Raw genomic sequence first — 143,143 nt, forward strand, 5'->3', positions numbered from 1 at the left:
ATCAAATACATATCTAAGCAACCTGTTTCAGTGCTTCAGCACCTCAGTGTAGATTTTTTCACTATGTCCAAGTCAAATCTACCCTCTTTAAGCTTGAAGCCATTTCCCCTTGTACTATCACCACAGACCCTGCTAAAGAGCCTGTCCCTTTCTTTCCTGTAGATCTCCTTTAGATACTGAAAGGCTGCTCTCAGGTCACCGCAAAGCCTCATCTTCTCCAATCTGAATAGCACCAGCTCTCTCAACCTGTCCTTGTAGGAAAGGTGTTCCATCTCTTGGATCATTTTTGTGGCCCTCCTCTGGATGCACTCCATCAGGTCCATGTCTCTTCTGTACTGAGGACTCCACATCTGGATGCAGTACCCTAGGTGAGGTCTCACAATGCAGAGCAGAGGAGCAAGATCACCTCCCTTGGCCTGCTAGCCATGCTTCTTTTAATGCATCCCAGGATACGATTGACTTTCTGGGCTGTGAGGACACATTGCTGACTCATGTCTAGCTTACCATCCAACATTACACACAGATCTTTTTCAGCAGGGATGCACTCAATCCTTTCATTCCCCTGATTTTATTGGTAGTGAAGGTTGTCTTGACACAGGTGCAAGATCTTACACTTGGATTTGTTGAACTTCATGAGGTTCAACTGCAGGTCCACTGCTCAAGCCTGTCTAGGTCCCTCTGGATGGCATCCCATCCCTCTGGTGTGTTGACCACATCCCACAGCTTGGTGTCATCAGCAAACTTGCTGAGGGTGCACTTGACCCCACTGTCAATGTCACTGATGAAGATATTAAAGAGTATCAGTCCCAGCACTGACCCCTGTGGGATACCACTCATCATCGATCTCCATCCAAACACTGAGCCATTGACCACCACTGTCTGGACTCAATCCTGCAGCCAGTTCTTCATCCATTGAACAGTCCACCCATCAAATCCATACCTTTCCAATTTGGAGAGAAGGATGCTGTGGGGTACCATGTCAAAGGTCTTACTGAAGTCCAGATAGATGACATCAGTGGCTCTTCCCTTGTCTGTTGATGCAGTGACACCATCATAAAAGGCCACTAGGTTGGTCAAACAGGATATGCATGATGTGCTGCATAATTTTTCCCAGCACAGAAGCAATACTGAAGGGATGGGAGTTCCCAGAGTCATCCTTTTTACCCTTCTTAGAAATTAGTGTGATGTAGTCTTTTTTCCAGTTACCAGGGACTTCTCCTGATTGCCATGACTTTTCATGTTTGTTGCTGGATGATGAAAACTATCATTAAAACCTGAAAATAATTGGAATGGTTATCTTCCTACTTGTTGAAAAAACTGTGACCTCATTGATACTGCTGTTTGTATTCTTATCAAAATATAATTATTTACTCTAGCAATGAAGACAACCCATCAAGGTGCGCTGCAGGCCTGAGCATGCTCCCCAGGAAAGAAGTTTTATTTTATACCTGCCAGCAGAAAGTTCAGGATTCTTTCCATTTAAATCTTAATATCTCCTAGTGTTAGCTTCTGAGAATTTGAATTAGGTGCAACCAGACATTCTGATGTAAATTTTGAAAAATAATTGTGCTATTACTCAAAATGATTGTAGTAGCAATTGAAGCATCTTATCAGTAATCAGCAACTTATATAACAAATTATTTGGCAATTTAACTGTCAGTACCAAAATCTGAAACAAAACTTACAAAGTCCAAGGCATATTACAAGTCTGCATGTCTCATGCATGTCTGTATGGTTTTAATTGTGGTTCTTAAAGAACTTCTATTTTGAAACACTGATTCTACTAAGAGTTCTAGTCTTAATAGAGCCCTAATTCCATTTGTTTTGTCTTTAGGAATCTGACTACCCAGGGTTGTACAATGATCTTGTATTCCAACAACACTTTTAAGACAGTATTCATATTCTGTATTTCATTTAGATTCATATTTAATCTATAAATAAAAATAGTTGCTTGTTGTTGTTTTTCTTTTAGTTGTTACTTTCAAAACATCTTTAGTTGTTATCCTTTGCAAATGGCAATTATTTAGGAAGTAATTTGGTATACAGTTTCTCTTTCCTCTTGTTTCAAGAAAGGTTTTCCTAAAAAATTGGTTTCCTCTGCCTATTTAACTGAGCTTCCCTTGTCACATTGTCTGATACTTCTGTTTCATCCTTAGCTATGGAAATATTTTATGCTGAGCAATTATCTCTACATTCCTTCAGTTCTGAAGATGACTTCTCTAATGTTAACAAGATGATTAAATCAGTATGATTCCCTTTGAGATAACAAAATAACTTGATGTAGACTGCTGAACAAATGTAGCATATGCTTTTGTACTGGATATACTAAACACATGGTAAAAGGAAGAGCCATTGAATCATGGTTTCATAAGACAGGTTAGTGCAGAACTGGAATTTGACCGAAGATCATTTCATCAAAGATCATTTGATTTTTGTACTGTGATGTTGTCAGTTGATGGCTGTCTGTGTGTAAACATTTCTTAACTACCTCATGAACTACTTGTAAACAGCAAAGGTCAAACTTAAAAAGTCTGAAACTAATTGCTGGTATTGATTCCCATGGGAAATTTTAGCAGCTTTTTGTATGTCAGGGAGGTGGGATTGATTTTATTGTAGATTTCCAAGGAAGCAAGAAGATTATTGTAAGCTCAAGTCACTTGGCACTACTCCTACTTGTCTTGCTGTATGAAATGAAATTGTATGCTCTTGAGTTTGAGTTTCCATTTCAAACTACAGAAAGCTAGAGATCTTGTAGAGGGAGAGGCAGGAAGCACGGATGATAGGATTTGTTTACTTGCCAGAGATCAGTAGGTTTGGTACAACGTGTGAGTAAAACATGAAGTTTATGGGTTTTGTTGTGTTTTTTTGTTTGTTTTTTTTTTGTTTTTTTTTTTTTGTTTTTTCTTTAACACAGTTTTCTTTATTTTTTGCCACATATATTCCTCAAAAATAAAGGAATACTGTTATATTTTGAGTAAGTGGGCTCAGGCAGTGCCTGGTTCAAATAAATTGGTCTTTCATTGCATTTGAACATTGGCTACTGTAAAAATGTATTAAAACAGTAAGCTGAACTTCACTGGCTTACTGTGTGATTAAGGTCTATCTATGTGTTTCCTAATATAGAAGTCAAAATTTATTATGCTTACAGGTATCTTTATGGATTTGTAGGGTTGATCCTCATGCCATTGATCTCAAGATAATCACTACTTATCACCTTTTGGTAGCCACATCTCTCTGTAAGCACTTAGTCATTTTTCTGACATCACATGTTTAAGGAACAGGAAGCTAAGCCACTGATCAACAGAGCTGGTCTTAGAATGCAATCTTGATACACTAGTTACCTGTGCCATTTACTCTTCTAAAGACAGTGCTTTTTTGTTGTTGTTGTTGTTTGTTTGTTTCTTTGTTTTAGAAAGCTCCACACTGAGCAGTTACATAAGCAGTGTTAAGAAATTGCTTTCCTGCCTTTACTGTGGGCCCTGGTGGTAATGTCCAGCTGCTGAATCTAAATGTATGTCCTGGTCACATTATTTTGAGGTGCAATTTCAGCCTCTGCAATTTCTTTTGATGAAATGGGAAAGGAAAGCTAGATGTATGGACCAGAAGAGATACACCCAAGAGATTTCTTATCTAGCTTACACAAGGGAACAGCTCTGCAATAATCATTACGTCTTTGTCTCAGAAGTAAGTAAGATGAAGCTTGCCTAGCTAACCTTAAAGTTGTTCTTGACACATTAAATTGGCCTTTTGAGGAATAGTTCCTTACTGATGAGGAAATGAATTGATTTTGCATGATTTTCTAGAAATTATATTTCATCATAATCTATATGTAACTGATCCACACATTCATGCTTCTTTTAATATACTTCTTCATTTGCATATGAAATTTTTATACTCAACTACCTCCTTATGACCCAGGAAATGAGCAATACAGATGGAGTAAGCAAAGAGAGCAAGACAGATCTCACTACTTAATTTATTTCTCAGAGCAAATGATAACCAGCTACCCAAATCTTCAGGGATATATATTCTCAGAATTAGCTAGTGTTTCACAATTTCCCTGCAACTTTCTGTGACTGTCTTCAAAGACTTTCTAGATGCGAATAAATCTCTTCACAGGCAGTGTTTGCCTCTTCCACAGGATATGAGGAAATTAAAATTTGGTTTGCCTTGAGAATATTTTACTCACAAATTTCTGATAACTGTCTTAAGGCTTTTGGCATTTATGCTGACACATTTTTTAGATACATGTAAGCTCATATTTACATACTTTTCTTCTGTTTTAATGATTAAAATGCAGATGTGATTAAATAAGAACATTATTTCATTTCATATATATTTCTTCTGAATTCCAGAATGCCAACTTTCCAATCCTTTCTACTTCTGCCTAAGAACTCATTTTGTTTCTTTTTAAGTTTCAGAAAAATAAGGTGTTTCAAATGTCTTTTAAAAATATAAGAGTACCCAGAAACAATTATCAGAACTGTTTACTACTGTGCAGTAACATTACGTGTCATTGTTTAAGAAAGTAAAGCATTAATAAAAAGAAAACAAAACCACTTCATAATTATTTTGATGTGAAACAAGATAAACAGTTAACTTTAGAGACACATAACACCTAAAAAGGTATTCCCTTACACGTTAATTAACAATTTTTGCTTTTCTATTAGAATAGTTTAGGAATTTGAGGAGGCTTATAAATGACCTTTCAGGATCAAATTTATATATGAGTAAATGTATATTATCTTTGGAGGTTAGATTCATAGACTCACAGAATTCTCAAGGTTGGAAAAAGACCTCCGTGATAATCCAATCTAACCATCCACCCGCCACCAGTATTTCCCACTAAACCATGTCCCCACTATCCAGCCACTAGCTGTTCCAGAAAGCCTAGAAGACAAGAAATGAGGATACCAAATCATGTTTAATTAATATGCATCTAAAGCTTATAAAAATGTAATCTTATTGTTTTTTTATTTTTATTTTTGTTTTGAAGACTTTAACACTACTCTTGTCATTCTAGATGTCTGTAGGTAGGAGTCTTCATAAAAATGTGCATGTCCTGCATCCTCATGTCTTTCTGTGTGTATTTTTTGTTTGTGATACACTGTTGAAACTGCATAGCTAATGTCCACTTAAAATGAAACTCCTATATAGTTGCCAATTTCTTTTCTGCATGCTATATTAACAAGGCCATACATTTGTATAGGTATCAGTAGCTGAAAAAATGGCTCAAGCTGATTTTGATTAAGTCAGCGCTTTCAAACCTGGAGCTCTGTTGTGGAGGATGGCTGGTACTGCTGGAATGCTTAATTAGAAGTGTTAAAAGAAATACTTAACAAAAAAAGATGGTAGATGTTGAGCACAAAATACAGCAGGGCTATGAAAAGCACTGCAAGAGAAATCATTCTAGTGGTTGTTACTCTTTTTTTCCTCACCATCAAGTTTCCTTGTCTCCTTCACAGGAATCTATAATGGATGTGTGCAAGGACTGTTTTTCATTCACTCCTTCTCCTACTGCAGTATGTGCTATTCTTTAAATTTGCTTCTTCATTTCTATTCCTTGTGTTTTCTCAAGCAGTGCTATCAGAGAACTTCCCTGCATGTCTTTAAAAATGTTCCTGAAGATCAACCGGTTCTGTGAACTGTTTTAGCCATAAAGAACACACCCCATATGTGTTTGTTCTGATTTATCTTCTCTGTACTGCTCTGCTTTTGTACTTCGTACTTTAAACTGGGGCAGGGAATATTTGTTGTATAAATACATAAATAATGTCACTAAGACCAAGGTTGGCATGTAGAGGTTTTTCTCTTCCCCCTCTCCCCACCCTTTTTTTTTTTTTTTTAATGTGTTAACTGTTTGCATTGTGTATATCAAAATATGTGGCTATAGAAGTTATTCCTATTCTTAGGGATAATACAAAGGATATTTAAATGTGCTGTGGAAATAGAGATGTTTTTAAATTTCATTTTTCATGTTCGTTTTTTTTTCCCTTTCTCTACCAGAAGTAAGTCATGTTTTTTGGAACTGACCAGTATGCGACTATATTACATACAGTAGCTTTTACTGTTCTGCTTTTCATAGTTAATAAGCACGAAGCACAAATATCTTGGTTTACAGAAATTATGGTAAGTAGTTAGAAATGACCTATGGAAATCAGCTAGGTAGTTGGCTCAAGGTTAGATAGTTAATGAATATTCCAATTAAAAGATAAATGAGGATATGTAATTCTTAGGTTGTCCTTAATTTTATGTACATGGTTGTGCTTTTACTCAGCTTAATCATTTTAAATGTACTCGTTTTAGTCACCTGCATAAGCTGATGCATTTATTCAACTTTCAACTATTAAGGAGAACTTTATGGACAATTAACCTACATAATCATGTTTAAGTTATACATGAAGTAACCCTTCCTCCTACTCTGCAATTATAAAATTGTTTGGACATCAGTCTGTAAGTTAAGATATTTACTTAGGCATTAAAATATCTTCAAGATTTGCAGACCCTAAGTGCCTTCATTTTTTGAGCTAAATTTATAGGTGAATCACTGACAAGTGAGTTTCTCATATAGGTTTCAGTGTATTTGGTCATGACTAACTACCTGTGCATGCACATTTGACAAATGGATGGCTGCCTACAGTAAATTATAGCCTATATTAATCTAAGACATACGCGTGGAACTGATGATGTCACACTCTTGTCAGTTCACAGCATGAAATACCCTAATTTTTAATTTGTCAGAATATTTCAGAAATGAAAGTTGGAGAATCGTGTGAAGTTAAATCATAAGGAAGATATAAAGGAATGAGAAGGGAATGAACAAATGTATTTCTCTTACTGTGGAAACCTTAATGTGTGATTCCAAGAATAAAAAATAACCTTGGATAGATACAAAAGGTAAAGTACTATTAAATCAAAACATTATTTAAAATATGTATTTCTCAATTAACTTTCTAGACCTTATCTCAGGAACAGCTTGCATTACATGCGCAGGTATTTTTTGTTGTTTCTTTTCAGAGAGGCATTTGAATTCAGTGACTCACCAAAATTTTTTTGCTACTTTCTAAGCAGATCAAGGCACGTTCATGGGAATGGCATCACACAATCAGAGCATTATGGATGGTAGAACACAAGCTAGCCTGAATGTTGTTAAACTAGAAAGTTGCTCTTTCCTACAGAGCTTAGGTCTCCTAATTGTGTAGCTTAAATAAGAATAAATAAATAAATAAAGCCAATTTGAACTGGGAAATAGATACTGAGGTCTCACCTGGTGGAAGGAATGAGACATCTTTGTAGAGTTAGCCAGATAATAACAAAGAACTAGTTACAGTCTGCAAATAAATTTTACTCCTGTTGTATGTATTGGGTTTTAGCAAGTGTTCTTAAGTGATGTACTTCAGTTAGTCATGATGGTGAAATGGTCTATATTAAAAACTCAGGTTGTATACTTGCTTCGGTGTTGAAGAAAATATGGAGGTCGTATGAAAAAGTTTTCCTGTAGTATCAAAGTTATCCCATAGTGTATATTAGACTTACTCCCTAATACAGGTCAGCTGAATCTCACAGGTAACTGAAATATTCTAAAACATTCATTTAAACAGACTGGTCTCATGTAGGTGGAGCTCTATTGCCTTAGGTGTCATATTATTACACCTACGTGAGATTTCATTGAGCTTTGTAAGGAGAACATTGTTTTCTGCAACCCTACACAGTGCCATGCATCTTGGATAGATGACGTAAAGAAACCACCACACATACATTTAATTGTCAATACAAATGCAGTCAGGTTGTAATATTTTGGACAGCTGTGCTTACCAGCCTAATAATCCAAATTCTGTTGCATGACATAATCTGTACAAACCATGGAGAGTTAAGTGAACTCCGGTGTCAGTTACTGAAGCATGAGTATGTGAGAAGAGATAATGCTTACCAAGTTTATTTGTATAGTGCTTTCCCAGTCCTTCTCATTGTTCACTCCAGCATTATTAACCACAATATCCAGCCTTCCAAAATGCTCGATTACTTTTTTGAAAGCACCTATAGTAAAATCCAAAGGTGAAATTTCTTAGCACTTTTCATTCAGTTATACAATGCCCAATAACATGAGCAAATGAAAGTTCTTAGCACTGATACATTTTGCATTACACTGGATGTTTAGTACCTAATTATATAAACATTTATAGCTTGATCCTGGATGACTTTGATGTAATAAATTACAGAACTGGACCCATATATTTTAAGTGTAAAATAAAGGCTTTATTTGTTCAGAATTGTTTTATTGGCTGGCCTGAATGTAACTTATTTTAAGAATGTGCTTCTTATTCAGTGATGTAACTAATACAGATTTTTCAAGTACAAATAGTTCTTGATCACTTTTTCTTTTTTAAATTTATGGGCAGGTTGTTTTTTTCCATCAGGTGACATAAATAATGTGTCTGTCAAATTCACATCCTCTTTATTCTGTTCAAGAAGATAATGACCTGTTTTCTAAAGAAACTGAAAATAAGGAACAGGGAAACTTCCACAGGGACACTATGTTCTCCCAGATGACAGTGTTTGAACTAAGATAAAAGATGTGTGAGGCAATGATGTCATAGTGATGAGCAAACTCATCTAGGCTGGCCCTGTTGTGACACCACAGTTGGATGAGATTACTTCCACGTGGTTGTTCCAAACTAAGTTTTTCCATGGCTGCAGACCTAATCTGAAGTTATACACAATTTCTTCACAGGTTGTTCTTCCCTCCAAAAATGGATAGACATCACTAAACATTTATTATTATGCAAAAATACCACTCCTCCAAATATTGTTTTAAAAAATACCATCAGTTAATGACTGACTGAAAACCTTCATTATTTCAGGTATATTGAAATTATGCTTGACAGGCCTTAATGAAACAAAAGCTGATACCATGACATTCTGAATTCTCTCGTCTGTCTTCTTTGGCTATCAATCAAGGGTACAGCAGCAGCTTTGAAATAAATATTTCTATGTATTTGTTTTGTTTTTTTTTCCAACAGTTGCAGGAGTTTATTATGTTTGTTTTATTTTGTTTTGATTTTACCAGATAGTTGATAGTGGTTTTTTTGATGGATCTGAATGCTGATGCAGGTTTGTCATGGTCATCAACTTGACATCAGAACAAGAGCTTGGCAGCTGCTGGGAAAGGTTTTATTTGTCCATTTACTCTTATTGTACAGATTTTTCAATGTTCTTAATCTGAACTATGGTTTCTGATACTTTTAAAACCTCTTTTTTGGCTTTTTGCCTTCTTGATCATGTTATCATTCTGACATCACTGCAAACTAACTTGTTCTGCCCATTTTGGATGTAAAATAACTGTGTTTACACTGCAGAGTAGTTGCTTAGAGCTTCTTAAATCATAAAAAAGAAAAACCGATGATCATACAAAATGCTAATCACTAAAATGAAAGAAAGGATCAGTTTTAACAGGCAAGAAAAACAACGGAAAGTAAGTCTAAACACCAGTCATAACTGAGCTTCCTACATTGTCATGGAAAGCAAAAATTAATGTATGGTCATTTTTTAAAACTGAAGGTTTATGTGAGGATATATGCAAGAAATTCATGGCAGGAAAAAGCAAGGAAAGACTTGGATATGGACAAAGTAGAGGGTTTCCTGTACATAAGCATTATGTACCTACAGATACTTGTTCTTGCATTGTGATTTGTTTCATTTTGTAAGAGTTCAAGTTGGAATAAGATTATGAAAAATGTGACATTGAGTGTAAAAGCTGACATAAGACTTGACTCATCCGCTAAGTACTTTAACTCGGAGTGAAATTAGGCATATTATGCAGCAGTTTACAATTGAAAGTGAAGAAAGCAGGAAAATAAAGCAGCAACAAAACAAGACAAAACAGAAACTCTGAGGGATTTTAAGTCATGACTGCAAATTTCTGTCACCTAATCTACAATGGGAATAATGCTGTACTAGAGAAGCATAGCAACTCCTTGTCCTTGATTCTTGCTATCCCTCCATTCCTATTCTGATTGCTCTTTTCTGGCTAACTTGGCTGCAGAATTTCCCTCTCTATACCATCCTGCTCCTTCCAGTTCCAAGTGCTCAGCCCACAGGTTGTGCACTAGCCTGGCATGAAAAAGTAGAGGAACTGTTGGACCAGGGTAAGAGAAAGCAAGTTGAGGTAAAAGCCATGCTGCAGCACATGCTATTCTTACCCCTAAGAGGCTTATTCTTGCTCCCGGGTTACTCCTCTCACTTGGAGAAAAAATTCACTTATCAGCTTAGCTGATAAAAAGAATGTTTGCTGGTTAGTGTATCTCCCACACTTATTGTCCAGCATCTCCAATGCAAAACATTTAAATCAGTCATAATCACACTACAATGGAGATAGGAACAACGTTGCTGAGCTGTGGACTAGCTGCAATGGTTTGTGAAAGAGGAATAGTTGTGATCCAGCTCTACTGTTGTGACAACAGGGAGAGCAGTGCAGTGTGTAAAAGCAAGACTAAAAGGGAAAAGCAGCAGTGAAAGGGAAAAGCAGCAGTGAAAGGGAAAAGCAGCAGTGAAAGGGAAAAGCAGCAGTGAAAGGGTACACATCTAGTATAGCACAAATGAATCTGAGAAAGGACATTGACAAAAGTGACATCAAAATCTGTATCTTACTGACTCATTACCTGTGAATGTTTCTCTTAAGAATGGAACTTCAATGAAGTGATGTGGTAGTTATGAAATATTGTGAAGCGTACATAAATGCTATAAGTTATTTTAAGAATTCACTAGGGTGCAGGATTTATTTGCTAAAAAAATAAATGGTGATCATAAATCCTGGCAATAAATAGTGACAATCAGACAGGAGAGAAGCTCCTTCCCATGACCTGTATATGCAAGACACACGCAGAACACTATTGATCCATATCAAAAACCAGGCTGAAGTGCCATATCATCTTCTGTCAACCCTTCTTTCAGCTCCAGCAGCAGATGTTGGACATAAGCATGCCATATGGAAGGATCACTGCAACCTGGAGCAGGATTTATTGCTCCAGTGATGAGAGAATGCAGCTTGGATTCTGTACCGAAGCCTTATAAAAAGCATGTCCGTGCTTTAAAGCTCATATATATTACTCATAAAATAACAAGTATCTTCTGCAGAGTCTTCCATGGAAAAATATCACATGGCACTCAATGGAAATCATTTCTTTGACTTTTCTTTACGATGTGCCAAGTAACACAGTGAAATGCACGTGCGCCGGTAATAATATTTCACGTCCACAGGTTCAGAAACAAATCCTTTTTGAGTCACAGTCGGGTTGAGAGCAGGCTGCCCTCCAGAACCCCGAATTGCACACATCGAAGCAGCAGCCCGGGCTCCGTCAGGTCGCTGCATGTCGAGCAGGAGCCGCGCCGGCAGTTTCCCTCTTACCTTTCAGCTGCTCCGTATCCGTAACGTCGCACTGGATAAATACCGTCCTCTGCGCTTCGAACTGCTCGTCCAGGGCTGCCTTGCTCTGCTGCCCAGCCTCGGGGTTGCGGTCCAGAAGCGCTACCTGCCCGGGAACGGAGGTGGGGAGAGAGAGACTGAGCGGGGCCGCACCGAGGCAGGGGCTGCCAGCGTTCGGAGAGAGGGACGCGGCGGTGCGGGGCTTACTTACCTTGGCTCCCTTGCCCAGCAGCGCCTGGACGAAGGCTCGGCCGATGCCTTGAGCCCCGCCGGTGACCAGAGCCACCTTGCCATTGACGTGCATGGCGCTGCCCACCCGCGAGGCGCAGAGGAGCCGTCTCCCGCCGAGCCGGAGGAACCGAGCGCGGTGTCACCTGCCCCAAGTTTCCTCCCTCCGTCGCTCCCTCCCTCCTGCCCTCCCTCCTTCTCTCTTCCTCCTCCTCCTCCAGCCGGTGCAGCAGCGACTCATTCCCCCTCGCGCCCCTCGCGTCAGACCCAGCGCTGAGAGCTGCCTGCGGCGGGGGGAGGGTGGGAGGAACGGGAGTTGAGCGGGTCGTGTCCCTCTCACGCCTTCTCCGTGTTCCTGCGTGAACCCCGGGGTCGAGGGCCGGCGAGCAGAGCGTGTCCCCCGGGGAGCCTCGGGCGGAGGTCCCGATAGCCGCCTCGGGAGAGTATGGGGCGACACGGCACGGATCGGAGTTCGCGGAGGGCTGTTGACTGCTCCGGGCCGTGCGTGCTTTGCTTGGCCCGATCTGCTTGAGCTGCAGGAGAAAGCAAGCTCTCTCCAGGAGGAAACAAACACAGAGTCTCTTCTCACCCTGCGGGTCGGCCCGTTGGTGCTCTCCCCTCAGCCGGCAGGGAGACTTGAAGGAAAACGCTGAAAAAGTATCAGATAACTACTTTATAGACATGATCAGGTCTACAGCTTGTGCTTTGAAAAAATGTTTTACTTCTTGTAAACCAGATCCTGCTACAACACAAGTTGTATCTGATTAAAAGCAAATCTATTAAAGCCAAGTAACAAGATATATTACAAACAAGAGAAACCGTAGCAATCTAAAAGCTGAAATCAAGTTTCTTGCTCATTGGTATTTTACTGGAGGTTCGTGAATATTATCCAACAGAAAGCACAATACAACGCAGTGTTGGGTGGATGGGAAAAATCCATCATTCTTTAAGCTTAAGCTCCATAAACGTACACATGTTGTGTACTCGTGTGCGTATTAAGAGTCGGTTTTTTTCAGGGTCTGTTTTCTTTTGTACGATGTACCAGGTTTGAACTTTTCACTTGTGTTTTCAAGGCCCTCAAGAACTCTGACTCAGACCTCATCTCTCCCATTACCCTCTGCGCAGTCTGCCCTTACCTCCCAGTGACAGTATAGCTATTCTGTTTCTCCTCCCAGGTGACTGTTTTCTACTATGCAGCCTTCATAATGGTATGCCCTTCTTTCATTTTTTACCTAGAAGAAACACATTATATTACTCCTAACACCAGCAAACTGTTACAGAACCATTAAGGTAACGATGTTACCTAATTGAATAAATTGAGTAACACAAGAACTTGTTATTATAACCTTTGTCCTTAAGAATGTGAACTAATGTAATCCAGCTGCTAAATTGGACAGCAGCCATTTAATTTTCCTAAAGATCATGATTCATGGTGCTTCACAAAAGCAGTCAGTGCTGGCCTTTGGGATTAGTGATTTTCTTGACTGTGATAGTTGTATTTCTGGGAGGACACCAGATTACATTGTGCCACCTAAACTGCCCTGCCTCACGAGGCCTTTCCCAACCAGCTGAGCCAGCTTCCTTAATTTGCTGAGCGGCGAGGACAGTGCCTGGTCAAAGCACACTGGGAGAACAGTGTTACTACATAGGTACTTAATAGCACTGTAGTGGAGTCTATCACTCTGAGGACAACCCTGACAGTTTCCCCCACTCTCAACCTTATGCCATCTGCCATGGTCTTGATTTTCATAATGTATCAATATCATCTTAAAGAGCTGTGCAAGGGAAAAGATCAATGAAAAAAAACAAACAAAACAAAATGAAAATCCAACAAACCATAATTTTTCAAAACGTTGAAGTCAGAATGACTTTTGGCAGCTACTTTCTAAACTGTTGATAGCTTCTGCATGACTGTTGAGAGCAAGATGAACTCTTGAACAGCCCTGGAGTGCTTTAAGATTTGAGTGCATACGCTGCGTCAAACAAATCTTGCAAGTCGGCATCCCGGCAGGTGGATTGGTTGGATATAATCCTGGGCATGACAGGTTGAAATTGCTTAGAAGTATTATAATAAACTAACTCAGGGTTTCTAAATATGCTTTTGTTCACTGAATGGAATAATGGAAAGAGTCCATTATACACACTCATGCAAGAAGACAGGAAAAATGTTTCACATCAGTACTCATAAACTTGGCAAAATATATTTGAAATTAGAGACACATTCTTATCTAGCTGAGTAGGTATCAATTCATCCAAATCAAGGGGGAAATACCTGAGAGATGACACTCTGATTTACCAGTAGGCCCAGCAGAAATGATGTGTCCCTAAGGGATGTGTATGCCCTGCTTCTTTAAACTGGATTTGCTACTAACTCACCGCACTGGCTCTGAAGAACTTCATTGTGACACAGCCCTTTCCTACCACAGGTCTTTAATATGATCAACTGCATAAAGATTAAATGTTACCCATAGAAAAATTTTTAAAGACAATTGCATTGTTAGAAATCCAGAATTAGCATCTCTTCACATACTTGATGAAATTTGGGTGGAAGGATTTTTTCTACATGATCCATTTGGAAGATTATGAACCTTTCCTTCAGTGTTCATGAAAGAATGGAGAAGCATGAAAACCTCCACATATTAGTGGTCCTTGTTTTCACATAATCTGTCCATGAGAAAAACCCATTCCAGACTTCATGGAAGAACTTGGAATAACTGCCTCAACAGACAACAATGAACGCTGTATTTTCCCAAGTAGCTGGCTTTCAGAGACTGAGCACACAAAATCAGTACCTTTTAAATATATGATGGAAGCTGATCTGCTTATTTAAGAAAACATTAGAGAGTTGAAACAGTTGATGTTTTATTTAATGGTTAAGACAAATAAATCATGCTATCTCTACATGTGTCCTCCCCCCAACCTCCCTTTTTGGAATGTACATTAATACTTGCCAGAGAGCTTTGTCATACAATATGCCAACCAAACTCATAAGTATCACAAACAGCTATTATCTGAAATCACAGGCGTGAAAAGATATTAAATGTTTCCAGGAATGTTTGGTTTGGGTGCTTTTAGTGACAAGTAATTCCATATAGATAGTCTGCACTTTCTGTTCTAATTTAAGAAGTATCAGAAACATTAAGTAATGCCGTAGATATTGAAACTGTTCAGATTAAAATCTCCCACCTTTCTCACTAAATGCAAAGCCAAATACATTTAATATTTATTTGTTATGTGTAGAATGGGATTTCGCTTTACAGTTTTTTTAATAGACATTTTGGTTAGCAAGTTTTCATTTGTTTTGCTTTTCTTTTGAAGAGATTCTCTTATTTTAATTCTTTTTTTTAAGAAGGAGATGGAAGTACAATCTCTCTCTGACATGTCACTCTTCAGAATGAGCTATGAAGCAACTGTAAGGGAGCATTCAAGCAAAGCTGAACAGCATGATTTCTTCAGTATGTCCGTTTCCTCACATTCTACTTAGAAGAAAAAGCGGAAAACAAAGCTAGAGAAATGTCCCAGATGTCTAACAATATGTAGGTTGATTGTAAGACAAATGACAAGTCACATACTTAGTGTGGTTTTACCAAATACTCTTCAACAAGAAGCCTTGTTCAGCAAGTATAAAAGTTTTTCATCTCCTACTTGTTTTTCTGATGCCAGTTTCTATATGACTACTCCGCTACACTCTAAGTTAAAAAAGGGGCAATTGCTGCATAACAAGATGAGGTTATGCAGCTATGCTTTATTTCAGATATTATAACTAGCAATATACAGGATAATTCAAGACAGATACACTGGCTGCCATAGATGTCCAACCCACTTAGAGGACAAGAAACGGACTTAAAAACAGGCTCAGATATTTGCCAAAAGGCATATTTACAGCACAAAACCAAATCAGCCCATGCTGACTCAGAGGCTGGAATATTTTGCTCATTCAGGACAACAGCAGTACAAGCACAAAATTTTGTTTTACTTAGGGACAAGAAGAGAACACAGGTTACATCAAGTATGACTAAAAGAAACTAGTTGTGAAAAATTTGTTACCAAAATCATACTGTATGAGTTGTTGAAGATGTCAAAACTTTCATGGAAAGTTTTGGAGGAAAACACTAAAACAGTTGTGTGGTTATCTGCTTTCAAGCATAGCAGGCAGGCAGTGGGAGTAAGCATAACATATTTTATGGAAATATGAGAAACAGCAACTGAAAGCAGCATTAACAGAATAGAAATGGAAGTCAGTTCCTTATCAGAATGTGAGAATAAGAAGGCTTGGTTTATCTGCAGAAAGAGGGTCAGAAATTGAGGACTTAGTTCATTTGCTTTATAAAGTGAAAAAGGGAAGTCACTGAAAACATTCAAAAAGGGAATGAAAACTTGTACATTGTGATTTCCTGATTTGTATGAAAGCCTAGAAAGTATGCAGTTTGTATGAAAAGATTTGCCAGACCATGTGAGGAAGATTTTACAGAAAATAAGAGGAAAGGGAAGTAGGGACTGGTTTTTAGATGGCCTTGAACTGACATGATAGAAGAGATTATGAGAGAGAGCCTTCTGTCACTTAGCTGAAGCAGCAAGAAGATGGTGGATGTATTTATTATAACTGTAAGAAAAGTTCTGTGGTAAAGAAAATTATTCAGTGGAAACTATTTGGTGATAACTGGTTAGCAAGTTAGACACGGGAATTTAGGGTTCCCATCGTGGTGAGAGACTTTCAAGCACTCCAGCATGCCTTTCTTTCAATCCCAGCATCCTGATTTTTCACTCAACACTATCACAGTCAGTTCTTTAGGCACAGTGAGAATACATTTTGGATTGGCTCCTGGAGGAGCGTGACTGTGAGAGCACCCTGCCAGTGCCACATAAGGCCTCGCCTGCAGGCAGCTCTGCCAGGCCTCAAGCTTCTTGAGGTTGTAGCCAGGCTCTAAATGACTGAAGCAAGAATGAGTGCTAAAGCATGCCCTGCCCTCTCTCTAACTGATATAATTATAGGAGGACCTTTAAAACCCTGTATTTGGCAGTGTCTTTAAACACCGCAGCAGCATGGCAGCTGGCAATAAAAACAAAACAAAAATATGTGAACCCCTCCCATGCCTCCTGCAGCTTTGGCAACATACCGTGCAAAGGACTGTCTACCCTATTCATTTGATTACCAGCTCATTAAGCAATGCAAATATCTAAATATTTGGAAGGAAATGGTTGCATGCCTAAAGTGCAAGGTTTCTTTAAAAGTTAATGTGCTTTATTAAAGTCAGACCAACCATGCAATAAAGGAGCTTGTGATTCTTAGAACTGTACACTTGTAGTGTAGCCCAGGATAGTCTGTCTCCTTAAGGGACTGTAACTATGAGATAAGACACATTCTCTTAAGAACTGGTTGAAATCTGGAACAGGCTATCCAAGGAGGTTGTAGATGACCAATTCCTGGAGGCACTCAAGTCCAGGCTGGATGTGGCTCTGGGCAGCCTGGTCTGGTGGCTGGTGACCCTGCGCATTGCAAGGGGGGTGGGTTGAAACTAGATGATCATTGTGGTCCTTTTCAACTCAGGCCATTCTGTGATCCTATCATCATAGTATCATAGTCTTGTGCGGGTTGGAAGGGACCTTAGAGATCATCGAGACCAACCCCCGGAATTCTAGCCTCCTGTGTAGCAGAGTGGCACTTCTACCACTTGCGCCACAGGGGGGATTCAAACCCAGGGACTCCGGTGTTGCAATGCGGCATTCCTACCACTTGCCCTACCGGGGCACACAAATGATTCTCTTGTTAATGTTTACTGGGTAAACACTAACGTGCTTTCTTTGACAAGCATGCAGTTGAGGAGAGATGGCATATGTTTTTGATGATGTTTTAACTTCAAACAAGTAAGAACCTCACAAAAAAGAAAGAGAGAGAATTCCCAGGAAGCATTTACTCCAACTGTGAAAAATAATGGATTAGCAGAGACACACAGATCTAATGAATTCTCATTATTCTATTTTCCAAATTTCTGTTAGATCAGACAGATATAATTGTCTTTCATAATAATGTTGTTGCTCTATCCTATTTTTCTCCACTTGCAATCACTATTTAGGTACATCAGTTTTTGGCAGGTTTGTTTTAGGAAAAGGTATCTATAGTGAAAATGCTGAGTCATGGCCTGAAGCAGTGGTTGAGCACCTGGTGAGAAGGCAGGGACAACCCAGGGGAGCTCAGGTGCATGTAATACATCTGAGTGACAAGAAGGGGTGGAGCCAGGATCCACCCCTTCCCAGACCTCATTTAAGGGCTGGCAGTGCTAGTAGAGGTACTTTGCTGGAGTTCCCTGTGTGTCCTGACATCTTCTGAAGGCGTTCTGAAGGCAAGTAGCTTCTTTATTTCTGTGCCTATAGATGTTGTAACTGGGCAGATCCTCGTTTTCTGAAGCTTGGGACCTTGCTGTTCTCCTGTCATTGCTGCGCTTTCCATTGTATTACAGCAACATATGCATATATTTTTGAGGTGGTTGCAGAGCAACAAAACTAAATCTTGTTATGCAAAGTGATTGTTAGTTTTAAGCTTTGTGGAAGTTAGAGAACTTCACAACTGTTTTGTGGGCAGAAACCTGGAAGTCTATGTACAAATGATGTAGAGTAGGTGATTGTTATCCAGTCAGCTGAACTAACTGGTCAGAGCTGTACAGAAATAATATGGAAAGTGAGCCAAATCTGAAACACAAGATATTAGAAGGAAAAAAGTAACAAGAGATACTTACTGGAAATGGCCCTTTCTGTGGTCTTCCTCTCATCACAGAGTGGGTAAAAATGGTGCTCCACATTGCAGTCTTGTGTTGTTTCTTCAGAGGAGAGCCAAGAGCAATACCCTAGGACATCACAAAATGAAAGTGGAAAGTTCCTTTATTAATTTTTCTTTTTTTTTTTTTTCCTCTCTGGTGATGGCAGAATGTTTTGTTTTGTTATTTCAGTTTTTCAAGAAAGAGCAGGACTAATAAAACCTTACATAAGTTATAAATAACAATAATGCAAAGAAGATACAGTCAGACTCTGTAGAGTCCAGTGACAGGACAAGAAGTAATGGGCTCAAACTGTACAAAGAACATTAAAAAATACATAAGTGTAAATAAAATATGTTCAGCAAAATATTGTACTTCTATAATCAGTTAATTTTCTATATTTAAAACTGTGAAGAAACACTACTAATGACAAATGATGCTATATTATATGAAATGTCCATAAGTTTCTTCACTTTGGGAGCTGTTGCACTTTGCAATGTGAGTATTATCCAGATATGTGACATATGCTGTGTATCCACACAATTAGACTGCTAGTTTCTGATATTACAGTACTTTTCCAATTCTAGTCATAGTATAGAATAAAATAATATGAAGCCCTACTATCACAAAAAAGGGAAAAATAGAAGAGGATTAGTTCAGAGTTAAATCAGAAAGCAGCTGACAGCAAAAGTGGTTCAGTTTATTCTGACTCCTTTCTATGAATGTGTAGATAGAATGGCATGAAGATATTAGTGTCACATTCATCCAAGTGCAGAGTACAGTATAAAAGATTTCCAGAATGTTTGTGCTACAGTGCAAAAACTACTTTCTTCAAATGTAGAGCTTTCTATTTTTTTCTGAGGTTATAGATCTTCATAGAAGACACCACCAAACAATTGCTGGAAATTATTACATGGGCATAAACATGATTTGTAGTACCATCCAGTAAATTCTTACCTCTCTTAGAAATAATCCATTTAAAATTCTTTTTAATTCTATCATATCACAAGTAAGAAATTTTCACATAGGATAATTCCTTTGAAGTGGTAATATACCGATAAAATCATGTTAAGCAAGAACTGAGAATATTCAAGTCTATTGAAGAGAGTAGTCAGGTGTTTAGGTTAGCTCTGGTCTGCCATAAAGCTCCCATTAAAAGGGGACCAGAAGTCTTGGCAGATTAAAAGACCCTGTGACTCCCTTGTTTTGGAACAATTAGTGTTCCAAAACTAAAAATCTTTCTGTGGAGTAGAGGCTTTATTTTACTTCCCATTCATCTCTCTGATCCCCCAGTAATAGCTATACAATTTCCATACTTAAGCTGCTGTACAAAAATACAGTGACTATAAATAACATCTTACAAAGGATATTTTTCAAAGGTCCATTTTATAACAGTTAACTTGAAAAAAGTCTGGTATTTATTAAATCTGATTAAAAAATATTTCAGTTTCTGATAGAGTATTGATTTATTTTTTGAATGTTGCTGTTGCTGCTGTTTTTCCAGTTCTGTTTTGTTCTAGTTATTGTATCGCTATGGTTTTGAGAAATCTGGATGAGTCTGAACAAGTAAATCAGTAAAATCTCTTTTGGGGATAAATGCTGTGATGTAACAGTATTCAATTTCCTAAGCCTTTTCTTTAACAATCTGAAGGTCACAGTTAGTGTTAAAACGGTGTATTTAGGCATATATTAGAAAGCCGAGGCCTAAAGAAGTATTATTTAATATATTTCCCTCCAATAATTTTAGGATGGGATAAGTTGAAGGGGTGGGGCTAAGGTACGCAAGATGTTTGAATAGGCTTTATTTTTCTTTGAAATACAGTCACTGGTGGGATTAAGGAAGAAGTATGTCACCGCTAGGATTATGGAGCAGTGAGTGCTTGGAGGAGATGAATACACAAGAATAGGTAAGAACATTGCTAGTGATTTCTATACGAACTAAACATATTATGACCTTTCACAGGCTGAAACATGGAGTCACTCAGCTGCATACTCCTTGTGTACTTTGGCAATGTCATGCAGAGTTCTGGCTGCCAAAGGACTTCAGCAGCTTTCAAACACGTGTTCAGCTACTGCACTTGTTTGATGTTTTTCTTTTTACCAGAATAACTGTCTCACTGACTGTGTTAATCCTTCTCTAGTACGTGCATAAAGACATCTGTGCATAGCCTACCAGTCCCCTAACTGATTCTATGAGCTGCAGCACAAGGAGGGATATGCACAGACTAAACTGGGCTCTTCACAGAATACTGTGGTGGTGATTTGACTGTTGTGCAACTCCTACTTTTCAAAATAATTCCATGGTACAATATTTGCTCAGTCTATGTTTCCTGCCTCTTTTTCCTTTAATAGAAGGGAGGGTAAGGTACAAATCCACACATCTTCCATTTGAGCGGTGTTGTTTATTCACCTAAATTCAAGATTCTCAAGCACTCAGGCAGTGCTTTTGGCTTTTTTTTGTACAGGACAACAGGACAATTCTGTAGGTCAGACAAAAAGTAAAAAAAAAAAAAGTATAACAGATGCCTCCCTTTTATTGTTTCCAACATATTTCCTTACATTTAGAAATGTGCCCAGTGTACGAGCTGTGAACAATCTTGTGTTGAAACAGGCAGATCATTTATTGGGGTACCTAACTCCCCTCGTGTATTTCATAATCCACTGTTGTTGATAGAGTTATCACATCTATACAAGTGAAACATTTTCATGATTGGTAAGTTACAGACATAGTTTTATGGATCTGTGCACCTCAAATACTGTGTCCAATCCAGTGTTTGGTTTTGGGCCCTTATCTACAAGAAAGACACTGTGGCCCTGGAGCATGTCCAGAAAAGAGCGATGAAGTTGCTGAGGGGCCTGGGGCACCTGTCTTATAAGAAGTGACTGAGGCAACAGGAGTTGTTTAGTCTGAAGAAGAGAAGGCTGAGGGGTGACCTTACTGCCCTCCACGACTACCAGAGAGGAAGTTGTGGTGAGGTGGGTGTTGGCCTCTTCTCCTAGATAAGAGATTATACAAGAGGGAACGCCCTCTAGTTGCAGCAAGGGAGGTTCAGGTTGGGTATTAGAAAAAATTTCTTCTCAGAGTGGTGAGGTATTGGCTTCTACCATGTTGGGGCTTTTTTCCTGATTATCCCCCTCAGTTCACTGGGAAAGGGGGGAGTGAATTAATGAATATATGGTGCTGAGCCAACTTAAACCACTACACCAACCTTAATGATTTTGTGATTCTGACTTATATCTGAATTGCACTTCTTGACTGTTAATTGTCAATACTATGCCAATATATTTTTTATAATTTGTTGAACACTTTATCAGTTAAGAGAGAAATATTGCTCCTATTTTAATTATTTCCAAATAACAGCAGAATATGTGGTACATAAATGATCAATTCTCAGTCTGTTCAAATGGTAAGGAAAAAAAAGTCCTGAAAACTATGAAGTCAAAATCCAAATAAAAGTGTGAGAAGGAATGTAGAGAAATACTCTTAATAATTTGTGATGCCTCTAAAACCAGAATGTTTTTCACTGTCATGCTATTTTGTAAGCATGAAGGGGATCGGACTAGGTCATTTTTTCCTGCTCCCTGCACTACACTCTCAGGCTGCTATTTCTTGTAAATAAAGATATCCAATGTTTCTTTATTAGGAAATCCCAAATCTCTTATGGCAAACACGCTTATTTTGGCAAGCTCTTCTTAAAAAAAATCTCTAGGATAAGTCTGTTATTTCTTTAATAACCACAACTTTTTTGAATGTTCAGTTTTGAATTTGTTTTTTGTTGTTCATTTAAGCTCTTACATTGTACCAGTAGTATTACTACAGAATTACCTGGGCCAGAAGGGACCTTGAGGACCAGGTAGTTCCAGAACCGTTCTATGGGCAGGGCTATTATAACATAGTATAGTTTTTATTATACATAATATTTCTTTATATTTTTCATTTTCCCATCAGTTTTATTCTTTTTCCTCTGTATTTATATACCAAGAATCATTGTGAGATTTTATGATTGCAAATTCCAGTAACAAAAACAACAGTGAAATATGGGAATTTTCTGTAGAACTGAATCTGTGTAATTCTACAGAATTGACACAGAAATTGCTGTGTCAGTCATGGTTTAAGACTTTTTAGACAAATATGTTGAGATGGATTGCCTGCCTAAGTAGAAATAAACTCTAGTGTCTCAATATTACTTGACTGCATTCCTATGAGTGACACCTTCACTTCATAGTTTTTAGTGTCACCTGATTTATTGCTTTTGCTTCAAATTGTGAATTTCCCACAAGATATAGAAGTATATGGTATTCAGACTTTAATTAGATGCACAGGGATGCAAGAAAAATATCGTCCTACCATTTTTGGATGGAAGTTTTGTGCTGGCTTGAGAATCCCATCCTAGGTGCAGTGGACTATGTAATCCATTTCTTAGCAGTTGAGGCAGTGATATCTGTAAGGTAATGTACAATAATGTGGTAGAAGTCTTCAACAGGTTTTAATTAAAACATGTTGGTGATCTGAAGATATTCATATTTAGCGCTGGAATTAAAGAAGTCCACGTCAACGGAACTTTTTCTCAGGCTCATGATGCCAGATGGCATTACTATGTGTATATATGTATCATGTGTATAAATCTACATTTAATGACCAAAATATGGAATGGTTTTTCAACCACTCCCAAGTAAGTGATGTAATGCCAAGATATGAGGCACCTGGTCCTGACTGTTAGATTCAGATCAATTAAGTGAGGCACCTAGTTATTTTTTTTTTTTCAGAACAGTTCTTGGAGAGAATCATAGAGTTGCTCAGGCTGGAAAAGACCTTAAGGATTATCAGATTCAACTGCAACCTAACCATGCTACCCGAGCTTTAACAATCCTCCACTAAATCATGTCCCTGAGCATGGGTGACCTAAAGAGGGAACTTTTCTGGTGAGTTGCTTAGAGCCTGTGAGTAAACATAGGTATTACACTGCATAAGTCTGAGCCATGTGCTTTTGGGTGTTTCCATTTGGCTCCAGCTCTGCTTCTGTTTATCAGTGTTTAACTAGAAGGGAATATTTGTATATCTAAAGCACAGATGTGTTAATGGTGTCAGATTACCACAACATGCATAATGTAGTTAAGCTATGAAGCTCACTGTCACAAGATGATTCGGAAAATAATAAAGTTAATTCTTGAAGCAGGTTTGAAGGGTTATTTTTTGTTTGTTTGTTTCAATTTAGGTATATGCTATTCTGTCTCTTTATATATCAATATACATACAGTAATCAAAATACATTTGTATTTGCTCTATATACATGTAACCTGAATACTTTTCTAAACCTAGAAAATGGTCTTGTACTCTATGTTACCAATTTCTATTTGAAAGGTAAATTAAACCATTACAAACTCTCTGGTACAACCTGGAAAAAATGGCAGCAGTATTTAAACAGTGTTTACAAACTGAGTTTATGGTTTTCTTCCTGGCTTGGGTGACATTAGGTGGGGCTGATATAGTTCAGTGCCAAGGGAAGCATATATATGTGTCTCAAAGTGGACTTTTAATGAACTTATTCAATACCACACAAAAAAAAAAAAAGTTTAAATGAGAAAGTCTGATATGCAACGTATCAAGCGCTTTTATAGTATAGTTTTGGTGGGTTTATTTGTTCTTCCTACTGGACTTGCTGAGATGAAGGTCAGGCATTAAGTTCTTGTTTCACTTCTGTATGAATCTAAATTCATTTCATACAGGCTGTGCCTCCTAAAATTCTAAGAGTTGAGAGTATACTTGATCATGATCCTACATCCTAAAGACACAGAATTTTAATAGGTTTAAAAAAAAAAAAATGGGTAATATTTGGTGGAAGGTGAAAGGAAAAAAATGGATGTATTAAAACAGACTTTCAGAAATGTATTATTTTTGCAAATTATGAAGTTAGTAGATATTACAGTATGCTGAAAACTTTCTCAGAGTCTGTAAAGTCTACTAAACTTCTTGAATCAAATAAAGGAATGAGATTTTCACAAAGACTGATAGGACAATATCTTTTAATATCATAGTGTAGTTCATTCCTAAATACACATATTTTTTATTTTGGACTTTTTGCGATTAAGCCTGATTATTTCTTTTTATTAATTAATATCTAGTATCTGCAGCATTGAAATGTGCATCTTTAAGTTAATTATGCAAAAGCTCTCTGGGAATAGCGTGCTAAAGTCAAATCTGTGTTGGATTGAAATGCAACCAGCAAATATTACTGTGCTGCTAGGCTAGAGCCCTCAGATTTCTTTTGGCAGATTTTTTTCTGAAGATATTCTTTGCAGCTTTGGGCCTGTGGATGGAGCGTTTGTTTGCATAAAGTTTTCAGAGTACACATGAAAAGTGAGGATGGATCTTGGCAGCACTGTAGGTTCTTTTTCCAGGTCTGTTTTGACTTTTGGCTTTTTTTCCTTTCTTTTTCTTTCTTTTTAGTTTCTGGGCTCTAGCTCAAAGTTATTAACCACATCTGGAGCACAGAAAGTTCAAGGCAAAATCTCTCAACAGCCAGAGAAGTGTTCCAGAGATTTTGAGAGTAACTTGTATGAATTACCAAATGACATATGTATATTATTTCATTTTTAATCACTTATGTGTATGACTAATCAGAGATAAAGTGGTGGCAAACTCAAAAGAGAGAAAGAGCTGGGGAAATTAGCCAAGTTGTAAAGAAATACCAGTAACTGGGGAAACTCTTTGCTTAACTTCTTTAATTTATTACACAAACTCATTGTATAATTTTCTTATATTGCTGTAATTGAGAACAGGTAACCAGCCCAAAGAATCAGACATTATGTACTAGCTTTTTATTCAGCATCTTTCAGCTATCATTACCAGTCCTAATGGGAGCTGATAGAGTACTATTAGCTCTAGTAACTCTTGGCAGGCCTCACTGCAAATAACAAGCTGGTGAAAGTTAGTAGCTTCTTTCCAGTGGTAAAATTCTCCAGTTTGTTGTAGCTCTAGAATTGCTTTGGTTCAAATCCTGATTACAATCTCATTTTGAATATTCTGTTCTGATTGTTTACCTGGAATCAGATAGCTTTTTTTTTTATTACATAATCCAGGTGAATTTTCAATGCTGTAACTATGAAAGTCATGTAGAGTAAGAACCTGTGTAGCATAAGAAAAACAGAACTAGGAGGAAACAGACAGAAAATAAGGAAAGGAAATAGTATGTGGTAACCGTAGTCTAGTAAATCATGAAGGCAGGGCGGATAGAAGTGTTTGGTTGCAAATTTCTTTCTTCCAAACTTCCAAAGAGAAATGGACACAGATGTTTAAAAAAGTGGATGTTTCAAACCAGTAAAAAAAAAAAGTCACCTTCATTTTGAAGTATTATAATTGTTTTTGTATTTAGCACAGTCACTGGAAAATTAGCAGTAATCAACAAAAATGTGTTTTGCCCCCTCATTATTGAGTGTTTTCCTTCAGTTTGTAGATGACAAATTATTCACAAATCTTGTCTATACATACTAAAATAGAAGGTGAGTATCCTGACTTTTGAACAGTGATTATTCTGGTAAGAACTAAGCAGTAAAACAGTTAATACCCAGAGGTCAAACAACAAACAAAATCTTTGAGCCACTCTCTACTTCATGACATACGATTTACTTTATTTTAGAAACTACAATGAGAAGTGTGCTATTGCTTAAACACAGACATCCAAGGTCACCTTAATTTCTTAAACAGATCTCAGACAACCCCTGACAGATATGACACAGGACATACAAGAAACCCAGATTTTTTGGAGCAGCAGTGAATAACACAGTTGTGAATTATGTACTCTAGACACAACTCTGCACAAATGCAACAAGTGGAGATTACTGTTAGTAGATGAGTTTCTCTGTGGAATATAGATGGTCATATTCTATTGAGAGTCTTAACAATCATGGAATCTAAGGACTATGCTGAAGTGACAGAGCATACATTTGTCTGCGTGTGTCATCCATGTGCATAGGTGGAGACAAGGAGTTAATGAGTTTGTGGTACTGTAAAATGTTTGAGATCATGCAAATGATTAATTATCAATCACTTGTGAAGTGATTTTAGATTAAGCCTAATGCTCTCTCACCTTTGAGAGACTCATGCCAGAGTCATTCTAGTCATGGAAGAAAATAAGGTGATAAATCAAACAATAATTTAAATACCTTGTCGGTCATACCAGGATGTTTACAGCTACAGAGTATAAAATGAATTATTACATCAGGATGACTCCAAGAAAATATCACCTTTGTATTTGATAGATGAAAAAATAAATTAAAAAAAAAGTTGCCTCTAGAACATCTGAGCCTGTTATTCATTTTGGTTTGCTGAGTATATTTATCACTAGCATTTAATTTAGCTGTGGTAACTGTATGCCAATAGCTGCTTTATAGACTATTTACTGTACAAAAAAACCAACTGATTCTTCACTTGCATGTCCTTAGAAGGATTTTAACACTTTGGTTTGATTAAAAACAAGAAGAACAAAACTAGTAAACTGAAGACATGAGTTGTATTGTCTTCAGCAAGATATACAGTAATGCACTTGAGCTAATTGAAATAATGTTTATCTTATACTGCTTTGGCTGTACCATTTCAATTCAATTCGGAGTTCTACTTCTGTTACCATCTAGTTCATGTGTTTGTTGGCCCCGTGAGATTATACGGGTGGTGCTCTTTGTTTCGCTGTAACAAATTCTAACCACACTTGCAGTCTGATCCTCATTGTAACTGAAATTTTGAAACTGAGCCTGTCTGTAGTTGGGAAGGGAAGAGACTGCCCAGAGGAGCATAAATAGAAGCCACACAAAAGCAGGCTGGTTGCATAAATAATTATAATTTTGTATGATGAAAAATGTATTGGGTATTGTTAATTTTTATTGTCTCACTGGAGGGAGAAAACTACCTCTGATAATGTAATATTGCTGCTTGGTCTGGCAGCCTCACAGTTTCCAAAACCACAAGTCGTGTTTATGGTTCAAGGAACAGCAGTACAAGCAGTTCACAGGCAGCATTCCTCTGAGCAGTACTTCAGGAGAAACAGAAAGAAGTCCTCTTATGAAAGAAGAGGAAGCTGTTCCACTAATCTGTAAGTTTTGCAACATAAATCCCAGGAAATGGTGAGTATGAGATAGCCTAAACTCTGACCTTGAGGCACAGCTCATCACTTTGAGTATGTTCATGATGGGTAAGAAGATCACTTCTTGTCAGTCCCATTGCCATCCATTTCCCAGAGATTACAAATTCATTCTGTAACAGTGGTCTGCATTCACTTCTGGCAAGATAACTTTTTTTTTTTTTTCTTTCCCTCTCCATAGCACCCAGCTAGAGGAATTCCCTATTAGAGGACCAAGTGATAAATTGGTAGAAAAAGTCTCCTCTTATAATTGCTAAACTGTCAGCTTTTCACACCAATACTAATGAATGGTACACTAGCCATTTTCCAACAGTGCAGATGTTGATGGTTTTGGCTGTGGTCCCAAAAGGGTGGAGACATTCAACATGATAAAACACATTGAAAAAATCATAGAACAAATATGCCCCAGAGGGTTACTTCAGGAGAATAGGCAAGCTCTGTACTAGTACTCTGAACTGCATTCACTGTTGCTTCTTATGATTTCATCAGCTCATTCCAGCAATGTAGCTCAACAGTCTTTAGCATGTCTTTTCAGAGGCAGCAAATACATGATTGAAAACACTCTGGAGACTTGAACTTGGCCATGTAATGTGTGGATACTGATTGTAATTATGTTTTCTTCTTGAGAATAGAAAAGATATTTGATGTTTTGTGGCTGCTTTCCATTGACAGGTTTCTCATAGACTGTTCTGTTAAAAAGGGCAGTTGCCCTTTGGTCCCATGAGAAGAGCACTACTGCACAGAGAGGATGTTGGCAGAGATGCTAACAACTGTCTGTAGAATAGAGCTGGCTCATGGATCAAATGAAAACATTGTAAGAAGAACAGGTCCTACAAGAAAAGCTTACTGAGTTGTACATTCATATCAGATGAAGAATAGAGCGCTCTTGAAAGCGTCTATGGAAAAGTACAATGTCATAAGTAAGTGGGCCTGCAAAAATGCTGGTGGGGATTTGAAATGTGGCAATAAATCTTCAGATGTAACGCAGAATGGTAACTTTTAACATGACAAATGAGGGGTTTCACAAAATGAATATAGACCTCTTTTCTAGGTGGATTATGTCACTTTAAAATGTAAAAGTGAACACTGATGCATTATTTACTGTGCAAGGAAAAGAAGTTCAGAAAACTTGACAGGCATCACTGAAATCTGTGCTTTCAGAAAAATATTAGCTTTTTTGCCAGAATCACAGTAGAAGTGCAAGAAGTATATAGGGAAAGGAATTACCAGAACAGGTTCTGCTGTTACAGATGACCATTCTTTCTGTCACACAGAATAAGGCATGATTTGCCAGTTACTTCTCCTCATCTGTAGGAGATTTTAGCTTACTGCCACTGCTGCAGGAAGAAAGGGAAAGGAAAAGGGTGAGGGAAATATCTATACTTTACTTAGGACCTCTTAGTAGTTGGTAGCCAAAGGAAGAGTTGTATAATGTGATGGTTGTCTGTATCTCTGTTTATCATGTAACATGTATATAAGGACATGTTGTAAGTACCATACTCTCAGATGCCCTCTTGACAGTAATCTGGAGAGGCTTTATTACAGCTGCTTCCTAAAAAATACATTCTGAATGTGGCAGGGGAGACAACTGGCCTTCTGGAGATCATAGCAAGGAAGGGAAGACAAAAGAATGAATCATAGGACGGCTTGGATTGGAAAGGACCTCAAGGATCACCAGGTTCCTGTGCCCCTGCTGAGGGCAGTATTGCCAGCCACTAAGTCAAGAACTAGGTCAGGTTGCTCAGAGCCATCCACCCTGATCTTGAATACCTGGAGGGATGGGGCATCCACAGTCTCTCTGGGCAACTTGTTCCAGCACCTCACCACCCTCAGTAAAAAGAAAAGAAACAAAACAAACGAGGAAGGAAAAATTAGGAAAAGGGTATAAAAACATTTTCCAACTGCTAAAACTGAAGATATTTTTCTAGTTTTGACTTAAATATATCATACTGACTGCATCTTATAATTGAATACTGTCAAGTCAAGGAAAATTGTATGCTACCCTATAATCGTGAAATCAAAAATAACTACAATTACAAAAATGTTTCTGGAAATAGAAATCTTAAGTAAGCAAAAATATCATTAAAAATCACTGCTGAATGGTGTAACTAAGAACTATTCTTCATGCTTACTTTGCTCTTATAAAAACCAAAGGAATGATTTGCTCTGAAATAAATATAACCTTGTGAAACATTGTTTTATGGAAAGCAAACTTTTTCCCAATACAAATTTAGTCATTACTTTGACAAGATGTCATTACTTTGTTGAGAATTTATATTTAATATGTAATGAGTAGGAATTAAAAAATTACATGTATCCCACATTCTTAACAAGGCTGAAATGACTTCAGCTTTACACCTCTAGCCAAGCATACTTGCTTACAAAAGCATGTTCTTTAAACTAGGACAAAGGACAGATAACCTTGAAGACCTCAAAGAAGTATACAGAAAATAACAGGAACTAAACTATCTGACACCAAAAACACAGTTTTTACTGCTTGATAAAATGTTCACGATGAACATTTCAAAAGAGAATGCAGTGACCCTCTCTGAGGAAGTTACCAGTGTGTATCTGGGGGTAGTCTGGTGAAGACATTCAAAGCCTGCTGGAAGATATACTTTGAATTGAAGACATCTCAGACTACAGCTGAAGAGAGCAAAGAATTACCTATTAAAGCAACCAGAGTGGTGGTTTTGTAATTCTGGATAAAAAGGCTTAAAACAAAAAGCCACAGTGACCACAGTTGTGGTCTGAGATGTCACGGTTGTGGTCACTGTCTTCGTAAATGCAGAATGCTTCTTCAGTGATTTCTTTAGAATATGTACATTAAAAGGAAGTCTCAGTATGTGAACTGAAGTGTGAAGTGTAAACCTCATCTTGTGTAAACTGTCAAAATGAGTTATCCTTATGAGGTAATATTCTATCCTTAAATTTGCATAAAGGCACAAGAAAGCTATCTAATTTTTTCTTGTTGAAATTGTTGGGAAAATTATAACTGAGAAGCTGCAGTTTTTGAGAGAGCTGAAGTCAGTGCCTGAGGTATAACTCAGTAATAGGTAATATAATGTAAAAAATTCTATTCACAATCAGGCCAAAAGGCCAGTATTCTCTGGAGGTAACTGCTAATATTTTGGTATGAATAATTGCAGAGTTGCTCTTTACCTGTCATACAGAGAAGGATCTAAAAGGTCAGGGAAAACTGTGCAGTCTCAGCTTCACAGTTATGCTTTAAAAAGTTACACATCCCCATGCCTCACATAGTACTTGTAAGTGAGAGAATCGTTCCTCCTTACCCATTGGACACCCCTTGGATTTTCTGTCAAAGTGTCAAAACACACAGCTGCAAGAAGGTGCAGTGATGAAGATTTGGGAAAAGAAACAGAAAACATGTTCTCTGTTTTGGATACTGAATCAGAACATTTTAAAATATAGCAAATTCACAGATTTGGGAGTTTTCTTTCTTTAGAAAGATTTTGAAATCATGCCCTTTACCTCAGAGTATCCTGACTACATGGTTGATGAATGGCTTTCTTAAGTAATCCTAAGTACTTAACCATCCAGCCTGTGAGAAATGCAGGGGACAAAAAGAAATAAATAAAAATTTAAAAAACGCTGGCATCAAGACATGTTAAACATGAAAGAAAAGGATGCCTGTATTTGGTCATTGGGGCATTCACTATTGAAATAGAATGTCTTGTCTCCCATTTCAGTGCAGCATTTAGTTAATATGGGGTGCAAGTATAGATTGTACTTTCCACTGCTAAAGTTGTTCGCTTACGAGGTGGGAGGTAAGAACAGCCAGTTAGTTGTGAAATCTTTTTCTGCAATTTTAATCTGAGACAGCCTTTTCTACACAGGCTGCTTTGTAGACAAAACAAAAAAATATTCCTTTTGTGCTTATATGTATGTTACAAAAGCATTAAGAATTAAGTTCACTGTATTCACTATTTTGATGCTTAACAAAAACCCCACCAAGCATAAAATATTTTAGCCAATATAGTCTAGTCATTGTAAATTGATTTACAATACTTGTTTTTAGTTCTCTGCACTTGGGTGCTACTAAGTATTGAGCTTGTTTGTTTGGGTTTTTTTTGTTTGTTTTTTTTTTCTTCTCTCTCTTGCTTAATGCTTATTATTGTATGAGCAAGCCTTACACTTAATCCTATTGTGGTTAAATGAGAAGATTTAGCAATTTCACTCCACGCTTTCATCTTTAACTAACTGCTCTACCCATGCATGTATGCCTCTTGCTACTGTTTGATCTATTTAGAAGAGATTTAGTCCAGAACACCATCTGTATGTAACAATATTTTTAGGAAGATAAGATTTGGGGTCAGTTATCAAAAATGGTTTGCTGTAAAATTGCATCTTCTCAGTGGGAAATATTTAAGAAATACAAGGCATTATTGACAATCACTGGATGCTTACGAATTACCATGGAGTCTTGTAAAAATCAAATGTAGTTTTCAAAAATTCTTCACCAGAACAGTTTCAGGAGGACAGCTGAGGAGTCAGCTGATGGTGCTAGGCCTTGGTGTGGAGTCATCTGGAACAGTCACAGCTCTGGTCAAATACACACCGAGAACCTGACAAATGAGATATGGAAGGGTGTGACTTGTTTAACTTTGCAAAAGGAAGGCTGAAAGGGGATAAGATTTCTCTCCTAAGGGAACTGGACTGTTTAAGTAAAAGAACAATGTTGGCACGAGAACAAATAGATATAGGTTAACCCTGAACAATCTTGTGTTGGATGTTAAAAGAAAATTTCTGACTATTAAAAATGTTTTCTTCAAGTTGTCACAGCCACTCACCAAGGATGACCAGTGTAGACCTGAAATAAAGAAGTTTGAAATGGACAAGGGAAGAGCCACTGATGTAATCTATCTGGACTTCAGTAAGGCCTTTGATGTTGTCTCCCATAACATCCTTCTCTCCAGATTGGAAAGATATGGATTTGTCTGGTGGACTGTTCTACTGACAAGGAAATGGTTGTGAGATTGTACTAAGAGAGTGGTGAACAATGGCTAAATGTCCAGTTATGAGTGCTGTCCCTCAGGGGTCGGTACTGGGACCAATGTTCTTTAGCATCTTCATCAGTGACACTGGCAGTGGGATCAAGTACATCCTCAACAAATTTGCGGATGACACCAAGCTCTGTGGTGTGGTTGTTCCTGTTCCTGAGGAACAGATCTAGACAGGTTGAGTAGCGGGTCTGGAGGAAAATCACGTGGATCAACAAATCAAAGCGCAAGGTTTTGCACCTGTCCAGGTGTGGAATCCTCAGTACAGTAGATACATAGACCTGTTGGAGCTCATACCAAATGATTTTAATAATCCTTTCTAGTTATAAAGTTTATTGATTTGTGGGTGACCAAAGTACACTGGAACCCAAGGGAGTCTTCCTGTGGTTTCATTGGTATGTATAGATAGAAAGCACTTTTTAAAACACAGTAGATTAATTTTTCTAAAAGGGATTCTCTGAGGTGTCAGTCATGAAAGCTGCCATCAAGCATTGTTATGACATCCACAGAGACAAAGTAGAGCAGCTTTGAAAATTACATCATTTACAATAAATTATTTACTTTTGGCTGTCGCTAATGAAAGACTTAGAGCTCTACCCTAGTTGTTTTACAGAATGTTAGGAGCATTAAAAGCACCTTGTTTTATATAGAAGGCTAATAACAGATGTACTTTCATGTGCTGTACATTTTCCTTGATGGTAAAGCCTCTGTGCTGCTGATAGCTTTATGCTGGAAAAAGTAAATCCAGCTTGTGAAGACTTTTTCTATAATATTTTCACCTTTATAAAAAAGACGGAAGCAGGCACTAGGCATAAAAAACACAAAGTTCTATTGAGAACATAATAGATATCATTAGATTAAAAGAAAATCAAATTATTCCAGAAGAAAATAAAAGTTAGAGCCATTTAATTACAAACACTTCCCAAATTACGTAGCTTGCTCCAAAAATAATGCCTCCTACTTATTTCCATGGAAACTATAACAACTACTAAGAGAAAAATAGCATTGTTTGGTAGAGCAGATTCTCAGCTACAAAAAAAACCCCTATGTTTCAACGTAGTTGCCACCATTAGCTACACATTTTCACTGAAAGGAACAAGAGCCTGTATGCCACACTAATAAAAATATGCATTTTACCACTGCTGAAACAGCACCCACTGCCTGACAGTGCTCTCTTCTACAGCTGGATCTCCATAAAGTTTCAGCAAACATCAATGAATTTCAATGGGTGCTTATTTTTTTTTTTTTTTTAATTTTTTTCCTGCGTGGAGGAATTAAATTAAAACAAGAAAACAAAACAAAACAAAACAGCAAAACTGTTCAGAAAAAAGTGGTAGATTTTTAACTTCTACTTTCTTAAAAATAAGTTGCCGTTTCTTGGTCTAGGTAGATTTCTGATCACAAGGACTAGGCTACTTTGTTAGAACCGTGGGCCTCACATTTGCCTTGTTTTGATTTCTAGAAATGACAGAAACTTTTCCCATGGCAGAAGTATTTTTATCCATACAGATTTGGTAGAGTTTAATAATGCACAAGCTCACTCTGCATCTTTTCTCAAAGTTAAAAAATAAAAATAAATAGAAATGTATGGCCAGTATTTTCTGTCTGATCATCATCCTTATACAAAACTCCTTCAGTTTCTGCCAAAGTGTTCACAAGCTATTAGGAGAAACAAGACAGTCAGAAGAAAGGCACCCTGACAACACATTCATGAGAGTTTTGTTTCCATGGAATATTGTATTAAAACTTAATGTGAACACACTGAAATTATGCTCTGTTGCCCTGCTTTCTTCTGGCTGCTCATCCTGATAGGGGTTATATACTAATTCATTTTTCATCATCAGCCAGCGTCGTTTAATATAGAACAGAAGATAGTATTCATAGAACTCCTTTCCCTCTTCATTTAACCCCTTGAAGACACAAATGTTTTTTAAAAGTTTATTTTATTATTTTTCTTTATTTGTCATTATGATTATAATTACTGTTATCACTGTTGTTATTTTAATGCAGATGCTTACCCATGCATGTTCGTCCAGTTAGCTGTAGTACACAGAGCATTTATCAGACATCAAAAAGTACAGCATTCCCATGGACCTCAGTGGAGATGCTATTTTAGAAAATTTGGAATTTTAATCATTAAATTTTGACATTGTTCTTAAAATGTGACCAGAATAGATATTCAGGGCAGAAAGGAAGGCAAGTGAAACTTGAAAGACATATAGTCTGAAACAGAGTGTGAGAGTAGTTCAGAATAACTCGTTTGTTACACTGGTAGGATGTGAAATATTCAACAAATTTGTGGTGCTTGCCATGTTATAGTCCTGACTTACCATAGAAGCAGAACATGAACTGTGTTCCTTGCAATTATTTTTGAGGCTCCAGAATTAATTTCTTATTGTACTGAAGTGTTTTGTTGTATAATTTTAGAATCTTAGAATGGTTTTGGTTGAAAGGGACATAAAGGACCACTGAACTCCAATCCCCCTGTCACAGGCAGAGTTGAGAGTTGACAGCCACAAGATCAGGCTGCCCAGGACCCCATGCAACCCAGCTTTGTGCACCACGAGGAATGGGGCATACAAAGTTTCACTGGGCAACCTGTTCCCATGTCTCACCACCCTCTGAGTAAAGAATTTCCTCCTAAAAGTTAACCTGAATTTAAAGAAATGAGAGAGACATGAAGTCTTCTTAGCCTGCGGTTCCTCTTGACTGTGCCTTTACACATCCTTGTGTGAAAAGTGAGGAGCTTTGTAGGAGAACTTAATTACAGAACTTAAGCTGGAAGGCATCAGGTCTGAATTTTGGCATGCAGATATTGCTCTGGATTATGTTGACTACATGAGGTATATATTATCTTCATATGAGTCAGTGAATGGCAGCTTCCACTTTAAAAGGCATCCCAAGCACTTTGAATCATAAGGTGATTTATCACTGGGGGTTGTATTAAAAGGTGTTTACTGGCAGTGTCAAATACTAAACAGACACTGAACAAGCATGCTAGTATGGGAACATAAGAAAGAGAAACTTTCAGAGCTTCCTGTGCTCTGAGATCTGGAAGAACAAGCTGTAACTCTGACACCTGCTTTGTGCTCTGTGTGTCATCACAGCATACTTTCCTTCTGTTAAGCCCCGAAGCAGAACAAACACTTTCAGGCCTGCAACAATGTTTACGGGGCTGCATTGCAGTTTCATATTTCCAACATTATTAAAAGGCACTTTAAGCCAGATCGCACTGTTCAGATAAGAATGCAAAATCTGTCAAACATTCCTTAGTACTGTCAACAAACACATTTAGCCAAATAAATTAATCAGCCTTAATATTACAAAGGTCCAGAATAGTGTAAATGTTGAAATAGGTAGTACATACATATATATATTTTACATATATATACATATATATATATTTATATATGTATATACATATATATATATATATATATATATACACATATACATATACATACATACATATATATTTCTGTTTAAGATATGTTGGATGGATTAATAGCACTATTTGGAGCAGAAAAACCCAACAGAATAAGTAGTCACCACCAAGTGGGCCAGCTGCCATTAGAACTTACTGATGAGACAGCCCAAAGCAGGTGTCCACATTGATAATACATCCTGCTCACTGAATGCTGTGGGAAGGAAAGGATATGAGCCTAAAAAAGAAAACCTCTTTCAAAAATTTGATTTGCTTTCAAGGCAGAAACCATCTTTCAAACCTACTGTATTTTCATATGCCTTTGGGATCTGTTGACTCTTTTCTGATGCTGTTTTTGCACCAACAGACTGTGTTTTTAAGACATGGGAGGTAGTGAGGAGCACCCTTTGAGACCCCAGGCAGTCCCTTGTGTGTGAAGGCACCCACCCCAGATCTCAGATCTTTCCCTCTGGGGTCTGGCTGCAGACCCCAGGCCACATGTGTGACCTGCACCATTGACCTGATCTTGTATTGATGGGGCCACGGAGGAGAGGAGACTTCAATGGTCTTTGGGGAGGCCACCACAGGACTTGCTGCTCAGGAGTTACTGTGGGCCAGAGCCTACCTTCAGGACCTGGTCTGAGTGACTACTGCTGCCAAACCAGACTCATCTATGGATTTAAGTGGGTAAGCTGGAAGTTACAGATGGGCAAAAATATGAACTGCTCATATGTGGTTTAGCCACCACTGAACAGCAGTAGATTTTTGGAATCATTCAGCAGCCTGGCAGTTAGAAAGCTGGAATATGTTTGTTGTGAAAACAGAATCCCCCTTTGGGATGTCTTAGGGACTTTCAGATTTTTGCATATTATCTTGGGATTTTCCTATATCTCATCCAGATTTCCTGTCAGACTATTTGTTTGATTTTGCTTCAATGCTCCTGGTACCAAACATCTGTAGAGAACTCTATTAACATACCCAGCTAATTTTTCTGTGAATATACTTGTTCACAGACAAAAATATCCATACTCCTCCCCCTACCGCCCCCACTAAAAAAAAAGTAACAACAGATATTGTCAAGGTAAAGAGTATTTCTTTCATTTGCAGCCACACCCAGTATACTGTAACTGTGACTCAGCCTTGCATTCCTCCAATGTGGTGAAGTTATTGGCCTAATTTTGCAAAGGTAAGAATAGTAACGACCATTCTTTTCCCAGCTGACAGTGTATCAAGGGACAGCCATAAATATTTGCTTAAAAGGAAAATGGTATGAAAATAAACCAGAGAGTATTCTCCTCTTCTCCTAGAGAACTGTGACTAGTTTGCCTCAGAAAAAACCTTGGGGATCTTAATATATTTTGGATACACAAAACTCTGAAATCTTCTAAAGATCAAACCTTCCAAACATGTAAACATATGCTTTAATAAATAAGCAGTTTCTATTTGGTTCAATTGAATATCTTCTTCATAATGTTTACTTGTAAACTGAAGTCCTTTGAGAATATATTACTTCTCTTTTTGTCTCTTTGTACCATTATTTGAGAAGTGCCTGGATTAGTACCGCTATCACGTGTGTGTTGGTCTGTAACTAACACAGCCTTATGGATAATGAAAATACAGGAGCATTGTCTAAACATCTGCGGAATAAACAATAAGGTAAAAATTAGTATAAAGTTACAACAGGTCTCTGATGGACAATAAACTTGCAGGGAAATATTTTGTGTTATGCAGACAGAAAAGATGTAAAAGAGAGAAAACCTATGAACTGTAGCAGAATTGTCTTACGTTAGTTAATACCTAGTAATGATTTGTGTGTGCAGTCATTCATTTATAAGGTAAAATTTTTCTGAGTATGCTATACATGTCAATATTCTGTACAGACTAAGTTGGAAGTAATATGTTGATGTACTTGCCATTTAGTTTGTATTCTTTCTAGATGTATCAGAAGTAGTTTACTAGATCTTTCAATGATACTGTTTCTTCCAAGAAAGGTGACACAATCTTCACTGAGGAAAAGGGGAGAAAATTTTATCTTTGTTTCCCATTTTCTGTGATTTCAGGATTATACAATTACTATCACCAATAGAAAACCAACCAATGTATTTCATGCATGGATCTAAACAGCAGATATTCTGACCCATTGAGTCTATAATATTCAACAGTGGAATTTTATTCTCTTTACATTTTTAAGACAACAACAAAATGCTATATGACATAAATTATCTATCTTAACTCATATAAAATGAAAATGCCAGAGCACTGTCCTTATTTGTGTAAGAAGGAGATATGATGATTTTGTTGTGTCCCTCTTCAGACGTGAAAGATAAAGAGATAAAATCTTAAGATCTTTTTATACCGGATGAAATAAGCAAGTATTACATTTGTAATAATTCTTAATGACTTGAGCTCTAGCCTAGATGGTCAGTATTCTGGATTCTAATCTCCACTTCAAAGCACTTGCATTAGTTTGATCAGAAGTTTTTTTTAACATTAAAAGATTTTCAACATGTGTGGACAATTGCCTTACTTGAAAAGGGCACGTGATAGGTAATGTGGGTTTGAAATCCATTAGAGTGAGAAAAAAGGTGGATCATACCTGTGAGATGGAACTATAACAGTCTGCACACTGTTAGCTGTGTCTTTAAAAAAAGTGGAAACAGACTTTGGGATTTACAACAAACTTATTTCTTTTTATTATTTGCCTGTTTTGATCTAATTACTAGTCTTTAAAATAAATCTTTTCTGACCCCTCTAGGTTTTATTTGTCAGCTTATTTCCAGCAGACGCAGGATGGAAATGAGCCTTTTCAGGGAACTAAAAAACAGGAAATTCAGTATGCAGAACTGTTTTCAAAACATGATAACCATTTTCCTCTCTCAGTAGCAATGCCATAAAGATTTCATATGTTTCTAGCACTGTCTTTTTTAGAATTCATCTAAACCACATGTGCACACAAGACATGCTGCAAAAAGATGAATAATTTTCATATGAAATATCTAAACATCAACAAAAAATTTCAATTAATCACCTTTCACTGTGGTCATACCAGCTACCCTGAATCCATTCTTTAAAACTTCACTGAAGCAAACACAGAGTTTAGGAATGGTACTTTCAAAGTGTGCTTGCAGTTTACTTCAGTGGTTAAAAATTATACTTATTTCTGATGTTATGATTTATAAAATTTGTTTCACAGAAGAGGAAATATAGATGTATAAATAGTGCACCTTTATTTCTTAAGAATAATATGTGGAAATAGAAATGAAATAAAACAATATGTAGCACAGTAAAATAATAGAGATATTTATTATTTTAAATAGCTAACCTCTTCATCCTGTATGAGTGTGTAAATAAATGTACAGATAAACAATTATTCTAGCCTGTTTTTTATTTAGGTTATATGTATTTATGTTCTATTACATTTATTTGGGATTTTTTTGGGGTTTTTTTTTTTTTTTTTTTTTGTATTTTTAATCAGGATCCTTTAAATCTTCTGTTAATTTTTAAAATAAATATTCTAAGTCTCTTTAAAATAGATAGTTTTATTTAAAAGCAATAATGACAAAATTAAATAAAAACCGCATCAAAATAGAGCATAATTATTAGATCTCCCTTTCTTTAGCTTACCGCAAGAAAAGCAAAGGACTTTGTATGTGAAGCAAATAAGAATAATACAGATGTTTTAAGATATATATAATTTTTATATGAAACATATTAAAATAAAAAATCCAGCAACTTGGACATATCCAGTCTTATGAGGAGGTCTTGGACTTGCTCGTCTCTTACAGTAGGAAGGATTTTGCTCCCTTGACCCCAGCTTACAGGTTTAGGGATATGAGAGGTATGAGAAGTCTGAATGGCTGAAAAGACCGAAGCAAAGAACTCAGTAAGTATCTCAGCCTTCTCCACATCTGAGAAGGCCAGATCTCCTTTTTATTTGTTTATCAGCGGGGGATACACTCTCCTTTGCTTGTCTCTTCTGCCCAATACATCTGAAGAATCCCTCCTTGTTTTTTTTCGCATCCCTCGCCAAGTTCAATTCCATCTGTGTCTTGGCTTTCCTGACTCCAACCCTGAACATTTTACATAAACAAAAAACACTAGAGAAATAAAGTAAAACTGTCTTTTGATTTTTCCCTATTAAGAGGCACAATATAAGTCCAATCTGAACAAATATATTATAAATGTAAAATTCATGTTTTATCAAATAAACAAAAAAACTTTGAGACAATATGACCTAAACCAATAAATACTAGAATATATACAAATTGTACCAAACACAGCACATATCATAATAGGACCATAGTGCTTGTTTTATTTGCATAGCTTTATTTTATTGTCAGAAATAATTGCAAAAGGAAAGCACAAAAAATCTAATAGAGATTTCTAATGCTGAGTAAGAGGCACAGAATCTGTTCTTGTGATTTTAGTTTAGATTCTAGCTTTGGATTGGTATCATTGATTGCTTTTGATTTCTGTCCACTCCCACTTTAGCTGTCATTGCTTGCTCCCAGTTTAGTCCACCATATTTTGTAATTCAGCTTCATGGGTCATGGGATACAATCCACTGTACTCTATACCTTTTAAATGCTCTTCATAGCAGTTGCACTGTCAGAGATACAGTGTGATCAAGAATGTAATGTTCCAGCTAGAGCTCTTCTAATGAGATTTTGTTTGACAATGACATGTACAGATTCCAGTCTTACAGACTCTGAGATAGTTTCTGCCTCATGTGAGACCTCTCTCCCAAATGGAAGTTTTCAGATGATTATGCACAACTGATTTAAAAAGATAGAATCACAGTACACTACCTCTTCCATTTCCCATTAAAAAAATATCTTGGATAAACGAAGTCCTCACCATTAGGCCTGAGGCATACTTCTTCTGTTGGTGATACCTATTGATAAATATCACTGACTCACACTGGATGTGAATGCCATGCCTAACATTTTCATACAGGGCTTCATATTGTGTCATATAAACAATACAACTGATTATTTATTTCATAATACCTCCTGTATTCTTCTGGACATTCTACTCCTGTGAATTCCCAAAGACCTTGTAAATAATACAGTATGTGCTAAAAAGAAAAAGATATTCTTTCTGTCTTGCTTGTGTAAAAGCTTTCAGAAAAGTGATAAGTTTTTGTTAGGAACATAGTCCTCTGCTGTAAAAATGCTTATATTGTGCGTATGTTTCAGGAAACATTGGCTCTGACATGTGAACTGTATTTTATGGATTATCATTGTCAAGACGGTCATTCAAGATATTTAATCCCCTATCACTTTGCAGATTTATCTGCTTGAATGTGAGCTACAGATTATTCACAGACATAGAATCGTAGAATCACTAAGGTTGGAAAAGACCTCCAAGGTCGTCTAATCCAAGCGTTCACCTACCACCAATATTGCCTAGTTCCTTTGTACTAAAACTGCATGTTTCTTGAACATGTCCAGGGATGGTGACTCAGTCAAATCCCTGGGAAGTCCATTCCAGCACCTGTTTTGGAGAAGAAGTTTATCCTAATATCCAACATGAACCTCTCTGAACAAACCAGGATATCATTAGCTTTCTTGGCCACCTGGGCACACTACTGCTTTGTGTTCAGCTGAGCACTGACCAACACCCTCAGGTCTTTCATCTGTACAGTCTTTCAATTTTTCTGTCTCTCTGCCCTAAGCCTGTAGCACTGCATGGGGTTGTTGCGACCAAAGTGCAAGACCCAGCAGTTGTTGAACTTCATTCCATTGGCCTCAGTCCATCAAACTGCATTGTTTTACCTATCTGTGAAGGTTGACTCAGTGTGAGCCTGTGCTATTCCCTGTCTTTTAAATACATTTTACAATAATTATAGGATATCACAGTATCACAGTACCACAGTCTCGTGCAGGTTGGAAGGGACCTTAGAGATCATCAAGTCCAACCCCTGGGATTCAAGCCTCCTGTGTAGCAGAGCGGCACTTCCACCACTTGCGCCACAGGAGGGATTCGAACCCGGGCCTCTGGTGTTGCAAGTGGCATTCCTACCACTGCGCCACCGGATATATTCAATTGTGCAACAGAAAATGGACTCAGAAAAATGTGGAAGAGATTTTCAGGTTTCACAAGAGCTAACCATATATGTTATTACTGTTAGAAAAGTGTACTGCTTTTTTTAGTTGCTAATTGTAAATTTCATCATTACATAATTGACTTGGTAAATTACCCTCTACTTCTGATAGAGCAATAAATTGATTTACTTGTTGATTTATAATTAATACATTATCTTCTTAGTACAAGTTACTGTGCTTTGAAATCTTTAACTAAGAAAATTTAGCAGCACATAGTCATTTGCTACTTACAATTTGTGTTGTAAAAAAAATAGTATTTTCTACAGGCCATGGTAATTTGTGCACCTCTACTCTGTAATCTGGCCTCAGTTTTCTTTAAGGTTAACAATGCAGGGTTTTTTGTGTGTGCCCTTTTGTATGTTCTGCTGATTTGTATTCTCAGGTAGAGGCAAAGTTAACAGTGTTCTTACCATTCTGTAAAGTACTCTGTTAGATGCAGTTAATGATAATGCAACAGCAAAGCACTACGCCTGCCCCATTTCCTGCTATTGAAGTACTGTGTTATTGTTCCCATTGGCAAACACGACAACCAGGTTATCTTAGTTTCAAGAAAGATTTGTTGTGTTTAATGAGGAGTCATAATGTTCTGTTCTTATATTAAAGAAGCTCCTATGCTGTCTTCACATGTCCAACTACATGATGACTATGTCAGGGAGATGTGTAAAGAGCACACCATAATTTAAATGATGATAGGAAAATCAGAATTTAAGTGTGTTAAAGTTATGGGTTTATGTCCACTTATTGAAAAGCAGGCACTGCAGGGAGTCTGTGGAGCAGTCTCACTGTTTCTAGTTGCTGCACAACTCTGTCATATTTCCATTACTACCACCAAGTTATCCTTTATTCAGCTGTTGTCTCAGCAAAGTGTTCTTCCCTTGGGTAACCTCTGTGGTTAGTCTTTTTGTACAATGAAATCTTCATATTTACTACTGCTGAAGTCTTCATCTGAGCTGCCATCTACCCAGACTCATTTTTATTCGACATATTAAACCTTCATTCGAATGAAATGAATACTTTCTAATTAGATCTTTGCCTTCTTTTTCCTCTGTTTCTGACCATGTGTATGGAAATTTCTAAGTCACGGCCTGAACCAATAATTGAATGCCCAGTGAAGAGACACAGGCAGCCCTGGGAGAACAGGTGAAAGCAATTCACCTGTGTGACTGGAAGGATGAAACCTGGTTCCACCCCTCCCTAAGCCTCATTTAAGGGCTGGCTGCCACAAAGGAAGGATCTCTACCTGAATATTCCTCTTTTTGGGTTATTTTGTTAGCCATGATCCCTAAGACAGGTATGAAAACATTTCTTTCTTTAACTTCATTGTGAGTGTTACCCTTTTTTGGGTAATTTAGAGCTGATTGTCTGCTGTTGCTTTTCCCTATGAACAGTAATTACCATGTCCCTGGTGTTTTTATGTGGATATCTGTAATACCTCCATTGTTGCTTTTAGGAAACAATTTCCTTATTGCTATTATTCAAAAAACTGGATATCATTGACCTTCTTGCTATTTTTGGGAGTTCCATAGTCTAGATAGCTCCTAGTTTAAACAAGCTTGCTATTGTAAATATTTCTCTTTTTCTTTAATCTGAAAAAATAAGTATGTTTTCATCAAGTAGTCTGTGCTGGAGTATCTGCTAGTGAGTAAATGGAGTACTTTAAGCATTTTAAGACCTGTTACATAATCTGGGGTTAAGATAAATGGCAACTTTTTATTAGTTATGACTAAATTGTAAGCCTGTGGTTATGTTTATTCTGGCTTTGACCTTTGTTTACTAGATGTCTGGGTACAGTCTGGAGTCTCCCTCCTGCAAATAGGCTATTCTTCTGATCAAGCTTGCTAAGAGTGGCTGAATGATATATGCACCCTGCTAGTATATTTATAGGTTTCCAAAGACCTTTTCAATCATGAGATCAGATTTCTTGTGGTTGTTCTGGCTGTGTTAATACTCAACACTTCTATTAAATAGGTTAGTTTTCAAGGTATTGTAGTTTTTTGTTCCAGTTGTTGTAATATTGATACGTGAGAGACAAAGACCTGATGACTTAAGCCTAAACGAGCGTTAAAGGAACTTAGTTTGGAATTGCTGTCTGTTACATGCAAAACACCAGAGTTGATAGGATGTGGCATCTGATTCTATAGGAGAATTGTGGAAAAACTTGACTTTAGGTTCAGTCTTGATTCATAAAATACAAGAAACTGAGATTTGCTGGACATAATGGAAATATTTTTCTGCTTAGCATTACTCTAATTATAGGTTTAATCAAATTTGACCTTATCAATCTGTTTTAAGTATTACTATATATGTAATTCTAGTTCTATGCTTATAGAAGTGTAAATATTCAATTTTATAATTTCAGAATGCTACTTCTAAGGCTGAGCAAAACTTGTCACACCTGCATCTAACTTTTATATGATATAGTAATGTCTCCACTGATAACTCTATAATAAAAGGCCACCAAATTTGTCAGGCAGGACTTGCCCTTGATAAAGCCATGTTGGTTACTACCTGTCACCTTGCCTTTATTTTCTGTTTGCCTTAAAGACTTCATGAGGAGTTGCTCCATGAACTTGCCAGAGGTGAGACTGACTGGCCTGTAGATGCTTGGATCTTATGTATATATATATATTCTTTCCTTCTTGAAAGTGGGAGTTCTGTTTCCCCTTTTCAGGTCATTGGGAACTTCACCAGATCGACCTGATCTTTCAAATATGGTGGATAGTGGCTTAGCAACTTTATTCACAAGTTCTTTCAGGATATGTAGATTAATCTAATCATGTTCTGTGGACTTATGCACCTTCAGGTTCTTAGATGTTCTTGAACCTGTTCTTCACTTGCAGTAGGCTGATCTGCCTTCTCCCATTTATTACCTTTACTTTCTACTGCTTGCATGTTGTGGCTGGTGAAGACTGAGGCAAGAAAGTCATTGGGCTTTCTCTTGTAATTCCTTGTGGTCAGGTTTCCCCTTTCCTTCTGGAGAGGGCCTGCATTTTCCCAGGCCTTTATTTTATCACTGAAATGTTTGTAGAATTCCAGGGCTTTATCTCATGTCGCTCTGCCAAGCAGTTCCCTGAAGAGTTCAAGGTCTGCTCTCCTGAAGTGCAGAGTAGCAGGCTTGTTGCACACCCTTTTTGAAGCCCGAAGGATCTTAAACCCCACCATTTTGTGGTCAGTGCAGCCAAGGTTGGCCTTTACTCCCTATTACTCACCAGCCTCTCCTTGTTTGTTAGGACAAGGTTCAATGTAGCACCTCTTCTTCAAAGTGATACAGGAGCCCACAAAAGGAAGTTATCATCAATGCTTTCCAGGAACCTCTTTGATTTCTGGTGCCCTGCTGTGTTGTCCCTCCAACAGATATCAGGGTGGTTGAAGTCCCCTATGAGGACCATGTTTTGTGAATGTGAAGCTGCTCTTATGTGTTTATAGAGGGCTTTATCTGCTTGGTCTTCCTGACTGATTCCTGCAACTCTTCTTGCTTGTTCCCCATGCTCTGTGCATTAGTGTACAGGCATTTGAGCTGGGCTCCCATTGAGGCTGATTTACCAATTGGAGTTCCCTTATCCTGCACCTTAGGTGCTGTCTTACTGGCCTGTGATCCAACTCCAGACCCAGGGCATCCATTACCATCATCAGCCTCAAAGTGGGATGGTTTGAGAATCACCTCCATGGCAACTCTAGTTTATTTAGTAGTGCGTAAAATGAAGACCTGCACTGCAGTTCCATCTCTTCTAAGAAGAAAACCAGTGTAGGCACTCTGAGTTTCCTGCAATGCAAACTAGTGTGTAGTAACTGGTTACACCTGAGGCATTTGCCTCACAAACTCAATTGTGAGCTGAAAAAGAATGCTACTGTAGATCTGACCTCTGACTTTTTTATTTGTAAGTAGTGCTGAAGTTAATGTGGTTTCATGTCAAATCTTCTTGGAAAGGAAAAGAGAACTTGTTAGTATTTACTAAACAGTGTAATTTCAGACTACTGCCAGAACATGCATCAGGGTTTATCCTCTTAATATTTCTGTGCAACCACCACCACCGAACATAATTATAAAAACCTTAAACTGGCTTTCATTAAATAAGCTTTTACCTCAGAATAATTACTACAAGCAAAATGCATGAAGTATCAACTAACTGCAGTTTTTCCAACAGGTAAATAAATACTAAAAAAAAACAACAACATTGAAGACCTAATCTATTTTACCTAAAGGCAAAAAAAATAATCTTGCCTTCACTGAACTTTTTCATTTCAGACTAGGCCTGTAATGTTAGATGTAAAATAGAAGGAAAAACAACAGAATAAACTAAACCATCCAAAGTTTTTGTTGTATAAAGAAATAAAAAGGAAACTAACAAAAAACAAAACCCCACAAAAAACAACAATCAAAAAGAAAAAAACTACCCAAAAACACACAAAGCAAAAGGAAACAAAAACTAAGAGCCATAAGAAACTAAAACAGGATTCTAGGAACATTACATGTTTTTTTAATTTTGCTTCTTAGCTTTTTTGTTTGTTTCAGGCTTGCTTTTGTTTATGTACTTGAGAATATGTTCATATTGTGCTGTAAAGTTTATGTGGAAACTTAAATGCTAATTACACTACAGGGCAGGTAACAGCCTCAGGTGCTCTTTAGAAGTGGAAGAAACAAATATCTAAACAACAAGCAGTGAATTTCTCCTTATTTTCAAGGACTGTAAATTAAAACAAATTTGGTAAATGGCAAACTTTCAAATGCTGTGACTAGGACATGTTGTAATTAATTTTGTATTTTTTTCTGATATTTGACAGATGTTGCATTTTGAAATAACTATGTAATACAGTGAATGATTTCTATCTTTCTCTTTTGTTATGAAAGACAATAACTAGGGGAGACTTTGTCATGCTATCCCTGTTGTGACATTGAGAAAGCAGTGGATGCAGAAAATGAATACTCCTGTGAGATACTTCTACTTCAGCTAGGGCAGAAAGAAAAGGTGTAATTGAATTGACATCTTCTGTAGTCATCTATGTCAATCATATATTGGTAACTTGCCCATAGCTCAACCACATCATGTTTCCAGTATCTAGTAATACAAAGTTAAATTCTTGGCTTCTGACTAAATAATGGTTTCCCACAGGCTTATAGGAATAACAAAGATTTCAAGTAGTTAACATACATGTTACATTTTTTATGCATGTGCAGTTAGCAATAGAGAGCTTTTTTTTTTATATACCTGTGAAGTTATAAAACCTTTTTCTTTGCATACTCAATTAAAGGAAGTTTGTTCCTTGAGCAGAAGGTGTTTTAAAACTAGACTTTAAAGCGAAGGTCATTTAGTTCTGGTGATAGTAAAACATGGTCAAGCCAAGTTGCTTGTTCTAGTTTGACATATATCTCCAGCTTATCTCAGTTTCTCTGTTGGTAGAATCATGAAGCAACCACTATGCTTCATGTTTGCTCTTGGAAGATGCTTGTAAAATAAGACAAGATGTGCAAAATCCAACTCTCTAATAATTTAAAACTATTTACCTATTCTCCATCTAGAACCAAAACATTTTATTATTCATTTTATTTCAGATGCTGAGTTGTTCCATGCTGATGTGTTGTGAATCACTCTTGTAGAAAAATAAGGATGTTCTTCCCTATTTTGGTTTTAACTTTGTGGTAAAGATTTATACTTTCTACATAAATTATTTTGACTCTGAGTTTCTCTTGAATTTCTTTTAAACTGCAAGACTGTGTTTGTTTGTTTTTTATGATTTGAGAATGGAAGTGTTTGTTTAAAATGCTAAACCTTTCTACAGTTACATTTCTTTTTCTTGGGTCCAACTGTCCAGTAAACAGTGCCCTTCTGTGCAAGATTCTATGTTTATGTTCACAGTGTCATTCCAGGTTGGAAAAATGAAGAGTAATTATCTTGTTAAGTGTTATTTCATATATTTCTGAAATGAAGCCAGTGTACTAAATTAAAACCTTGTATACAAATATAGATCATGTGATTCTTAGTAATTTCATTTAGAGACATGATTCATGTAAAGCATGGAGTTTTTGGGAAGTGAAAGAACTGAAATAAATAAAAACTTGCATACAGGGCAAAGCCTCATCCCTGCTATTCATCCAACAAGTAAAACAGATGGATTTGTATGAGGTCTGATGCGGTTATGAGATGGCTTCTTTTTTTGCCTGGTGTTCTGTAGAAATCAAGTGGTAATTTCTGTATGTGGTATGAAACTGCCATTATTGTTTTATTTTTTTGTTTGTTTTTTTAAGATAATACATCAGGTTTGAGCTGAAGACACTAGTAAGAATAAGCAGTTCTGAGCTTTTTATAAGCTTGTTATGGGTACTTTTTATAGGTACAAAATATACATTATCCCAGGGTTCTATCTATTGTGTGTTACAATTTGCTCATGCAGGACAGATCTGTTACAAGTATACAAAGAAATATGATAGTTATGCTAAGATTCAGACTTTAAGGTAATTTAGTACTCCCGATGTTTAGGAATGTTTATGAAGTGACACTTGAAGGTATGCAAGATTTTTTTGTATGTATGAGGAGAGAGAGTTGTCAAGTTGCTGTAACTCATGCCACATGATTTAATTAGATTAGTCTTCTGGAGTCTGTGTCTTGATGCTGGAACAAAAACGTGCTTGAACATCTACATTGTTTGTTTGAAATAATATTTTCTTTCCATAATAAGTTATGATGGTGCCAACTTCAAACAGTGATAGCAAATTTATGAGCCTTCTGACAGACTAACCTTTCTTTATGCTAATATGTAGGTTGCTCTCAAAGTAATGCTTTCTAATTATTCCCATGAAAGCTACAACAGATGCAGAGAGAACAACAATAATATTTGATAGTGCAAATTTTCAGCCACGAAATACTATTTTCCAGCACAGTCACTACCATTAGTCAATCTAAACAGCTGAGCTGGCTGTGTATGGCTGTCCAGAACATGACTTGCCTTTCATATTCAGGTGCTGCCACTGCTGAAAGGCACCACTCACTGCCTGTGTTCATACCCACTGCTTGGTTGTCAAAAAAGTTCAGCAAATTTCAGCGAGTATCAATGGGGACAGTTTCTTTTTTTGTGAAGAGTTCTATGGCACACCTTTGCTTCAGATGCACTATCTATTTGGCATACTGCCTCTCTGCTGTCATCTGACACATGGCAACGACATGTAATGGGATATTGGTGGGAGTGTTTAACCTCTACTGCATTACCACTAACATCTACCCTAACATTAGGGGCCAACATAATAAACCAGGAGGCGTTACTCTGGGGGATAACTCATTCGTATATCTGCCTATATGTGATTTCTGTCATTTGATGTTTGGAAGGCATTCTTTAGAAGCCATTTTTCTTCCTTAGTTATTAGCTGTAGCATTAATAACTTGTGATAACAAGCTGTAAGTTTATCTGCTGAGAAAAGGAAAAGTCAAATGAATGGCTCAGAGACAGATGAATGTGTTTTGAAAAAGTGTTCCTTGCAGTTTTTATATAATGGCATAGTTGCTACAAGACTATTAGTTTGGCTTCACTATGACCTTGAACTGTTTCTTGAGAAATAACATAGTTGATTTGGCAGCAGCAAAACACAGAAAGGGAACAATTAATCCATAGAAGCCACTTTTTCAGTTATCTGTTTACTCTGTATTTCTCAAATAATTATCAAAAGTAGTCAGAGGTTAAATATATATTAAGCCACTAGTACTTCTAAGACAAATAAATTGAATTTACGTATGTTGTTTAATCAAGTTATTTTTGAAATAATAATTGTTTCACTGAACTCTAATCCCCTGTGACCCCTTGTGATTCACTTAAAATGGGTCTCTGCGTGTGTCTCTGGCTTTAAGATTAGGATCTAAACATGTAAGTGTTTCAGCTGCTGTTAAAGATTTTTATTTCCCTCCAAAAGTGTTGTAATTCCGTAGCTGAAATACTTTGGAAAATTCCATCTTAGAATCAAGGGGAATATTTTATCACAAATATTTTCTATTCAGCAACAGAAAGACCCATTCTCCAGGCAATTGTGATGTACTGAAAGTATTCTAACAGCTCTCTTGTTAGGTCAGAATGGAAAGGAAAGAATGAAAAAAATCTGTTTTTTATTTTCAGTAAGAAAAACAGCATCAAATAAATATTTACTCACAGTGTTTTCATCTTTATTCATTCTTCCTTAAAAGCCCTGTTATTACTGCATGCAAATAATATGTAACTTGGCTGTGGCATGGATATTTCATTACTTTTGCGTGATGGGAGCAACTCTACCAGCACATACAGTCTTAGAGCATTTTGAAAAGTCTTTTGAAGCTAGGGAAAGAATTTTATAAGGGCCTCTCATTCCTTGGAATATATTCAAACTACACTGTTTTCATGTCACTTCACAGTAGAAGTGAGTAAATGTTTTGCTCAAGTAAGCAAAACAACTGATTTAACTAGTCTTTGTGCAGAAAAGAAAATATGGCTTAATATGGCTTACATTCTGAGCATGAATTAACAGAGGTCTATTGCTATGAAAAGGGAAATGTATAAGCAGAACTCCATATATGCAGAAATGCAAAATATGTGAAGTAATCCCTCTGCTCAGCTCAGTAACAATAAGACTTCAGATAGTACGCTTTGCTCAGTTCTGTGTTTTGATCTCCAAGATAGACAGAGCGCTGGCTGTAAAGCTGTGACAGTTACAGGACTTCTCTAAAAACAGGATGAACAAAAAGAAATAAAGCGATCTCTTTCTAGACCACTTAGGTGATCATGTAAGTTATCTAAAGCTAGGAGATTTAACTGCTAGTTTCTGTGTTTGAGCTTCTGTGACATTTATTTTCTGTCTTGGTGCAAAGAATACTAACAAAAGTATACAGAGTCTTTCCACGTTTACCCTCAGATTTTTATTTTTTAAAAAGGAAGTGTGGAGTAGGATAGGGATGTGATGCTGCATAACAACAATCTTTAAGAGTATTTTATAGACTCACTCTACTATTTTAAATATTATACTGTAATTGAAACTATTGGTATTACACATTTATGAATCTTAAGCACTCTCCAGCTACTGCTGAGATCAGTAGAAATATTTAAACTTTGAACAGAACAGTACTGGATTGCAGCAGAATTAAGAGATTCAAGATGGCAAACATACGTTACAGATGTTCAAGTTGGGTTCAGATGTTCAAATTTGATTTAGATTTTGTTACATGTTATTTTTATGAACAGAATATTTTAAAAACATCTGACTAATTTGCAGACACGCAGCACTAAAACACCACTAAAGACTCATAACTTGCTTAACACATTGAGTTCAAAATATTTGTTAAAGATTTGAAGCAAACTGAAAACTTTGGACTGATGATGACAAAGGTTGTGATTCAATTTCCTTTGGTAAAGTAAAAATTAAAATTCCAGCTGCAATGAGATGTATAACCATTGCCTTTTATAAGCAGGTATGTCAGTCTGATCCAATTTCCTTAGACATTTTTTCATTTACTTCAGACTCATAGGATAAGGTCTGTTTGGGTAGTTCCAAATAACTTGACAGCAAATTCTTATTCAAACCAGATTCATAGAAACTTCAGCCACTAAAATGGTATGAAGGATACTGTGTTCGGAACACTGTGACATCAGTACTAATACTGTCACTCACCGATATTAAGCTATTGACTAGACAATTTGGAAAATGGACTATATCTTTCTTTTCAGGCTTATATAAGTTACAGTGGAATGCACATTCTGAAAAAATGTAAGATTTTTATGTTCTTTGTGACTGTTTTCCTTAGAGGTGATTTTAAGAGAGTACAGAGTACTCACATAGCCACACTGTACTGAGATTATGAGAGTAAAAATATGCCATATTAAATGGCCTGTCATCTTGTTTTCTTCTCAGATACATTGGAAGTGTTTCACACAGTAATAACATGTCTTTTCTTCTCTGGAAGTTTATATATCAAGAGAAAATAATCTACTTTACTGTATTTTTCAACGCGAGATAAAAGCAAGCCTACCAGCATTTTCCTCTGGCAGAACTTATTTTAAAAATGTTTGAGATTATTTGCTGCTATTTGGAAAATAAAGCAGTAGAATCATGGATTTGTGACACATTTTCATATATTTCTGTAAAAATATTTGGTGGACAAAACAATGGGAACCTTGTGGAATATCTGTATTTTGGTGTGCTTATGAACAGCTAAGCTCTGTTTGACATGGTACATCTGGGTGAGCATGTGCAAGGAGAGGTGAGAAAGATGCAAATAAGCCTTCTGACAATCATTTTCTTTTGGCTGAGTAAGAGTATTAACACTTGCTTTCATAATAATTTGATCATGCTGTGGTAAGACAGTCTTGTACAAAAATCAGTGATAGAATAGCATTTTACCCTGTTTTCTTCAAGACAATTATGTAAACATAGCTTGTGAATTTATGCGCTCACCTCAATGTGAACATCTACTTTTTCTGATGTTGCAAAATGAATGCATATGAAAATTGTTACTGAAGTATGTAAAACCTCACAGGAGCAAACAAACTCTCAGCAGGTTGGACTTGTGTGCTTAAAGGCTCTTGAATTAGGCACTTAATTAAAAAAAAACTATGGATGGAACAAATAATGGAAAACACTCTATTATAATGAAAACAATATCTTGTTTTGGATGGTTTTGCATGTGCAGAAGAAACAGACAGGGTATGTTGCATTCATTGCTACAAGTGAAGTATTCTGCCTTAATTGTAAAGAAGGTTAAGTAATCTAAAAAATCACAGATAAGCAAATACTGGCTCTGCCTTGCAATTAATCTACACTTCTCTTTTAAGCATCAGAATAGGTGATAGGATTCTATAAGAGCTAGTTCAAGATCAGGAGAAATTATGAGCAGTGTCAGGAAAATGTAGCATATTTGTTTTTCTGTGGGCTTATTGATTGTGTGCAGCAATCTGTTTGGGATACCCAATGCAACTGTGCCCCTCAGAAGAAAAAAAGGATAGGAAGGAGTAAATTCTGTAAATTATGACAGGATTTAGATATAGGCTTGAAACTTATCAGACACACTGTGGGGACGGTGCTTTTAAACAATTAAGTTTTCCAGTCACCTCAGATACCTACAAACTTATTAATTTTAACTTTTTCCAGATTTAGGTTGAAAAGCAAGGAAAGATAATGAAGCATTTACATTTTCTTGTGACAATTAGTGCAAGTGATTGCCAGAGTTTTCATACAAGAGATCTGAATTTCATGTCAAGCTGGGTCTACATTGTCCTCTACGGGGGGGACAGAGTGTGAACCTGAGCTTGAGTACTCATAGAAGTATTAGAGAATTTATAGTCTGAAAGATACTATAAATGCACTACAAGGGGAGCAGCTGGGTAAGATGTCGATGCTCCAAGGGGAGAAATAATAAGGGGAACCGGCATTAACAAACCACTTTAATACACTTAAATCTGTGTCAGAAAGTGGTGTTGGATGTACTTTTAAATCAAGGTAGCATTCTCAGGATGTTATTAAGAAATAAAAATATTAATGTAGAGGTGAAATCAACTTAGTCCATTAAACAAGAAGCTCTCAGAATGAGGCTGTTTTATATCAACGAGACTTGACTTTAACATGTGTAAGCTACTCCAAAGAGCTTTTAGCTATAATAGTTTTGGGAGAATCATCTAAATTATTATATTCTTTAGTTTTTTAAAGACAGCTTGAAAAGAAGATTAGCCATTCATTTCCTGTGTAACAAAATTATCTTTAGCAATCAGCAGACAGTTTAAAAAAGCAGTGTTTTCTGTTTGAAAATACTATTTAAATATAATGTCCAGGTACACGTAATTACATTTTTGTATGTCTCTAGACAGGAACACTTGTTTTCTGGACCTAAGAAATTAACATATTAGCTATTTTTCTTTCTAAGATAACACCGCCTCAAAACATTTGTATCACTTTCAAACTGAAGGGTGATTTGCATCACAACTACTGATTTATATTTTCCTTTTTATAATGAGTGTTAGTGTTTGGAGTCTGTGCGTGACTTATTAGTTCCGCTAATGTCTGCCCACTTGAAAAAAATGCAATCCCTCAATTTGTGCGAGAGGGAGCCATCTTGTGGTTCCACTGATTTTTCTGATATTCTCTTTCTTTAATAAGTTCAGCCTAATTAAAGTCCTGTGTGGACTTACTCTGTTCTAGTATACTTACAAAATATGTTTATTCCTACTTCTGTACCTACTGAACATACCTAATGAGAGTAGCTTTATATAGAGCTAAGCATAAATGTAGTAAAACAGTGATTTTCAGGTAAGTGAGGTGTTCTATTTGGCTTTTTAACAGAAGAATTAAAGAGTGACGTAACTGTGCTTTAGGCTGAGCTCATTATGTCAGTAGATATTTTAAACGACTATTACCTAAATAGCATCTGAGATTACAATAATGTTTTTATTTTTTTTCTGTTTTATGAAGGGAATTTCAAAACCTTCCACCTGGGGAAGAACTACCCCCATATATCAGCATGTGCTTGTGCTACCCAGCAACTTCGCAGAAAAGGACTTGCAAGTCCTGCTGGGCACCAAACTGAACATAAGCCATGGTGCACTCGTGGGAATGATGACTAATGCTCCCATGGTTTTAGGAAGAGTGCTGCCAGGAGGCTGGGAAAGGTGAATCTGCTTAGCAGTGGTGAGGCTACACCTGCAGTACTGGCTCCAGGTCTGAGTCCTTCAGTACAAGAGTTTGTAGAGTGAGTCCATCAAAGGACCACTAAGATGATTAAGGGACTGCAGCACCTCTCTTGTAAGGAGAGACTGTGTCAGCCTGTTCACCCTAGAAAACAGAAGACTTAGGGTCAGTCTTATCAGTGTCTGCAAATATCTGATGGGAAGGTATAAATAGACAGACCATTTTCAGATGGCGTTTGATGCCAAGACAAGAGGCAGTAATGCACAATTTGACATAAAAGAGATTCCTTCTGAACGCCAGGAAATGTGACTAAGTGCTGGCACAGGCTGCCCAGGGAGACTGTGGAGTCTTCTCATTGGAGATCTTCCAAAACCACCTGGGCATGGGCCTGGCACCCTGATCTGGGTGTCTGTGCTGGAGCAGAGTTTGGTGCAGAGGGACCCAGAGGTCCCTTAAACTTTCACCATTCTGTGATTTTGTGATTCTGTAAAGCAAATATTGAAATGCTTATTTTCCAAAAATGGCAATATTCTTACGTATTGTGTGTGTATATATATGTGTGTGTGTGTATATATATCTATATCCATATCTTCTTTAACTCGCCACTGCATTATCTGGCTATTATGTTCTTGTTTAAGTGCTTGTTGCTTACCTAATACTATGTATCTGTAACTTTCAGGCTCTGAGAACTATGCACCTCAACATGAAAGCAGCTGCATCTGTAGAAGATTGTGTGTGAACACATCCTACTAACAGTGTCAAGCTGATGCTGTGCTTTGTCGTCTAAAGGTGGACATGACTAAGCATCTGCACTGAAGCTGCTAAGAACTTTTAGACTAGGTGGCATCACAGTGACATGTGGCTGTTACTAAGAAAACCATATGTAAGCCTTTTATAAGTATATAAACACTGTTATAATCAGATTAGAATAATTTGATCTATTCTCAAAATACCTCTTATGTGTTAATTTTAGTTCAATTATCTTGAAACAATTTGCTAACAAGAAATATTTAGCAGATCCCATAGACCTGCCTGTGGGCCCATCAGACTATTTTGCTGCAAGCAAAATACTTTGCATTTCTAATAATATCAGCAGGAAGCTTTGGTATGGCTGGGCGTATTTCAGTAGGCATTTACCAACAGAACTTTCTCTAAGGTTTCACAATAGGCTTTTTTTTTCATTATTCAATTCTGCCATGTTTTTTCTCTCACATTTCCAGTCATGATATACTTAAATGGTAATGTGCCTTAACTACTGGTGAGGGCTTCAATCTATTGTTGAAATGGTTTTGATAGTTCCTCTTGTATTTTTAAACATGCTGCCTGGAATGACATAAAAATAATTGCGTTTTCTGAAAAAATGTTTTTTATTATTTTTGAACAAAGTATCTACAGTGATGTGGTGACACCATAATTTTCACATATTTTAAGACATCTGTCTACAGAGAATGTCAGTTTAAGTGCAATATGATACTGTAATACAATGAAAAGAACTTTAATCAAATCCATGCATTACATATTAACAGTTTTACCAAAAAGGAAGCATTTGAGATGAAATTGTCATTGGATGTTACTAGACAGAATTCACAGGCGAATGTTTAAAACTCACAGACAAGTTATTAATACACTATATATTTTTAGTTTTTTCCCCCTCTGTATCCTTTGAAAATCTGGGGTCACTAGCACACAAAATATATATATTATGTTAAAACTTTGTGGCAAAAGCTTATGGCACAATTTCCTCTAATACAGCTCACAATTACACATTCCTGGAACGTCAGTAACTACTTCAGTCCATTTTGTCTATCAACATCACTCTGTTATGCAATAAAATATAAACATAATAAATGTTTCTTGCATATTTCACAAAGATAAAAGTGAAGAAGTGCAGTAATATTCAAGAATGTCAAGAATACAGGATAAGCCAACATTTTTCTGGCATTTAACCCACTGCTTCTAGCAATCTAACCTGCTTCCACAAGCCTTCCAAACTGTATGTCAGTAACTACTGTAGGTGATGTGTATTGCCTGAAGGCACCTTCTCCATAACCACTTAAAACTAAAACACCTATTTTATTATTAACAAGAAGCTTAGCTTGTGATTTATATATATTTTTTTTCTTATTAGTTTTCTCGAAAAGAAAAAAAAAACAGAAACCCATGATATTATTCTGATTGTATAGTAAGATGTGGAAAAAGTTATTTTATTACCTAACAGGGTTACTGCCAGAATTAATAGCTCACTCAGCAGTTTCACAGTATAAGGCCAAATTCTGCTCTGTTGGATTGTATTAATTCCTATGAAAGCTCAAAGGAGAGAAGTTATACATAAAATATATCTACCTTTTGCAACAAAACATCTCAGCTTGGGCTGGGTACTGTATAAATAAGTCCATTTTTGTGTAATATAAAATTATTGCTAAAAATAATAAAATTTTTTTTAAGGATAAGGAAGACTTTCCCTCCTATCAAAAATATAAGTTTTTATACATTTTATCTTATCTACATTAGCATCCTACAGTTCTATAATAGGTTATAGTACAAAGTGGAAACAACGCCTCATTTCTTTAATGTAAAGTGCACAGCTAAACCATCTAAATATAATACTTTCTAGAGATTAAAGAGAATCATTTCTCACACATCACAATGGATTTGTTATAAAGGAGTCTATAAAAAGTTTATGAAACCAGCTCTAACAAAGAGAATAGAAAGAAAACTAATATGCTATTAAACCAAAAATGATAATTAAATCCCATGTTCTTCCTGGGTTCTTCTAACCTAATTAAGTAGTTGTACTTGCTGTCAAAATTCCTTAAAAGGAATATGTACTTTATTTAAAAATAACTAAATTCAAAACAGTATAACACTATCATTTCTTCTTTCCTTTCTCATTCAAGCCATCTCTAATTTATCAACATTATTGAGAAAAAAGATGACCCTCTAAGTAACTCTATTTCTCTGATATTTTCATAGTTTTTAAAAAAAACAAAACAAAATGCATTTTGCTATGTGGAATTTAAGCAGGAATTTGGTATTCAAGTATATCTGCTGCACCTCTGAGCAACCTTTATTATCCTTTTGAGGACCTGAAGCCTTTGGCTTTATTGAGGGATGCATGGTTTTGGTATATCTCTAGTACAGGATTAAAAGACCACCGTGAGTGAGATTCCAGATGCTCTGGGCTCTCTCTGTTGTGCATTTCACTGCATTGCATGGATTTTCTAGTGCCACAATTTCATTTTTGAAATACAGGGTTGATCTAGATACCACAGAAGAATAACCTGAACAACACAGTTTGTACCTATGCTACCTAGGGCAGAGGTGTGTTGGGTGTAGCCTATTCCATAGGAATTGTGTATACAAGCAGCCTTTTAGACTGGATTTTCTAATAATCTCTTAAGCACAAATTCACTTACAGTGGGGTAAAATCTACTTCAAGTTAATGAATAGGGTCTATTTTATGTGTAGAAGTTCTATGAAATAGCATCTTGATTCTTTTTCTGCCTCTCAACTGGTTATTTTGCAGGACTGTATCAGTTGTAGTCTAAAGAACATGGAAGAACACCCTTTCATTCTCGTACCTTTGTAATCTAATCCCCTGTACTTCATTGTGCAGTTAAAAAGGAATCAGTTCCCTTGCTAATCTTACCTGAAGACAGTAGTAGTTGATACTGTTTTCAGCAGAGAGCTGGCATGCCTGCCTGTGTTTTTGGAAATTTCCCATAGTCAGCGGTGAGTAACAGCCATTCCTGCCTTGAATTTTGTTATAAACTCAATTGACATTTCTTTCTTTCTCTACTAAGTGACTTTACCCTAAATCATTTAGGAATAATCTAAATGAAGTTTAAATTCATTTTGTTATACCTGGGGTTTAGTATACTGCATAGGCTTCCATTATGTTGGCAAATGTTGTAGCTCCTGTATGAAAATAAATAAATAAAATCAGCGGAGAGATCTTGGTTCCATTACATTGAAATGGAAAATCTTTATTTACCTCAGGACAGCAGATTACATGCCAAATGTATTTACATTTGAACACATCATCATGGAGCCATTTTTTATTCTCTCTCCTATTTGAAATACTTTTAATACTTTTCTTACTAATGTGTTACTTAAAATAGAATTCAGCAGTGCTGTAGAATTTTTATGCTATAAAAATATTTAAATCTCTTTATTTTCAGTATGCCTTGTTAGAAGACTAAATTTAAGTTTTCTACTTTGCTTCCCATTGTAATGGCTAGAAAACAGAATAACTAGGAATTATAAAATAGAATCACTAGCAGTTCTTCTGATCTAGACTTATGCACTTACCTCTTCAATTAAGAATTCTTTATTGAAGAGAAGTCAGCTGTTTTGTAGGGAAAGACTTGAGATAAGCCAGTTTTTAATATGATTGCTTATTGGTTATGAGTCCAGTCCAATACTTCAAATGGTTCTTAAAAAGATCATGTTGACTTGACTGTTGACTAGATGAAAAAAATTAATATCCCTTTTTGCCTGACACGGTTCATGACAACTTAAAGGGAGAAATATATAACCCAACTAGTTATGTAAGTTCATGGTACATGGTTGAGCACCTCTGTTCATAAATGAACGGAATTTTTTACAAATCAAATACGAAGAAGTAACAGGAAAAAAAATATATTTAAAGTGAATTGAGTTCATGTCAGATAACAAAAGGAGAAAAAAAAAAGTTTACATATATTATTTTAAAAATAATAGCATTTAAAATGAAGGCGAATTATAAATTTTCTGATATGGCTGAATAAAATCTCAGAGCAACTATTTTAGAAACTCTCTAACTAATCCTTGGAGCAAAAGGACAACAAATTCAACCAAACCCAAGGTTGCTATGTTATAATCCTCAGTGCAGAGTTACATTGCTTCCATTACTTCATATGCAGCATGCCTTTGGCAGTGCACCAGATGTTTGCCTCCAGCTCTATTTTGCTTTTGTATACATGTGCTGAGCAATAATAAAGCAAACATTCAAAACATGTTCAAAACAAAAATATTTTGCAATGAGAAACAGCCTCGTTTACTGGACTTTTATGTAATGAGTAATTCTAAATATTAGATTTATATCTTATCATACTGTTGTTTTTCAGCAGACAAGAACTTCAAGACTGAACATCTGTCTACAAGCTACGTCATAAATATGACCTATTTTCTTACAACTTAAAGAAGAAACTATTGACTTATTTAGTCCCAAAGAAGGAAAACATCTCTGAGTATTAATAGGTTTCATATTTATTACATGAAACATAATAAATATAAAAAAAAATACTCAGATTGCTTTTCATGTTTTAGGAGTTACTTTTTCTTTTCTCCAAAATTGTGAAGTATTACCTAATCAGTGCCTCAATCATATCAACATACTGAAAGAATACTACAGAAAACTACTGTATGATCTGTTCCTACATTAACCTTCTTGTGATATATGTAACATGTAGAAAATGTATATGGATAAACACAGCTGTACTCATCCTTGTAATATTTCAGTAAAGCAGTTGATTATTTGCTTTTAGTTTTGATCCAATATCTCTTTGCCCGGAATTAAAATGAAGCTTTGCAAAATGTTGATGTAGTTTGTCTATCTCAAATATTGCATGATTTTTGTCAATTAAGAAAAAAATTCTGAATTTATAAAAAGGATTTTAAAAAAAATTTAAGTTTAAATTTTCATACTATACGGTAATTAAAAGAAAAAAAGTCTTTTACAGGAATCAATACTTTACAAATGTTGTATTTTCCAGGTGATATATAGGCCATTTAGCTGTAAATATTTTGTGATAGCTGAGAATATTTCAACTCATACTGCCCAGGAGATTGACAAAAAGCATACTGGATAAATTACATTAATTAATTGTTTCAACTGTGCACACTGCAAAACCAAAGATCCTGTCCTTAGGACAAGAAAGATTCCTTAAATATCTAATCTCATGTAATTTATCATTATTTGTAAAACTGAAATTAAGTAGCAAATACTAATATATTCTCTAGTACTATGGGATTTACATAGGCTATTCTGGATTCTGCATCTTTTTTTTTTTTTTTTTCTTTTTTTTTTTTGATTTAAAATTCATGAGAGTTTTAAAAAACAGTAAGGAACGTCAAATAGTACTGTACAATTATACTACTATGTAACAGTATGTATAAACACTTGGCAGAAAAGCTTGAGTAGAGAGCGATTTACGATGAGTTGCTAATGTTTAGTTTGACATAGAAACTTTGCAGTTGCAGGTGTCTTTTCTTGTGTCATTCTTCCGTTCCACTGTGAATGGGCTTTTCAAAGTAGGCAGGATCTGTTTCCCCTTCTCAGTGCTTTTTGTTTTCCCATTCACTCTTCACATGCATGGGTCTTACAGAAAGCCTCCTGTTGACCGTGACAGACAGATCTCTATGGACCTCAAGCCTCAATCTTGTTATTGATGAATGTCTTCATGCCTTATGATTTTGTAAATTACCCAGTAAAAAATGTTGAAAATCAGAAAGGCTAATGGGAAACAAGCTCTGGAAATTGTGTCTATCTTCTTGGCTCTGTCAATGAATACCTTTCTCATCTCATCAGGGCTTTTAGGCGCAGCTTGAGCAGGATTATTTGGCCCCTTTTGTGCCACTCCATCTTTTGCTGGCAGACATGGCCCCACTCCATATGCTGTAAAGCTGAACTGACTTTCCCGTGCATCGTCATCCTGTTGAATGGAAAAACAAATAAACAAGATTTTACAGAAATCTTGCCAGTTACTAAATATCATTTACTACATTTTTACCTCAGTGATATTTTTGAATCTACTGTTTAAGTGGTTGAAATTTCAGCCCATAGTTCATGTCAAAATACTGCAGCAGCTCCATTGAGTGCAAAATTTTTCTACTTGTTTGACTTTGTAATCTATTTAGAGAAAAGAGAAAGCTTAGTAAACAAGTTTACTGGCTTAGGAAACTAGTCATAATGAGGCACACATCTTCTTATTTGTTTTGATTTTCTGCATTTATGGTAAATGCCTGCAGTCTTCAACTGGGAAGACAGTTCTTTCAGACAGCATCCCTTAACTATATGTTGCTTAAAAGGATGGTATGGCTTCTAGTGATACCTGCCATACAGGCAGTAACAGTGTTCATTAATGAGAATTCTGACTATTTTATCTTCGTGTTTTGTTATTTCTGCTGTTGCCTGAGTGTCAGATAAAGCAAGCAGTATGTAAAGTATCTTAGTTTAGGATAGAAATAGTATAAAATATTTTAAATAAAATTAGTATCTTAATAATATATAGAATAAATTGTAAAATAAAAGAAATGAAAGCTGAAGGCCAGGATTTTAAGACTGACAATTAAGGTGAAAACTGTAAAAAACTTCCTGAATTCAGGTAGCTGTGAGTGAAAGCGGTTTTAAATCACAAGATAGGAATACAAAAGTAAATGATCTTGAAGATATATATATGTTTTCATAGCATAGGTTTCAGGAATGTGGCTTCTGTCTGGAAACTGTATATTTCTTTATCTGGTTATAAATATTCTCTATAGAGGAGGTACAAGTGCAGAGTGATAAATAATAACTAGACTGCAAAGCCAGCACCAAATTTCATTTTGAAATACATTTCAACATATCTTTATACTGTATATGCTACTCAAGGATAGTTCTATGATTTTGATGGCATTCACAATTAAAAAAAATCTTTTCCTATTTTTTATGTCTAATTTAACCTACTTGGTTTAACAGTCTAGGATTCTGTAAAGTGTGACAAAATATAACATTTTATTTCATTTAAAAATTCTTATTAAAAATTTCTTAGCATTTTATTTCTTTTTTTGGAAAACCATTTCTGTAAGTATTCAAATAAGAGGGAGAAGCAGTCATTTTTTTCTGTTGAACGAAAAATTTCAATATTTTGAAACTCTGCTTAAAAGAAAATGATATAAACTTTACGTTTACCACAGTAAGTAAAGTAATTAGTCTTTTGGTTCAATAATTCTGAAGCTTTTGTGTTTTAGGTAAACCTTTTCTTTTTTTTTTTTTTTTGTGTGCTAACTTCTCACTTATCTTTGCTTAAATCTCAACTTCAAAACTCTCAATTTTGAAAATGTCAGTACATTTGAAAATGTTTTTGAATGGATGATTAATTCAGAACATATTAAAGCTTTGATTAAATAGTACTTGGTAGAAGAAAAAAATTCTTCATTTAGAAAACTACCAGATAACACTGTTAGCAATATTAGTTGAATCAGTTATTGGCAAGAGAATGTATATAAATTAGTAAGTTTGAAGTGAACAGCATGAACATTCAGCATGGCTGAATCACACAACTGCTGTAGCTGTAATCTAATTACAGTACTTTTTCATATATTTAAACTGAATACACTTATAAACGACTACAGTTCACTGAAGCTGCCATACTTTAAATCTGTAACATATTTCTCATATAAAAACACTAACAAAAAAAAAAAATAAAAAAGGAAAATTAACATGAAACCAAAGGATGAGGAAAAAAATCATTGATTTACTTCCACATGGAGATGAGCAACAGAAATACAAAATGTTAGGATGAATGTTGATGACGTGATAAAACAAATTACTACAGTAGTGTTCCTCTCCTGTCAGAAAAAAAGGTGTCATGGTTTAATTTTTTGAGGCTCCACACAGATTTCTATCTGCGATTCTTCCCCATGGTATGACATGATCCATCTGTGATCATCTCTTTTCATTTTCTTATAGTTCATTGTATTGGGGCCTCTTTAGCAAGTGATACTACTCCTGTTTCCAAACTTTTTAACTGCAGGCTTCACTTATAGTATTCCTGGATGACTGAGATTCTCCTTTCAGTTGTCCGACTTGTATCTGTATCAGTCACAGAACTGAGCCGAACCAGCCTGTAAACCACTGACAATAGGAAATAATATTTTAATAGTAATTGTATTCCAGAATTGTTGTAGTGATGTATTCCAGTTAACAGGAGTTAAAAATACAGTAGAAGTGAGAATTTAGGCTGTACTTGCAATTTCAGGAACTTTACACATACAAAGATCTGTAAATTGGTTCTCCAGAAGATAATGTTTATGATTGCATCTGCTCAAAATGATTATAAAATAATTCTGCTGAGTAGCCGATTTCAGTTGGTTATGTTTTAAGGATGAGGCACTCTGCTTTGTCTTTACTGTCTCTATTCTGTATCTATCCGAGTTGAGCAGTCCTCTAAAAATAGTTTCAAAGGCCAGATCCCTGCTTATTTTTTCTTGTAGACATTCTGAACTTAATCTACAAGCAGATTGATCAGAAGTACTCTTTGCTGTTGAGGAGCCAATGTGAAGATTATTCTAGAATTCTAGCCCAATGATGTTGGATGGATGGTGTCTCCACGATGGCAGGCAGGGTGGTTGAAGCCTGACAAGTCACACTCAAGTGGTGGGGCTATAATGAATACACAGGAAAGGGCACCTTACAGAGCACTGGGTACTACCATAATTATTTTCTGGTGTACCAGCTGGAATATCTAAGATGTAGTTCTTGAAGTTTTCTAGCAGGTTTGTAGTGTATAAAAAGCATTGATTTTGGAACAGATTTATATTGAAGGGCACTCTTAAAATGGGAAAGATGCAGTTACTATTATTGTTGATAATAACATCTGAGTGCTTTTTTGAGGGCATTAATATAAAATGACAGTAGTACTCCATGTGCTTTTATAAATTGACTTGGCCACAGCCCTTTTTGTTTTACTAGAAATATTTCTGATAATCCACGTGTTTGCCAAGGCTGTCACAGCTGTTGAACTTATCTAATGGATACCCTGTACATTTTTGTGGAATATCTTGACAGTGGGTCTACTTGGAGAAGTCTATTGCATTTGGGGTGGTTTATTCTTTCAAAATGTAATAATGAAGTTGTTTTCTGTGTGTGTGTGTATTCATTTTAGTGCATAATTGTTTAAAAATAATGTGTTTTTTTTTAAATTTTAGATAAAACTTCTAAAGTTTAAATGCAAATGAACTTCAATAAAGCTTTGGCATGAATGTGCTTTTCACAAATACTGCTTTGGTACTAGCAATATGAAAGTTATACTACATGTTAATATGTTATTACCTCTATCTAAATTGCTGTAATCAAAGAATGATAATTTTAGATAATGTATTTTAATTTAAAAGGTAGAATTTTTTGAAGGCCCAAGGAAATCTTAATAATTAGTTTATTTTCTTACCAGCATAGTTCTGCAGAATACTCAGCTATAAAGTACTAAAAAGCTTTCACTTTCTGCGGTCATGTGACTGTGCTCTTTCTCTTTGCATATTTAATAATACACATCTCTTGAGGAATAGTATGCATAAATCCTAAAAATATCTCTGTGGCCTTTTGACTGCAGGTTCTGGTAAGAGTTTGAGGATTTATTTGAAGCTGTGGCTTTGGTTATTTGAACACTATTGTTTACTACTTAACTGTTCTGCACTGCAGACGGCTTGGTTTTAAATTGTAATCTGGTACCAATTGATTTCCCCTTGAATTGCTGTCACTGATTCTTTGCAATTGCAGACAACAGAATTTTAATATGTTTTAATTCAGATTTAAACAGCTCAAAATAGATTACAAAATTAATGAGACAGATACCTTTCTTAACATTTCACGTCATCACATACAGGTAGCAATGAATGGAATCCACATGGGAAGACATTATTTCAGACAAAAGGACAGGGCCCCTGTTAATGACTGGATATCACATTTTGACAAATGGGACATCTTCTTCATAGTTTACCCTTAAATTTGTACTGTAGATTTGAGGCAAAGTCCCGTCTATAGGTCCTGCACATCTCAAGCCATTGCTATGCTGAAATGATTCATTGATTTCATTTCCATCAAGAATTCCCTCAAAATACTTTCAGCAAAATGGATGAGTTGACCAAAAAGAAAACAAAAGAAAAGAGGTGTGATTACCATTAAAGACAATCTAGTTTGCATGTCTATTTTCCTCACTAAAGATACCTGTGATCTTTAGATTCTGGAAAATAGAATTCTTGAAAACTAAATATTTTAAAAGCTAATCTAAAATCACTGGTATTTAACATAGGTACACAGTTCGTGCTTTTTTCCCCACACAGAACAAATGCAACTAAGTATAAGCACTGATTATAGGTATGTCTTGGTGGTTCTATACAATTCATCTAATTCTGACAGTTTTTTTTTTCTTTTGCTTCTCAAGACCTAAAGAAGGGTACATTTAAATAAACAATTCATATTCATTCATTCTGAAAGTGTTTTCATCACATTAGCAATATAATATTTGTGAAACTTGTGTTCATTAGATAGATTTCCTTCCCAGACAGAATTAAAGCACGATAAATCAGATGCTGACTACCAAATAATGTTTTAAACTGGAAGCAAAAATTTATGTATTCTCAAGATGTATTTTGCCATTTCTGTAATTATAAAGAAACAAAAAAATAATCTCCTATTGTGATGCCTGCTGGACAAAAAAGCAATGGATAGATTTCATATTATGCTGCAATAACTGTTTTTCTGTTTTTAATTGTGTGTTTATAATAAAATCCCAGACTTGCTCAAAGCATCTACAAATTTTTGTCACTTCTGTAGGAATTGTATTGGGCTTCTAAAAAGCAATATGCCTTTCAGTTATTTGGATGTAGTAAGTGAAGTCCCTAGTTACAACCATAAAAATGGTAGCCAGAGGGTGCAGTTATACCTACGAATCATCTTTGATGTTTCAACTACTGTTGCCCAGGAATAGAGGCAGCAAGTACTGTATTAAAGTGGGTAAGAAGGAAGCAGTGGTAAAAAAAAAACCAAAAAAACAAAAAAAAACCCAAAACATAAGGAAAATGGCAAAGACAGATGAGCTTTAGGTGCTAAAACCTCTTGATATATCTCTGTACATTGTACTGTGTACAACTGTATAGTTTTTCTTGAAATTCAATTATTTTCTTCAGAGTTTGATCATATAGTTCTTAGGAGTATTTATATCTTCCTATGTTTTTAATCAGTAGTGAGAAAGAATAACCAATTATTACAATTATATTTATGAAAGACACCAAACTTGGAGAATAAAGCAAATCTATCTGAGCATATGTTTGTAACCAAAATTAATCCAGCAATTTGAACAGAGAGTCCCAAAAATATAGGGCCATAATCAGTAGGTGTATGAGCAAGGCGCTATGTTTAGCACAGAATAATCAATTTCATGAAATAAAATGGTTCTGCAGTAGTTCTAGAAAAAGACCTGGAATTTATGGAAGTTCACAATCTTGATATGGATGAATTTTATGCTGTTGTTAAAAAGTCAAGTAGCAAATTGTTTTGCATAATCATGTGTATATTACTTGCAGGATTTGATCCTTTGGCTGTTTGCAGCTGTTACTGGCTACACCTAATGCTGAAAATATGATTTTTAGAAACTATGTGGCTTACAGAATTTCCAGGGAAGGAGGATGACAGTAAGCTAAAGTGTGGGAAACATGCCCTGAGGGAAAGGATTGTACAAACCAGTCCAGCAAAATACTTAATTCCATTAAAAATAGACTGAAAGTACACTCACATGAAATATCACTCAACACAGTTTATATCTGACATGGGACACAACTGTCACGGCCCACCTGCCCAGTAGTCTGTATCTGCCCAGCCTATCCCCCACAGTCCAAATCTTCAAGCAGCTTTTAGAAAGCTGCCATATTTTCAAGTAAACACACTGCCACAAGGAAAAACAAACAAACAAAAAAACCCCAACCAAACAAAATATCCTACCGTCCTCAATTGTGTTACAGAAAGTACATTTTTCTGCTGCTGTCAGCAACCAAATAATAAAAATAATAATATACATATATTTAATGGGGAGAGATTTTGAAAGCAGACACACACTGTCTGAATCACCCTCTAAGCAATGGTAAATGAGTTTCTGTATGCACCTGAACAAGTCTGAGCACACAGGAAGATGCAAACTTACAAAAATGTCTTTTTTATATGAATGTCTAGCCTGTCTTTTAATAGGAACTCTTACTAGTTGACACTGCTTAGATATGCTTTCCAGAGTTACAGATTTTCAACGTCATCTAAGTAAAAAGTTTAAAAATAAAACAACTTGGAAATGAACTTCTTGTGATGCAAGGAATAAATTGAGTTTAGTCTTCAGGAATGAAAGATGTCTGAACTTGTCATGTTGCTACAGTCAGACTTCCATTTGCACTGTAGGTGTTGACTGAATGCCAGTGAAAAGCTCTGTATGACAGTAGTGGTGGGTACTCATTCAATGAGAAGGCTGAAGAAGTATTTTCTCTTGGAAAAATCAGGAGTAGGCACTTTTGCATGTTGTAAAACATTTTGCTTATCACAAATTTAAACTTCTAACCTTACTTGCTAGACTTTGCACGTTAGCAGTGACTTCCTTTAAAAGTAGTTGATATGCTTCTGCCATAAAATAAATATAAGTAAGTAGCCACTGCTCTATTAAAGCTCTTTGGTAATTGCATGAACAATTTACACTAAATTGACTCATGGGAAAATACCCTTCTTGACCCCTTAAAAAATGTATATCCCACAAATAAAATCAATTCAAAAATTAATTTCTATGTTAAAAATACATGAAATACAGCTGTTAAATCTTTGAACTGCATACTAGAGTGAAATAAGGAACAATATTTGTTGAATCTTAATGCTGTACAAAGTGCTGCAAGTACCAGTCATATTGATCCACTGAAGTATAATCTGACTTTTCTAACGCAGCAAATTCGTGTATGTGCAGATGGCTCCCACATGGCCCATGCTTCATTTATAGCCCTCTTAATCCTCCTTTTGAGAATTCAAGTTGGATTTATGCAGCATGTAGTCCTTGTAGTGACCCTATGCCGGGAGTGGATTTCATTCTGTGCTGCCATTTTATTTATATTGCCACTTTAAGCAGCAGTGTGTTTACCAAATTGAGCCCATATCCCAGCATAAATTAGTCCCTTCCAAGCTGTGAATGCTGTTATGTTTACCTTGTTCTTCTTCCTCTTCCGCCGGAATCGCAGGAGTTCTTTATGCTGCCTTGACACAAAATTTACAGCTGCATATTCCAAAAGCGCAGAAAATACAAAGAGCAGACACACAGCCATCCAGATGTCAATTGCTTTGACATATGACACCTAAGAAGAAAATAGAGAAGAAGACTGAATATTTTCTAAGCAAAGATGTAAAGTGTAGCATTTCATGTGAGGAAGAAGCTCATTAATATCTTCAAATCCTAGCAATCTTTTGTGAAACAAATTTTCACATGAAAGTTCAATAATAAGAGAGAAAACAGTAGATTACTTATATTTTAATGATCATTTTTAAGTATCATCCTTCACAAATGTGTTTGTTTTTCTTCCAAACAGTTTCTCTTAATGTACTCTATATTTTATTATAAATCCAAGTAATCCACAATGATCACATGCTCTTCCTCCATTTCTCCCAGTGAGATCTGTGAATGATGCTAAGAATTATTCTGTTATACTTATTTAATGTTCCCAGATAGAAATAAGGTGAAAGACGTGAGATGCAAAACTCTGATATGCTTATTTTTTCTGCTAATACAGGCAAAGTAAATTAAAGACATAGATTTATATTCAGTAGAAGTACTGAAAATGAGTTACAGAACTGATGAACTCACTGCAGTCCTTCATTGCCAAGCTCAGCTCCAGGACACGCAGCTCTGGACTGCAAATATGGAACATTCTCTGTGTAGAGATTTACAAGAGTTTTATCATTTGAGACAGCAGAGCTAGCATCAGGCCTCAAGAATGTGAAAAATATGTCTGCATCTCCCTTTGGTAACCCCTTACGTTCTTGCTTTTCAGAGTTTTTACAGTGTTTCATTTTCTCATCTGCTGATGCTACACTCAGGCAGATTAAGATCCATATACAAAAAAAAAATGTAGAAAAATGTAAGCAGCAAACTTACTTTAAAAATCCGTATTAAAACTAATACAGAAGTGGAATTAGTTTTTATTGTATACATTTTTCCCCCCACTAACTGCAATGAAGATGGTAAAGGAATAACAACTGAAAGGAAAAACAGTCTTTAAAGCAATTCCCTTTAGAAATTCAGTCATATTTGGTAGCACATTGCTAGATATTGGGATCCAGAAAAGGACAAGCTACTTGACTGATTTCAAACAGCACTCATTTGGTACACACAAACATTGTTTTCATCGCTTGTTGAGATCTATGGTATTTAGCATGCAATTGGATAAATATTTCAAAGCTATTTACCTCCTTCAGAATAATAAGTGTTATTAATTAAAATGTATCGGATTGACTTAAGGAGTTTATTTGCCACATAATGTTTTTATTTTGTACTAATGCAGTACACACACAGGAAATTCCACCTACCTTTGGAAGTGATGCTCGTGAGCCTGAGCTTTGTGTTGTCATGGTCAGTACAGTTGTTATGCCTAAAGCCACTCTGGCTGGAGCTGCATCCATATTGATCCAAAATGACACCCAGGAGAGAATCACGATCAAAAGACTTGGTATGTACATCTGGATGAGATAGTAACCCATCTGTCTCTCGAGGTGAAATCGGACTTCAATACATGTAAACTTTCCTTTTTATAACAAAGAATAAATATTCAATAGAATTGCATAGTTTTCTAGAGTGTATGCTGCATCAAATGTATTTCTTCTCTAATGAATGGTGTTTTAATTCCCCTTCTGTGACTTTTAATGTGTACATGATGCCATTACAAAGGGATTAACTGTGGGAAAGAAAGTGGCCTGAAAAACTGCAAATTTAAAAATTAAATAAGCTCTGGAACACTTATTTCTTTATAAAAGCAACGAGATGTTAGAGACACACATCAATGTGATGTAGGAAAATTACTCTGTGTGATCACATTTTTTTATCCCACTTAATGTTTGGAAGTACTATTGGATGCAAAGAAAAACCTTGTACTCCCATTATGTTTTGGTTCAACTTTATGCTTACATTATTTTTTCTTTATTCCAATGAACTGGAAGAAAATGTAGTGACAACAGTGTAGGTGCTAGGTCATCAACAAGAGATCCCCTAAAGTATTTCCCTTTACCTCCATTCAAATTGTTTCAACTTACAAACGGAAACAGAAGACTTAAGAATGGGCTACTTCAAGAAACAGATTGAGTAGCCTCATTTTTCTGAATACTGAGCATCAAGCAACTTCTACTGATTTAAAATAACTAGAACAAAAAAATCTACGGTCTGCACATAGAAGTGCCAAAATGTGTGATCAGGGTTTTCTCTGATCTAGGCATTTTACTCTGTAAATTGTAGGTTTTTTTTTCAGATCTGATAATGGCCTGATCTCATTATATTTTCTAATTCTACTCAATGCTTACATTAATCAGGCATAAACTGTGCTGAAGGCAATGTTATTACTATAAATACTGTATATGTGAAAGTTTTTATCATAGCAAGATATATATATTTGACAGATTTCCTGCTTATTTGAATAAGAGCATTTCTTAATTCCAAATCTAACATGGAAAGACTTTTAGTTATTTATTTCTTAATTGATATGAAGGTTTTCTTTCTTGATATGCTTTCAACTAGCTTTTGATAGCATTTTCCTATTTCAGCTTCATCTGCCAAAATGCTGTCTTATAAGAAATGGTTCCATTAACAGTGCATTAATATTTATCATCCTAATTACATTTATGTATCAGATTTATTAACGATTCAAAGAACAAGCTTGTTCTATACTTGGTATACTATGTTATAGTTCTAACATTAGCCATACGAAAATGAATACTACAAAAAGTCAAACTTAAATGCTTTAATTCCAAGCATAATAAGTGCTTGCAATTATATTCTGAACTTTGTTGTTTTCATAGTATTTCTTTTAACAGGCCTCTAGTTATTTCTACAGTGCTATAGTAAATTCCATTGTGTGAAACCTTTATTCTGCCAAAGAGCACTAAATAAATAAATAATAAAAGCAACAACCCACCATATTTACAAAGGCATTAGTTATAAGATTATGCTAAATGTACAAGTTATAAATCTTTTTAACTCCACTGAATGTGTGACTTAATATTCCTGCCTTCCTTTTAGGCCCAGTGAGTTTTTGCACCTGCCAGTCCACATAAGAGCAGATGGAATTACATTGACAGTGGGATTTCACCCTCAGCTGTAGTCTGCTTCCCAGCCAAAACTGCTGTGTTCCTCCTCTCCTCTGTTCCCATGTAGTGCTGAACTTAATAGGAAGCAACTTCCCAGGGAGACAGATGCCTACCCAAATAGAAAACCCTTCTGTTTCTGCACAGATTACTAGGCTTTCTTGTCTATAGGATACATCAGAGGAAAAAGGCAGCAGACAGAAGTCAGTCTCAGCAGACACAATTTGCAGCAGTTCTTGGTCTAAGTGTCAAAAGGGTGTTGTTAGTTTTTGCCCTTTCTGGCTAAAGTCAGAACCACCTGCATAAACTTGGCTGAAGCAGAATAAAAAAACAACACATGCACTAGCAGATGCAAACTTCAGCTAGGAAGCAGCCAGCAGAAGCTGTGCTGTTTTTTCCTAGCTGAAGCCATCATCCAGCTGTGATCTGTTTTTTTCCTGTAGTCCATTTCGAATTCAAAGTCAGGTTAGCTGTGGTTTAGTGTTTGTCTGGGTGCTTGGATGGATCAGAAGAGACACACACTCATGCAGTGATCTCAGCCTGCGAAAGAGAGACCATCAGCTAGGAGCACTGCACAAATAATTCATTCTCAGTACATTAGAGGCGAGCACTAGTTCAAAATATAAAATATCCAACACATGTCAAATGTTGGATGCAGACAAAGGCCTAACATCCAGCCAGTCGATGGGCCAGAATTTAGCTGGCTGTGAATATTTGCTAACATCATTTGGGGCAATTCAAGTGTTATCATGGTCCTTTCTTCCAGCACTTCAATTTCCCCCCTGAAGAACAGTTAGCGGCTCAGATTTAGCATAAGATTAAGTTCTGATAGAGAACAGGAAAGAGACTGAGACTTCTTCGGTGATTAGAATGCACTCAGCCTAAATGGCTGACTTAGCTTTAGATCTGCTAGTAGAACGTAAAGATTCTGTTCTGTACAATGGTTTTATAGACACTAAACCTGATTTTTATATGGATGAAATAAAACATCCAGACAATGTTCATTCAAAACAAAACAAAACATCCCTGGGTAGACCATGGGAGAACACGTATTCTGCAAGATGTATCTGCAGTTCTACTTCCATACTGGAGAATTAAATGACATTTCTAATGTACTTTGGTGGTAGTCCTAGAGGGAGAATAAGAACAAGTAGACTCTGGAACAAGTCTCAAGATGCTATTTGACTGCTTGTAGGAACTGATGCAAGGTAGCTACTGACCATTATGACTTTCACTGTGCGTGGTAAATTGTTAATCACAGCCTGAACCTCTGATTAATCAGCTGAGACAAGTGTTGGGTCAGCTGTGGGAGCACAGGTGAGAGTAATTTAGCTGTGCTCCCGGAAGGGGTGGAGCTTGACTCCACCTCCTCTAGACCTTATTTAAGGGCTGACCACCACTAAGGCAGCATCTCTTGGAGATTGCTCTCTGGTGGAGATTGCCTTAGCATTTCCCAGTGAAGGTGTCCACATTGGTGAGTTTTTCCTAATAAATAATCTTTTGAATATCTGTTATCATCTCTGTATCACTCCACCTTACACACTGTTTCACCAGTCTAAATAGAAATTATTATAGAACCTTCAGTTCTCTATGCTTAGGGTATCAGGGCAGCTGTGATACATTCAGTGTGGAAAAGCACTTTTATTTTCACTGCAATGGGGCATTCTTTATGAATGCTGCCTGCTGAATTTTCTCCCCTCTATCAATTCAGCAAAATACAAATAAATTAGTTTGAAACTTAAATTTCAAGTTACGTTTAGAATATCAATAATCACAATGGAGAGCAGACTTTAAGAGAGAATGGATGAATGAAAGAATCCTAATTGTGTGCTTTGTTTGTTTTTAACTTGAGAAAATGGAAGCTGTGTACTCTTAGAATTTGCTATATATATTTTTAGAGGATTATTATGCTTGTGATCATCCAGTTTTCAAGGCAGCTTTGTTTACAATTAGAAACAGAATGACTAAATTAGTAATGATAAAACTTTGTTTTTCCCAGTATCCTAGAGACGATAAGCTAAACACAACATCACAGTTCTACAAAGGTCTCCACTCTGGACAGCCTCTTCTAGTTTGTACATTCATCTATGTACAAAGTATGTAAGGATACTTTCAGCTGGTTTGCATTTTTTCCTTGCCATAAAGAAAAAGGGCAAGGGTAGCTGGCTTGGAAGAAGTAATGGAGTCTTTTCCTGACATAGCTTCAGATCCTGAAGTGTGTATGTAGTCTTGGCACTTGCTAAAGAAAAAAAAAAAAATGAGCTCCTGACTGAATTACTTCTTTATTATTTCAAATATATATTTTTCTTAAGCTTACTGAAATAGAAGTTTTCTCAGCCACCAGAAGCTTTTGTTTCATAGTGTCAATTCTTTAAGATTGCCTTGTCCTGAAAAATGCACCTGTATGTTTCAATCCTGTGAGTTCACTGAGAATATTAAATAAACATATAAACTTCTCCAAAATAACAATAATGTAAAAGTGACGGCTTTCTGGTTTTCACCACTAATGTGTTTTCCTACCTGTATTGTAATGCTTGGTGCAGTAACACAAATCCTTTTCTTCTTTCAACAGAAACTGTGGCAGGGTGAGGCCTTCTGCTACTTGAACTGCTCCTTTTTCTTGCCATTCAAAAATGAGATCATTCATTGTGTATCCAACTAAAAAAAAAAAAAAAATAATAATTAAAAAAAATACACTCTAAGTCAGTGGCAGACTTTGAAAGGCAGGGACATACCAAATAGTGATGACTTCAGCAAATGATATTAAGGTAGAAAATGCAACGGATCTCTTTGGGCTATTTAATGAAAAAGCATTATTTGCCATTCTCAGCCACACTGAGCTAGGAAAAAGTAAAGCTTTCTTCTTTGAAATCTTAATAGTTAGGTAGCATCAAGGTCAGCTATGTTTGGCTCATTTTTATGTATTTATTCTCCCTTGCCCTATCATATTTCCCTCTCATTCTATATTGAATGAAATGTTAGGCTGTCAATGTTATATTTATGTGTTTATGTCAATTTGTTTTAATTTAGATACAAATTCTTGAAAGGAAGCAATGAAAATTTATCCAGCAGTGAGGTGCTATTTGAACTGAAAAAATACTTTTCTCTGACTCTAGTGGGAAAAAATGGAAAAACAATTGATCGTTATCTCATACTAGCAGACTGTGAAGAATTCTATCTATCTTTCAGCTGAATATGTGCGTGGACTTTCAACGGGGAAAACCTATTTTATATCCTCTGTATATGTCATAGAATATAACCTTGGCATTCTATTCCAATGTTTTTCTGTTTATGTTGTCTGTTTGTGACAACTCAAAAAGAAAAAAGAAAAAAGCTTCCTATTCTCATTAAGGTTTTATTTAGTTTTTCTCAGGATTTAATGAATTCAGACAATGTGAGACTTTAAGGCTGAAATCTAAAACTAAATGGCTTCTATTGTTGAAATAGCTTGACCCAAAAGGGTACACTTGACTCATATATAATAGATTGAAGCGTGAGGAAAAGAATGGAGTCATTTTTACATCCATTTAGCTTCTTTGCAATGTTTCTTTTTCTACTTTACTCCAAAGCCAATGAGCTGTTAAGAATAACCTGCTGATAAATGGAAATATCTTTTAACCTCTCAGTAACAATTTAGTGTTTAAATAGAGTGTTCAGAAAATACTGAAATTTTGAATTCTAGTGAGGGAAATAAGCCCTTTGTTATGCATACATAAATCTTTCCCTTGTTGTATTCAATAACTTTATTACTCTTTGAATATATCTACAAATAATATTCAGACATGCTATTTTGATATACTGGCCTGAAATGTGAAACATGCTTCATTCTTTCCGATCTGTCTTTGAAAGTTTCTGCACGTTAAGAATCAGTGACTGTAAATTTAAAACAGTTTGCAACACCTTCAGATTTGTTGTTTCTTCTGGAGAGTGCCTTTAATACTAAGGCTTTCACAAGCACTTAGAATGATACTGGTTTATCTTCTTTGGTATTTTGTTGTGACTAGATGAAAATAATAAAAACAAACCCATATCCTTTTAAATAAGTGCATGCATTAAATGTATATTTTTCATCTGTACTTGCAAACATGACACTATAAACACTGATTTAAAATTCATTATAAAATGTTATAAACACGAAAAATTCAGAAATATAGCTCTTACCAGACTTTGCATGTATTCAGACAAAAAGCGGTTGTGTGTAAACATTTGATGCTTATAGATTAAGGCCAGAAGTTATATCCCCTGAGTAAAACTCATTGAACTGACAAGAAACAACTGCTGCGTCAAAAGGTATTTCACTAAATCAAATTAATTCATCTCTAATGTATTTTTAACTTTGAATATCTACTTTGTCCACTAATTCTTCAATAATGTTATATAAGAAAAATGGTAAGTATATACAAAGTTCTGATATAATAGTTTAATAGTCTATATTTTAAATATTTAATACTTCATTCAATACTGTAACTCTAGTTTTGCAATATTGCACTGATTCAGTAAATGTATACAAAAGAACTTAATGGAGATAGAATTTTATGTTATTCCAAAACAAACGAACGGTATAATGTATATCTTACTTCTAATAGTTATATTGACTTAGTCTCTATTAATTTTTCTCCCTTTATTCAATATGAAATACAAACAAATGTGCCCAATGAATTAGTGAAATTTAGAGTAAAATTAATTTTGAATATTGAACTATTTGATAACGCTAATTTGTCCCTGGATTTTCTTTATTGAGCATTATTATCACAGGTATTCTTGTTTTTCTAAATTAAAATATTATATTGTTTGATATGGTTCCAGACAATTTGATGAATATATTTTTCCACCTATCACTTCATTCTTTCATCCGTGCATGAGAGAAAGCAGGAATACAGTGGTAAGTATCTTGTTATTTGTAGATATGAAACAAAATCAGAGAATTTGTAAGAAAGAAGTGCAAGAGCACACTGCAACTCCCTAGATACTCTGAGCAAAACAGGCAAGTATTTTTGTTTCTTAACTACTTTCATGAAGAAAACCTGCTGCATAGCACAGTAGTTAGCGCTGGTGGGTATTGTTGTGTGCATGGGGCATGTTGGGGAATAGAAGAATGGAAATGGTTTTTTAAATGAAAATTAGTAGTTATACCGTGGTTTAAATACAATAACAATTTAAGTGCATGGTATTATATACACAAGAAGCAGGAAGATCAGATATGGAGAATGTAAGTTTTGTGAACTCTGTTGAATAATGTAATTTGTGTTTCCTATTGAAGTGGCCCAGCATTGTGAAGACATTGTGGCATATTCTGAAGTTACCGTGAGGTTCAGTCTCAGCAACATTGACAAGTAGAGACGTATGGTCTTGTTATGAATAAGGCATCAAAGCATTTAGTACCATCAAACGTGGGGGTTGTGTGCGCAGCAAATTAAAGAAACATAGGGAGCTTTGGAAACGAAAATTTCGGAGTCTCAAGGTCAGAGTGTTATTTTTTAGATTCAGGATCCTACAATTGCCAGTCATAAATGTTTACTATATTGAAATTATGTGGATAAATTTAAAATCCTGAAGCTACCACTTGAGTTCTGTGGGGCTATATATATCATTCATGCATATGTATGTGGCAAACTGAGGCCTACATTTGCAAAATAGAAATCTGATTAGATACTGTAACAAAGCAGGTCTGCATTTGCTCTACTCAGCTGCAGAATAAAAAGTACGCTCATCCATCTGCTGCTGAAAAAATTTGTACAGAAATAAAAATGAAGGTGAATAAAGTAGTTCATTGCCTGAATAAGATCAGCTACTCCTAGCTGAGCAAAAATGGATGACTGAAGTGAATAACAAGATCTCCTTGTGCTGAGTTTATGCAGCACCATCTACACTGATCAAGCTTCTAATTAGAGCTGAGTGTTTCTGCAATTAAAAATAATTGATCTGAATGCAGCTGTATTCAATAATATAATTCAACAAGACAGATAACTTCTTTGCATGGTCTTATTTTCTGGCTGATACTCTTGTTAGGAGAGGAAAGGGCCCATTAGTTATGCTTTTTGTCTGTGTTTTGTACATATTCTAAGAATGAAAAAATAGGGCATTGTTGAAAGAAGCTCTGTTAGCTTCTACGTTTGACATCACTGATGTACAGCTTGTTTCACTTCCTTTCAATGAGTTTTCTTTCTAGTCTGCACTACTCTTTTACCAATGGAAGAAAGAGCATGTTCAAAAAATAAGAAACAGCTATAGTGACTGACCAACAATGTTGACTGAGGCTCTAGAGAAGTAGAATGTATTTAACTTGGCAGAATGAAAGTGTGTGAAAGAGAATCAGGTGCTGCAAGAGTAGGTAAAATTTTATTTTCAGGTGTGCCACTTTGGATACAAGGGAAAAGAGGAGAAAATAGACCAGGAGGCCTCTAATGGCAAGTTAATCAAAGGATGAACCAGAAATCAACAAACCTATAGAGGTACACTACTAGTTTTTGTGTAAAAAGGCTATGATGCGGCCTTCCATTCTTAGAGGCAGTCTGATGTAACTGGCATCAGTTTCTTCCTAGATTAACTGCATGTTATCTCCCTTGCCCCAGAAATTTGAATCAACTGTTTTACTTTCATTTCCTAGTACAGTCTTCTGCGATGCTAGGTAAAATAGAAGGGCTACAACAACCATCATATAAGGTTAAGGAGGATCATTATCATTGTAGGCTCCTACTGATATCTGACTTAAGAGGCATGTTAATAGCTCTGCAGATGCTGCAGCCTCCTCACCAGTAAATGGAAAGAGGGCCATTAGATTTTTTTTTTTTGTTGTTCATAAACAGATTGGTAGAAAAAAATAGAAGACAGATATAAGACACAAACCTTAAAGATATCACTTCTGGGTCAGGAAGTCTCAGTCTCAAGTTGCTAAAAGTATATCAATGTAGGAAAAGGAAGAAAAAAGCCACATTGCTTTTTTGAATAGCAATTCAACAGGACAGCTTAGGTTGCATCAATACTGACTATGTTAACCCTAAGTCTGAGGTCCTGCACATCTGTAATGCAAAAGCAGATGGTCAGTTGTTGGTAACTATATGACAAGACTATAATCCCAGAAGGAGATAGTTGCCAGATGATGAAGTTCTCAGGAACAGTCAAGAATTGTGTGTATGTATAGTACTGTGGCCTTTAAGAAAAACAGCTTTTTAAAGAGGTAACTCATATTCTGGATCCTGATGTGATTTTTAGAAGCTACTAAAGATTGTACCGGCGGACTGAGACCTCTGCCTGAGATGAATATGAAAAACTGCCAGACTAAGTAGAATTTTGACTTAATTTTCATTGTAGAGTGTCTGAAACAATTAGTAAAGTTGGATTTGGCCTCCAGAAGTTGTTCCTTAAATTTTATATCTATTACAGAACTCGTGATAAATGTGGGAAAATGAAAGCAAAACTCTGTACTGTGGGAGGAAGTGGGAAAGATAAGACAGGAGATGAAAACTGGTTATCAGAACATCTGCTTCGAACATTTGGTGTAGCTATTTGAATAACCTAAGCATCAAATAATATGAAACTGTAGTGACAGTCTATTTAATTTATCTACATTATCTGCACAGAACTTTTCAGCAGAAGACAGACAAGACCAATAAACTCTAATCTTTAGCCTGCACTGAAGATTTTCTAGCTAAATTGAAAATTTTCAGTGTGTGCAGTTACATTCTTCAGGAAAGGTTCAAGGGAAAAAGAATGCAATCTTACTGAAATATTTCCAAGTAGCAAGGGCAATAATAGTGCCTATAAGAGAGGAAACCAGACTGCTCTCTTGGGCTTGGTTGTCATTCCCAGAAAATACGATTTTTTTAAAAAATGCACTGACAAGTTGTTTCCAATGCTTGTAAAGAAAAGTGAAGTCCTTGGAACAAAATGCCATTTGAATCTCTTCCCTTCTTCCTCACTATTATCAATTTTAGTAAGCCATGTAACTTCTGCATTCATTCAGTTCTGAAAGAGGATCCAAACCAACCTTAAATAAGATTCAATTCAACTTTCATGTATAGAGCTATACAGAATGTATTCTAATAGAATCAAGCAATTTGTGACAGCTGTATACAGGTTGGGAGTACAAAGATTTTAATTTAGTTGAATCAATATCATCTTTGTGCAATAAGAGCCTGTTTTTTCATAAGCAAAACAGTGGACATCCAAGTTTGTCTTGAAGAATTATTAATAAATTAATTATTAATAATGTGTCTTGAAAGTATGGACATCTCTTCTTGAGGCTGTTCAAGTATTACTCTGCTAGAGAAAAACAAAGCTTGGTATTTAAGAGAAGTAATTCTCATGAGTCCTCAATAGTCCACATATACTTCAAATGAAAATTCTCTTGACAATTCTAAAATACCTGACAGCTGTCTTACTTGCTAATTTCTTTCCTTCTAACCTCTTTCAAAGTACCATTCCAAACCATGAAGAATATTTTTGAGCTATCTTCTGAGCCACCTGAATATTGGTATGTCTTGTAAATTTTCTGCTAATTCTGTTCTATTCTTCAAAAACTGCTTCTCATACATCTTTTTAAAATACACATATACACATTAAAACTTAGTTCTATTTCTCTTATTCAATAAACAATCACATGAATAACATTAGAAACAAAAAACAAACAAACAAAAACCCTGAATACCTAACATTTTTTTTACTAGAGAGTTTGGTTTGAATAGAGGTTTTATTTTATCTTTCTTTTAAACCCAGTGATTAACCTAAACTCTATTCTAATTTTTTTTTCTTTAGTGTTTTGTAAGATATAAGTACAAGAGTAACGTTGGACTTATTCAGCAAACTGAGTAGTTCTGTAGGGGTTCAGCTGAGAAAAGAACAGTCATGCTGACTAGAGTAATTTCATTGCTTCTCCATTAGGCATCCCAACAGAGTGCTTCCAGGACAGGCTGCCTACAGATTACTGCTGCAAAGAACATGGTAGAGTTCTGGACTGCACCCTAAATTTCAAGCAGCAAAACACAGGAAGACTTGATATTAGCTCTGAAAATCAACCATATTATGATTGTAGGCTAAATTTATTCTGGATTACCAAGAAAACATTATTTCTGAGCCACATTCCAAAGGGATTGCCCTCTGATGGAATCTCCCTGTGATAGTTTTATCCTTATTAGATTTTGAGAAAAGAGCAGCATTTCACATGCAGCCCTCTCCCACCTCTCTCAAACCTTGCATATGCTGAAGTCTGTAAGTTTTCAGATGTCACTTTTATATTAGTTTCTGTGTCTTCAGCATCACCTGTAGGCTCAGCAGCAATTGCTCCTGCCCTTTCATCCTGTATTAGCTGGAAACAGAGGAGTATGGCTATCTGTCTCTTGGTAGCTGTGTATGAGGTCTCACTTTACGATATACACAGTGGGTTGAGTCACCCTGCTACAGGATAAAAGCCATACACCTATTCAAGTACATACCCTAGGATCACTGGCAGGTCAGAAATACAGCCCTGGTCTTTTATTTGTCATCTGTGTTTTTATGGGAGGAATAATGTGCTCAATGTTTCCCATGGTGCAGACTACCTATTGGCTTGCCTACACATCTTTCTATTTCAGCAATCCCTGTCCCTCCAGTTTTGAGGCTGGGAAGGAAGAAATTATACTGCTCAGGCAACACCATTATGCGGTATAGAGTCAATTTTTTTCTGAAATCCCCCCAAATGGGAGATGATTCCTTCGAAAGACAGAAAAGCTCCTATAAATCAAAAGGGGTGGAAGGTGATTTTTAAAGAGCATCAAAGTAAAATGATTTTTATCCCTTACATATACTGCTTCTCATGGCATATTTCTCCCTTTTACAACTGATGTAGTATTTTAATGGTACTACTGGTTGATGATTTAAGAATATTGAATTTCAGACAAAGTTATAATACAACATATATATAATTGTAATATATGAATCAAGGAATGCTATGAGATAAAAACAAAACCTAAGATAGACACAAGAAGATCTAGCACATGAAAGAAAAAAAAATAAATCTTTCCTGTGAAATAAGCCTCAGAAATAAATATCTTGCTGACATTTCTTTGTGTCTTATTCAAGCAGAATAAAACTAAAATTATCTCACATGCCTGTAGGCTGCCCCAGCATGAACCGTAGAAATGTGGAAGGGATTATATCCTAACTGCATTTTCATTTGCTTCTTTTCAAAGATACAAAAGCAGCTCATTCTAGTTTTTGATAAATCTTTTGGTAAAATAAATACTTTTGAAATAGAATACACTCTCACTTATATCCTGAAGCACATAAAAAGTATTTAAGTGAAGGGGCAAATGGAGCTGCAGATACTGACCTTGGAAAACCCATTACAAAAGCTGCATCAAAATACAGCTACCATTTGTGGAAAAAAGCTATACATGACTTTCCCTCTTAGGGCTTTCTGTGCTGGAGCAATGGTATCAATATTGATGGAAAATATCTATTACTGAATAAAATTAGCTTTTTTTTTTTTTTTTTAATAGCAGAGGAAACAAAATATACTATTTGTTTTTTATAAGTAACTGTCAGACTTTCGTTGTGACTTTGTGTGGTGGCAAGATGAGCAAGATAAAACTGAGTGATTCATTACAAATTGTCCAGTTTGCTTAGTGTCACATTTGGCTTGCAAGGTCAGGAACAGTTTAAAGAAATTCTGGAATTAATAAATGTTGTAAATTCATAGTTGTACCAAATCCTACCTAACTTGACACTCAGTGGGAAGAACAGAAGTGATGTTTATTTTAAAAAGAAACTTCTGGAAGCACAGTTGCTGTCCTTCAGTTGAAGTCACTGTTTTTCCTTTTATAAAACAGCCCGGTGAACAGTTAATTTACTCTAGACATGACAAATTTGTTCTGAGTTTTGAAATCCACAACTTCCTCATCCCTGGACAGTGCATTAAACATCAAGACATTTGCTTCAGTGCCCCTGTTTGAGCTGTTTTACTGTGCACCAAAGAATATAGAAGTTAGAGTTTCTCAGAAGACTTTATGTTCTTGGATCTAATTTCAGTTCTTTATTCAGGATGTTTCATGTAAGGCATAAGAAAATGCTATATGCAACCATCTTCCTGTTTTCTTTTGTAATTCTAAAGAGGAATGGATGCCTACTCTTAGCTAAAATGCTCTGGAATTGGGATGCTTCTGTTCATCTTTCCCTAAGTTTTGAAAATTGCTCAGAGTTCAGACTCATGTGAAGCACTTTTTCAGAGCCTGCCCAAAAAGGAGATCATTTTTGTAAATTCCTTGAGTGTCTGATTCCCTTCCTGTACTCTGGGATAGGGAAACCATTTTGAGACAGATGGCCTCCTACTCTTAAGGGTCCAGGAGGATGGAAATTGTGTTGCTGTGCCCACTTTCTTTGAATCTGTCCCAGAGACATTTCTCTCAGTTTCATGGAATTATTGGCTCAATTATGAAAACCTAACACATTGATCTTCTAGCAGATATCTAAGCATAGCCAAAGCTGACATACTGAAAGATTTTCTGCCCCAGGCCAGGTAATTTGGCCATAGTCCCAATTTTTCAATGTCTGAGTTACAGGTAATATAGAGATAGATAAAGCAACTCTTCCTTGTGAAATCAGGTTTGAACTATCTCTGTAATTAGAAATTTTTGAACGTCTCAAAATGAAGCAGACATCTGTATTTTGTTTGGTTGTTCTTTTATGAGCATTATGCTACTCTCTGTACTACTAGGATGTGCAGCAGGGAATTTACGCCTGCTGCTGAATGATTAAAAACAAGATGTTAGTGAAAAATATTCTGATGGAAAACACAGCAAGGCATCCAAAGTGGTATTCAACTAACAAGTGTTTGTTCCCTATAGTACAGTTCATGGGAACTGAGAGGTATCTGATTTTATGAAGAGACTATTCAGAACACATAAAGTTGTTAAGTTTGTTTTTTTCCAAGCTCTGATGTAACACCTGGCTTAGGCAAACCATCAGATCTTCTCTGTTGTAAAAAGACCATTAAGTAGGTCTTCTGTGTTTTGCTTGGTGTTTCCAGTGTCAGCCTAGTCGCTCTACTACAAATTACATCAAGTCCCAGCAGCCTTCTCATTTTTAGGATTTCTTACACTGTTTGGCTGGTGGTCATGTCATGCTCACTTTTGCTTCCTTGTTGGATGATACTTTGTATGGTCTTCCTATTAGTACCCTAGAAAGTCCGCAGCCCTTTCCAAGATTATCTAAGGGTTATTCCACTGATTTAAGGTCCTGCCCCAGTAGAGAAGCTGAGAACTGTGTAGGTGGCATACTCTTTATAGGATCATGAACATATATATATATGTATACATTTAGTGTAACCTTTTATTGTTCCTCCTTACAGTAAGCCTTTTCTCTAGTCATTTCTAGGATAATTAGGTAAAAACTACAGATATGTAGCTCTAACGTGTAAATAAATTGAAGATCTGATGAAGGAATCTGAAGAGCAGGGACTCAGTATAAATTATCTTGTTCCCATCACTTAAGTACACCAAATAATTTTAATTTCAAGTTTTTCAAGTAAATCACATAAATCACTTCCTTAATTTATTCTCATATTTTCCTTATGTTCTCTCATATAACTTTGTTCCTGTGCGTGTGAACACAGAGAAGACTTCACAGTGAATCACAATACACCTAAGCATCACATAAAGGTAAACTCCGGTACTGAGTACATCACTTTAGCAATGAATTTAGATTTACATGAACTTGATTGTCTGTAAAAGTAAGAATGAAAAAATATTTTCCCTAGAAAATTATCAACGTTTCCCAGGTTAAAATAGGTGATTTATTTCTTTCTCCACATGCTATTAGAAAGGAGTATTTCTACTCTATGCATAACTTCTGTAATCTCTAGAAAAGTATCTGAAAGATGATACATTGCACAAACTTACAGCTTTCCAACTGCATTATACATGTTTGCACATCCATTGGAAAATTTTTGAGATCCATCGGGCAAGACAGTATTAAAGTCAATCTGAAAGAACACAAAAATACCATATAATTGCACAGGTGGAGTGCATAAGAGCAAAGGAAGTAATCAGAAATAGAAGAAAACACATTTTTTCATTAGATAGCTCTCAGAAGGGCTCTGTATTAGCTGAATCCATGTGACCCTCTCAGTCTAGAATGGCAACAATGTGGGGGAAAAAAAACAAAAACAGAATGCCAAAGTTTGTTACAGCCTTCTCAGTAGAGTTTTCTAACTTACATATAAGGGAATGCAACATCTTCATGCTTTTTCATGCTATAGATTTATTATTATTGTTATATTGTTACAGTATTTCAAATCATTGACATAAATCTTACCCGGAATTGCAAGAATTTCATTTCAGGTATCAGTTGCAAACTGTGCTGGCAAAATAAGTTTTTAGTGTTCTAAAATAAGGTGCTTAAACTGTCAACACAAAGATTCATTATAACTTTTTATGATGTTAGTGGTAGACCGACATATTCCTATACATTTGAAACATAGTTGTGTTTTACATTAGCTGTCATATTTCCTGTATTTCCTAGAATGCTTAAGCATTCTATTTCAACAAGAATATGATATCCACAAGCATCACAGTAAACATGTGCTCTTATAGCTCTAGTATTATAATGGTGTTTTTTTTCCTCACATTTCACGAGGCTGTGAACTTGGTCAGAAATCTATTGAAGTTGCTTTCTGAGTTTGCTTCAGCAGGGTGCCTTTGTTTATAGTCTATGTGTTGAATGAATTTGGAGAAAGTAGGGCAAGGAGGAGGGGTCATACATTCAAACTGCAGGCATCTCTCAGACTGAGTTGGGAGATAATTGATTTAGCTATATATTTTGCTTTTGTTGAGGAAAGGAATCCTTTTTTGCTTGCTTTCAATATGTTCCTAGTGACAGAATACACTAGAAGAATGGTTATGTTCTCAGACTGGCAGACTTCTTTTGGACATGAAATGAGTGTAGGAGTTTTAACAAAACCCTTTCTTCCAGTATAAACTTGACAACATGCTGTTCACTTGCACTGAAAGATGGGAAAAAGGGGACTCCTTGTCACTTGTATATTCACACAAGTCACAAACAATATTTCCTTATTTTATTTTATTTTATTTTATTTTATTTTATTTTATTTTATTTTATTTTATTTTATTATTTTTTGTCCTAGTATACAAATTATTCTTCGGAGTACTGATGTCTCAAAAAGTTTCAATTACCCTTTGATGGAATATGATGCAAAACCAAATGCAAAGTGGAAAAGAGATAAATTCATTTTGAAAAATGTAACATTTTTCTCAAATAAGTCACTAAATTAATACTATATATATATAATGGCTATAACATTAGTATACCTATATCAAATTCATTTCTTGTTTGATTACATTTTTGAAGGTAACTGTTAGAATGATTTTACTACTGTTACAGTCTAACAATGTCTGTATTAATAAAAGCAAAGTGGGGAGAAAAGAACTGAAACAATTGAATATCGTAAATACTTAGGTGTGACTGCTGCTTACAGCTTCTTAAAACGTTTCAAAAGTTTACTTTCCACTTTTCTCCCCACCTCCAGCAAACACTAAGTGAGCTATTCTTAAAATCTCATGCTTCCTCAAGTGGCTCGTGTTTCCATGTTGGAGTGTGACTGCAATTTTTACTAAGAATACTTCAAATGAGAGATCACTTTCTATTTTGGCATTAAAAATGAAGAGCAATTATGATGAAATTCAATATTCAGAGTTCACCTTTACTTTAGTAATTGAACTGCATGACCCTAGCAACTGAAAATAGCTGTTAACAATTCCTAGATACGCTTACGAACTTCTATTTGAAAAAAATCACATGATTAGAGACTCACCTGATAGAATAAAGTACATTTCCATTTTTGAAAATTCTCAACAATTTATTATCCGTTGTAACTTCATGAAAGTTGGCACCTTTTTCATTAGCAAAGAATAAATCTGGTTTCCAAATTGAATCCAGCATGGATGGATCTAAGTCTAAAGAGTCATCTGGATATTCACTATATGCAAGACGTGGATCATTCCAATTCTGACGGAGAAAGATGTTCACTCGATAATCCTGAATGAAAGAGAAAACAAGCAAATCTTTATCAAGCATAGGGATTTAGCTTTTATTTCATTTCTTAGCCATGTAATCCCCTGTCCATCTGTGGATGACAAAAGAATTACTCAGCTGATTGCCAGCATGATACCTATTTGTATTAGTGGGGGCACAATGGATAAGCATAATTTCAAGGTAATTGAAAAAATCCGAAGATAAGGAAATCCAACCTCTATGTAGTCTATATATCTCCACATAACTCTAACCCTTCAACAGCGTTTTCTTGAAGCAGAAGTGAGACAAGCATGCAAAAAGTTTAATGGCATAACCTCTTCCTGCTTGACTTTCCTCTCCTAGTCAGTGAGAGTCTGTTCCACTGTAAGGGAATTTCAGTTCACATCTTTCTTCTCTCTCTAATCCTTAAATATTTTAGACATACCACTTAAGTCTTTCTCTCAGTCCCTATTGAAAAATTCTGTGAGAGTAGTACATTTCTTTGCAGCTGTATGAGGAGGATGTATTTGTTCTTCATCTGTTCAAACATGGTAGAGAATTTACAAAGGCTACTCAAAAAGCAATGCTTCCTATTTCTTTAAGTTGGCCCACGGCAGTCTGACAGAATGGCGTCAGAACCAACTTGCTTTAAACAAGTAGAATGGTTTGATGCCAACACAGAGAACAAAATTAAACTTCTCAAATTGATTTGCTTTCCTGCAAGAGGATTACTACAGCTGTGTGCTACTTGCACAGAAGGGTGACTCCTAACTCAAATTATTCTGTTCTGAGAGGTTCCTTTGTAGGGGGAGAGAAATCATCATTTAAGCTGTGTGATTTCCTCGTGACCTCAAGGCTGCCATTATCAAACAGCTGATGTGCCCTGGTTGTGCAAGAACTTGCTCCACTGTCTTTCAAAACTCAGTTGCAGAATGAACTTTCTTAGAGGGTAAGATATTGTCATCTGCTTCATAGGGTCCAACAAAATTTATACTCGGACATCAAGTAGCTGCTCTTTGCAGATTGCTATTGGCTCCAGTACTAGTGTTCTAGTTCACTATGGAATTTAACATGGAAATCTGGACTTTTCAAGAAAGTTGCTAAGAGTAAATGCAATGGCCCTATGTGAAACACCACTCTTCTGAAGAATATTTAAATTTTGACTGATCAATATTATGAATTTCAATTCTTGTCTATTTAAGTTCTGCCTTAAAAAATACTTGAGTGTCATAAAAATCACATACAAAACTGATGTATTTGCTAAAGAATAAAATATAATACGTAAAGTCCCATTAGAACATGTTTTTACTAAATTAACTACATGTGTTGCAAATGCTTGAAAATCAAGCTCCATCGAGGCCCCAGCTTTCTAAGTTATGTACATGCATAGGGCTGTAGGTTGCAATGGTCATATTTCTGCCTTTCTAGGTTTCTACATCTGTTGCTAACAGTTCAGTCATAACACTGGAAGAGCTTTTTGCACATGATAGAGTGGATTAGAATTTATTTTGTTATAATAGATGCTGAATTTGATTCTTAGTACCTAAGAATTTATCTCAGACCTAAATAGAGCTGTTCCCATTAAAGTTGAAGTGAGGAACAAACTTTAGCATGATGAGCTGTAGTGAGAGGGCAGAACAAGATGGAACTGGTAAAGTCATGGTTAAGCAGGGAATGAGCTAAATAATTAAAAAATATGAGATTGGAATAAATATCAGGGAAAATATGACCCAATTGAATATTTGTCTAAAAATGTATCCAATGTTTTGAAGAAGTACATCATAGTAAGCTTAAATTTGTAACCGCAGTGTACTAATGGTTTTACTGAGTTTGTGGATCACCATATAGGGAATGAGACTATTTGATCAAACAGTTCTGTGTCTGCAACAGGTTGATTACCAGCTTTTCAAATATTTTCCATGTGTTATTCCAGTTTTGATGTAATATTATGGTGAAAAAAGAAATACTGGACTGTATGGGAAATTGGTAATCACAGCCAGAACCTTTGATTAATCAGCTGAGGCAAGTGTTGGGTCAGCTGTGGGAGCACAGGTGAGTGTAATTTAGCTGTGCTCCCGGAAGGGGTGGAGCTTGACTCCATCTCCTCTAGACCTCATTTAAGGGCTGACCACCACTAAGGAAGCATCTCTTGGAGATTGCTCCTCAGTGGAGATTGCTTCAGTGGTTCCCAGCAGACCAAAGGCTTCCATATGGGTGAGTTTTTCCTGTAAATAACCTTTTGGGTATTTGCAACTATTATCTTTCCATTATTGTCACCATACACGGATTAAATCCATTACTGGCATATAAAATGTAAAACAAAGAAGAAAATGGTTATTAAGCTAATGATTTTGATATGTCTTTGATATTTTTCAAGTACAGAAACACAAGTATTTAAATTTAAGTAAGCCCCTCATATTGGTAGGTCGTTTTGCTTGCAGGTAACCAATATCATTGCAAAATCAAAAGAGAAGACCCTTCGCACTAACGTCTGAGAAACATAAATATCAGTTGTGTTAAAACTGAAGAATTCCCTTGTCTTTTCTCTCTCCTAGTAGTTGAAATTCCACAATTACTGAGATTATTTATGGTGAGGCCTCATCAGTAGCTATGCATGTTGAAAAAAAAAAGAATTAGTAGAGTATTCACAAAAGAATGCTCTAGAACTGTAATGGATAGCCAGTACTGTGAGAGGAGAAATAAAAACTTGATTTCTCTAATGTGTTAGTGTAACGATTAACAGAAGACTCACCCTCCATAAATGTGTTCAGAAGGAAATACTAGTGGGGGAAATCAGTTTGAATCAGTTCTGCTGTACTGATGGCTGAATATGAGCCAGCAGTGTGCACAGGTGACCAAGAAGGCCAATGGCATCCCGGCTTTTATCAAGAATGGTGTGGTGAGCAGGACTAGGGAAGTCATCCTGCCCTGTACTCAGCATTGGTGAGGCCTCACCTTGAGTACTGTGTTCAGTTTTGGGCACCTCAGTATGGAAAGGACATTGAGGTGCTGGAGCAGGTCCAAAGAAGGGCAATGAGGCTTGTGAAGGGCTTGGAGAATATGCCCTATGAGGAGAGAATGAAGGAACTGGGGCTGTCTAGTTTGGGGAAAAGGAGGCTGAGGGGAGACCTTGTTACTCTTTTTCAGTATCTGGCCTTAAGTTGCACCAGGGTAAGTTTAGGTTGGATATCAGGAAAAAACTTTACTAGGAAGGGTTGTTAAGGGATGTCTCAACTGCCTCCCAGGGGAGGCAGTTGAGACATCATACCTGAATGTGTTTAAAAACCATATGGATGTGGTGTTCAGAGGCATGATTTAGCAGAGGTTTGTTAGAGTAGTTTGGTTGCATTGCAGTTGGACTTGATGATCTTTAAGGCTTTTCCAACCTGAGCAATTCTATTATTTAAATCTAGGGACAAAAATATTATTTACAATAACAAATTTACCATAGACTGAATTGGTTCATAGTTCAATTTACTCTGCTAATAAACATCAATGATCTTTTCATTGGTATGATTTATTATTGGAAAAAAAAAATGGGACTCCTCTCTACTTTTAATAGGTCTTTTCAGTATTACAGATCTGAACAGCAGCAAGGCTAGTAGCAAACTATGGATGTAGGGCAGTTCGATTAATGACTGATAAAAAACTGCAGTAGACTCTGTGCTCCAGCACTAACTGCAACCCATTAATCTGTCAGAGATTTACAATAGCAGCTAAAGAGAAATTAACCATGATTTAAATTGATCGCTGAGTACTTAACTTTAATTGACACGTCAAATCTATGTCAGAGGAACAAGATCTGACTAATGTCAAACATCCCTAAGAACATGCTTTTCTGTACTGAATAGCTACGGGGCACTCATTACAAGAAGCAATGTAGATACACTGTTGATTATAATAGTTTGTCTGACTCACTGAATCTTTTTGACTATCAGTCCCAGAATAATTTCATGGTGGAAACGTTCTTTCCAGAATGGATTTTGGATATGAATAAAAGTAAGGATGATTTTCCTGCCTGTACAATACAGAAACCTGGGTCCAGGAGAAACTGCCATATTTTTCCCTCTTTCTCAATAAGAACTCTGTGAATTCTCCAGCACTGCAGGATTCTTTCCTCAGTAAGAAGTGTCTTCATATTTCTTAGGAGAAAGCCACTTTCTTACCATTTTCCTTGCCAAGACTGTGACTCTTATGACTTTGCCCTTATGATTTGCTGTATGAGGTCAAGTATGCAGTTCTTACGCAGAGATGGAGAGCTTTCCTGTCTGGTCCTGCCTTGAGTTAGGTCTAAGCACTTTTTTGGCAATTCATTTCTTTAGATCTGAGCTCTCATGGGCTGAGGATGAGCAGTAATGTCAGTCTGTTCTTGGATAAAAGCTGTAATCCTACAGTAATTTGAAAATGGTGGGTGCTCATACGCACCCATTAAGTAGGACAGGCCAGATGGTTTGAGGATTTGGGTGAAGGCTTCTCAGGAAGCTTTAGCTATTCAGAGCTATTCAGAAAAGATTATTGATGGATTTTGGTTCACTATATTTCTCTTTCTCCATCCATAGGTGTATAAAACCAGATTTTAAGCTATTTAATGTTTTAATTTTTCTGAGGGTTTTTTTTTCTGGTTTTTTTTTTTTTTTTTTCCCTTACAATCAAAACTACTAAGTTTCCAGCTGGATATCCTATTCATAATTTTGTAAATATTTTGTTTAAATTTTGTCTAATTCTTTGCAGAATCTGACTCCAATACTGGGCCCACAATATTATATCTTGATATAATATCTTCTATATTAAGTCAATAGAACTAAAACTCACTTGTCGAAGAACTAGCTGAAACTATGACTTTTGAATTGCTGCTTATAATATCAGACCTTTTAGATCCCCTTTCAAAATTAAAATTTAATGTTCAGTGCACTGCTCATGCACCTAATACTTCTAAGTTTGTCAACTGCTTTCACATCCTTGGATTCTGAAGTATTAAGAATACTGTTAATGTTCTGCCTGGAACAAATAAATGTAGCTTGCTTGTTTATCTGTTGGTTTGAATCTCTCTTCTATCTCCTTCATCATCACTACCAATGGTTTGGAGTGAGTGAGCAGTTCTGTCACTACTCTGGTTTAGTCTTCTCCTTACTAAAAGGATGGGTAATTTTGATGAAGCTGATTAGTACAGAGCTTTCAGTCTTTCTAATTCAACCCACAGATAATATACAGTAGTTTCTCTGAGGAATCTTTGATCTTTAGATGATGACTTTCTTGTCTTTATTGTAAAACATTCAATATTTGTTGAATTCAATAGTGTTATGCAGAATCTACCCCTTTTTGATAGGTTTTAGGCAAATGCACAGCTTTAGTTAATATTATTATTATTAATATTGTTGTTGTTATTGTTACTATTATAATTTCTGGTTTATCATTAGTATTAATGTCCAGATGTATGTTTCTGTGCTCACAAATAATTGTAATATCAAAAGTCAAAACATTTGGATTGTTTAATCTTTCTAAAAATTAAATGCAGTGTTGACATACCATACGATAACCTTTGCCACAGCTCTTATTGTGTGTCCCAGTATATTTATCAATTGCAGGCTGAATATAATTCTTAAATTCTTAATGGAAGTTGTGTGTTCCCAACTCCTAACATATTACACTAAAATCACATTTGCGACTTGCTCAATATAGCTGAGTTGTTAAGCTTCAGCTGAGGGGCTTTTAAAATGTTTGCACTTTGAAACAGCTGTACAAGGGATTAGATGAAAATGGACATGACAATTACATGAACAAGCATCACACTCTAAAACTCTGTCTTCGTCGATCTTTGCCATGTTTTCAGTTAACAAAATCATTTTCTTCCTTCTCCAGAGAAATTAGTGTCCCTAAAGATGCTTTTGCTATAACACTACAAGGTATACTTGCTAAATGAAATACTGCATTTATATGAGATGATTCACTTTACCAGATGACCTTTTGGTGCTACATGTTCCATGTTGTGATTAATATATTTTATACATTAGCACTTAAAATACCAGATAAGTTTGAGCACCAGATAAGAAGGCATGGATAAAAGAGAAGGATGTATTAGTATCTTAGTAGTGCCGACAATTTTAAGGGGCCATGCAAAAACTGAGTCTGTTTGTTGCAAATGTACCAGATCACAAATACAAAACAATATATACTCCTGGGTGAGCAAGAAGAAATCACCAAGACTGTGCAGGAACTGGAGAGAATAGGGATTATAAGACCTGCACACAGCCTGTATAATTCCCCATATGGCCAGTCAGGAAGTCAGAAAGTATGTGGCAAATATTAGTAGACTACAGAAAGCTAAATAAACTCACACCACAGCCATAACCAAGATCGCCTCTCTCGTGGATACATTAAATAGAGAATTAGAAACACATCTCTGTGTTCTGGATCTAGTAAATGCTTTTTTTAGGATTCCAATTGCTAAACAATCCAAAGGCCAGCTTTCATTTTCATGGGAGGACAGGCAGTGGACTTTTTCAAGTCCTGCTTCAGGGATATGTGCATTTGCCTTTTGTCATAATCTGATGGCTCATGACTTGGCAAAATGAAACAAACCACTCAGTTACCATGACACTGAAGCAGTTGCAGGAGTTAACTCACTCTGCAACTGAGTTGAATATTCTAAAAATATTCAGAATATTTTCAAGCAGTGTTTCATCATCACGCTATCATTTACTCTAGACTGCAACTTCACAGTTACATGCTGACTTCATGAAATAATGAAAAAATGAAAATAGACTTCCTCGTGAACTGGGTTATTTAGGGCAAGTTTTGAGAACTGAAAACAGGCCTTGCAGTTTTGCCAGTGTTTTCTAAAATGGATGCTCTCTGTTATAACGTATAATTGCAATTTATTGCCAGAGCATTCAGCAGAATTTGGCCTCAAAATGCTGTCTAAAATATGCCTTAAATGATACCGTGTTCTCCTGACCCAATAACCTAGGTTATAGGGGCATATTGACTATGAGACAAAGGATACTAAATAACTTGCCTTCAACCCATGCAAGAACAATCTCTTAACTTTACAGAATCAAGCCAAAAACCAGTGTCTTGACAGAGGAGAGTTAACTATCAAATAAGAGGCAAAATAGGTTTTTGATATTGCTGCTGTTGTAAATTATTAAACTGTAAGGTAGCTTTTTTGTTCACTCATTGGATCAGACCCTAGGCAACCTGTTTGAGCCGTGCATGTCCCCTGATCCTTACGAGGGAGCTGGACTAGATGACCTTTAAAGTTCCCTTACAACTCTAAGTATTCTACAATTCCCTGATAAAATAAAAATTGTGCAAAGGAGATCTTTTTTTGTCATTCACTTTAGTATTAACACACTACTGTTTCCATTACACAGAAATTTTTGGCATATTTTTGCCAAAGAAAAGCAAACATTTCATCATATTTGATGTATAAGGGAAATTATTCATTTAAGAAAAAAAAATTGTTGGTAGAATTCCTCAGCCTTGAACTTTGCAATGTACCCAAATGAACACTCTGTTGAAGTACTCTATTTAAAGGCAATCTAAAACAGGTAGAACATAAAGAGGACTGCTTACTTAAAGAAAGATGAAACTAATAAAATTAGGAAAACGATGATATGAGTTTAAAAATGGGTTAGTGTAAGTTAAAAGTACATTTTATTTGTAAATGTAACATAATGTTGTTATATCTGGGAGCACAGGAATATATGTCACCTGCTTCTTAACAGCATTCATGTCTTTTCAGGCTGAGTCAAGAAATATCCATTGGCAGAATATCGCCAATAGAATAGAATGCAAGTCAAATTAAGCTTCTTTTATTTTTTTGGACTAGTTGTCTCTCCTTAGCTATTAGACCTCACCTCACTTCTTTACTTCTTTCTTCCTTTCCATTTTTTTTTTTTTTTTTAACCCATTCTCTTTCTGTAATTGTTCATTGTGTTATTCGTATCCATGGCAGCAGAGGGAGCTCAAACATTTTGTTCATCAATAAGAGAACAATGGGAAAGAGAAAGGATAGTACCAAGAGCAAGTACAACGGCAGTGAAGGATAGGGGCTAATACACCCAGACTTCTATAAAATAATGCACTATTCATATCCCATTAGTCAGCTGCTGCTTTTACATACCAGAGAGACTTCCAGGTATCACATACTAGTTCTTATTTTGTACCTGTTGCTTGTAAGCTCTTTTGCTTGCAGGTTGGAAAAAGGAGTACTTATCAAGGTGTAAGACTTACATAGGTGTCTGAATTATAGAGATTACAGTAAATAACGGTAAAATAGTGAGAATAGATAAAATTGGTAAAACTGCGGTGAATTTATTTACTTTCAGTAGGGTAGTACTTCAGTTTTTAAAATAATTCAAGATGTTTTTAACCATAACTTTACAATAGAAAGGTTGTAAGGTCTTTTTCACAAGATATTCCTTTTCAATTCAGTGGAGTAGACTAATAATACATACAATCAAAAGTCCTATCTGGATAAAGGCACTTGTTCTAAAATGCAACATTTGCGTATCTAAGGATTCAACAGCTGAAGACCATAAGTAAAAGTTCTGCAATGAGCTGTTAGAGAACATTATAAAAAGAATCTTGGCACTTAAATGAGATGAACATTTTACTAAAGGATGTAAGTAGTCTACAAGTGTGCTGCTGCACAGTGCTGAAGAGAGCCTGGCCCCACCCATTTGATACCTGCACTTTAGATACTTTTGTACATTGAAATGTGTTTATGATCATTGTGGGTTTTTTTTTTTTTCTTGTTTGGTATTTCATACAGTTGAAATGTGAAATATCCCCATCTCAAATGCAGGAATGTTATGTTTTTCTTTTAGTTGTAACAGTATTAATTTTCCAAAAACACTTTTTAGAGTGATCTTGTTGCTGATTCTTTTGACTTTACTGGCTCTGTTCTAGAGTCATTCAAAAGTAGCCGTGGAGTACTATTCTAATCATGTGAACAGTGCTTAATCCTCTGATCAAACCTGAATACATCTCCTTGGACACAATATCCACCTGGGATTTGCAGTCTGGTGGAAAAAAAAGTTATTTCCTACGTAGAAAAATTTGTCTGCATCTCTCAGCATCATCTCCCACTATGTTTCATGGCATGTAAAGATCAGGAAGACTGTGTTTCATTACCTTCTAGAATTCACACTGAAGTTTCATACACCGAGTCACCATTTTAGCATTACAGTAATAGCAGAGTGGCGCAGCGGGAGCGTGCTGGGCCCATAACCCAGAGGTCGATGGATCGAAACCATCCTCTGCTAGTTGGCTGTAGCTTTTACAGAGGCAGAGGAAACAGGGGTTACTCTGCCTGGAGAAGAGAGGGGAGACCTCAGTGCAGCCTTTCAGTATTTAAACAGATCTAAGAAACTAGATGTAGACTGACATTTTACAGTGCCGGGTAGTGGTAGGGAAGGTTTTCAAATGAAAGGAAGGAGATTTAGATTAGAGATAAGGAAGAAATTATTTGGTGAGGCACTGGCACAGAATGGACAGATAAACTGTGGATGTCCCATCCCCGGAAGTGTTCAAGGCCAGGTTGGATGGGGCCCTGGCAGCCTGATCTAGTAGAAAGCAACCCTACCCACAGTAGGGGGGTTGGAACCAGATAATCCTTAGTATTCCTTTCAGCTTAAGCTATTCTATGATTCTACTTTCTCTGCAGTATGTCTAAAGACTTTTAAACTAAAATATATATCCTCACATGCACAATATTTAGTGAAACTTAAAATAGAATTAATTTTAAAATGAATGGAGATTTTTGAGGCTAGAAAGGCAGAATGATATAGAAACGAATACCCATCTAGTGGAAAATAAGTCATTACAACTATTAAATAAACTAAAAATAAAAACATCTTTTATTTTTATGTTTCATACTGTGACAACATATTTTCTATTAGAAAAAATCAATTGCTAAATCAAATGTTCTGTTTTCTGAAGAGGAATTATTTCATTTAGTTCCATATTAAGAGAAGTTCTACCTTGATTTCTGACTTTATTAAATGCCTTAAATGTGAACTTTAAACATTTTTTGAGACAGGATGTCTTACCATGGTTGTCTCTGCTATGGATCCAAAGCTGTTTATAAAAATGTTGCATGTGACATTAACTGGAGGGCCTGCAAAAGAGATGGGGGGGTGGGGGGAAGAAAAAAAAGAAAAACATCAGTGTCTAGTCCAGAATCAATGTATATTGAGTGATTGCAAAACAAATTGATAAACTGTTATGAAATATTTGTTGATTTAAGGAAATGTTGTTACAATCAAAACTCATTTAATGTAAAATTTGAATGATTTCTGATGTGTAATAGATTATTCCATTCAATTTTTCTCAAAATTACACTACCAGACTGGCTATTTCTAGCATAAAGAAAGACAAGGAGCTCATTATGAACTTACACAGAGAATTATATACAAAAGAAAGGAGAAAAAAAAAAAAAAAAGAGAGAGAGCAAAAAAAAAATCAACTAAATTTGAAATATATATATGTATTGTGTTTTTTAAGTGAAAAATGTATGCTACTTTTTTCAACAGTTAGGGGGAAAAGTGACCTTTTTCTTACAAGGCAGCTTTTAACTTTATCTGTCATCTCTGGTAACTGAAATACATTATTGCTGCTCTTATCTCTGCTACTGACAGGAACAAATGCGAATAAGGAAGAATGACAGATTCTATTCTCATTTCTCTTAAACTCAACAAATAGTTAAGAATCCATTTAAGCTGAATTTTCCTGTTACAGTGGTTGTTTTGCCAACTACTGTTCTTTATCTTGCATTAGTGAAGCATCAGTACTGGTAGAGCAGTCATTACAATAACTAAACAATAAACCATCTCTTCATGGAAAAGGCTTTAAATTATTTCTCTGCAAGCCTCTGTAAAAATGGCATTGTGACATAGCATCCTAATTTCTCCATTATTTCCTATCAATCTATGTCAGTGTGCAATGGAAACAAGGCTTTTCCATCTTAAAGCTCTTCTATTACTCTCCTGCAACTTTCTATTCATACATCAACAATCCATTTCAGCACTGGAAATGCTAGTTTCTTTTTCCAGTAGTAAGCAACCATTAATGATGGAAGAGCTATACCTGGTCTTACAAATACTTATGTAATATTAATTTGTTTAGAGTCACTGAAGTAATAGGCTATTCTGCCACTGCTGGGGCTTTACAATTAGCAAAACTTAATGTGACCAATGAAATTGACATTACATATTTGAAGAACCAGAATATTCATTGAAAGTTCTGCCAACAGGACCTAACTTTCTTTCCTCAAAGCAATAATTGTTTTGAAGTACTGCATGGCAGTTATAATGAAAGATCATTACATGTACTTCCATCATTCGAATACAGAAGGATACAAGTGCAATGCAGAATTCTCAGGTGAAGAGGTATCGCTCTACAGTCACTTTAACACTGCAGTCATTTTGCAACTTTGATAATTATTTAGAGCTGGTAAGCATATTTGATACATCTTAGGATTCAGTAAAGGCTAAAGGATAGACAATATGAGCTCCTGACGATGATCAAGGAAAATGGAAAAAAAAAAAAAAAAAAAGGGCATGTGAACAACAGCAGAGTCATTAGAAATCAATAACAACTGTTAGAGAGAAAACTGTATTTCCTGACTGTGTAAGATTGTTAGATAATTTGATTCTAAGGCAGCTTTACTTTCGGAAATATCTATGTTGTAAAACTTCTCATAGTTTCAAATTTGGCATGGTGTTACCTTGCTTAAAATAGCAATGTTTTAAAGTGTAATTTTTCTTTATCAATATAGTTGCTTTTATATAGGAGATAAACCCTAAACAGCTACACACTAATGTTTAAATTGAAAAGCAGCATTACAAAAGGCAGTTAATAGCTAGTTAAAAATAGGGTAAATGGGAACTAGAAGCTATTTAGAAATGGTTTAGAGATTCAAACAATAATTGTTTGAAGACATCCAGTGTTAATCAAATGCAAAACCATCTTTCTTATGCCCTCATACTAACTGGTTCTAAATTAATGATTTCTGAGCAGAAAAGGATAGATGCATTATGGGCGGTTCACTGAAAGCATGTTCTGTAGACATCAGTATAGATGGGCAGCCATAGAAGTAGATCATGAGCTTTCATCCAGAATACTTCAAAATTTCTGTCCACTTTAAGATGATGTATTAGGGAGAAAAAAGATGTCAAAAAGGCAGTCAAGGTGGACAAACTCCATAATCACTTGCTGAACAAGAACAGCTTAAGTAGAGCAGTGCTTTTAACTTTGGAAAAGGGAGAAAGAAATAAGTACAATCTGTAAAAGCGAATAGGAATTTCCTCCATTTCTCGATAAGACACATGGCAATAAAATAGTCACCACATTCAAACTAAAAAAAAAAAAAGGCGATGCTTCGCACAGTAGCAAAACATCACAATTTTATTGCCATAAAACACTGGAGAAGCCAAAAGTAAGTTCAAGTAGTTTCTGGTGTAAGAAGTTCCTAAAGTAATGACTGTTGAATGCTATTTGTTAATATGAAGGCAAAGAATGATTTAGAGTTTCCTCTATGAAACTAAAAGTTTACACCTTATGACATTATTCCAAATGATACAGTATGTGCTGTATTAGTTAAAAATATAGCACCTCTGTATGGGAAACTGTTGGTCACAGACTGAACCTCTGATTAACCACCTGAAGGTGAAGGTAATTCAGCTGTGCTACCTCACAGATCTCATTTTAAGGGCTGTGTACCATTAAGGCAGGATCTCTTTCTCTGGAAGTTGCTCTTTTGTGGAGTTTACTGTGAACCTTCAACACTGGTGAGCATTTTCCATTTATCATAGATTATCTTTCTATCATTATAACCTTTCATATGAAACATCTGTTTAACCTTTGTTTGCCTATTGCCTGTGTACAGGCAAGCTGCACACACCTCCTATCTGTTTTTGTTGGGTTTTTTTGTTGAATGTCTGGTTTGAGTCCATGACAGTTTTTACAAATGGATTTTATGACTGTGTCCATGTTTGAAAGTGAAGTGTTTTGCATATGTAAGTGTTTGAGACATGGGATATCTAAGGTAAACATCTTGCTACAGTTTGGATTTACTGGAAATAAAAGTATATTGTAAGTATAATATTTTGAACACATATTTTACAAGATCTATTCTCCTGTTTTATGTCCTATCTAAATAAGTGCTAACAGTATCATCTTCATTCTATTATTCCTGTTAAACAATAATAGATACTCAAAATTCCTTGGTGAAATGCATACTGAATTCAGACAGAAGGTATAATTTTATTTTATTGGCTAAGATGGAAAGATGTTACTTAAAATCTTGTCCATGCAGAAATGGTATTGAAAGAAAAAAAGCTTAAAATGATTATCTCGTATCTCTTATTAGACCTTTTTCTTTAGAACTGTTACCAAATTAAAAAGTCATAAAGGAGAAACAGTAGCATTTGTTCTAGGACAAACACAGCTAACGAGGAAGTGGCAAAGTCACTTAAGGAGACACTTATTCTTAGTGATAGATCTGAATTGTTCTGGGCAGATTTGTTCAAACTGCATAGCTGTCTAGAAGATTTAGAATGTGCACTTTTTGAAAAAGAACAATGTCAAATTAAGTTTTGTCTCTTTAAATTTCAACAGTTACAAAACAAGGCTCTGAGTCTTCTGAATTAAATATTCAAGAAGTACTACATTGAATTCACTGATCTCTAAACATCTGTCTGTTCTTCAGTGTAGTCCCATCAGATGACTGCATTGTGTCTACGACAAACTCCAAAATCCAATCCCTAAGCAGTGATCTCTGAATTTTTAGCGCTTATTTGTAGAACTTCAGGAGACCCAAAAAATGAAGAAAAACTGCAGAGCTTAGATTTTTCTTGTGTTCTTTCATTGTCCCTCACAATGTTACCTTAGGATCAATCTGTAGTTTACATGCTAGGGGGAAATAATATGGGAACAAGGCATGATAAGTTTAATAAGGATGCGTAGGGGGTTAACCTAGCAGGTGGCTGAGTATCACATATTGTTCACTCAGACTCTTTCCACTGGGACGTGGGAGAGAATTGAGGGTGGAGGAGGAGGGGGAAGAAGTAGAACATGTGGGTTGAGATAAAGCTATTTACTAAGATAGCAAAGAAGGATAATAATTGACTATATCTATCTATCTATCTATATATATATATATATATAAACACATGTGTATAAAAATATATATATTACAGGCAATTGTTTGCCATCCCCTGAGCAGGTCAGATGAACTCCCACCGCCGTCAAAAATCCTTACACATAATGTCATGTGGTATGGGATATCCCATTGGCCTGTGTAAGTCAGCTGTCCTAATTCTCCTTCTTCCCTCTCTTCCTTGAGCCCTACACTGTGATTGGCCTTGGCCCTGTACAATATTTTTTAGCAGCATCTATAAATGTCTGTGTGTTATCACCATTGTTTTTATGTTAGAACCAAAATATAGCATCATACAAGACACTCAGAAGAAAAGTCCATTCCAGCTGAAACTAAGACAGGATCAAAAATAAATTAAAAGCTTCTATTCATATAAGCAAGTAGTTTTAGACATGGAGTGTTTTTCATTGCTTTGCAGATACTGTTTGATACACTGACCCTCTGGAAAGCACATCACTGGAATATTCCTTGGGGTACTTCAGGCAAGCATAGCCTGAGGGACTTCTACTGTGTAGACATGAGGGATATTGATCACTGTTGTAAATCTTTTAGTGATGTATTTGAATTTCCAATGCATATTTTTCAAAAAGATCAGCACTGTTAATTTGCTATAAATTAAGCATTTCCCGATGCAGTGAATCCTAGATAATGAGTTTATACATGCAGTACATACTGTTCATGGCTTACTGGTGAGGAAGTAAGTTGACAAACTACTTACTTTGTCCTTTTAAATCATTCTGAGTAAATTTTGGTCGAAGTAGTAAAAGAGTCATTATTACTTATGTTACTAAAGTATGTCAGTGTTGAAGTATAAAAAGCAGTGCCAGATAAGAATTAAGTTGTAAAGGTAGCAACAGATATTCAGAGGGTGAAGGCTTGCCTGCTCAAAGGGGAAGTTTTGCAGTAAACATATAGGAAAACTCATCATAAAAAGCTATTGCTGAGAGAACTCATTGCAACAAAGACAGAGGAAGAGGCAACTAAAACAAAGTAAGAGAAATAATTTAAATAACAACAGGTTTATCCTTTCTATCAGTGTTTGTATTTTGGAGAATTTTAAAGACTATTAGCTTGATCTATAGATTCAGGATTGGAGCAAAGTGCAGTTCTGCTATTTTACTGGAATTCTGTATCTGTGAAAAAAGTATCAAATTTACTGGAAGTGCCCAGACTGCGAAAGTTAGAATGCATGGCATTGTTGTGTGTAATTGTTTGTGTAGCTGCTTGATAACATCAGGTATGTATGTTATCTTTCTATTGAGTATAGGGTAGAGAACAAGAGGAAATACAGTCCCTCTTGAGGCATGAGAGGAATCTAATGTTACAGATAAATTTTGTGATAGATTTCATAACTAAGATGAACTCTTGAGTTGGATTCTAATGGTTATGTGCTTAATATAATCCTTATATTCAGCACAAGGCAGATGTTTCTTGTAACTTCCTTTCTAGGTTACTTGAGACTACTGTTGTGCAAGCTGGAAATTCAAATCCATTAGCAAGTATCTCAGGAAAGAGAAAAATGAAGCAGTCCAAATATTGTTATAAGACTTAATTTTCAAAAGTCTGCATTAGTTCAGCTGTGAAAATGACAGGAATAGAGCATAATACTAATGAAACCATAATAGAAAAGGTAATATCTTAAAAAAAAAAAAAAAAAAGAAAAGCGTATTTCTAGGTTTTCTTTCTTTCTTTTTTTCTTTTTCTTTTTTTTTTTTTTTTGGTGAATTATTTGGAAGTTTAGGTTTGAAATTACCTTTGAAATTTGGTCTGATCCTTGCATCGTAGCCCGACATCCTACCCATTAGCTTATCCAAGAAATCAGATGGCGACATTGGCATGCTACGGGATCTTGCACTGTCTGTTTCCTTTGTAGCTACCAAGCTAAGAACAGGTTGGGGGGGAAAAACAAACAACAGAAACAAAACATTTTGTTAGATATTTTGTTAGGAAAACTAATTTTGCAGAATCACTTTATTCATTATGTATGAACAGGAAAACAGCATGGTTGCATTTCATGATAGTTTAAGCTTCAAAAAATAGTAATAGCAAAGAAGTAGAAACAGGTTGTTTTTCTTATTTCTTATTTCATAAGCAAATGTTATTTTGTTAAGCTGCATACTCTTTTACGTCTTCCTCAGGACTTACTGAGATTAATGACACTTCCTGTCAACTTTATTTTGTGAAGAATTATCACAGAATTAAAAAAAAATCAGAGTTTTGCGTGTGGAATATCACAGTTTGTAGCGTGATTTAAGATTGGTCTGTCTAACTGGGTATGGATGTAGATCAGAAATAAAACCTGTAAGGATCATTTATGGAAAAATACTACCATCACTGGTTTTCCTTCAGTGAATGTTTTGTGTTGATATTTAGACACAGACCTACATATCAAACAGTCCCTTGGCAAATGGTATTCCTTTACATTGTATTAGAGGTTCATTTTTTGTTAAAGCAAAAGTGACTGCTGCAGTGGAAAAAAAACTTACTGAAGGAACTATCTTAGGGCAAAATTTTCATCTCAGGGCCACATGGAAAATGTCATCTCCTGTAGCCTCCTCTCCATATGTATGCAGAACTCCCAATGACATTCTAAAGTGTGTTCTGCACATGTCAGGAGAGAAGAATATCAGCATTTTGATCAGCCGTGTGGACCTGAAGAAAAGGTCTTTACTGTTGCTTAAATCTTACTTAACAGCTGGCAATCACTGTAAAAAGAACACAGCCAATAAATATATATCAATATGAATAAAATTGAGTAGCTTTGCATACATAATTTTCAGTGTAATTAAAGCCACTCCTGGATTTTGGATCCTGCACTTTGGCTGCAACAGCACTAGGTAGCATTGCAGGTTGGAGGCAGAGTGACTGGAAGACTGTGTAGAAGAAATGAAGCTGGAGGTATCGGTCAATGCCTGGCTAAACATGAGTCAGCAAGGTGCCCAGGAGGCCAAGAAGGTTAATGCCATCCTTTCTTGTATCAAAAACAGAGTTACCAAAAGGAGCAGGGAGATGATCTTCCTCTGTACTTATCACTAGTGAGGCCATACCTTAAGTGCTGTGTTCAGTTTTGGGCCTCTTACTGCAGGAAATGCATTGAAGCCATGGAGTGTGTCCAGAAAAGGGTGATGAAACTGTGGAGGATTAGTACAAGTTTTATTGGAAGTGGCTAAGGGAGCTTTAGGCTGGAGAAGAGAAGGCTCAGGGGGGACGTTATCATGAGGTTGTGGTGAGATGGGAGTTGGCTTCTTCTCCTCCATTCTTTTAGAGGTACTGAATAAAAGCTGAGTGCTGAGTTCTGTCAGCTCAGTTTTCCTTTATTAGAAATATTTCAAGAAATCTGTTTAGAAAATAATAATTTCATCTATTTGAGCTGTGTATAAGGAAGTCTGAGTAAGGTACTGAATTTTTAGGAAGGTCTTCATGGCACAATGCTGTTGCTATTTTCTATAAAAAATATCATCAGTTATTTTGCATGGTAAGAATTCTTTAGTTCTGTTGTACATCACCCCATGTTGTACTCAGATGTAAGGTGCAATAGACGTGTGGTTAGCCTACATAATTATGCAACTTCAGAGTATTTGAGAAGGGAGGATGTGTACTTGTTTCACAGGCAGAAATAATGAATTCTTTCTGTTGAATAAGTATCTTATTGGAGAGAGATTAATACTTCTTAGTTTACTCTTCATTTCATAAACTAAACCTGGTTAAACAAAGATTTGTTAGTTAAATTAGTGTACAAAAATGAAAAAGGAATATATTATCAAAAATGTATTAAAGAGATATTTTTGACTTGCTGAATTTGGGCCATCAAAAGTTAGACTGAGAGAACTTGTTAGAAATAAACTGCTCTACAAAATCAGTCATGAACAGAAAATTAGAACCACCAGAACTATAATTATCTATCTTTCATCTATTTTGTCCATTTAATTAGGTGTTACCTAAAATTTGAAGAGAGATAAGCTTTACGTCATATCTTTCAGAATGTCAGGTTGTAAATTCATGGACAGAAACAGGGAAGCATCCAAAATTTACAGGTCTGTGACAATTGTGAGAGTCATATTTGAACCAGAAACTGCTAAGTTAGACTAGGTGGGATGTAAATGTTACTCAGAGTTTCATTTTGTCAAAGAGGAGACACAGCTTTTCTATCTACATCTCCATCCTAAATACTAGACAAACGACTACTCAGTGAATAGTGGTAATACTCAGTACTATGATCTGGAGTTAAAATCAAAAAGCATCAATCAAAAATTGGGGGGAAAGAAGTTATATTCTGATGAGGGCAATAAGATAAATGGATTGCATTTAATAAATCAGGTTAAGCAGAACTTAATACTGTGAATGAAGAACATTAGCAGTATATCAGTCAGGACTGTGGACAGAGTTGGAGAAAGCAGGGATTCAGAAGATGGTTCAGAATTCAAGTAGAACAATTCAGTTGTCATGATAAAGTTCTAAGTGTGCTACTATGTTATCCTTCAGTGTGGAAAGGTTAAAAGAGTAAGAGGGAATATGAAGGTCAATTATTTCATATGATATTAATGGGAACAGTCCTGGGACACTGCATCAGATCCTCTCTCCAAGTTTTACAAGGACATCAAAGCATTAGGAAACGTAGTGAACAAGGCCAGTAAATCATAATCTGAGAGGAAGGGAAAACTCCTTACAGTAAGACATTAAAAGTTTAATCTACTTAGCTTATCAGAAAGAAGACTGAAAAGGGGCAGAAAGCAGTGGACATTTATTCTAAGGAGAAAATGTAGTATAATTAATGAGAGAGAGGTAGAAAAAATCAAACTGGAATTCAGATGAACAATTTCGATGGTAAAGTTAACTTAAGTGTATATGAAATTGTGACATCCAAGGTTCTCTAAAAGAAAAAATAGCAAAATATAAGGTATTGCTTTTCATGTATACATAGTTTCTTGAGAGGGAATGAAAAGAAATATGTAGAAGAGGGTTTAATTCAGAGTATACATTCCAAGCCTCATGCAGAAACCTTCAGATTGCCAAAAGACATGCTATAGACTTGAGGAGGTTAAGGAATGGAAGCAATGAGAGAAGTTCAAAGTAGAAAATGATGCCTTTTCAGGGCTTTTCTGTCCTCATGCTGGGTAGTAGCCTTGCAGTTGTTGGTCCTATAGCCTGTAATCTGGTGTGCAGGTTAAATGGGGGAAACGATGGCCTATTTTACTAATTCACTTTCACATCTGGATACTTGACTTAACCAGCAATTGTATGACACCACCTTCCTGCTTAGTAAAGAGTTAAGCTCCAGAAAGGAAAATGCACTTGAGCTGTTCATTAACTACATCCAGCTTAAAAATCAGTGATTGACCACAGCTAGGGGAAAAAAAAAAAAAAAAAGTAGCAAAAAGAGCTACTATTCTATCTGTGACATGCACCTGCACAGAGCGAAGAATTTTAAGCTAGATGATAACATTGTCATGAAAGCAAAGGGATATGAAGTGGCCAGGGATAAATTTCGATTGTAAATTAAAAGTCTTTCAGACATTGAAACACTTCAGGAATAGTCTAGCAGTTTAAGCAGGGATACAAAAACCCTTTTCTTTTTGAGATGGAGCTTGATAAGGATATCAGAATGCTCTGACGTGTGTGACATACAGGTGATGGGACTCGGCTCTTTTCTAACTCCTCTACTGAGGATATGTTGGTATTATTACTGATCCTTTTAATTTACTAAAATGGTAACTAATACAGAAGCTCAGAAAAATATTTAGTTAATTATAGTTTCACAGCAAGAGCACTGACAGTTACAGAATTTAAATAGGAGAGCTCATCTAGAAGCTGACAATTTAGCAAGAAAAAGAAATATGGGTCAAGCATTTTGCTCCTGAAATTCTATTTAAAGTAGGCATTTTTGTTAGAGAAAACCTTACAATCTCTTCCATTTCTCCAAAACAAAACGGTTGAGAAAAACTGCAACGAGATTTTCAATGTCTCCTTCTTTAAAGCTGTAAAAATCAGACTGCTTTTCCATTTATTTTTTGAAGAATCGCTGTATTTCTACTTATGAGTTGTCACTTTATCTGCTACAAACTTGTGCGTGTTTTTCCAAAAGAACAATGTCAGAAAGTAATTTTACAAACGAAATTGCTTTACGAACATTCTTTATTTTAAGAGGCAAATATTCTCTTCCCTGTTGCTGCTACAAGTGGATATGAGAGATGAATGAAGATACAGTGTGCCATAATGACAACGTCCAATAGCAACTTCTCAAAGAGAAGTTACGAAGTACAAGTTAGAGCAGTCCACTAATTTACCTAATTCTAAGAGCTGTCTTGAGTCTTTCTATCCTCATGTTGAATTCAACTGATTAATTTCTTCTGTCTCTAACTAAACTACCTGTGTAGTTTATCTTGAAGGTCCCATCTTAACACCAAGTTACAGTCACTTTTGGCTTGCTGATTTTTCAATCTCATAATAAATCATTTCTTTCATCTCAAATACAGACAATCTTAGCCATTCAGTATGGTAGAAATTTTGCACTTCATCTTACAACACGTGCTACAGAGCTATTATATGATGCTTTGCATGTATTATAGTGGCCCAATAGCAATTTTGTTTCATTGTTTAGCTTACTCCCTGAGGCAGCAAGTGTCACCAAACCGCTGAAACAATCCAATTTGTGTCTAAGGCCCATTATTTTCAGGCACTGTTTGAATGAATTTATTGAACTTTTCATTAAGTAGTTCTGCAGAGAAGTGCAAGGAAATTAATTACATACTCATAACACAACAAGTATTTTAGTAAATTAATCTGACTCAGTACTTGTACAGAGGCTTGACAGTAATAAGTTAGATTAATTAGTCTCAAGAGTATGCCCTTTAATTCTGTACATGTAAGTAATGGTGACGAAATTGATTAATTTTCAAGTGAAAAGTATTCTCTTTAACCATTTAATAAGCAAGGTCTGCTAAAATAGTTATCCACAAATAGGTAGCACTGATCATCTTCATGCTGCATATCAAATAGTGTGGTAGTAAGCTTTTTTACTAAGAAAACAATATATAGAAAAGGATTTAAAAATTATGAGAATTGGCTAAAATTAATGAGAAAAGTGAACAGAAGTGTAAGGTTTTTATTTTTTTCAAAAGGGAGTTTCTCTAATTATTTGATCTATTAATGAAAGTAGATAAAGGACTAAAAAGGTCACAGTTTAGAGTATGTAGCATTTGCTTGTTATTCCATGATTTCTGCGAGACAGTTGCAAATGTGATAGCTTCAAGCAAATAAATAAAACAAAACCCTTAAGGCCTCAGACCCATTAAAGTTTATTTCATTTTGTTTAACTGAAATAAGAAATCCTACTCTTTCAGAAAGATAAAACCCGTTTTCACTTTTAGAGAAGAAGATAATTTGTTTGATTTCAGCGTTTAGAACTGTTTCCAAAATTTTTCCTTTTTTTCTGCATAGCTTTTCATTAAAATATGTTTGTAGCATAGCAGGCGTTCTTCTGTAGTGTGATGTGTTTAGATATTATGGAAGGGGTACTGAGAAGGAGGTTAAATATGCTTAAAGCAAATACTTCTTAAAATTGCAATAAAATTTTTTAGCAATCTTTTCATTCTTCTGTTAGTTATAATCCCTTTAAGAAAAAAGACTGATTTCTGTTACTGGAGGCCATTCAACAACAACATTGATTCACAAAAAGCTATGGTCATTTGAAAGCGTTGAGAATCATAGAATCACCAAGGCTGGAAAAAACCTTTGAGATCATCCAGTCCAGCCATCCACCTATCACCAATATTTTCCCACTAAATCGTGCTCCTTAGCACAACATCTACATGTTTCTTGAATGCCTTCAGAGATGGTGGTTCCAGCCCCTTCCTGGGCAACCTGTTCCAGTACTTGATCACTCTTTCAGAGAAGAAATGTTTCCTAATATCCTGAATCTCCATGATGCAACTTGAGGCTGTTCCCTCTCATTCTATTGCTGGTAACACAGGAGAAGAAGCCAATTCTCACCTTGCTATAACTACCTTTCAAGGAGTTATGGAGAGCAATAAGGTCTCCCCTGAGCTTCCTCTTTTCCAGACCGAGCAATCACAGTTCCCTCAGCCACTATCCTTAAGACTTAAGCGCTTGAGAAGTGTCAGAGGATCACGGCTGTATGGATCTAGTTCTGAAAGAATCTGTAGTCACTGTTGTACCTTTCTATCCCTCACAGAATCTTCTGAGGAGAAAACTAAGACTCAAAATTAAACTCCTGATAGAAATTATATTTTGAATGTCTCAGTCTATTTACATTATTTATACTGTTTGCCCAGTGTAATTTGGATACCTGAATTAGGTACTATTATGTTCCTACTGTTTAATGCTTGGGCAGGGAAATCTTCTTCCTACTTCTTACTATTTTAACAATTAAAATAAATAAATAAATAAATAAAAATCTACTTGAGCTTTATTCATGAATGAATGAATTTAATCCTGAGGGACCAAGAAAAAAGAAAAGCAAGTTTCCACTAGTGAAAGAATATGTGAAGGAAGAGCATGACATATACTAAATCCAAAGATATGAAATGAAGGAGAAAATTAAGTTTGACATGATTGAAAGAGTGAGATTCCATTTGTCTTTCTGTTCTGTTAAAACTGAAAATAAAGAATCTATAATACTAGCAATAGCAATAAAATATTGTTAATTAAAAATGACAGTTCTTTCATTTGTTGTAGGTCCTGAAGTCATCACCTTCTGATGCAATGGAAATGCAGATTTTCATGTCCTGCAACGTTTTAAAGATTTTATTTGCTCAGATTGGAACACAGAACTCTTGACTTCTGTGTACCAGAGAAAGGACTGTCAGTTCCAATAACAGGAGCAGAAGCAGTATCTCATCAAGATTTTAAAGAGGTGATTTCTAACAAAAATTCTCAGGAGAAGTTCAAATATTTTCTGTGACAGGTTAGATTCTCATACAGATTTTTTTACTCTTAGATTATTTTTTTTTACCCTTTTATCCTCTTATTTTGAATAAGTTCAAAAGATCAGATTAATTTTTTATATAACACTGCAGAGATAATTAGGGTCACAGCAGAAATCATTGGCCATATTTTCAGAAAAAGTAACATTTATCTGCTGCAAATAATGAATTTTCATTTTTTAAAGAATACTAAGTATCCATTCTTCATTATGATAGTGCCTAAAAAAGAAAAATTAATGAAAAATGTATAGGATTGCATATCAATTCTATTATTAAAAATATCTCTTCTTTCAAATTTGGAATGTACTCATTTTTCTTGTTCTGTGACTGTAGTAATGTTGCATTTTAATGCTCTTTATAGTCTAGGCAATATTTACATTTTGTTATGAAGCTTCTGATACCATTACAGTGTCATATCTACTCCTGTTTTGCAGCTGACCATTGCTCTGGTACTGGTAAACGTTGTCTCTCTAATTCTGCTTCCTATGACTAGTTTGCCAACTTCGCCCCCCCCCATACAGCATGTGGTTTTTCTTAACATATTTTATGAATTCTGGCTATATATTAAATATTCATTCCTAACTTTCCCAGAAGCAGCCTTTCCTTAGTAATCTCATATGCTGTTCACCTTATTTTCATCAGTGATATAAATTCAGGTATTAGTTTCTTAATTATTTTAACCTCCTTTTTTGGGAGTAAAAAGCTTGGTCTGCACAGAGAGATGAACAATATTTCAAATTCTGACATCTATAACTCTTCCAGAGACCTACTGTATGGGTCAAGTTTCTGACAGCGTTAACTTCAAATTAAAGATAGATCCTTCCAAAGTAAAATAATCTTTTGTTTTTCTTTGGTTATTTTTTGTTTGAATGGATGGAAAATATCTGAATATGGACATTGTTAATCCCCAGTCTACAGCAGTATGAGCTTGCGTTACTATCTCATTATAAAGACTAACTTTTTTCCATTGTTCAGTTAACAGACAAATTATTGGAGTGATGGACAGCTTCTAAAAGTGCCAAACAAAATAATTTCAGAATTTTATCTTTTCACAGCACCAGATATCCTTCTGTAAATGCATGTCAGAGCTGAACAATTGAATTCATTTTTGTGATTAATGAATGATTCCTCTAGCTAACTGAACACATGCAAGAAATGACTGGCATCTTTGATCTAATGAATAGTAATTTAATTGATGTCAGTGAGGAAACAATAGACTAAAAGGTGAAGTAAGAAAGAAGAAATTTTTGCCTGGCTAAGTGTAACTACTCTTTCCAAAAGCAAACTTTGCACAAATCTAGGACCAACCCATGGATACTGAAAGCAGAATACAGGTTTTAGTGTTTCTTCTCAAATATATATATACATATATATACAAGAAAGAAACATATATATACACAAACACACATATATATATTTGTATATATACGCATATACATGTGTATATATTTGTATATGTGTGTGTATATATATATTTACTATTCACAAGCACACAAAAAAAAGTTCTTAAAATAGAATGAAATGGAAAAATATCAAAACTAGATAAAAATTTCATTTTGATTTAAATGCCCAGGATTCTTGGAGACTGAATAACAATTGAATTAAACACTTTTCCATTTGACTTGGAGAAACTCTGTTTATAATGATGTTGTCCTGTATCTCAGCATATATCATTTGTCTCTTTTGAAGATGAGACTTTTTTGTCCAAAACAAGTTTGATAAGACATAAGCTGTTACAGGAATGCTGAGTATAGCTTAAAGAGTGGCTGAGCTTTGCACAAATTGTTTCAACAGGCATGATAACTACAAGAGAGAAAGAACTTAGCAATAATAACGTGTATAAAATTCATTCCTGAAACAGTTCTTATGAAATTACTTATATTGCTTAGTCAGCAAATTATGGCTTTTTTCCTGTTTACAACTTAACATTCTTTCTATGCATAGAAAAAGCAATAAAATAATCTCAGAACTTTGGAAATTTCCATGAGACAGGATTTATGATGTTCAATGAGCATTGTTAATTTACGTGAGGTTAACAGACTAATTATTTATTCTCTTTTCATTAGTTCTATTCAGATCAACGTTATAATAATTCATTTTAAGACTTTATTTAAGGCAGAAGCAGAGTTGAGCTTCAGGGTGATGCTGAGAATGGCAGGATTCATGCTGGATAATGACAGCACCCACTGTCCGTAAAACGTGTTTTGAAGCATATCCCTTACTGAAAGAATCAGGGAGACTAATGTGAAGGTTAAAAAACAGTACTGCTAGATTTCCGTATTTTTACCATAATTACCCTGTTTCACTACACTTACACATGTTCTTTTGCATACAAAATTCTCTAATATATATTATTACCCTTAAGAAAAAATGGTTTGTATTTGTATTTGCTACACTAGTCTTGTTTATGCCACATATCCAGTACCTGCTTGATTGTCATTTCAATGGTCTTAGATTTCCTGTAAACAAATGGAAAAGTACTAGGTGAAAGAAAAAAATAATAAATACCAAATGCAGTCTGATCTCATAGGAATAGCCACTTTTAAAAAGAATGAAAAAGACCATTCTGTCAACCATTACTTAGAGAAGTTTTGTTTTAGGGAATCCAATCAAATAAATACACTGTGATTACAGAAGAAAATTTGATTACTTTTACATCCATCTGTGTACAGGAACAATAAGAAGAATTTAAAACTTAGGTATGTTCTTAGAGTTCACTTGCACAGTGCTAAAGTTTTGTGATAAGTTTTAGAGATTTTAACATGTATATTGAGAAACTGGATGCAAGTAGCTATTTTAATTCCCATTCTCTGCTGTACTGTACTTCTTGTAATCATACATTGCTATCTCAGGTGGGCGTATCCCATATTCATTTCATATAGTAGATGTCTGCAATATTGTGTTCAAAACAGTTCAGAATCCTATCTTCAATGTTCTCCTACTTTCAAGGAGAACAGAAAATAGTGTAATCCACTTTAACTCCTGCAATTTTTTCACTATGAACTATCCGATCTGATAGCATGAGATAGCAGAAATATCATCATTCAGAAGCACATTCCTTCATGGAGGCATTTTATAGGTACTTAGACACTGAATTAACATCTACCCTAGAGTACTGTATTTAGCTATGTTTCAGCTATGTGAAGCCAATGCTTAGAATGTATGACTAGAGTTGAGGTAGACCACTGTTCCACTTAGGGACCACTGCCCATAGTCACTGTCCCATAGTCACCCCTAAGTTAGAGTTTGGAGGTTAGAAGTTTAGTAGAGAGCTTTCAGATTGACTTCCCAGCTTTAAAAGATGCATATTTAACACAGCTGACTCATGTAATACTGGTGGATTAGGATGGGACATAAACATAGGTTTATGTTGTGTATAGTGATTTTCTTTATATAAATCTCTTCATATAGCTAGAAAACAATATCTCACAGAGGAAATGACTTTTTTTCCCAGAAGGCAATTAAAATAATTTTCTTTCAGTCAAGCCCAGTAAATCATTATTGATTACATAATTTTTAGTTTTGACCTCAAAAATGAAAAAAATATATACGCTACCATTTTCAGAAAGTTCCATTTATTTTATTTATCTAGTAGGGCACCTTTATTCAGTGAATATGTTGCTAAAAGACTGGAAGTTTAGATGGTCCCTGCAGCTGAATACGTTTTAGCCTATATGAGCCCAGAGCATGGGCCTCCTTGTGCATTACTGAATTTAACAGGTGATGGTGTATTTTTAAATGTTATGAAATTAAAAGCCTTTCAGGAATGAGATACAAGTATTTCTTTTTTTGACAATCAAAGGCCACTGTATCCCATTACAAAGCAACTTTTTACAAAAAAAAGAAAAAAGAGCCACTAAATCCCTAGGCTTTGCAGTCACCCACTAAGATGTAATGTAATGATAATTGTTTTATTTAAAAAAACAAAACAACCTTTTTAAGAGCCATGCTGACATAACTATATTTACTCAGTGGTTAGTCATGAAAATTAAAGTTAGTTGAAGGTGATTATATTAAAAGTCTTATAGACTTCTAAAGAGCCAATCTCATAGAAAAATCATCTTAGAAACAATATGTTCTGGTACCTCCAGAGCCTTTGATCACGGGAGATGATATTTTGGTTCTGAATACGTTCATTTTTTACCTTTCAAGATTCTGCAAGACAGAAATGCATGTTCTATCGGAAACCAGAGATAAGGTCTAGGTAGGGTAGAGTTTTATGCAAGCCATACGTACTTTGTAAAGCCTTGTACAACAGTGAAGTGTGTAGCACATTCTAATATATTAATCAACGGTGGAGTGCAACAAAGGGTAAAATCCTAAAACAGTAGGTTAATTAGTTAAACTCCATCTTGAATTTTTAATCAGTCAGAGGAAAAAACCCTCCCCTCCTCATTTAAATGACATAGCTATACTAATTTTGCTTTTGCTATTCTTCCTAAATCAGTTCTATCTCCAAGAGTCACATAAAGATTAATAAGCAACTCACAGCCCCACAGTTTAGAATAATTTAGTACTCCTGTATTTGCTTTTTACTCACTTTATTGTTTCACAAAATTAATATTACAGAGTAGTCAATTAGCTCTAGAGGATCTTCTTCAACTTTTCTATATTTTCTTAAAACTGTTTCCCTTGGAAAATGCATTTATCTAGTTCATGTCACCAAATACAAACTTCAGTAAAGACAATACTGAAAAGGACTGATCTTCTTTAGAGAAGTTCGTATTTGGAAATAACCATGATTCTCTCCATTGCTGTTCATTTTTACATCCATTTGTAGAGCTAGAGGGACAGCAGGTAATGTGTGGTACAAGAAAATTATATAGGAAGTGTTGATTATGTTAAAAAATACACTGAGGTATGGACCAAGCATTACCCTGCCTGCTGTTGAATAATGTTGGAAGAAGTCATTAGACAACTGGCTGCGAGAGTAATACCAAAATATATTATTTTATTATTTCATGGCATGCCGTGCTTTCTACTTTCATACACTTTCCCTCCATCCTTTCTGTTATTACTAGTTAGCATTTATATTGACACAGCACCTAAAGACATCAGTCAGGATCTTATTGCTTCAGAAGTCATAACAAATAATGAATTGTAATTCCTGCTAGGAAAAGAAAAAGGGAAAAAAAAAAAATAGAGAGGGAAAAAAAAAAAAAAGTACAGTATCAAAGACTTCCCCCTTCTTTTCTCTCTACATTATTGTGCAGACTCTTCATCTTCCTGATGCTGCCGTTATTCTCATGCTTTAGTCCTACATTCCTTGTTACTTACAATTTCTGGCTATGTCTTTCCCTGTCCTCTGAGATATTCCCTTTCTTCTGATAACTAATATTTGTCCTCAACAGGATGCCTTTTATTTGATCTGTTCACACCGCTTATGTATTAGTGACACTAAAGCTTCCTATCTGCCTCTACTGATTCTTCCAATATACACTGTAAAGATCCATGGGAAAAGTAATAAAAAGAGGATGCAGCATCACACAGAAGGGCTCTTCATTGCTCACTATTAGAGAAAAGCTGATTTACTGGAATCATTTCCTATAGGTATTATTATATAATACTCAGTAAGGTCATTTGAAGCTTGTATTATAAATCTGTTAAAATAAGAAGCTCTAATCTTATAAAAATTTTCATTTTCTGTAATTGTCACAGTAGGATAGCTGGACAAGACTAATCTGATGGAGGAGCTATTACATTTTTCATCACAGTGAAGCACAGCACAGCACTCATCTCAAAATATTACTAGCTTTCAGTTGCTGTTAGCATCATTTGCCTTGTAATGAGTTAGGAGAGGCTGGAAAGTAAGAAAATGTCAGTAGCGCAGTAAGAATTGAAAAACTCATGTTCGTAATTGAAATTGTTTTGTTATTCAATTATATATTCTTACAACTAATTGTGTTATACCTCAAAACTCTGCATGCATTTCTTAATGTTATAAACATGGTAATCATTTAGGAAAGCAATTGTTTTCTTATAGAAATTAAGAATAGGTAGTAAAATTCATACTAGAGTCAAAACTCATATTCAGTTCAAAGTGACTTCAGTATTTTCACCTACATATTTGAAATATACAGAATTTGAATTCCGTATTCTTGCTCTCAGAGAAAACCCTTCTTTGTCCAAGTTTTGGAAAGTACAATGCCTGCCTATGGGTTTATCCTGCAAGGAAATACCAAGGCTCTCTTCCTGACATTTTATAAGGGCCATGAGCGCATTGCTTTCATCCCAAGAGTCTGGCTACCTGGGCATAGTGCCAGCTATGACAACATAGAAGCCCAGTTTTATCAGAGCTATTTGATAAAAGCTGCGAGAAATCTCAGGAGCTGTTTTTTTCTTTTTCATTCTTTCTGTTGTTGGTTGTTTGTTTGTTGTGTGGTGGTGGTGTTTTCTCCCATCGGGGTTCTGGGAATAGCTCTTGGTCTCTGCTCAGGCTAACGGGGTGCACCTCCCACTGATCATTTTATCTTCCTTGTTCTGGCTCTGATCTGCTGATCTGACTTTTTGGCTTGACCTTTAACTTCATCATTGTGGATACAGCTTGGAAATCCACAGTGTTGTGTGGACAGGATCTGTTCTGTTCTAGTGTAGGTTCCATGGGACTGCAAACCTTACTGACAGGAGCCTGCTCCTGCCTGTCTTGCTGCGATTCTGAGTTCACTGTTCACCTTCCCTGCCCTTGCTGCTTCCTGACACACATCAGGTCTTTTTCATTAGGGTATGGAGTCTGATTTATCCTCCAGAAACTTTTCAAATTGAGTCAAGGCTGCTAAGGAAAGGTCCTGTGACTCAGTGCTCTCATCACTTTTTTCCACACACTGTTTATTAACATCCTGATTTTATTTCTTGAATACAGTAGATACAACACTTAACATCTAAATAAACTACTGAAGTCTCATTAGAACATCAGGAAAACTATTTTCTAAGATGTTAATGATGATAACTCAGATTTAATAATTCTTCGGGGTTGTTTCTCTTTCATTATTTGTATAAGAGAGAAACTGATGCTAGCTTAAAATACACTGACTTATACTTCTTAAAGCCACTCATCTGAAATCAATTTGCAATGCAGTGGAAGAATAATTTCAAAATCGGTTAACTATGAGCTCAGACATGCCCCAGAGTTAAGATCCATGGAGACTTTTTTAAAACAAGAATTTGGCTTCGAAGTACAATTAGCTGTCTCTATGATACTGTTTCTTCCAACAAAAGGCCAATGGGGTAGTGAGAAGAACAAGAAAAGAGGCAATAACATAACCAAACATGATTCCTAGTCTCTGCTAATATGGTTATCTAGAAAAACATAGAGGTAATCTATTTTGCATTTTTATACATACTTATTGAGACCATTTTCCCCATTCACAGGTCTATATAGAAAATGCATATAGTGTACTCTTAAAGTAGAAAACTTAAAAATTCCTGGCAATTCCATGACAGCGTAGTTCTAAGAGAGCTGTGTGGGTCCATGCAAGCTGGAGAGATGTCGCAAACATCCTTGGGTCAAAAATACTAACTTTTTGTGACTCTACAAACACCTTGCTTTCAGTGTGACCTCCTGGAATTGAGGCAAATGTAAAGGAATCTGTGTTAACCATATTACTTTAATGAAAACTGAGAGGAACATTCAGTCTTAGATGTAACTAAGATGTCAAACTCTGTCTTAGAAATGCTTATTTTCATTGTTCGGTAATGAATTACAGTTAATATTTAAGCTCCGTTATTCTTTTTTCCCTTAATTTCTCACCTTAATTTTTGTACATCTCTACCCACATTTTGATGTAGCACTGCACTTGACATTAATTAATAATTTCTTGTTTGTTTGTTTGGAGTCTGATGATAGCTTTTCTCCCAGTCCTCATATGAAACACTGAAAACATGCAGATTGTTATCTGCTTAAATTTTGTTTTCCTTTTATGTAATATATCTTCGTTTTCCTTATAAATAATCTTTGTTTTCCTTATATGTAATATATTGTTGCACTATCAACAAGTATGCTATTAATCTAAAACTATTATGAATTAGAGTGACTTTTTATCTTTCTGCAATACCTTTCAGAGATCAAAATAATAATTATGAAGGCCAACATACATTTTGTTTCAGTCACTCTGATCTGAAAAACTTTTAAATATGGAATGAGAAATGAATTATAAAAAAAAGAAAGTATAAAAAAAGAAAGAAAAAAGAAAAAAGAAAAATTCTCTCTTGTAAAGCGAGCAAATCCAGAGACCTTGCTCACTGAAGTAGAATGCCCATAACTTTATAGTAGTGAGAAAAGCCTTTTTCTTTCACCTCTACTGAAAATAAAGCTGAACTAGCTTCATAGACATAGCATTAAAAAAGTCACTTTAGTCAGCTTCACGTACCTTGGGCAAGAATTGAAAGTTTTTCCTCATAGGTTCCTATCAGAGTTCTCTCTCATATAGCTTTCAATGCTTATTAACAAAGGGCAGAAATGCTGTAAGAGCTGTATGGTGTAAGAGAAGATATTTTTTCCATAGTGTTTTGACAAGTCAAAAACTTAAGGCTTGGTTGTTCCTAGGCATTCCTGGCACATCCACCATGTAGGTGCTAAGGCTGGGAGTTTTGTGCCTTATAGTGGAATCTGTCCCCTGTTGATCCCTGTTCCCTTTGCTCTGATGTAAATAATCTCACAAGTCTTAAATTGGAAGAGAATTGGAATAGCTTGGGAACATTGTAGCTTTTAATGTTTTAAACTTTGTGTGTGTACACTTCCTCTATTTTAAAACAATCTATCTTGGTCATGAAGGAAACTCCTGTGGACCCTAATGAACTGACTCAGGGTTCTCAGGTCCTATTGCATGACCAGCAGTCTCTGTATTGAGAGACTGAGCAGTTTTCTGAAGTCTTTCTCAGGCACTATATGCAAGGATCTACATCCATGTGCCCAGAAATCATGGTCATTATGAGAAAATTTAAGAGCATGAGGTTATTTTAATACATCAGGATTTTTGGACATTGAAGAAGATAATCTGAATTTATGCAAAATATGATGCCTGTATGTATTTTGAAACAAATCACTGTTAGTCCAAGATTATATGATGAAAAATACCTATTTGCCTTCCAAAAATTATTTACCTTCACAAGAAGTGTTTTTTTATTATTATTATTATTAATAATAAAATAATAATAATAATAAAGGATTTGTATGATTAAGGATTAAGGATTAATCATACCACAGTAGGATGGTATTTAAATAACATGACAAGAAAAATATGTTCTATAAGGATGTTGAAACAAAATTACAAGAACAGAGTACTGCTTGTTTTTCCTACACAGGGGTTTGGTGATCTACTCTGAACATTAAATTTTCAGTGCAACTGGAAAAGTTAAATTACCATATACATGTATTTGCTGCTTCCTCCCAATGTCTATTAATCCCATCCCATGTGACCCAATTTCTTAAAATCTCTTTCTTTATGCAAAATCACACACACACAAACATATTAGAAACTGCTTATATTAAATATGTTCACACAAAGAAGATAATTAGGATAGTTTCAAAAAGAGACAAAAGATTGGCTCTAACCCTGTGAGCACCTGTGAGGTGTGCTGTCATTGTGAGGCACCACACACTACATTTAAATTTATAGTTATAAACCCCTTAAATCTATAATTCACAAATTCTCTCTGGACAACCCCTTTCCAAATTTAAGTTTCTCTATTTATTTTTTTATTTTTTTGTAAAATAGCAATGCGATACATGAAAACAATCTGTCAGTGTAAAAAGAGATGCCATGATCTATTTATTTTTATCCAGCACTACAGCATTTGTTGATAACATGCACAGTTAACCCAGCATCAGCTCTGAATGTGCAATAACACAGATGTCTGCTTGTTTGTATGTAGGATTCTGCTAAGATTCCCCTCACCTTTTAAGAGGATGGGGGACTCAAATTTATTGTAGCCTGGTATCACCACACTTCCAGACTATGTATCAAAAGAAAATGACCACCGATATCATAATATTAGTTTAGCCAGTGAAAGTGTGCTGGGCAGAAAGTGGAGAAGAGCCTTATGAACCTAAATCTTCGACATGGCACATAATTAATGGATAGATTATTATCATTTGTAATACTCATCCTAGATTGTCACTGTGGTAGAGCGAGTGCCTTCTGTCTCGAGTGAAATCCTGTAGATCATGTTCTCTGTTCAGCTCTCACTTCTATTTCTGGATAGGACTTTTTGACCTGAAGCAGTCCCTGAATTTCTTTTTACTGAAAAAGAACTGGTAGCAATAGATCACATCTATGCGTTTCCATCTCTGATTATATTCTGTAACTTTTACGCATGAACAATTTGCACGTGAAGAATTTTCAGAATCAATAGCGCTACAGTTCCTGCTAAACACGGTAGTAAAATTCCTGGACAAAACGGGGATACCCTACCTGTCTAAAGCCTAAGGAAATACGGAGCCCTCGTTTTCCCCAACGCTAATCAAATTCGAAGCAGTGCAATAGTATTCGTGAGACACAGACCCCATGCACGTAGTTCCCGTGCCCAGAGTGCAGCTGCTGCCGCTGGTAGTGATGAGGAAGAGGCAGTGACAAGCATTCCACCGCGAGAAATAAGCGACCCAAAGACAGACGCTCACCTGAGCAGCACCGCAGCTTCCCATAGATAGAAGCCCGAGACAGCGGCGCGGAGGTACCTCAGCCGTGCCATGCTGCTCGGAGCCGCCGAGGAGCCCTGAAGCGCCCGTGTCCGCGGCATCGACACGGCGAGCTCGGCCGCGGCGGGCGGCGCTCCGGGACCCTGGAGAGCTCCGGCGGCCCCGCGCCCGCCGCCCGCCTAGCGCCCGGCGGCGCCCCGCGCCCTCCCGCTGTGCAGCGCAGCTCCGCTCCCGCCGCTCCGCATGGCAGCCGAGCAGGAGCCTAATCCCAGGAGCGGCGGCGGCGCCGAACCCACCTCCCCGTCCGCCTGCCCCCGGTGCCTGCCAGCAGCCGGCGCCCCGCCGCCGGCCGCATCCCGGGTGCGGGGGGCGCCGCGGACCCGGCGGCGGTGGGGCGGGCGGGAGCGGGGTGGGGGCCGGACCTTGTCCTCCCCCCCCTCCGAGTGCGCCGCCGCCGCGGAAGCCAACTGGGAAGGCGGCGGGGAGGGAACCCCGCGAGGTCTGTCAATGGCCTCGCCTTGGGCTGGAGCTGCGGGCTGTGCTCCGAACAGCCTTTGACCCACCTCCTGTGGGTTGTGGGGTGATGTCTGCACGCAGGAGATGGGGGGTATTCACAGAGCCTTGGGTCCGTAAAAGGGCTGGGGAATTGTGTGTGTGATGGGGTTATTCTGCTTTGCTTGCTGGGGTGTTGGTATGCTTTTCCTTATGAAATTAAATGGGGAAAGCCTTTCGTATTCAGACGAAATTCTGCTTTGCAACTACAATGCCAATGGGCTTCAGAAAAGTATTATCCTATTCCATTCATTAGTAAAGAGAGCTTATCTAGTAACATATAGCAGTTTAATAGTCAAATCTAAACAAATTCAGTTTTTAAAGTCAAGAGCTGCTTGCGTTAGAAAATGATAAAGATTTATAGGCTGATGCTGATAAATATTGAGAAAATCAGTATGGTTTGTCCATGAAGGAAGATGAAAGATGCATGAGGAAGGCTATACCTGTAGGGGAACAGATAAGGAAAGTGTGCTTGAGAGTGTAGATTGGGAATACTCTAAGAGGTTTTTTAATAAGAAACCTTTGAATACCTATACATAACATTGAAGAACCAGTGGAAGGGGAAATCTGGGAGCAGTTTAGGGACAGTTCTCTGCACATGCAAAATGTATATATATGGCTGGACATAATCTCTCTGCCTGCTTAAATGTAATTCACTGGCTTGCTTTTTACTGCAACTAGACAGCAGGCCAGCTACTTGTGGAGCACCACTACCTGCATAGCTCCATGGGCAAGCACATGACTGTCTCAGGCCAGAGTCTATTTTCTTTGTTCACGGAAGGTTTTTTTAAGTAGTGGTTACATACCTTTTCTGTACTCAGCACTCTTTAAGTTTCTAGATCCACTTTGCAAAAAGATTTTGTTTCTGCTCTTACCCTGGCATTGATGACAACAGTGGTGGTGAAAAGAAGCTGTTCAGACCCTTAACAGTGGCAGTCAAAATAAAGAATGCCTCTACTTGCTCAAGGACAGGCTGTCAAAGTGTGTTCTCTACAGAATCAGTGTAGAGTACTTTGTTTGTTCAGAACAGTTGACTCTTCATCTTTCCCTTCAAATAGGTATTTAGCAAGGTTGTTCCTCAAGGCTGTTTGTGCACTGTGTACTTCAACAATGAATTGATTCTCAGTTTCAGTCATTTGCACTGAGGCAAGAGGCCTTTACTGGTGATGCAAGTAGCTCATGCTACCCACATGGATTTTACAGTTCTCCAACAAGAGCAGTTCTATGAATTATAAATACAGGCCATACTTCAGATATGTCAAGTTCAAACTTATTGAAATTTCTGTGAGAAAAACATATTCTTGTGCTATAAGTAGCAACTTTTCTGTTGCATCATTTTGTTCTACTAACTACAAATACTATCTTTAAGCTTTAGAAAATTTCCACATAAGTAGGGCTGAATAATAAAATTCTCACTTCTATGTGTATTCAAACAGTTCTCCTATAACTTACTAAAAGTTTCAGTTCAGTAAAACACTCAAGTGTATACTACGAACTTCAATGGGATTAGAAGTCTAGTAGTATATTCTGTATTTAATCATAAGCTATGATAAGATATTACTAGTTGTTTAAAAGTCAGAGTTTTAACTCACTGTTACACTAGTTAAACTAGTCTTTTAACACACTATTGTTTTAACAACCATCTTTTAATTTCTTCATTATTGCTACTGGAAAATTTGACTGCTGTTATACAAAGTAGAATACATGGCTATGTCCAGTCTAGAAGATGATAATGGTATTTCTAGATACTTCTGTTAGATATGGAATACTGAACATTCTTTTTAAAAACAGCATGACCATGATATTACCCCATCTCCAATGCTAATATTATTCATTTCTAGCTTCCTCACATATCTGGATAGCATCATCATAAAATATTGTTCATAATTCACAACAATTTATCTAGTGCATATGTGCCATATATTTATAAAACCAAGCTCTGTAATTCACTTTTAGTAGCAATGGAAGCTAATTAAGCATGTTCTTTATGAATGGAAAACACCAGCATGTCAAAATGAAAAGTCACGTCTACCTGTGATTCTCCTCACAGTCAGCAACATGTATAGTGGATACTCTCTGGTGCAAAGTATTTAGGTATGTTTAAAAGAAAAACATTTGTATCTATGAACTTGAGATGTTTTCAGAAATGATAGCCCAGAAGTCATCAATGATTTAATGTTGCTTGATTTAAACAACCCTGTTGTGTATCATTACAGGAAATCATTTGGTGTTTTTTGTTTGGTTGGTTCGGTTTGATTTTTTGCCTAGAAAATGGGGATACTTGAAAAACTTTGTGTATTTGGGTTTAACAAGACATAAGCATAGGTCAATTTTGTAGAATAGCTTGTTTTAATAACATGCAATTTATACAGCTGAATGCAAGATCATGCAGCTATTCAACAATAATCATACTGAGAAATTAATGTGCAGATATAGATTAAGGGATTACTGAATGTACTTTTTCTGGTGTGACAAAGTCATTGTAGAAAATATATTGACAAGGTTGTTGTAGCTGTAATAATCAGAAATTGTTGTTGGATTATGTCCAGTCCTGGAATATGTTATCGTTCATAATGTTTAAATAATCATTCTGTAAGAAGGATGCTGACAAACAAACCTGAAAGGTTTCTGTAAAGAGCTGAAATAATACTACAATTTAGAATAGATTTCTTAGATAAAATTAAAGCAGTTCAGCCTGTTTAAATCAGAAAGGCTGAGATGCACTTGTAAGAAAGGCTGTGAAGTGAAGGCAATGCTTTAAGCAAGTAGAGATGGCAAATTAGCAAGACTTGAAACTGACAAAATATGAATTCAGAGTAATTTAAAAAATATCACTGTGGAGTAAATAAAAACTTGAAACAGCTACAGAGGAAGCAGAGCTGGTCACCATTTAAGGTCTTTAAATCCAGGTCAACTGTAAGTACTGGATCAATTCCAGAACTTACAGTTCTGGGTAAAATTTGATGACTCTTGTGATTCAGTAGCTCAAACCACATGATGGCTGCAGTGTTAAAACATGCTTCTATAAAACCACAATGTTTTGACATGACATATTCAGCTAAAAAGTTCAGGGTGATTATGTTCTTAGAAAAGTGATAAATTGACCTTATAAACAATGAATTGCTTCTGAAGTGGCAACCCTGAAAGAGAAATACATCATAACGTCAAGGTATATAGTTCTTGTGTGCAGTCTTTACCGCACTTGTATTGCCAGTTTGTACATTCCAACATTTTAAGAAGGTGTTATGATGGGATATGACATCACTGTTGTTTTAGATCCTGGTTTTACAGAGACATGTTTGATTATGTTAATTAATCTGGCTTTCTCAGTACACAGGATTCCCCAGGATGTAACTCATTCAACTGTGAAACCCCAGAGGCTTTGACCTATTATTAAACATAAAACTACAAATAGAACAGTGTTTTTTGTTGCTGTTGTTGTTGTGTTTCTGAGAACCACAACCTTAAAATAGAAAGGACAGCTTTAAACTACAGTAGCAATTATCACTGAAAAGAAAAATAGTTGTTTACTGTTTCTTAGTAAGTATCAAAAGACTTAGCAACACATTCTGCTCTCTGAAAATGAAGTGTAGAGTCTACATAGGAGCATTTGCCAGTATTCTTTGTAAGAAATATAGGTGCTCACCACAGGGCTGAAACATAACATTCTTCAAGATGTCTTAGCTCAATTTCCAGTCTTGGGCTAACTAAAATTAGCAAAATTTTTAGTCTGTTTTACTTAACTGTTGCATTTATCTTTTCAGACGAGAAAAGAAATTGTTACTTAGTTAACTAAATCATTATATTAATTAATTTAAATAATCAAAGAGAAGTTCAGATAATTTTTCTTCTCAAACACCTTCCATCTTAAGCATTAATTCTCAAATGCAGATGGAGTTGCCCAGATCCACTGACAGCTGATGTTTCTCTAACATGTTCTTTAGATCTGCACTAAATGATATGAGAATCCAGTCTCTAATGGGATGACAGTAGTAACAGAAATTACAGTGTTAATAAATGGTTCATATTTAACTTTCACTGCTAGCACTTATCCACTGTTAATGAGTGGTATATTTTAGGATAATAATATACAATATGTAAACATCAAATGTATATATAGCAGAATGTGGAAAATCAGCCCATGGAAAACAGATAGGAAACTGCAAGCAAAAAGCCCACATTCTTGTAATTAGCATGTATATATGTAAAAATACTACTCTGAAATTGTCTGATATCTAAATACAGCATTATTATTAAATATTAGTCACCATAGTCACATAGAACAGTGTCATAACAAACGTGCATCTGTATGCATTGTATATGCATCCGACTATGCAAGGTTATGTATAGAATACACATTTGTACTCCATAGTCACCACTGAAAAATAATACTGAGGAATAGGTGAAATGTTCACCATAGTGTGTTAGAACAGAATATGATTTTTTCTTTGTGTGCTTATAAACACAGAATTTGTTGTTAGATAACAGTCAATGCAAAATGAGCATTTTCTTTTTGTATTCCAGAAAGAATAGAACAAATAAAGTGATCTGAAAGAGGCAGAAATATCTGTGAATCATTATACACAGCATCCTGTCAAAATTGGAAAGATTTTCAAATTATTTTCATACTTTGTTATTAGCTCCATTCATCAATCAAGTCTTCAATCCCTTAAATACCATTTTTAGCTCAAAGCAAGTAAGCTGTTCTGGTGGAGTCAGCAGCCTTATTAGTATTTTGGTGGTTCAAGCCTCAGGGGAGACAGTGCCTACTAGGTAGTGAATGCTCCTTTTTTTTCTGGGTAATTACTCATTGTGATCATAGCAGGATGAATGGAACCCTGGGAAGCCTCATCTGCTGTACAATATATAGATGTACAACAATATACAACAACATATGCAATAATATGCATCCCTGCCATGGCAAGAGGGCTAGAACTTGATGTTCGAGGTCCCTTCCAACCCAAGCCATTCTATGATTCCATGACTCTAAACTCTCAAATGGATTTTAAAATTTGTAACCTCTATTATTGTACAAATATTTGTATTTCCAGTGTTACTTGTTGTCATAAAACCAGTAAGAGATTTAATTTTTTATTTTAGAAAAAATGTTTAATATTTCCATGTGGTGGGACAAGTTCCAGCTGGATGATGGAATGACTCAGAGATGAAGGTGAATCTCAACAACATTCAGAGGAAAAGGTGCAGCTCAGAAAGAACAAAATCAATATAGGACAGCAAAATCTATGTTTTATGGAAAGACAACAGTTGTTCTTAATGTGAATCTGTGGTTGTCAGGGAAAAGGATTTGAAACATCAAAGTAAATTGCACATGCTATTTCAAAATTATATATGTAATTGCAAGCAACTTCTCATAAATCATTCTAATCTCTCGCATCAGGTCTTTAAGATAAAAGGATTGTAACCGTATTAGGAAAGGATTCAAAATTTTCCATTGCAATCTGCATGTTTTACAATTAACAACTTTTCTTGTAGCAGTGGTTTTAGTATAGTATAATTCACAAGTGGAATTAATTACCACATATTATTATTATTTATTAATTTTACAATTACTTCCTAAATCAATTAATTCCTGATCAATGCATTAAAAGCTGGAAAAATAACACAGCATTGAAATGTGAATGACGAGCCATGTCTATAGTTATTTCATCTTATTTTTATCCTAGTTTCCAATCAATTATTTTCAGAGAGGTTTCAGTAATCTTGACTATGAATGGAAAAAAACGCTGTCTGGGACAGAGAGGAGGAATGCCCTGTGAAGTTTGCAGACAAAGTGGTCCAAGGAGCAATAAAATGAAAGGAATTTTCGACTCTACTTATGATTCTACGTTCCATTGTAGATACTTGAGCCAACGTTAAATAAATTGGCAACCATAACATGCTCTTTGCCTTGGCCTAATTAGTCATGTGGGAAGGTAGTGGGAAGGGAATGGGATATATATCTGTTTGCACAATGCTAATTCCTTTACTTAATGAGGTCCTGTGAGTACTGTAAAGCTGAACACAGGTCTGAAAGTTAACTTCAGGGACATTAGGCTTAGTCCACAGCTATTTCAGGCAATCACAGTGTGGAAAGTGATCCACAGTTTGATGACTGTAAGTTCTGCAGTGAAATTATCTAACCTTTCTTCTGTCATTTCTCTGAGAAGGCTAGTATCTCCTCTTAGAGATGTACTATCTTATAACTTTGACAATAAGAAACTTTTTTTTTAGTTCCCAACCCTGATTTACTCTTGCTAAGTTTAAATGCACATACAGTTTTCTGGTTGATTGATTTGTATTTGTTTTTTCCTAACAAAATTTGTCTTTTACTTTGTGTTTACCTCAGGAAATGCATTTATGAAGTGAACTGAGCACTCTCAGTCTTCTGAGTAGCTTTTCTCACCTTTTATTTTTATTTTTATTTTCCAGTTTGAATTTATCTTTCTCGGAACTAAATGATGAGAATATAATATGAGTTTTCTGAATAAGGTCAGTTCAGGGCTTTATACCATGGTACTAATATTTTTCCCTAAGAAAGAAAAAAAAGAAATATTTTCTGGACAAATACAGATACACTTTGAATCGAATAAAAGAACACAAACAGAAATATACCTGTTCCTAGGCTTTGGATCATACTGTTAGATTTTATTGTAGGTGCCATGCTTGTCTTGGTCCTTCTTTCTTGTTCTTCAGAGCTCATGAAATCTACAAGGTTCAATGACTTTTAGGTTTCTGAATGCAAGCAGAATGCAAGCTTTTCTAAAGCAAGACAGCCAAACTCCTTTGCCTGCTCCTGATCTACCTGTACTCTTATCAGGAAGAACATGCTTAACATAGAACTGGTAGACACTTTTACATTAGTTGATGTTTTGGTCTACTAAAAAGAATTCAAATGTGAGAGCATATATTGATGCTGTTACAGTTTAACAAGATTGTCAGCAGAGGATAATGGAGTAGGCATGTAAAAAACAAAAACAAAACCAAAACAAAACAAAAACAAAAAATCACAACAGAAAGGCTACAGTTTATTTCAGGGCCTTTTCCAAATTAAAGTGAAGGCAGTTCAGCTACTTAATAACTTTCTCTACACTTAGCATTCCAACTACTTTAAGATTCATTAATTAATCTTATTTTATTTGTCGTATTTCAAATTATTTAGAATTCTGAGTAGGAAAGGAGTAAAATATCAGGCCTCAATAACTGCCACAAGTGGCATGTCTCTGTAGACATTTTACAGGATGGTACCTACTCCAGTGGGTTTCAATGCCTCTGATGTAGCCTCATCTCAAGGCTTCGTCCATACTCAGCATCAGAAGGGATATAAGATTGCTATCATCTTTGCCCTTATTTCTATATTTTACTATTAAATTTGTAAGCCAACTCAGAGTGTTGTTGCCTTTCTTACTGACATACCCAAATCTCCTTGATTCAAAGCAACCTTGTGCGTGAGCCTAGTAACCCATTTTAAGTTAAGAACTAAGGCTTCAATCCCAGTGTGAGGTATTTGGTAGGTCTGCCAATCTCCAGAATTGTTTCCCACTGCTGCTGGCTGGATCTGAGTCAACTTTCTCTCCAGTCCCTTCCCTGTTGGATCCTTCCCTGAACATGGTTCACCATTTTGCACAAGGTGTACTTGATTTTACAAAATGGGAAAAAGTGAGATCTGCTTTGTTTCACATCTCTTACAAAGTGTGATTTTCTGAGGCTCATTTCTCAGTGGTCTGGTACGTGGAAGTGGTGGTGGTGTTCTTCAACATACGTATTTAAAACAGAAATGCATGTAGTGCATAGCTTTTAAAATATTAAGTATAGATTGCAAATAAGTAATGCTTTAAATTTGTTAAGCATGCACTTTAAAACAATCTTTTGCAAAAATGTAGTTTTGAAGTTCAGTTTAGTGCCTAAGTGATCATTTATATGCATTTACCGAACTCTTTATCTAGTGAAAAGGAACAGTCTGTTTATTATGTAAAACTCTATGAAGACAGCTACTGTTTTTCATGATTATCCTCATGATCTGATCAGTAATTCTAATAGCTTTGAAATGCTGTGTCCAAATATGCAATAAGAAATCTTTGTCTAGGTCAGATGAACACCTGAAGACGGAGATAAAGTTTTGTACCTGTCCATTTAGCACATTGCTGTTGTATCTTGCAATAAAGACGCATGTGTTTCTGAAGATGAATTTAAATTTTTATTTTTCAAAGACAATTTATTAAGTGCCAAATTGGAGGTATTTGGGTTTTTTCAGTAATGATTTTCTATCATAACTATGAAATACCTCTTATTCAATGCATCTTGTTCCATCCTACAAAATTTCATATGTATTCATTCAGGTAGAAGTCATGGGTTATAATTAAAGTCATTAACCAATTAAGTAATTAACTAGCAAGTTTTTTTTTTTATTTTTTTAGAAGGTGAGTGCTAACTGATGTTTATAGCTTGTATATGCTGGTAAAGAAAGTGATAGAGATGCTTGTTTCCCTCCAAATGTACTGTAACTGAGGGCTTTTGCCTCAAATCTATACATCTCATTTCCAGACTATTCCTTGCTGTTAAAGTAAATAGATAAAAGAATAATGTACAGTTGGAGAAGAAATTTAAAAATGCCCCTCCTCACTTGTCAGTATTTCCAGTATAGCAGTTGTTTAGCTCCTGGATGATCCATTTATAGAAAATCAGAACTTTGCTTACCCAGAAACTTCAAAAGAAGTCAGTGTGACCCCCAGACACTCTGCTGTTGCTGTTGTGGTTGTGCTGCTCTAGATGGTAGTCAAAGTGTAAGCAAAGTAGAGATGAGACAGATATCTCGTGCTATGTCACTAGACTAAGTTTTTTTTCTGTATTATTAAATATTACATGTCCTGAACCAGAAATGTGTACTTGCATTTTAGATGTATCTTCTTAAATACACTTATATGCATGCTTAAATACTGTGTGGCATTAAGTACTGTCTGAAATGTGGTTGGAAATTGAAATTAGTTGGAAAATTGGTTGGAAAACAAATGCTTAATTCTGAGTTAATGATCAGTCATATCCATAACATATTTTCAGGCAATTTTCTACCAATCCAGATGCGCCCTCAGCAAGTTTGATGATCTGCTGGAGAGGAGCTCTGTGGAGAAAGACCTGGATGTCCTGGTGGACAACAAGCTGGCTATGGGTCAGCTACGTCATTGTGGCCAAGAAAGCCAGTGGGGTTAATTATATAAAGTATCACAAGCAGGTCGAAGGAAGTGATCATCTCCCTCTACACTGTCATGGTGAGGCCACATATGGAGTACTGTGACCAATTCTGAGCTCCTCAGTTCAAGAAGGACTGGGAACTTCTAGTGAGAGTCCAGATGGAAGCCACAAAGATGATGAGAAGCCTGGAGCATATAACTTGTGAGGAAAGGCTGAGAGACCTGGTACTATTCAGCCTGGAGAAGAGAAGACTGGGGGGATCTTACCAGTGCTTATAAATATCTAATAGACAGGTATCAAGTGGGTGAGGCCAAGATCTTTTCCTTGATGTCCAATGGCAGGACAAATGGCAGCTGGCACAAACTGGAACATAGGAAGTTCTATATGAACATGAGGAGGAAAACCATCTTTACTGTGAGAGTGACAAAGCACTGGAACAGGCTGCCCATATATGTTGTGTATTCTCCTCTAGAGATATTCAAAACCCACCTGGATTCTTTGTAAACTATTCTAGGGAACCTGCTTTAGTGAGAAGTTGGACTAGATGGTCTCCAGAGGTCCCTTCCAAGCCCTACAATTCTGTGATTCTGTGAAATATACATGTAGTTCTCCTGGGCATACGATCTTGGAACAGATGGATCAAGTTCATATCTCTCGTTAATTGGTCTATATGCAAAACTGATGTTAAGAGTGATTTATATTATCAGTGTGGCGATATGACTGTGCAGAGCTCAAGCAGACTGTGAACTGTTCTTTGGAATAAGCAAAGTTGAACGAAAAATTGTAATAGCAATGTCAGTAACTCTGCACTACAAATGTAGCATGTCAGTTCACCAATTAGTATAACTAAGAATATGAGGTCTATTACCAAGGGAACAGGGAGGTTGTAATGGCAAAAAGTAAATTAAGCTGCTGTGCATTTCCTGAGCCTCAGTAGAGTTGGAAGACAGTCTTCATGAATACAGATTGAAACCAATTCTGTCAGCAGTTCTTTTCTTGCCTCAATCTCTATGGTACTGATTCCTGCCTCTTTAAAGAAAATGGCTGAAATACTAAAATCAGGAAAGGATCCGGATTTTATTCCTTGAAGGAAAATGTCTGCAAATCCTTTGGATATAGCAATACTCTCTAATGTATATAAGATACATAGAGAGATTTTCAGAATCTATCCTATAGTAGAACTACTTTTTAAAATTCATTTCAAGATCTAATGCGGGAGTAGAATAATTCCTGTCTCTTGTCTGGTATAGTTGAATGGCTGGATATAAGTCAGATCCGTCCAATTTACTGACAACCCCAGTAATGGATGTTAAGAAGAAATAACATTTGTGAGATATTTGTAATATATGAGTTTTAAACTAAACTTGACAGGCTGGAAATGCTACTAATTTTTTTGTGAATGTCAAGACCCTTCTGCTAAAGAAAGATCTAAAATACTTTTCTTGTATTGAAATCCTTTAGAAGCACTATACATTTTTACAAAAGCTAATAAGTAACCTTGTTGGAAGATAAATTAATAAAATTCATTTAAGGAAAAGATGATTGCTACCTCAGCTGAGCAGAGGTATGAATCTGTTATATTATGAATCTGCTGTATTAATCTGAACAGAACTGGGCAGCAGTAGTAATGGATGAATTTTCAGGAGCATTGCTTGAACAACTAAAGAAAATCAGAAGTGCTGTGTTCATAAAGAAGTGTGTTGATCACAGCCTGAACCTCTGATTAACCACCTGAGGCAAGCAATGAGTCAGCAATGGGAGCACAGGTGAAGGTAATTCAGCTGTGCTACCAGAAGGGTTGGAGCTTGACTCCACCTCTCCCAGATCTCATTTAAGGGCTGGCTACCACTAAGGCAGGATTTCTTTCTCTGGAGATCACTCTTTTGTGGAGTTTGTGGTAAACCTTCAACACTGGTGAGCATTTTCCATTTATCAATGATTATCACTCTATCTTTCATATGAAACATCTGTTTAACCCCTGTTTATTTATTGACTGTATAATTGTGTAACTGTAATTGTATAACTGTCCAGAAGTGGTAATATATCCATTCTATATATCTCAAACTACTTCTGCTAACTTTTTAAGAACAGCTCAACCTTATGTTTCCTTAGGCATAGTGAATTATTTATTTATTTTACAGTCTAATTCTGTATCATACAAGAATCATCAGTGATTACAGTAATGTAACTCCAGTGTTATTGAAATGTGTATATCTCAGACATTGCTTTGAAATCAGATGTAAGCATTTCCTATGCTCTGAATATCATACAAATCCATCAACAATGCAGACTTGAACTGTTGTGATTATTTTTCTTTCAATGTTGAAACACCATGCAAAAAATTTTCTGTAGTTTTGTTTCTGGTGCGGAGAAAAGACAAAAACTTCAGAAATGCATTTAGACTTACCCTGTCACTTGTGACTTCACTGTTATGTAGTATTTAATTATTGTTTTTAAAATTGATGAGAGGTGAGATCAAGCATTATACTTCAATGAGAATTTCAGTTCAATATAATCAGCATTCACAGGTCTCTTTCTTAAAGGTAGAACATTTTGGCTTGTTCCTGCAGAAAAATGTTTCATAATTATTTTGCATTTCTATACACCCACAGGACATTGCTTAGAATAAGTGAAGGCCTTTAGGTGAAACAGGAATAAAATTTTGAGTTATTAGAGGTGATAACAAGGCTACTTAATGGCTATAGGCAATGGCTAGCCACAAAGTCCTTTGTGGAAATGATGCATATACAAATGACATCTGAAGTTAAGTACAGTGCAGACATCTGGCGAAGTCCAGGGAAGGGAAATAAACTCCCCTTGGAAACCTTGAGACATTTGGAGCCTGGCAAAAACTGTTAGTGCTGAGCAGTAAACAAATTTCTTTAGATTTATGACAGTGAATTGAGTTTTTCTAGCAGTAAGAAAGGCAAAAGTAATGTATTTGAAACATTTCTTTGAAAGTAAGTTATTCCCAAGAAGCACTGATGAGTGAGAGTGCACTCAGTAAGATGCCTTTGTGCCTGCCAGAAGTAAATGAATCAAGCTGTGTGAATGCCATTTCAATTTCTTAAAATTAATTGTATTTTTAGTATTATATAATTGAAAAGAACACATAAAAGAGCCATTGATATATGTTGAAAAGAGGCAAATGGGAGGAGTTTCAGCATGGTATGAATACCATAGAATAACCTTTGCAATAGTTTTGTTGTACTATGGCTCGTACTAAACATTTTCAGATATTGATGCTTATTGTTAGTGACTTCTGAAGGATCTGTGCTTATTGATATGTAGGTAAGGCAAGAGGAGTTTGTCTTTTTCTTAGAAGAATATTTTCACACCTTTATTTTATGGCAACTTGTCAAGATCAGTTCTAATTTATGACCAGTAGTGGCTGAAATACCTTGCATGAGATTACTCATTTTCCAGGCAGTGAAACACACCACAAATTGTCAATTGTGTCATCTTCATTTGTTTACAGAAAAGCTGATACAGTTTACCTAGTTGATTATCTCTAAGACAGGACCATTCTGGCAGACCAATGTTCACTAGACCTCCTTGCCAATTTTAATATATATTTTTTTTTAAATAATAAATTAATATATATTTTTTTAAAAAATAGAGAAACTTCAGTTCCCTGGTCAGGTTGAGAGATCTTCAAAAGAACATGGGCATGGGCAGCCTGCTCTAGATTTTCCTCCTGGAGCAGGACTTGGACCAGGTAGCCTCCAGAGGTCCCTGCCAACTGCAACCATTCTGTGATTGTTGGAGTGAATCTGGGTAACACCTCAAGTCACCTTTCAAGGCCACTTATGAACTAAAGAAAAGCAAAATTATTTAGCAGTGAGAGATCCCATAGGATTCATAACCAAGTCTTCAGATATTAAAGTATTCATATTATAATTCACTACTTAGGATTGATAATTCAGTACCTTCAAAAATCTTGCTTCAGGCTTTACCTGTATAAATTCTATTAGGGTTCATTAAGAGCCAAGTGAGTGGTGACTGAGACTGCCTTATAAATTTTAAAGTCCCTCAATCAGTAAAAAGCTGACAGCTATTTTTTTTTAATATTAAGTGTGTAAATACTGAAGCAGTATTCATTTGTTGTACAAATATATATGAAGAGTCTCTTGAATTCATTCTCTTCTGTCATGCTTTTTCTGCATTTTCTTTCATTTCTATAATAAATAGAATATTAAAAGCTTTTGTAATGAGATATGTATTTAGCTAGTAGTGGAAGGTTTCAGTTTAGCATGATGTTTTTTTTTTTCCTTTCTTTGAAGTGCCAAAACATATCCCAGGTGGTCTAGTGGTTAGGATTCGGTGCTCTCACCCTGGAGGCCTGGGTTCGATTCCTGGTCAGGTGTCATGGTTTCAGGGAACCATCCTCTGCTAAGTCCTCTGGGATATGTAGTTTCTTCTGTGGACTGCACATTCAATAGAAGTATCCATACTTGAGATGATGTTATGATGTGGAATACTGATAGCAAAATTACAAAATTACAAAACCATGACAGGGAGGTAAGAATATTTTCTTAAAACTGATAATGGTTGCTCTAGTCTCATCATCCAAACTGTTTGGTCTCTCAACTGTCTTGAATTCTAGTTAAAAGCAGAATATGCTATAGAAGATGTGAGCAAGATCTCTAAAATCATCTTATTTTACAAGTGTAAGACTGTCAAGGACTTGATATAAAAATTATTAAATGCTGATATTTAACACTAAGCTTAAAGCTACACTTGTCTTCTCTAGCTCACAAATAGTGCCAGATGGTTTTCCAGATATTTTTGAAACTCCTTGTGGAAATTTATTTAAACTGTGTTCTTGCATGAAACTACTTTGAGCACCAAGTTAACACAAAATGTGTCCCTTCTTTTTCCAGTGAGGAAAGGAAGCCAAGTACTGACTATGCTTTTCAGGTTTTATATTGATGAGCATATGTTTTATTTCTGATAAAATAAAGGCAGCGGACTGATGAAATGTATATATACATATGTACATATTCTAGTATTTAGGAAAAGAAACTGTAATTGAATAATTACAGGCTCATTCTTAGCTTTATTATCTACTGGATGCTATATATAAGAAATCTAATGCAAGTTTAAGCAGTGATAGAAATTTATGCTCAGAAAACTGATCTTGTTAATTAGTTCCTTATTTATATTTAATCAGATAAGACATGATTACCAAAAATTCTATTATCTTCAAAAAATATCTCTACATAAAGAGGAAATAATGCTGTAATTTTTAATGGCTTATTGCAGTGGAACTTCCAGGTCACATCCTGCACAAATGGTTGAGCACCAGGTGAGAAGGCATGGCTAACTGAGGGAGCTCAGATGCAAGCAATGTACCTGAGTGACCAGAAGGGCTGGATTGAGGATCCACTGATCCACACCTCCTCATCCTCATTCAAGGGTTAGCAGCTGAGGGATTAGCCTTTCTTTGGACTGAGATTACACTTCTCTCAAGTTATCACTGGTTATTGGAAGGGGTGAGCTAATTTTCTTTTTTTTCTTCTTTTTTTATAAACCTGCTACTGTTTCATAGGGTTTGTGTTCTATTTAAAGGCACTGCCATTATATTATTTTGCCATATATGTGTATTCTGTTTGTAATTCATTTCCTGTATTTTTCATGGTTGCAGTAAAGTATATAATCCAAAGGGGCTGAGTTTTACCTCTGCCTAAATTGACAATGGTATCTAGGAAGACTGAAAACAAAAGATCTAGTGCCTGATCCTGGAGCCTGGATCCACCCCTCCTTACTCTTGTTTAAGGGTTGGAAGCAGAAGGAACGCCATCTCTGAACAGAGATCCCAGTTCTCTTATTAAGCTGTCACTGGTTGTTGGAAGGGGTAAGCCAGTTTTTCCTTTGTTAGTTAATAGTAACAAATACTTCATTTGTTGCTTCATAGTGCCTGTATCCCATTTGAAGGTGCTGTCATTGCCTTCTTTTGTCATGTGCTGAGGATGTCACTGGTGATAATTCTCAGTATAATTGCATTAGCCTCTCAGCTGAGTGAAAATGCAAGCAAAAAGTCAAATGTCTTAGCCAAATTTTTTTTATATATAATTTGATTGTTTTTCAGGATGTTGTAGGTTTTTTTTCTTTCAGTACAAACTTTCAACCAAGTCTTGGAGAGACTTATTCAAAGCATGCAAAAATTTATGCATTTTAACTCTGTGCACTCAGGAACTTATGCATGTTAGAGATTGCAAGCATTTATTTGTTGCTATTGCTAATTCTAACAGAGTTCTGACATATGGTGTTGCACTTGAGATTACAGATACTATGCTGCCCAACTGCCAATTTTGTAGTAGTACAGGGAAAACTGCTAATGTGCTAGAGTTAGGAAGATATGAAATTGCTTTAAATCGATGGGTTGTTATCTGGTGTGATTTCTTCAGCATGATGCCTGGTCAAGGATGGTGGCTGAGCAACATCTAGGCTAAGTAGAAAAAGAACCTTTCTAGCAATATATGTGGATGAAGCCACCACTTCACACAAGAAGTGGGATCAGACCTGTTAAACCAACAAAACTGGCAGATTACTTATTGCAGGTGTTATAACAGTTTCTAATTGTAAAGCTGTTAAAAAATAAACTAAATTCTCAGCTGGACATCTGAATTTTTTTGCTTTCTTATGCTCAGAATGGGAGAGTTGAACTACAGTCTTCAGCAGGAACCAAGTAATTCCCAGTGCTGTGGAACATAATGAAACTCACTTAATTGTGTTAAAGATTACTGGAAGAGGGTCTGCTTGTAATTTTTTTTTTTACTACAGTGAAGTACTGGACTGTTTTGTAACATTATCTGGCAGACTACTGCCTAAAGAATTAGCAGTCGCATGTTGGTCACACAGACATAAATACATTTATATGGCGTTACAGCTTAAGATCACTTGAGTGAGTTCTCTACCTGGCAACCTCTGAATAAATGGATTTGGGATGAATGAAAAGACTTTTACAGTCTTCATTTAAAATATATATATATATATATATGTATATTTGATATCATCTTTGTGTCAAATCTAACAGGTTTTCTAAGAGCAAGAATTTGTCATAACAGCATGAACACCTAAAGTTCAATTCAATTTTTACAGTTAAAAAATATTAGGTATACATAGAAACATTCATCAGCAGCTTTTTCTCTTTTGGATAGTCCTTGTTATTTTCCTTTCTTTCCCCTACAAATATTAATAAAACCAATGCATGTTTTAGGGTATCCTTGTGAATGCTTTCCAGATCATACAAGGTTTGTTTGCTTGAATGCAGTGTTAGTGGATAGTGAGTTTATAAGAGAGGCCAAAAAGAAATATTCAATTTTCAGTGTTTTACAGAAGCTGAGCAGAATACTGATAGCTTTATGATACTCAAAATAAGGACAGTAAATGAAGTCTAAGTTAAGAAATGTGATATTGGAAGAAAGTATTGGTACTTCAATTTCCAACAGGTTGGTCACTTTTGGTTTCAGTGGTGCACATGTAGTGAGGATATTTGGAGGGTGAGTGGTGCACATGTAGTGAGGATATTTGGAGGGTGAGAGTACAGCAGAAGTGGGAGGCAGCTGGGAAGGAGGGGCAAAGAGAGGAGGATGTACTACTCTTGTTTGTGTTGATGGTTGGGATTGCTACACTTGTCCTTCCATAACTGTAGGTCTACCATTAAAGTTAAACTGTAACCAAGAACTTGGCCAAATGTGAGCGTCTTCAGACCTAGATGGTCAGAAGTTATTACAGTAGTTCTTGACCTGTGAAAAATTCAACCCAAAGACGAGATGAAAATGTGAATTTTCAGACTCATACCTGATCTACTTCTGAACTTCAATGTGAACATTTTCTCATAGTCTCTTATTAAGGAACAGGTTTATTAAGGAAAATTGAGATGATTGTGTGAATAAGTGTGAATAGATTGTGGTCTTCTATGTTAGTAAGAATATTAAGAAATTCTTGAATATTTCATTACTCCTTCACTGTTTTATTTTATGCATTGTTCTTGCCCATTTTTCTTAGTCTCTTCAGTGTGTTGGTATTTTCCTTAAAACCTTCTGTCTCCCCTACAGCACTTCTAGTAGCAGATCTGTTTTTGTATATCAGCTCAAGAGAAGCCAACACTTATAAAGTAAATATATGTTGATTTTTGCTCCATTCTGACATCTAATGGAAAGTCAAAATAAAAGCCACAATGAAATTTTGCTGCAGTTCATATCCTGTTCGCTCTGTGGATATGCAGTTTTTTTCAAGAAAAGAATATCATTCTGATTTTAATGTTTCTTTTTTGTTTGTTTGTTTTTCTGCTTGTGAAGTAAGATGGTAATGAAATGAAACACAACTAGGTTCCAGTCCTGAATTCTCTTCTCGCTTTTTCATGAATGCAAAGCTTTCACTGACGTCAATGACAGTTTTGCCTGAGTCAGAATTGCAGGATTGGGCTGATAGTGTCCGACTTAATGAATTTCAAAGACAATTCATTTCATGACCAGACAGATCATTTTGGAGCTTCTTTTACAGCCAGTAGAAATGCTTCCTGTGATCACACTTCTGTCATCTTTTTGTTTTTATGTTTCCTTAAAGCTTTTCTGGTTTTGTTTGTTTGTTTTTTCCCCAGGAGATGACATTCTAACAAATGAACAGTGTTTTATTCAAAAGGGTAGTAATGAGATTAATGTAAGAATGTTGTACTGAAAGATACATGAGTATTTTACTTGTGTGTGATTTTGTTTGTTTGTTTCTACTTTGGCTGAAAGATTTTGTAGCAAAATCTTTTTCTTTGTAGAAGCTTGAGCTGCTCCTTTATAACTAGGAAGCTAGATTAATTAAAGGAAAAAACCTAACATTTAAATATCTTTTATTTCGTGAAGTAATAAATGCAACCTGGGCAAACTGGCCATCAGGCTTTATCCTATGAGATAGTGAATAGAAAGATACTTTTTCAGTAGCATTTGTCTTGATAAACAGAACTTGTCAGAATACGTATTTGCAAATATGGCGATTTTTGGCTTGTTTCTAATCCTGTAGATATTATTTGCATGTGAAACTCTTTACAAGGCTTTGCAAATGATTTTTACCTAAATTTGCCCTTTTCTGAAGCGAGGCTATTCATTCGCAATAGTTCCTTATTCATAGGCTGCTTCACAGATTATATTGCCAACTTGTATGCAGTTCATGGCTTGTGTGGACTTGAGCTGTAATGACTAGAACTCTTGTTCATATGGTTCCATGTGTGAACAGCACAGGCAAACAGTGATTTTTATCTTTATTTAAACAGGTATGAAGAGAAATTTAATAAAGGATATTCCTTTTCAAGTTTCCTTTCAGCTTGGGAGGAGTGACAGGAGAGAACTATGTATGCACTAGCTGCATTGAATCAGAATTCCATAGGGGTGGGTGGCTGGGGAAATTTCCCTTTATGGAGCTGTCTTCCTAGATCTGTTTTGAATATTGGCCTACTAATTTAAAACCTAACTCTTAAAGGAAGAGGAAAAAGAGCAATGTGCAGAGTTAGAAGTGGCTGGACTAACGGTTGTGGTTAGTTCTTTTGATACTGTACCTAGAAGAGGAAATAAATAGCAAAAAGCAGCAGGCTGAAACAATGGCACCACTCTGTTCCTGCTGTGAGATGAAGAATTCTCAGCTCTCTAATCTTGGTTGTTATATTTTGTTTGGGAGCAAGTACTTCAAATAACAGCAAAATGAGATGTTTGTTTATACCACTAAGTTTGTAGGAAATTCAGCCCTACCATTAAGTGATTGTTGCTAAGATACCTGTAATTATCTTTCAGCCAAAAATATATATGTATATTATTCTTTCCTTAAATAAAACACAAAACAAGAGTCATTTTTTTGTTGTTTCTTAAGCGTATTCATCTGAAATAGAAGTTTCGTTTGTGATTGATGAGCTTTGTAAGATGCTGATTTTTCTTCTGGCCCCAAAGGGGTGGAGGATGTTTTTGTTCTCAGTAGAGTGTGAAGATAAATAGGATGTATATGAAATTATGGCAGTATTGGTGAAATGACCAAAAGATAACCTAAGCACAAAAACATGTGGAAGCAAACAGTAACTGTTTTTCAGTCAGAGAAGTTGGTGGAAGATCTTATTTTTTTTTATGTTGCTGTTGCATAGTGCACAAGGGAACAGTGATGAGTCAAAGAATGAATCATACCTGTTTTGTATCTGGTTGTTAGAACTACTAGAATTAAATAGAACATATTTCTAAACAAACTAATAAGGAAGTTCAGAGATACTTACTCCTGGAAGGAAAGTTGGTTTTGCAATGGGATTTGTGCAAGCACCTGAAGTCCTCCATGCTTTCATTGCTTGAAGCAGTGCTCATCTGACTACCATACTCAACAAAAAGAAGTGATAGTGAGAGAAATGATTTCTTACCAACTACTGACCTGACCTTTCTGGTTATATAAATACATTTCTTCCTTGAAAACTGTTTCTGGAACTGTTTATTGAATCATTAAGTTATCCAATGTAGTAAAACAGAAAGACAAAAATGTGTTTGTATTTGCTTTTATTTAGATTCATCAAAATAATCTGAAGTGACTAGCAACAACACAGTGAACTTCATTGTAATATGGGTTATTAAATGCAGCTTGTATGTCAGTCTGACAATGTCATATTCTCTCTGCATTGCCTTTGACCTGATTTGCTACAAGGCTAGGTCAAAGCTCTTACTGGAGGAGAATAAGCAGTTTTATTGCTTGCTCTGAGGCAGATTAAAAATGGAATTGTTTGCCACCAGGTCTTTTTCCAGCTAGATGTTGTGGATATACAAAAAGAGAAGCAAATTCCATTTCAAGTGTTGTCTAGCTAACTACTGAAAGATATTCCTCACAAACTATCAAAATCCAGAATGGTTTCTCAGGGCTGCTACCGATTTCATCAGAAGAACCTGTTGCAGTTCTTCTTTGGTATATAATCCAATATAATAAATGGAGACTGTGCATCTTCATGAAATGATACAAAGCTGACTTCTAACCACTTACATCATCTACTAAATCACTGCAAAGTTCTGTACTGAGCAGCAGCATTCTGCCAATATTTTGCTTTTTAAGGATAAGAGCATCTTCCAGGAAAATAAGCTTGTAGAATTTGGGGAGTGTTTTATATGTGAGGAAAAATTAAAACATGTAGCTGATATTTGGGCTCTTACTGCACATCAGGTGCTGTGTAATATATTTTTATGTAAATGTTGGTGTAGGCATAATTTTATTTGGTCAGATTTTCTTTCTGTCCTAAAAGTTACAGTGGAGTGTGCAAATATGAGGTGGAGAATACGATTCCTTTCAGCTTTAACCACTAGCCACTATCAGCCGTGTATTGTGGTGAGTCATGGCTTAATCATATCTTAATAGCTGATTAATCAGTTGGTTTTATTAGTTCTCCAAAATTTTAAAACTTCCTGATTAATAATTGAAAATCTATACTAACCTGAATTTCAGGCACATTTATGTTCACACATCTACCGTCGTGTTTGAGTCTTCTGAGTGCCCAGTGATCAGACAATCATTTCAAAAGTTCTGCTTATTAAGGCAGATGATATATGAGTGGTCTTAATATTAAGCAGGAAGAACAATATGAGCATACAGCCCTCAGTATTAGGGAAGAAGTCTCCAAGCTAAAAATGGAATTACCAGGCAATTTTGTCTCCTTAAAACATCTCAAATTTTAATAAAAAATTAAACAAGAAAAGTAACTTAAACTGATGCTTACTATTGACTGGAACCATATGAATTTGTGAGGGCAGCCCAGATTTCGGGTGATGAAGGGAAAGTACAAGTGAAAACTTATGAAGATCTCATATTTCCAATCAAAAACATACTCCCATTTCAACAAAGTAAAACATTCAGGTTGCACCTGTGGACAGGCACCTGCAGCACATTACTGGCTTTGAATAAGACCTGATGTAATTCAGAGATGGATTTGATTTGGAGGGAGTCATAGACTTTATATGTAAGTTGAAGAATGACTATGTTGCATTAATTGAAAAGGCTCATGGGTTTAGTTGCATTTAAAACTCTGAAAGTGTGCCTTTCCTATGGGAAAGCAGAGCCAGATCTCAGCATCTGCTGTTTGGTATACTAGAGATGTAATAGCTATTCCAGTGAGAGTGTGTTTGTGTTTTTTGTTGATTTTGTTTTTAATTGAACTTGCTCAAGTAAAACAGGTTTGGCATTTTATACAATGCAATGCTTATATCATTCTAATGAAAAATATTTTCAGCTGCCAGTAGGTATTCTACTGTTTTGCTGAAAAATATTGATGCAACTTGATTGCAGAGCTCTGATGTCATTTTCCAGTGTTACAAGCTATAAAAAAAATACATCGGACTACAGAAATGCTAGCAGTGTTTTAGAAAATACATTTTAAAATAAGGATATATGAGGGTTTAAGTATGGATCATATATCCATCTTCAGTTTAATTAAAGCATTTTTCCTTCACTAGGGACTTGACCTTATGAGCAACTTTATTAGTTATCAGAGTCTTCCATGAAAAGCTGAAATTTCAGAAAATATAGTTTCTCAAGTGTTATAGAATAATGCCAAAATTTGTCACCTTGGGTCAAGAACAGAATAATTCAAAACTATAGTATGTTCTACTACATGTATAATGAATTCAGAAGAGTTTAATATACAATGTGAAAATGATTAAATTTGTAGATAAATTCATACTGAGGGGTTTTTTTTTGGCCATTTCAGAAGCTAGTAGTAGGAAAAACGTCAGATGATTTGACATCACTGTAGTTAGTTATGCTGTACATTGTATGCAAATATAACCATGCTGAAAATGTATAGAGATCCTAATATTTAATGAAAAACACCCAACAGAATTC

The 143,143-nt window shown here is 35.8% G+C and overlaps 2 protein-coding genes, 2 long non-coding RNA genes and 1 other non-coding gene across 7 annotated transcripts in view; 3 read left to right on the forward strand and 2 right to left on the reverse strand.

The window, feature by feature from the left end:
* HPGD (15-hydroxyprostaglandin dehydrogenase) overlaps positions 1-12,231 on the reverse strand; it is a 24,931-nt gene extending 12,700 nt beyond the window's left edge. The window contains exons 1-3 of one of the 2 annotated variants that reach the window (XR_001555003.2): positions 11,634-12,231; positions 11,405-11,528; positions 7,931-8,037 (exon numbers count right to left, since the gene is read on the reverse strand). Coding sequence is in view for 1 of the 2 variants with exons in the window: in XM_015861769.2 (XP_015717255.1) it covers positions 7,931-8,037; positions 11,405-11,528; positions 11,634-11,726 (324 nt within the window). In the remaining variant the exon portion in view is untranslated. The remainder of the gene's footprint in view (positions 1-7,930; positions 8,038-11,404; positions 11,529-11,633) is intronic. The other variant, XM_015861769.2, reaches the window with a different exon arrangement.
* A 7,991-nt stretch (positions 12,232-20,222) lies between these two features.
* LOC116653373 lies at positions 20,223-56,854 on the forward strand. Its single transcript, XR_004307043.1, has 3 exons — positions 20,223-20,309; positions 37,089-37,167; positions 55,393-56,854. It is a non-coding gene; the product is annotated as an uncharacterized LOC116653373 (long non-coding RNA).
* Positions 56,855-57,693: 839 nt separating this feature from the next.
* On the reverse strand, positions 57,694-120,908 carry GLRA3 (glycine receptor alpha 3). 2 transcript variants are annotated; one of them, XM_015861832.2, is made up of 10 exons: positions 120,545-120,908; positions 102,741-102,868; positions 96,879-96,946; positions 86,624-86,847; positions 84,693-84,775; positions 74,341-74,478; positions 70,057-70,271; positions 68,682-68,828; positions 65,453-65,572; positions 57,694-61,408 (listed from the first exon to the last, which is right to left on the reverse strand). In XM_015861832.2, exons 1-10 carry the CDS (start codon positions 120,661-120,663, stop codon positions 61,139-61,141), a joined length of 1,512 nt encoding a protein of 503 aa, XP_015717318.1. In that variant the 5' UTR covers positions 120,664-120,908; the 3' UTR covers positions 57,694-61,138. The 2 variants fall into 2 exon arrangements, with proteins under 2 accessions (XP_015717318.1, XP_015717319.1); XM_015861833.2 differs by lacking the exon at positions 65,453-65,572 and having other exon boundaries at positions 60,756-61,408; positions 120,545-120,901.
* Positions 96,021-96,092, forward strand: TRNAM-CAU. Its single transcript has one exon. It is a non-coding gene; the product is annotated as a tRNA-Met (tRNA).
* An 11,188-nt stretch (positions 120,909-132,096) lies between the features above and the next one.
* LOC107313376 overlaps positions 132,097-143,143 on the forward strand; it is a 15,254-nt gene continuing 4,207 nt past the window's right edge. Inside the window, exons 1-3 of the long non-coding RNA XR_004307246.1 lie at positions 132,097-132,214; positions 135,566-135,795; positions 135,948-136,157. This is a non-coding gene — a long non-coding RNA (uncharacterized LOC107313376). The remainder of the gene's footprint in view (positions 132,215-135,565; positions 135,796-135,947; positions 136,158-143,143) is intronic.

Source organism: Coturnix japonica, chromosome 4 (genome assembly GCF_001577835.2).
Source record: "Coturnix japonica isolate 7356 chromosome 4, Coturnix japonica 2.1, whole genome shotgun sequence".
NCBI lineage: Eukaryota > Metazoa > Chordata > Aves > Galliformes > Phasianidae > Coturnix > Coturnix japonica.

What these genes read in the sequence shown, in the direction of transcription:
- GLRA3 (XM_015861832.2), bottom strand. Translation starts at nt 120,663, where the DNA reads ATGCCGCGGACACGGGCGCTTCAGGGCTCCTCGGCGGCTCCGAGCAGC. An exon ending in TATAATGCAGTTGGAAAGCT is followed by an intron (nt 74,479 to 84,692) that starts GTAAGTTTGTGC and finishes TTTTTTTTTTAG; the next exon opens with TTGGATACACAATGAATGAT. An exon ending in CACGAGCATCACTTCCAAAG is followed by an intron (nt 68,829 to 70,056) that starts GTAGGTGGAATT and finishes TTTTCTTCTTAG; the next exon opens with GTGTCATATGTCAAAGCAAT.